The sequence below is a fragment of the Balaenoptera musculus genome, chromosome 11 (assembly GCF_009873245.2).
Source record: "Balaenoptera musculus isolate JJ_BM4_2016_0621 chromosome 11, mBalMus1.pri.v3, whole genome shotgun sequence".
Taxonomy (NCBI): Eukaryota; Metazoa; Chordata; class Mammalia; order Artiodactyla; family Balaenopteridae; genus Balaenoptera; species Balaenoptera musculus.
The window spans coordinates 24,500,984-24,645,162 of NC_045795.1; the positions used below are offsets into that span (position 1 = coordinate 24,500,984).

At 44.5% G+C, this 144,179-nt stretch overlaps 1 protein-coding gene, 1 long non-coding RNA gene and 1 pseudogene across 5 annotated transcripts; 1 reads left to right on the forward strand and 2 right to left on the reverse strand.

Annotated features, from left to right (window-relative positions):
* Positions 1 to 45,429: 45,429 nt before the first annotated feature.
* On the reverse strand, positions 45,430 to 54,060 carry LOC118903608. Of its 2 annotated transcripts, none has more exons than XR_005021844.1 (3): positions 53,733 to 54,060; positions 47,008 to 47,143; positions 45,430 to 45,623 (listed from the first exon to the last, which is right to left on the reverse strand). It is a non-coding gene; the product is annotated as an uncharacterized LOC118903608 (long non-coding RNA). The 2 variants fall into 2 exon arrangements; XR_005021843.1 differs by having other exon boundaries at positions 45,430 to 45,628.
* Positions 54,061 to 54,214: 154 nt separating this feature from the next.
* ELOVL5 (ELOVL fatty acid elongase 5) lies at positions 54,215 to 117,036 on the forward strand. Of its 3 annotated transcripts, XM_036868825.1 has the most exons (9): positions 54,272 to 54,381; positions 77,705 to 77,742; positions 91,836 to 91,899; positions 95,071 to 95,258; positions 108,744 to 108,821; positions 109,629 to 109,800; positions 111,486 to 111,610; positions 113,763 to 113,897; positions 115,169 to 117,036. In XM_036868825.1, the coding sequence occupies exons 3-9, from the start codon at positions 91,842 to 91,844 to the stop codon at positions 115,310 to 115,312; spliced, it is 900 nt and encodes a 299-aa protein (XP_036724720.1). In that variant the 5' UTR covers positions 54,272 to 54,381; positions 77,705 to 77,742; positions 91,836 to 91,841; the 3' UTR covers positions 115,313 to 117,036. The 3 variants fall into 3 exon arrangements, with proteins under 3 accessions (XP_036724719.1, XP_036724720.1, XP_036724721.1); XM_036868824.1 differs by lacking the exon at positions 77,705 to 77,742 and having other exon boundaries at positions 54,215 to 54,381; positions 91,834 to 91,899; XM_036868826.1 differs by lacking the exons at positions 54,272 to 54,381; positions 77,705 to 77,742; positions 95,071 to 95,258 and adding an exon at positions 88,778 to 88,870 and having other exon boundaries at positions 91,834 to 91,899.
* LOC118903558 lies at positions 62,711 to 68,100 on the reverse strand (annotated as a pseudogene).
* Positions 117,037 to 144,179: the final 27,143 nt, after the last annotated feature.

Here is a 144,179-nt window from a genome sequence, read left to right on the forward strand (position 1 = left end):
TATACAAGTGGTCAGTAAGTACATGGAAAGATGTTCAACATCAATAGTCATCAGAGAGGGACTTCCCTAGCGGTCCAGTGGTTAAGACTCGCCGCTTCCACTACAGGGGGCACATGTTCAATCCGTGGTTGGGGAAATAAAATCCCACATGTCACGCCAAAAAATTTTTTAAAAAGAAAGAAAAAGAATAGTGGTCAGAGAAATGCAAATCAAAGCCACATTGAGGTAACACTTCATACCTGCTAGGATAGAAATCAATCGATCAACCAATCAATCAATAGCATAATAGTGCTGACAAGTATGTGGAGAAAATGGAACCCTCATACATTGCTGGTGGAAATGTACAATGGTGTAGCACTATGGCAAACAGATTGGAAGTTCATTAAAAAGTTAAACAGGGGCTTCCATGGTGGCGCAGTGGTTGAGAATCTGCCTGCCAATGCAGGGGACATGGGTTCGAGCCCTGGTCTGGGAAGATCCCACATGCTGCGGAGCAACTGGGCCCGTGAGCCACAACTACTGAGCCTGCGCGTCTGGAGCTTGTGCGCTGCAACAAGAGAGGCCGCGATAGTGAGAGGCCCGCGCACCGCGATGAAGAGTGGCCCCCGCTCGCCGCAACTGGAGAAAGCCCTCGCACAGAAACGAAGACCCAACACAGCCATAAATGAATGAATAAATAAATAAATTTGTAAAAAAAAAAAAAAAAAAAAAGTTAAACAGAATTGCACTATTTCCCAGCTATTCCTCTCCTAGGTATATAACCAAAAGAAAAGAAAACATATGTCCCCACTAAAATATGTACATGAACATTCATAGAAGCATTATTCATAATAGTCAAAAAGTGGAAACAATTTTAATGTCCATCAACTGATTAACTGATAAACAAAATGTGGTATAATCATGCAATGGAATATCATTCACCCATAAAAAGGAATGAAGTATTTTTTTTTAAATTTTTTTAAATTAATTAATTAATTTATTTATGGCTGTGTTGGGTCTTCGTTTCTGTGTGAGGGCTTTCTCTAGTTGCGGCAAGCAGGGACCACTCTTCATCGCGGTGAGCGGGCCTCTCACTATCGCGGCCTCTCTTGTTGCGGAGCACAGGCTCCAGACGCGCAGGCTCAGTAGTTGTGGCTCACGGGCCTAGTAGCTCCGCGGCATGTGGGATCTTCCCAGACCAGGGCTCGAACCCATGTCCCCTGCATTGGCAGGCAGATTCTCAACCACTGCGCCACCAGGGAAGCCCAGGAATGAAGTATTGATACATGCTACAACATGGATGAACCTTAAAAACATTATTCTAAGTAAAATAAGGCAGACATAAAAGGCCATGTATTGTATGATTGCATTTATATGAAATGTCCAGAATAAGCAAATCAACAGAGATGGATTATCTACACAAAAAGTAGATAGTGATGGCCAGTGGAAGGGGAAAAGGGGATATTAGGAGTAACTGCTAACAGGTATGGGGTTTCTTTTTGAGATAACAAAAATGTTTTGGAATTAGATAGTGGTGATAGTTGCACAACATATAAATATACTAAAAACCATTGAATTGCACACTTTTTTTTTTTTTGGCCTCGCCGTGCTGCATGGGATGTTAGTTCTCTGACCAGGGATTGAACCCACACCCGCTGCAGTGGAAGCGTGGAGTCTTAACCACTGGACTGCCAGGGAAGTCCCTGAATTGCACACTTTAAAATGGTGAATTTTATGCTATATTAATTCTATTTTATTAAAAATATTACCAAAAAATTATCAGGGAAGGGGGTGGGTGAGACAATTAATGCAAAACACAGCTGCCACATTCCTCACTTCTCTAACCAGTGACAAAGCCTAATTTGAGAATCACGGCGTCTTTCCTCCACTACCCATTCCACATTCCCCTGACTAGCACCGCAGCTGAGTGGGGTTCTTTACTTGACAGCGTGTTATGGACTGAATGTTTGTGTCCCCACCCAAAATTCATATGTTGAAATTCTAACCTCCAAGGTGGTGGTCTTAGGAGGTGGAGCCTTTAGTAGGTGATTAGGTCACAAGGTCATGAGTACCTTCATAAAAGAGGCCCCAGGCAGAGATCTCTTATCCTTTCAACCATGTGAGGACACAGCAAAAACACACTGCGTGTGAACCAGGAAGTTGTTCCTCACCAGACTCCGAATCTGCAGGTGCCGTGATCTTGACCTTCCTGGCCTCCAAAACTGTGAGAAATAAAAGTTCATTGTTTATAAGCCACCTAGTTCATGGTATTTTTGTTATGGGAGACATAATCTCTACCTCATTCCTCATAGTCAAACCTCATTCCTGGGGATTTCCCTGGTGGTGCAGTGGTTGAGAATCCGCCTGCCGATGCAGGGGACACAGGTTTGATCCCTGGTCCAGGAAGATCCCACATGCCTCGGAGCAACTAAACCCGTGCGCCACAACTACTGAGCCCACGTGCCACAACTACTGAAGCCCTCGCACCCTAGAGCCCGTGCTCTGCAGCAAGAAAAGGCACTGCAATGAGAAACCCACACACCACAACAAAGACCCAATGCAGCCAAAAATTAAATAATTAAATAAATAAATAAGTAAAATATATCCATACTTTAAAAAATATCTATTATTTAAAAAAAGAAAAACAAACCTCATTCCTGTAGTATTTTAGTCTTTGGGGGTTTTATTTTGATTGACTGCTGAAGTGAATCCCCTGGGTTTCAAATAGAGTCCCCCTCGCCTCCATTGTGTAGTAGCAAGCAGCTCTCCAACCAGTAGAATCACCTCTTATCTGCCTCTCTGAAATCAAGACAAAGCCAAGTTTGACTTTCAAGTATCCCCATTTTGATGATAAACAGGCGCAGGGAATACATGTGACTAATACTAAGTAGAAATCAAAGAAATCAAGCCTAAACTTTGAACGAAAATCTGTATCATTGGAAATTATAGTTGTAAACATTGAGTTGTCTTATTTATTTGATGTTTGGAAAATTCCAGTAACTATTTCTGCAATGAATATGGATACTACATAGGACTTTAGTACTTTGGTGTTATATGGGGTTTTTTTTTCTTTTCTTTTCTTTTTTTCTTTTTTTACATTTGTGGAGTTTACATTTTAGTGTGAAATTCTTGATTTTTTTTTTTTTTACCCTGAATAACAGAAGAAAGAATGTTAATCTCAGTGGCTTTTGTGATTTGCCATGGAGCTAAGATCTTATAAGAAACCCAATTTTTAAAACAATGTACAAGAAGAGAATGGATAAACAACAGGGTCCTACTGTATAGCACAAGGACCCATATTCAATACCCTGTGATAAACCATAATGGACAAGAATATGGAAAAGAATAGATATATGTATAACTGAGTCACTTTGCCGTACAGCAGAAATTAACACAACATTGTAAATCAACTATTCTTCAGTAAAATTTTTAAAAAACTAAAAACAATGTACAATTTTCATGGAAAAGTAGAAAAAATATGTACAGTTTTCATGATCAAACAAGATTTATCTCAGGAACCCACAGTAGATTTAGCACTCAAACATTAAGCAATATAACTAGCATTTCATGGTGTTATGTTTTTAAAAAATCAAGTCTTGGGAATTCCCTGGTGATCCAATGGTTAGGATCCTCACTCTCACTGCCAAGGGCCTGGGTTCAATCCCTGGTCAGGGAACTAAAATCCCACAAGCTGCGTGGCCTCAAAAAAAAAGGAGCCAAAAATGGCCAGAGAGAGGTCTCAATTTCCAGTTTAACAAGACTGTCTGACTATGTTACCTAGAAAAGCATTTCCTCGTTGGGTACCTGGGCCTCCAAACCCACTGAATCTAAGGTTATGGAGATAGAAAGAGAAAATTCTGAAAGTGAGTTCTAAGGAATAATGAGAGAGGCCATTCTTACGTCTACCCTTTGGTTCTTGGACCCCTGGATTCTGAATATAAGGCAGACACCACCATAGCATGGTCCCTGGGTTAAGGTGTGTACTATTAATACATACAGCACCTCAACTTTCAGTAGAACTTCCCACCATTCTTTCAAGCTAGATGCTCTGGGTGATAGGCCATGTAAGGCCCGAAGATTCTGAGAGCATGAGCCCAGCGTAGCACATCTTTACCATAAACTGTGACTCTGGTCAGGGTCAACGCTGAATTGGGTACCATGATAACTGATAAAATCTCCTTTCAGTCAACAAATGCTGGGAGAGGCAGTGTGAAAAGGGAAAGTAAATCCCTAACTTGAATATGTGTTTACCCATTAGGAACAGATTGCTGCCCCCTCCGTGATGAAGGGGGTCTCACGAAATCAACCTGCACCAGGTACCTGGCTGACCCCTCGGGAATGGACCATGTTAGGAGCTCACGCTTGGTGTCCGCCATTGATAGGTTGAGCACTCAAGCCGCGGTGACAGCCAGACCACCTGGGTGGGCGAAGTCCTTGCTGCCACGGTGGTGTTGTACTCTGTCCCACTGAGCAAGCACAGGAGTGACTGGGGAGAGAGGTTGACCGACATGCAGAGTAAGGATCATCTTGTCCCCAGATTGTTGAGAAACTCTTCTGCAATGCATGACCTTTGGAGAGCTTCCGTTCGGGTCAAAAATATTTTCACGCTCTGTGCCTGCTCAATCAACATGCCTCTTCCCCCAGATTTCTTTGTCCCCAGTCTTTTAGTCTTGTTCTTTCCTGGACAAGCAGACCCGAGCATTAGTCACTGCCTGTAAATTAGGACTGACCCATACCTCAGACTGTTTCTCCTTTCGGGCAAAGTAGACAAGCAAACTTTGTCCACGTGATGTCCTGTCCACTGGGAAAATTTCTCCTCAGCACACTTTCAGGGCCACCTCTAACTGAGGCTGCAAGCTGTGCCGTCTGCATCTGCTGGTGCCAGCACACCATGTAGGCCCAAACGTGAAGCAGTCCTGTGCCTTTTCCTCCTCTGTTAACCATTGCTAGGGAATCCCCATGTGGCCCAAGGTACAAGTTGAGTGAGAGGTAGCAATGTACTAGCCCCAGGCACCACAGGGGTCTGAGCTGCCTTCCAGACCTTCTCCACCTGGTCTTGGATATTCCACTCCCATTTAACATTGGAAGGCTGCTGTACACGTCCAGTTTCATGATTTTGTGGCTCAGATAATATCCAATTCATGATGGATAATTTGGGACACAGAGTTGATCAGAATGCCACAGTCAGATAGTCATCCCATCTTTACCAAGACCCAGGAATAAGCCAGGAGCTGCTTCTCAAAGAGGGAACAGTTGTCCAAAGAGACCATGGCTCTGACACCCTAGGGGCCTGGGCTGTGATGCTTTCCCTGGTCCTACCAGAGGCTCGCTGCAGCATCCGTCTGCCACAGACACTTCCAAAGCCACCAGGTCTGCTGGGTCATAAGGCCCAAGTGACAGGGCATTTTGTACCATAGCCTCGACTTGCTAAAGACTTTTCACTGGGCACCACTCAAAACTGACCCAGCAGACTTCCCTGGTGGTCCAGTGGCTAAGACTCCGAGCTCCCAATGCAGGGGACCCGGGTTTGATCCCTGGTCAGGGAACTAGATCCCACATGCCACAACTAAGAGTTCACATGCCACAACTAAGACCTGGCGCGGCCAAATAAATAAATATTTTTTAAAAAACAAACAAAAAAAAACCTGACCCAGCATGTGGGTCAGAGCATCACGTGCAAATGTAATAGATGTTGCCTCCAAAATCAAAAGAGGCCCACAAAGCATGGTGCAAAGTTCAAAGTGAAGCAACTTTTCTCCGTCTTTAAGGGGGCTATCTGAACATGCGCCAGTCCCCTGAATGTCCACAAGAACATCCCACTGTCACCAAGCCCCTTGCTGCCTTTAATTCCCATCCTCTGGCATGCGTGTTCTTTACTGTGGCGACTAGGGTCCTGGCTACTGCCCACTCACCAGGTCCAGTTAATATAACTTTATCAATACAGCCGACCAACAAGATGATCAGGTTCCACCTGCACTTTGTTGTGACAGAAACAGAGTGGACACAGCCCTTAGGTAAAACTGTAAAGGCACTAATCTCTCTGCTCCATGAAGGCTAACTGCTTTGGTGACAGCAATGTACAAAATGTCTGTGATAAATCAATAGTAGGATAATCGTACTGGGTAGTAAGGGTGCTAACTTGTGCCAGGAAGATGCCATATCCAGAACCTCAGCTGAGATTAGCACTACTCCTGAATAAATAACCTACGTTCTCCAAAACTCTCTGGCTTTTGTACTGTTTAGATAAGTGAGTTATGTGGAGATCTGGTAGAAATTATCCATTCTGTGTTTTTTGAGTTTTTGATTGAGCTATTCATCCCTCCTCCAGGGATGTGGTGTTGCTTTTGATTTACTATCTTGGATTGGAGGTCAGGATGTGGAAGTTCCAGGGGCTTCTATTTGACCCCTTTCTGCCTGACAGCACTCACTCCATGGGTCAGGGAGCCAGTATGGGGGTCCTTCAATTTGCCAAGTATATCTGTTATCACTCTACTACCTGGGACAAGGGAAATAAGCACAGGATGGGTCCAGGATCCCACTGGACCCACTTTGCAATGAGTTTGGAACAAGATTTCATCGATCACTGAACCTCTGTAAGTCTCTTCTCAACAGGGGGACCACAATGACATTTTTGGGCTCCAGAGATTAGCTTCACGTTAGAGCCAGTTATCTAGTAACTCCAGGAAGGTCTGGGCATAAACTTTTTCTATTGTATAATCACCTGCTGAATGACTGCAAGTTTCTCCAAGGAAGGTTTGTGGCCACACTTCTGAGCCCTTCTGCAATAGGTCTTACATCCTTCTCAATCAAGGGGCTCCAAACCTGTGGTGTCTTAGATCCGGAAACTGAACAAGAACCAGGTCAGATCTCTGCCCACCTTTTCAAGAATTTTTTTTTTTCTGTTCATCAGGTCAAGCAGTATCTTAGAAGTCCGTCCATCTGTTTCACTCCTAAGGATGCCACGATCAATTAGCCACCGTCACAGATCCTTCCAGATCAAAACTCCTTATTTCTGGTAAAGAACCCTCGTGGCTTGCTGTAGTAATGCACACTCCTTGTCTGTTGCTGGCACTTGGCCTCCACCTCTCCCAGATTCCATTATCCCCACTGAAACTCCATTGCAACATCTTCTACCCTTATGTCAAGCCCAGAGAGAACAGCTGTCACAGGACTTTTCAAAGATGCTTGTACTCCTTTCACTAAGAATATACTTTCTAATGTCTTAGGAAACAAGCCTCCTCCAGATTTCCTGGGGTGTATGGTTAACAGGTGGCTTTGTGGACTGCACATAAACAATCCATGGAAGTATTTCTCTCCCTAAGCCTTGGGCTCTCTGTACAGTATTCCACAGAAGTTACAACGTCTCATTCTCAGTGATTGCACATGGCCGCTGAGTCCAGGCTTCAGTAAAACATCACAACACACCAACAAGGGATGGTGCAGAGCACCAGCGCTGGCAACAGTGAGAAGCTTCCTCTACCGCTGGGCCTGGGTGGAGGGCAATGTTGCCAGAACCCTACCCAGTAGGAGCTGTGGTCTTTGGAAGAGGAACACTGCCACTGGCAACCACAGCCCCAGGGGAGAGAGAGCCAAGGAACTAACTCCTGCTGGTACTTCCCCCTCACCCAGCCTCAACAATGGAAGTCAAAGGGCAATGGACCCCAATAGATTCATTCTAGAAAGGGCAGCCTTGTAGGACCAAAACAAGGCAGAGAGGGTAAATAGTGAATTTGGAGAGGAAAATAGACAATATCCAGTACACATGTCAATGTATAAAGAACTTCCTTTTTAACAGCTGCATAGTATTTCATTGTATGACTATACCAGTGAGCTACATGTGTCCAGTCCTCTGCTGATGGATGTTTAGGTTGTTTCCAATCTTGTTATTATAGACAATATGGTTATGGATACTGTACTGTAATGTAATGTAACATATGTAATGAATAATATAACAAGTAACCTTGCACATAGGATTTTTTTTATTGTGGTAGAATATACCTGACATAAATTTACATTTTAAGTGTACAATTCAGTGACATTAAGTACACTGACATTATTGTGCAATCATCACCACCATCCATCTCCAGACTGCTTCATTATCCCAAACTGAAACTCTATACCCATTAAACAATAACTCCTCATTCCTCCCTCCCGCCCCGGCCCTAGTAACCATTATTCTACTTTCTGTCTCTATGTATTTGACTACCCTAGGTACTTCATATAAGTGGGAGCATATAATATTTGTCCTTTTGTGTCTGGGTCATTTCACTTAGCCATTTATTTATAAGCTACTTATGGCTTATATCACTTATTCCACTGGGCCAAGATTCATCCATGTTATAGCATATATCAGAGTTTCATTCCTTTTCAAGGCTAAACCACATTTCATTGTATGTGTGCACATGTGATATTTTGCATATGTGTTAACATACATGTGATAAAAATGAAATTACTGGATCTAAGCATATATATCATTGTAATTTTTATGTTTATTGCTGAATTGCACCCTCCCCACAACCCACTGAAGAATTTGTACCAGTTTATACTCCCATCAGCAATGTGTAAGAGTATCTAATTCGCATGTCTTTGCCAACACAGTATGTTGACTTTTGGATATTTGCTAACTGGATAGATAAAAGAAACAGAAAAGATAAAAAATGGCATCATTATTATTAGTGTCTCTTATTATCAGAGAAGCTGTGGATTGTATGTTTTAGGTGGGCAGTGGGGGGAACTTTCAAGTACTAAATATTTACTAAATATTAAATAACACCTAAAGGAAATTAGAAGAGGGCAATAAATATTTTAAAAATTCATCTTAGAGAGTACAGATTTTATATGTTCCATAGCCACCCAGCACTCATTTGCAGGCGGTCTTATAGTTCTATACTCCATCCCAAAAGAACTGGCATGACTCACAGGGTTTTCATGTTGGTCCCTGACGTTCTATTTGGGGGCCTGTCAATGGTGGCAAGTGCCTTCTTGGTGGCCCCCACCAGGGATCCCTCTTTTAGACATCTGACCTTTCTAAGGAAGAGAGAATCTGCTGCTCCTTCCTAAGGCCCTCTGTCTTGCTTTCGGTTTCGGGTCTGAAAAGCACACCACAACCAGGTAACTGATGCCAGAACTGACATCAGCCTTCAGGTGAGAGAAGGGGAGTGATTGGCAGCGGCATCTGTCACCCCACTGATCACCAGGGTGATCCTGCTGATCTAGCTGATAAGATGCTATCATCTTTCTCATGGCTGCTCACGAATTCTTCCAAAGCTGTGCACGAACCTAGATGCAAGGGCTTAACAGGGTAACCGTGTCTTAGCTGGAATCACAGATAACCCTGGTAGAGCAGTAATCTCATATCGTATGTTTCCCAAACTTGCTTGATAATAAGAATCACTTGGGACATTTGTTAAAAATCCAGCTCACCAGGCCCCTTCCCTGGAGATTCTGTTTTAGTAAGTCACAAAGGGTGAGCAGCGTGCCCAGGTCACGTGACTGGTTAAGTGGCAGGGGCAGGATGCCATGATTCCACTCTTACACACAATTACTAACTATCTACATTTGGGCAAGTCACTTAATAAAAATAATTGCCATTTACAGAGAGCTTCATAGCTTATGAAACAATTTCACACCGTTATTATTTAATTCTTACAACCCTATAAAATTGATAAAATTACTCTCATTTTATAGAGGCTCAGAATAGTCAAGTGATTGGCTGAGGCAGGGGGTCACACATTCAAATGCCTCTAGAGACCAGGCAGTTTCATCCGTTTTCTCAATCATTGATTCTTTCTTCATCCCTCTAGCAAGGAAGCATTCACTCGTTCATCCATTTAAAAAGTATTTACTGAGGGGGCTTCCCTGGTGGCGCAGTGGTTGAGAATCTGCCTGCCAATGCAGGGTACACGGGTTCGAGCCCTGGTCTGGGAAGATCCCACATGCCACGGAGCAAATGGGCCCGTGAGCCACAATTACTGAGCCTGCGCGTCTGGAGCCTGTGCTCCGCAACAAGAGAGGCCGCGATAGTGAGAGGCCCGCGCACCGCGATGAAGAGTGGCCCCCGCTTGCCGCAACTAGAGAAAGTCCTCGCACAGAAACGAAGACCCAACACAGCCAAAAATAAATAAATAAATAAATAAATAAATAAATAATTAAAAAAAAAAAAAGTATTTACTGAGTACTGATGACCGGTGACACAGGGGTGAACTGTTTAAAATCCCTGCCCTCATGATGCTTGCATTTTAGGAAGGAAAACAAATAGTAAGCACATAAAGAACAAATAAATAAGATCATTTTAGATTATAGTAAGTGCTATGAAAGCAATAAAACAGGCCTTTTGAGCAGGGGCGGGGGCAGGGGCGGGGGCAGGGGAGGGTTGCCTAGGGTTTTCCAGTACAGTCACCATTAGCCTGCATGTGTCTATGGAGCATTCGAAATACGGCTCATCCACACTGAGATGAGTCATAAGTGGAAAACAGACACTGGATTTTGAAGACTTAGTACCAAAAAAAGAATGTAATATATCCCAATCGTAATTTTTATATTGATTATATGTTGAAAGGATATTTTAGACATGTCGGATGAAATAAAATAGATTATTAAAATCAAATCAACTTCACCTGTGTCTTTTGACTTGTTTTTTAATATGGCAAGAGAAAACTTAGAATTCCATTTGTGACTCCTGTCGTAGGTCTTTTGAATGGTGCTAATCTAGATTAACCAAGAGAAGCCTCTCAGAAGAAGTGATTATTTTTTTGGTTTTTTGGGTTTTTTTGTTTTTTGTTTTTTAAAGCTTCTTTCTTTCTTTATTCATTTATTTTTGGCAGTGTTGGGTCTTCGTTTCTGCGCAAGGGCTTTCTGTAGTTGCAGCGAGCGGGGGCCACTCTTCATCACGATGTGCGGGCCTCTCACTGTCGCGGTCTCTCTTGTTGCGGAGCACAAGCTCCAGACGCGCAGGCTCAGTAGTTGTGGCTCACGGGCCCAGTTGCTCCGCGGCATTTAGGATCTTCCCAGACCAGGGCTCGAACCCGTGTCCCCTGCATTGACAGGCAGATTCTCAACCACTGAACCACCAAGGAAGCCCTTTGGGGGTTTTTAAAATAAATTTATTTATTTTATTTATTTAATTTTGGCTGTGTTGGGTCTCTGTTGCTGCACGTGGGCTTTCTCTAGTTGCTACGAGCAGGGGCTACTCTTTGTTGCAGTGCGTGGGCTTCTCACTGCAGTGGCTTCTCTTACTGCGGAGCACGGGCTCTAAGTGCTCGTGCTTCAGTAGTTGTGGCATGCGGGCTCGGTAGTTGTGGCTCATGGGCTCTAGAGCACAGGCTCAGTAGTTGTGGTGCACGGGCTTAGTTGCTCCGTGGCATGTGGGATCTTCCCAGACCAGGGCTCGAACCCATGTCCCCTGCATTGGCAGGTGGATTCTTAACCACTGCACCTCCAGGGAAGCCCAAGAAGTGATGTTTGAGCTGAGACTTCCGTGACTAGGAGGCATCTGTGAGATCTGAGAGAGGAGTCTCCACAGGGGAAACTGGCGAAGTCCAGATGTGAATCTCTAACAACAGGGCATGATGGAGTGTAGACAGAAGGAGAGAGTGTGTCCACCACAACCCTTCAAAGTGTGAGACACTGTGAAGGACACAAAGGGAGTGGCTGAGTTGTTTTCTACCTGAGTCAGCCTGGTTTAGGTCACACCGTTCCCCACCCTTAAGAGGAGGGAATGCCAGATCAGCCGGACCAACTCAGTCCACTTGCTGAGGAACCAGGCTGCAGCTAGCCACCAAGTCTCCCTCAACCCCATCACGCAGCTAGAAAAGACTTGGGTGATTTTCTTTTGATTCCAGGTCCCACATTCTTTCCACTTAGCCTGTTTTGGGCAATAGATCCTTTTAAGAATCTGATAAAACCATGGGCCATGTCTCCCAACATGACCACTACCACCGCATTGTGCCCACATTAATATTACATATAATATAAGGGGTCAGAGGTCCTCCCCTGAAGCCCACCCATGAACACAGATTAAGAAGCTCTGCAGGGCTTCCCTGGTGGCTCAGTGGTTAAGAATCCACCTGCCAATGCAGGGGACACGGGTTCGAGCCCTGGTCCGGGAAGATCCCACATGCCGCGGAGCAACTAAGCCCATACGCCACAACTACTGAGCCTGCGCTCTAGAGCCCGCGTGTCACAACTACTGAGCCCATGTGCCACAACTACTGAAGCCCGTGTGCCACAACTACTGAAGCCCGCGTGCCTAGAGCCCGAGCTCTGCAACAAGAGAAGCCACCACAATAAGAAGCCCGCGCACCGCAAGGAAGAGTAGCCCCCGCTCGCTGCAAGTAGAGAAAGCCCATGCACAGCAACGAAGACCCAATGCAGCCAAACATAAACAAATAAAAACAAATAAATTAAAAAAAAAAAAAAAAAAAGCAGCTCTGCAGTATAGATAGTCAACTCCCTTCTCTACACCAAAACTGTAACATGGAGATGATAACATCAGCTTCCTTAGGTCATTGAAACACTGGGAGGATCAGACAAGGTGATGTTAGTGGAATTGCCGTCCAAATGTAGGACATTACTACTACCTTCAGCCAGGAAGGATTTAAGGGCCTCTAACGGCAGTGCTGATGACTTGAAGGAATTTTTTTTTAACTGAAGACCTACAAAAAAGAGAGAGAGAGAGATACCAAGAAACGGAAGAGCACAAATATTATAATTTTCAAGTGACATAAGAAATTTTTGGAAATCTATTCTAGACCAGTGGTTCTCAATACTGCCTGCCCATTAGAATTGCTTAGAGAATGTTTAAAAAATTCTGATGAAGTAGCACAACCCCTAAAGAAGGGAATAAGTAATATCTAGAAAATCTACACATGGCTTTTGACCCAGCAAGTCCATGTCCAGGACTCTGTCTCAAAGATAAGAGGGTAAATTTCCAAAAGGAGTTTAGCACAAGGCTATTCGTCACTGCACTATTTCCAATAGCAAAAGCCTGGAAACAACCCAAATATCCAGAGATGAAAGGATTAGGTACCCAGGACTGATCCCCAGCAGGCTAGTCTCCCAGAAAAGGAGTGGGCCTCCTGTGAGGCTCCCTGGAAGCTGCTGTGACCCTGTGATCAATTCTGGTTGGGTTAGATCCTTGCATCCCCCTCATCCTGATGATGCCAGGGCTGAGGCTGGGACTGGAACTTCCTCAATCCTGAGCACTCACAGGGAAAATCCTGCCACCAGCATGCCATCTCCAAGAGCTGTCACTGCACAGCTTGGACCCCAGTCCCAGATCACACTGTGCTCTGAGGGCTGGTGATTCTCCCAACCTGAAAATTCATCTGGCAGGATCAGACCAGAAACAGGGTGATGCCACACAGTATTGCTATGGGCCCATCCTGATGACAGGGGAGGGGCCTGTGCTTCCTCCATCTTTTAGCTTAAATGTCCCACAGCACAAGGAAGAGAGAGTCTGGGGCTCAGCTCCACCTGGGATGGATAAGGGGAGACCAATCCTGTGTCCATGAGCTTTCCCTAGTGAATACTGTGCTGATGGGCCTGATATACACGCTACTTGGCCATTTGTCCATTTTTACATTCAACTGGTGCAGTGAGCAGGGCACCTGGCCAGGCAGTCACCATAACTTTCTGGAAGATAATCAACAGATCAGGGATCAAAGTCCCACTGGAAGGTAGGATGGATCCTCTTGGGGTAGCATGGCCAGCTTTGGGGATGGTTAATCACTAATTGCTCATGGGAATCCCATGAAGACCTCAGCATGGAGACACAGGGAGTAAGCCTCCTGAAATAGAATTCTTTTGTTGTTGTTAATGACCTGGCAGGAGAGTTTCCCAGGAAAGGGTGGCTCCATTGAAAGAAGGCTAAACCAGCACTCTTGATGCTAGTTCAGCCTCCCTGTGATCACTGAAGAATATACACTGTCGGCCTGACCATTTAGTACTCACGATGGAGGGGTGTTAGAGCAAGGCACAGACCACCCTAACGACTGGAACAAGGAGGATCCCCAAATTATACTTGATACCGAGCAGAGCCTTGTGGGGCTCCTGGGCATAAAGCCTTTCTGTGTCCCCCATTTCTTTGATTACAGGAAATAGCCTTCATTCAGCCTCCTTGACCTTCCCTGGTTCCAATGGGCAGATTCAAGCAGTTGTTAATTGAGGAAGGGAGGGGATGAGAGACCAGGGAGAAACAGTCAAGACAAACAGTAGTGCAGCCTTGGGGCAAGGTCCTGGTTCCCCATCAACTGATACACACAACAATATCTTTGAGTTGTTCTGCAGATATTGAAACCCCCTCCAGGTGGGAGAAGGTAACAAGTAAGGACGGTATGCTGCCCACAAGCATGTAGACCCCAGACCAGTTGGAAACTGAAGGTTGAGGATGCTGACTCCTACTTACCTCACCACCAACCCATCAGAAGAATGTGCACGAGCTGATCACACCCTCGAACCATTACTATAAAGCTTCTCGCTATCCTCTCCAAGTTGGGACACATAGTTTTTCGAGGCAGGATCCCGCTGTGTCCCCCTTTGCCTGGCAAAGTAATAAAGCTACCCCTTTCTAATTCACCCAAAACTCTGTCTCCGAAGTTCAATTCGGTACCAGTGTACAGAGAAGCTGAGCTTTCGGCATCATACTCCCTGTCTCTTAGAATAAAATAGTAAACTGGACAAGCTGAAACAAAATAATCTAACTTTGTACTTTGCCTAGGTCCATTATTTCATTGACAGTTGCAAGGTAGTGAAAGTCTAATTCTTTTATTCCTTTTTCATTTATTAGAATCTTTCCATAAAGAACTTTATTTACTCCTTGTGAAATGGAGCAGGACCCTGTGGGGCCCTCCCGGGCTTCATTCAGCCTCCTTGACATTCCCTGAGTTCCAAAGGGCAGATTGAAACCGTTGCTAATCAGGGAAGGGAAGGAATGCAGAAACTAGAGAGGAGCAGCCAAGAAACTACAGTGCAGGCTTGGGTCGGCATCCTGGTTCCTCCCAAGGAATATACATAACAATACCTTTGAGTTTTTCTGCAGGAACTAAAGCCCCCACCCAAGTGGAGGATGGTAACTTCAGGCTGAGCGCAAGATTCCCGGAGCACCGCCCTTCGGAGCACCGCCCGTCTACCTCAGCACCAGCCAATCAGAAGAAAGTCACACACCCTGTAGCCTTCACCCCAAATTTTGCCTTTAAAAACTCTTCTCCAAAAACCACGGGGGAATTTGGGGTTTGAGGGCACAAGCCACTCATTTTCCTTGCTTGGTCCTGCAATAAACCTTTCTCTGTCCCAAACTCTGACATTTCGGTTTGTTTGGCCTCACTGTGTGTCGGGCACGTGAACTTGTGTTCAGTAACACTTGTATATCTTGAGTTATACACAGGAAAGGCAAGAAAATTCCAGGCTTATTCCATATATTTCCTGCTCCAGACCTGGCCCATGCATTTCCCCAAGGAGTTTTTGGTACTTTTTAGTGACAAATGATGTTTAGAGACTATAATATGGACTTAAGTGTGCCCATTGTTCCTGAGATGGTCTTTTAATAGGCATTTTCCATGAACAGAGTTAAGAAATTTGTATTTTTTTAAAAGAGAAAATATAATTTCATTCTGACCATCCAATCAAATTTAGGGTTAAAGGGGTTTTATTTACCTATCTTGATTTTATGTTTATATCTCTTTTTCTTCTGCTGAAATCTTAGTTCTTTATGATATTAGCATCATCATCAATCTGCTCTATCTTATCTATCCATCAGGATATATCCACTGATCACAAAGAAAGAGGCAACCAGACTTGGTGCCTTCTGATGTGATATAATAGGAAACACATCATCACCTAAGAAATATCCTTGCTAAATATTCCAACCTTAATATGAAGTAGATTTAATTATTGGTTTTCATGAAATATGGGAAACAAGGGAAAAGGAAAGGCCATATAGATGCAGTCAGCAAAACACAAAAGGCGGGAGACTCTCCAGGACAAATGACCAGATTTCTTTAAAAATAAGCTACAAAGAAAAGAAAAAAGAGTGAGGAGGAAACTATAGATTAAAATAAATGTAAGAGGTATATTAACCAAATCCTAATTCAAACAAACTGACTATAAAAGTTGTTTGTTAATGAGACAACTGGGAATTTGATAACTGACTGGATATTTGATGACATTAAGGAACTTTATTTATTGTTTTAGGCATGATAAAGATATTGTGTTTTACAAATAATTTTAGAGATATATATCAAAATAATCAAGGATGAGTTGATATACTTTGGGGCATTTTCTGTAAAACAATCCAATAGTGAGGAGAAGTGGGCCCAAAACAATAAAATCAGAAATGAAAGAGGAGATGTTTCAACTGACACCACAGAAATACAAAGGATCATAACAGATTACTATAAATAATTATACACCAATAAAATGGACAACCTAGAATAAATGAACAAATTCCTAGAAATAGTACAATCTCCAAAGACTGAATCAGGAAGAAATAGAAAATATGAATGGACTGTATACCAATAATGAACTTGAATTAGCAATTAAAAAAAAAAAAAACAAAAAAAAACTCCCAACAAACAATAGTCCAGGACCAGATGGCTTCACAGGTGAATTCTACCAAACATTTAAAGAAGTGTTAACACCTATCCTTCTCAAACTATTCCAAAAAATTGAAGAGGAATAGTACCTCTGAATTCATTCTATGAGGTCAGCCTCACTCTGATACCAAATCAGATAAAGACGAAAGAAAGAAAGAAAGGAAGGAAGGAAGAAAGGAAGAAAGAAAGAAAAGGAAGAAAGAAAACTGCAGGCCAATATCACTGATAAATATGTATGCAAAAATCCTCAACAGAATATTAGCAAACCAAATTCAACAGTACATTAAAAATATCATACATAAAATTCAACATCCACTTATGATACAAACTCTCAACAAAGTGGGTTGAGAGGGAACATACTTCAACATAATAAAGGCCATATGACAAGCCTACAGCTAACATAGTACTCAACAGTGAAAAGCTGAAAGCATTTCCTCTAAGATGAGGAACAAGACAAGGATGCCCACTCTTGCCACTTTTATTCAACATAGTATTGGAAGTCCTAGCCACAACAATCAAACAAGAAAAAGAAATAAAAGGAATCCAAATTGGAAAGGAAGAAGTAAAACTGTCACTGTTTGCAGATGACATGATACCACATATAGAAAATCCTAAAGATGCCACCAAAAAACTGTTAGAACTAATAAATGAATTCAGTAAAGTTGTATGATACAAAATAATCTCAGAAATCTATTGCACTAACAATGAAATACTGAGAAGAGACATTAACATAATCCCATTTACAGTTACTTTAAAAAGAATAAAATACCTAAAAATAAATCTAACCAAGCAGTTAAAAGACCTGTACTTCATACCTATAAGACATTGATGAAAGAAAATGAAGACCACACACACAAATGGAAAGATACACTGTGCTCATGGATTAGAATTAATTTTGTTTAAATGACCATACTACCCAAGGCAATCTACAGATTCAATGTAATCCCTATCAAAATACCAATGGCATTTTTCACAGAACTAGAACAAATAATTTTAAAATTTATATGGAAACACAAAAGACCCCAAATAGCCAAAACAAACTTGAGAAAGAACAGAGCTGGAGGAATACTGCTCCCTGACTTCAGACTGTATTACAAAGTTACAGTAATCAAAACAGTATGGTACTGGCACAGAAACAGACACATAGGTCAATAGAACAGAATAGAGAGGCCAGAAATAAACCCACACTTATATCGTTAATTAATCTATAACAATATACAATGGGAAAAAAGACAGCCTCTTCAATAAATGGTGTTGGGAAAACTGGACAGCTACATGCAAAAGAATCAAATTGGACTACTTTCTCACACCATATATAAAAATTAAACTCAAAGTGGATTAAAAACTTAAATACAAGACCTGAAACCATAAAACTTCTGGAAGAAAACTTAGGCAGTACGCATTTCATATTGATCTTAGCAATATTTTTTGGATCTGTCTCAGGCATGGGGAAAAAAAGCAAAAATAAACAAATGGGACTACATCAAAGTAAAAAGCTTTTGCAGAGTAAAGGAAACTATCAAAAAAAATGAAAAGGCAGCCTACTGAATGAGAGAAGATATTCGCAAACTATATATCTGATAAGGGGTTAATATCCAAAATATACAGAGAACTCACAACTCAACATCAAAAAACAAACAACCCCATTAAAAAATAGGCAGAGGACTTGAATAGACATTTTTCCAAAGAAGACATACAGATGATCAACGGGCACATGAAAAGACGCTCAATATCACCAATCATCAGTGAAATGCAAATAAAAACCCACAATGAGATATCCCTTCACATCTGTCAGAATGGCCATTATCAAAAAAAACAACAAATAACAAGTTGTTAACAACTATATGATCCAACAATTCCACTTCTGGGTATTTATCCAAAGAAATCAAAAACATTAATTCAGAATGATATATGCACCCCTATGTTCATTGCAGCACTATTTACAATAACCAAGATATGGAAACAACCTAAGTGTCCATCAATAGATGAATGGATAAGAAAGACATGGTATACACACACACACACACACACACACACACACACACACACACACAATGGAATATTACTCTGCCATAAAAAAAGAATTAAATCTTGCCATTTGTGGCAACATGGATGAACCTTGAGAGTGCTATGCTAACTGAAATAAGTCAGACAGAGAAGGAGAAATACTGTATGATTTCACTTATATATAGAATCTAAAAAACAAAACAAGCAAATGAAACAAAACAAACAGACTCATAGAGAACAAACAGGTAGTTGTCAGAGGGAGGGGCATTGGGGGATGAGTGAAATAGTTGAGGAAGATTAAGAGATACAAACTTCCAGTTACAAAATAAATACAGTAAGTCATGGGAATGTAATGTACTGCATAGGGAATATAGTCAATAATATTGTAATAACTTCATATGGTGACAGATGGTAATTAGACTTATCATGGTGATCATTTTGTAATGTATAAAAATATCAAGTCACTGTGTTGCACACCTAAACTAATATAATATTGTAAGTCAATTACACTTCAATAAAAAAAAGTAAATTAAATAAATTAAATTAAATAATAAAATTAATTTTTATAAAATAAAATTTCAGAACGTCCTAAAAAACAAACAGAAATGAAAACACATGTCCACCAAAGCCTTGTACAAGAATGGTCATAGCAGCTTTATTCACAACAGCCAAAAACTGGAAACAGCACATGTGTCCATCAGTGGACTAAACAAACTGGTATATTCATACAAAGGAATACTGTTCAGTAAAAAAAGTGACAAACTACTGACACATACAACAACTTGAATGAATCTCAGAAACTTTATATTGAGTGAAAAAGTCAGACCCAAGAGTATATACTGTGTAATTCCCCATATGTGATGCTCTGTAGCAGAAAAAAAAATTATGATGAAATCAGAACAGCGGTTACTTCTAGAAGTGGTGGGGATTGACTGGGAAAGGGTGTGAAGGAACATTCTGGTTGATGGAAATACAGTATACCTATATCTCAAGTGTCTTGATAGAGTATGTGAGTTATAAGGGTACATGCCTCTGTTAAAACTGGTTCAACTATACACTTAGATCTGTGTATTTCACTGCATGTGAATTACATCTAAACTAAAAAACAACTTATTTCCTGCAAACAACTGCATTGTGCATCTCTAGCCCTTTTATCCACTTTCAATAAAGAGCACATTAAGATTTGGAGTCTGTTCCCACACATGTTCGCCTCATCTCTTAGCCTTGTGAACTGTGATGGAGGGAGTTATCATGAATATCATACAGGAAAATAGGGGTCACTATGTCACTAGTCATCAACTGCAACAGACCAGAATACCAAGTAAAATAAGTCACATTACCAGTTTCAAATAGAAACAGGCACAAAATAAAAAGGGAACATTTTACATTTACAAAAGGTACATAATAAAGGGTAATATTTAACCATTTTCAAGTGATAATGCTAGGTATTTGAAAGAGTCACATTCCTTTATTTCCAAGAGAGCAATGTGTTAAATAACAAGGCAATCTGCATTGCTATTTCTATGCTTCATTAGGAAGTAGTTAATAATGTCCAAGATATTTAAACTAAAATTCAACTCATAATATTAGTTTTTGTTTATCCTAATAGACCAGATATAGATGAAGTAAATAGTTCTTTGTTTGGACTTTAGGAGCACATTATATGGACAATATATCTAGTTTTTGGTGGTTGGAATTCAGCAGTCTTCTCAGTGGGCAGTGTATAAAATGATCCCTTACCTCATTGCCCTGTAATGTTCTTCTCCTTGTCTCAAAACCTTCCATTGAGATCAGAGTGGACATTTTCCCACCTGTTCTTGATTTTTCTTGACCTACAGGCATACCTCATAGATATTGCCGGTTTAGTTCCAGACCACAGCAATAAAGCAATTATCTCAATAACATGAGTTGCACGAATTTTTTTGGTTTCCCAGTGCATTTAAAACTTATGTTTACACTATACTGTATTCTAGTAAGTGTGAAATAGCATTGTGTCCAAAAAAACAAATGGACATACCTTAATTTTAAAATATTGCTAAAAATGCTAACCATCATCTGAGCCTTCACAAGTCGTGGTAGTAACATCAAAGATCACTGATCACAGATCACCACAACAAATATAATAATAATGAAAAATTTTGAAATATTGTGAGAATTACCAAAATGCAACACAGAGACACAAAGTGAGCAAATGCCATTGGAAAAATGGCTCCAATAGACTTGCTTGACACAGGGTTGCCACAAACCTTCAATTTGTAAAAAACACAAAGCCAGTACACCTGTACTGACAAAGGGTCTCTCCTTGACCACACTCCAGCCCGGCTCCTCTGAGCCTCTTCTCCACTAGGCCCCAACCCTGCCCTAGAAAGACTGGAACAAACATCAACATAGTTTCTAACAGCTGAAGGCCGATTCCCTAGGAAGACCCATTCCCCCTTAAAAGGCCTGCCTGAGAAAACTCAAGGCTGTCAAAAGAATTTGCTGTGTGTTTCAGCCCCTGTCTCCCAGTTGCTATTGGAGGGTAGTGATGCTGAAAACTTGACCTCTGACTCGACCTGGTGAGTCGAATCTCGGAGACAGCGTTTTGGGTGAAGTAGGAAAGAATAGCTTTATTGCTTTGCCAGGCAAAGGGGGCCACAGCGGGCTTGTGCCCTTCACAAACTGTGTCCCAACCTGGGGGAAATCTGATGAGGAGTTTTATAGCAATGGTTCAAGGGCAGGATTGCTGATAAGGATCAGGGTGTGTGCAGGGCCTGCATTCCTTTAATCTGGCCTCAGGTGATCTCCTGATGAGCTTCTGTGGTTCCTTTAATCTGGCCTCAGAGGGTCTCCTGATATTCTCTGAAGAATGCTTCATCAAGTAGTTAACATCTTCCATTTGTTGGGAGTTTTAGTTCTGCAGAAGTGCTCAATGATACTGTTATGTGTATCCCTTGAGGCGGAACTAAGATCCTGCCCCAAGACTGCACTCTTGTTTCTTGGCTCCTTCCCTCCTTGTCTCTGCATCCCCTCCCTTCCCTGATTAGCCACTGTTTGAACCTGCCCTTTGGAGCTCAGAGAAGTTCATGGGGGCTAAAGCCTATTCCCTACAAACAAGAAACGGGGGACACAGACAGGCTTCTGTGCCCGGGAGCCCCACAGGGTCCTGCTTGGTTTCACTAGGAGCCAGTTAGCAAACCCAGATGGGTTTCATGTGGACCAACCCTTTTTTCCCCTCGTATTTTTATAAGTTTTCACCTCCCTGATTCTACGGAGCCCCCAGTCATCCTCTCCTGTATCCTCTCATTCTCTCTTTAAAATGCCCAGTCACCTCTGTTTAAGTCAAAGTTGAGTTCAGTTGACACTAGACCCTTTTCCCTATTGCAATAGTAGATTCCTAACTAAAATCTGCCCTGACCACTTTAGCTAGTGTCCAGCTTTGTCTATTAGCTGTCACCAAAAATGGGTTGAGCAGAGAAGAGCCTACAAGGGGCTGGAAATCAAATAACAGACAGGGCCCACATACAATAAATACAAACACAGCTACTAGAGTGACAAAAAAGGAGGTCAGAGATTTGCAGCAGAATGATAGTATTTGATCAAGGAAGTCTTTTGGAAAGGAGAAATTTTGAGAAAGCAATGAAAGGGTATTTACAGTTTAGAAAAGAGCCAAAGGTCACATCCGCCTGAAGTAGTCTTGTTAGGGTTGGAAATCAACGGTGGGTGTGGACATTGTTTGAGGGACAAGTGTAGTGAGAGTGGAGGGGTGAGGATCACAAAGGAACAAGGGAGCATCGGGGGTAATCTAGATGGTTAGAGTCTGTAACCCAGGGAAACACCTGCTTTGGGTTGTCACAGAGCATATCACAGTGGTCGCCATCTTTAGCTGCAATGGCCTCTTCTCTGACTTGGCCGAAGAAAGGCTCTCTCCAGCACAACAGGGTGACTGTGTGCAAACCAGAAAAGGCTCTTCTGCCTCAGGCAGAGGCTCTTACACGGAGTGAGGGGAAGGGAGGAGTTTAAAAACACTGAATTAGCATAACGGGGCTCATCCACGTGCAGCCTCTGTGCTGAGACCCTTGGAACACAAAGGACCTGAGTCACTTTGAGGATTGGGGTGGAGGTAGAGATTCACTTTGTTTTCTTTTAGCTTTCAGGGGGTTTTGTTATCTTTGTTTTGGATTTGGGGTTTTGTTGTTGTTGTTGTTGTTTGCTCCTCTCCTAATCTGTCTGGCTAAGGCCACAGCCTGAAAACCTTGAGTTTCTCCCAGACGTGATAGCACAGTCTGCACTTATCTATAAACACTCCTCCAAGCACTTTCATATGTCCCTGAGTCCTTCCAATCAATTTACTTCTGAAGTATCTCTAACCGCATTAAGAGGGTTACTTCATTTCTAGAGATTTCCTAATTCAAATCTCCAACAACTCTCACTGTAACCACCAACTGCAGAAGTTTCTTCATTGTTTCTAGCTCTCCTCTCCACCTCAATCCAATATGTCATGGACCTTTTATCAGAATCACCTAAGACAGATCTGATCTTACCACATCCCCACTGAAAAACCCTCAGGGTCTCCCCATTTCTTAACTGATAAAGTCCAAACCCTCAGCACAGAGGCACAGTCTGTCCCAAGATCTTCTGCCTCCTTCCCTCTCTGGCCAGAATCCCTCTCCGGGCTTTGAGATGTCAGAGAGTTGCCATTTTTCAATGGTGCCCAGCATTTTCGTTTCTCCATGGCTTTGTTTGTATGGTTCCCTCTGCTCTAATGCCTTCATCCTTATACCCCCATGTCTGACCAGCACTCTTTATATACCTTCAACTCCAGCTTAACTGTCCCTTCCTCTGGGAACCACGGCAACTTTTTCAGGCAAAATGAATCCTTCCCTCCAGTCTGCTCCCCAAACCCATCCCCCTACTGTAAATTCTCATTGCTTTGGTCTTTACTGAACACTGTAAAAATATCATTTGCTTAAATAGTCTTTTATGAGATTATAAAATCCTCAAAGGTAGAAATGAAGTTACACACATAATTTGACACATAATGATGTTCTGCCTCAAACTGTTTCCCTTTTTCTCATGTCTTCTCCTTCCATCTTAGATTGTAAACTTCTTGAGGAGTTAAATCCTTCTGTTCCTCCTTCACTTTTCCAACCCTTACTCTTGTGATGAACCTAATTTATCCTTTTATCTGTAAAAGGATGGATTAGGTCACCTAGTGGGTCCTGTATCTTGATGTAACATTTGGTAATTCTGAGAGCAAACAGGAGGAACCCAAGAAATACATCATACTGATTACACAAGGGCTGCTTAGGTGGTATTTATACTTAGGCATTGAATAGTAATTACCTTTTTTAAGTAGGAAAGAGGCATAGAATCAATGAAGATCCTCCTCCTGCATGCTCCTGGTTATTGATGACTTACTACGTGCCCGACACTAATCTAGACACCAGGGATACAGCAGAAAACGAAACAAAACCACACAAAGGCCTTGCCGTCTGTGGAGCTTGAAATCCAGGTGGGGAGACAGAAAACAAAGACGTTCATGGTACCGTCAAGTGGCAACGATTCTATGAACAAAAATACCACACTCCCGCTGTTAACAATAACAACGATGATATAAAGCTGGTGAGGAGCTACAGAGTGGTGAAAGGCAGTGATATTTAGGAATGACAATCAGAGAAGCCTCTCAAAGGGGCTGCTAACATGTGCAGGAAACACTGCTGTGGGTCCCCAAGACTATCCTCACCACTGTCTTAGGAGGAAGACACTACAGTATGGTTACAGCCCAGAGCTTTGCCAAGAATGGGGCAGACGGGATTGTTTACCAGATAAAGGGAAAACACTTAAGAAGGTCAGTGGAGAAACACATAAATGAGTAAACAAATTATGGTATAGTCATCATCTGTTCCAAAATAGAATCTCTTATTTTATCTATCATCATAAATGGTGGTTTGAAGATGTTTTTTAAACCTGGAGAATCTCTGACTCAATAAAATATGAGCAACAAACTACACATAGGTATGATCTTATCTGAATTAAAGTTATAATTATGTACGTGTGTGCGCAGAAAGTATACTAGAAGGAACATCACAAAATAGTAATAGTGTCTCTAGCTGGTAGAATTACAGGTGGATTTTATTTTCCTCCTTATACTTTTTAATGTTTTTAACAGTTTCTACCTCAAGCATGTCTCACTTACACTTTTTCACTTTACTTTTTTTTTTTACTTGTGCTAAGACGCTTGAGATATAACATTTTAACAAATAAGTGTACAACGCAATATTGTTAACTATAGGCACAATGTTTCATTTTACTTTTAATTTTCATTTTTAAAATGATATGTGTGCATTAAAAATACTTCAAATAAACCAAAAAAAAATTAAAATAGCAGAGATGTGCAGAAGGTAAAAAGTAAACATCTCCCCTGCCCTTACCCACTGGTTTCTCTCCTCAGAGCTTTCACACTAACAGTATCTTTCAACAGGCTTTTCCATAGCCTTAGAAAATATTTTATGCAGGTCCAAACATATACATATATTCTTTTCCCCCCACAACTGGAATTATAATATATATATCATTATATAAGCTATTCTTTTGTTATTGATTTAAAAAGACTTAAATACATTCGTATGTCAGAACATAAAGAGATGCCTCATTCTTTTTTCAACCACTGGGTAGAATTCTTTTTTTTGGTGTTCTATATTTTACCTAAATGGATTGTTGCCAGTGTTTTGCTATTGCAGATAGAGCTGCAAACAGCAACTGCCTGCGGTTCAAGGGTGTCTCCAGCCAGCAGGGTTATCTGATGTTCGGGGCATCCGAAGAGAGACCAGCTCAGGAGCGGCACGCTGACCTGGCTTCGCGGAGGCTGAAATGTCTTCTGCACTCATCTCTAGGTTAAGAGATTATTTCTCAGAGCCCTTCAGCTCTAGAGTCATTTCTGAGATGGGCTGGAGTGTCTGCTGCCATCAGGAGCAACACACACACACACACACACACACACACACACATACACCCCTGGCAGTACTCTCTCCTGGTTTGCCCTGGGCACAGGCACTGTCTTCTCTGAGTGCCCTGATTGCCTCCTTTCTTCCCATCTTTAGGCTGAAACCACCCACCAGGTTGGCCTTCACTTTCAGACTCGAAGACCCACACTCTGGGGTTTGGGGTCTGGCTTTTCGGGCAGCCATTGGGGAGCCAGATGACCCAACGCAGATGCATGGGGAGTCCTGATGGGGTGAACCTTAAGCAGTAAGAAAAGAGAGATGAGCAGGCGGGGAAAAAAGACTCCCCCAACTTTGTCTCTTCTGCAGACAACTAGGAGGCCCAGTTCTTCCCTCAGCTCCTCCTGAGACGTCCTGCCTGAACTGCCCACCCAGCCAGCCACCAGCTGAGTCCCTTTGTACTTTGTTGGGAAACAGCAGCCAGTGAGGAACCACTGTGTTGCTTCACAATTTTCCTGGCCTTGCTTTCTCTTTATTCCTCAGCCACAAGTCCTGGGACCTGCCAAATAAAGTGTCAGCACTTTATTTTTGCCTCAGGCTGCTTTCTAGAGGACCTGGGCTAAGATATACATTAAAAGGAAAAACAAGCCTTTTTTTTTTTTTTTTAAATAAAACCTATAAGGTGGTTTTAGGAAGAATTCTCAGAAATAGATAAGGTCCCGTGTGTGTGTGTGTGTGTGTGTGTGTGTGTGTGTTTGTGTGTGTGCGCACATGTGTGCCCATGCACACACATATGAGTGTAAGACAAACTTTAATACCTCTTTTTCATTAAAAAGTAATAAATTCTGGTCATCACTGTTTAAGCAATAAAAGAATCAAGGCTGCAAAAAAAATCCTTGTACAAACATACACATCTTTTCTTATGCAGACATATGTGTTATTATATACATATTTAATTTGGTGCATGTTGTGAATTACCCAGAGGATAAATTTCTAAAAGTGAAAATATTGGGTCAAGAGATATATGCATTTTTTTATTGTGATAGGTGTTATTAAATTGCTCTTTTAAATTTTTACATAATTAGGGCTTCCCTGGTGGCACAGTGGTTAAGAATCCACCTGCCAATGCAGGGGACACGGGTTCGAACCTTGCTCCGGGAAGATCCCACATGCCTCAGAGCAACTAAGCCTATGCACCACAACTACTGAGCCTGCACTCTAGAGCCCGCGAGCCACAACTACTGAGCCCACGCACTGCAACTACGGAAGCCCGCGCGCCTAGAGCCTGTGCGCCGCAAGAAGAGAAGCCACCACAATAAGAAGACCGCACACCGCAAGGAAGAGTAGCCCCCGCTCGCCACAACTAGAGAAAGCCTGCGTGCAGCAACAAAGACCCAATGCAGCCAAAAATAAATGATAATAAATAAAATAAATATTTTTAAAAATCTTAAAAAAGATAAATTTTCACATAATTAGCTCTTCACCATAGTGGATTACTCTTTCCCCAAACCCCTTGCCTATATTGAGTCTTATCAAAATTTTAATCAATTGGGTGGTTTTGACAATTCCTACTGGCATTTTTATTAGGTTTCTATTACTGTGTAGATTAATTTAGGATTGACGCTGTGATAATTGCTATCTAAGAGCAGATTTTTAATAGAATTGTAAGGTTGTCTTCATGTAGGATAGGTATTTTTTGTTATGGTAGTTAGTTCTGTTAGACTACAAGGGATTATTCCTTCCATTACACTTTCTAAATATTTTCTATTTTTACATATTAATTTGGAAACCAGCTACTATTCTGAATGTTCCTATTGCTTCTAGAAATGTTTCAGTTGATTCTCTTGGAATAAAGCTATATTATCTACTAATAATGATAATTTTGCCTCCTCTGTTCCAAAACAGAACCTTATTTTATCAGTCATTAATTAATCAATTCATCAAATAATGGAGTTTCTATTGTATGCCCAGTGCTGGGCTAGGCTATGAATCTAAAATGTTTGGATACTGTTTTCAGAACTGTGTTCACTATAGGGTGCAATAATACGCTTTCTGGTCTTTTTCATTTAATTTTCATAGAATAAGTAGTGTTTTTGTGCTTCACTATTAACTGTGAAATGGTATTTGCTTTGAAATATACACATTTTTATCAAGTGGAGGATATATTAATATATACCTATTCTATTATGAGAATTTTTATTAAAAATACATGTTGAATTTTGTCAAGTGCCTTTTTAGCATTTATTAGAATGATCACAATACGTTTCTTAACCAACTAGTATGGCTGATTATATAATATTAATCCCATTTTACAACTATTTTTGCATTTCTTCTCTGTTGAAATGTGCTGCTAGATTCTACTTACCAATATTTCAAGTCCCGTTGTAATTTTAATGTAGTAATTTATTCTATGTGCTAATATTTTGTGCAGGATATTAGCATAAGCGAGATCTGTCTGTAGTTTTTAAAATGATTTAAATGATAAGAAAAGCATGCCCTCCCTGCGAGTAAAAAACACATCAGTTTCGTATTCTTGTGTCTGCAGAATCCCGATTTGAGAAGGAAACAAGAACAACAGCAGGAGAAGGCTCACACCCTCTACCTGAAGTCTTGGCTTGGTGTTGCTCTATGAGATTATCCATGAACCTGAATGCAGTAAAATAGCCTCACCTTTGATTTGCCAAGATGTAAGGGCTAATCACCAAGAAGTAATGCACACAGCGTAAAGCTTGACAGCTTATGTTTGTAGTCAGCCAGACCTGGGTTCAAGTCCTGGCTTTGTCATTTCAGGCTCTGTGACCTTGGAAAAGCCCTTAACGTTTCTTGTTCTACAAAATGGGAACTATCACTCCAGCCACTTTATAGGGCTGTGATGAAGATGAAATACGGTAAAGCACATTACAGTGGTTAACACAGCACTCGGTGTGTTGATATACTTGATTAATTTAGCTATTAATATCGCTTAATAAATGGTTATTGCTATTCTTCTACATAATCATCTAAAGTAAGTTTAAAGAGTTCTGAAATCCACATGCTATAGGTGCCCTTACACCGAAACACTTATCCCCTCATCCTCTGACCCACCTTGGTTAACCGTATCTCAAGGAGCAGGTCACAAATTCAGTACTAAGGCATTCTGACTCAGAAAGTTTCCAAATTTATAGAATATTGTCCTTTGCTATGCTCTACGATAACATCTTTCTCTGTCAGAAATTGAAGCGCTTTCGAGACAACACTACACAGAAAAACAAGGTGATTAAATCAAGAAATGTTTGAAACACACACACAGCTTTTCTGCCTAAATTAACTATGAGAGTACGTCATGCCTACAACTGGCAATTGAGTTGACATGGGGTATGGATTTGGCGACGGTCGTAGCTGACATCATAGTCAGTTTCAGCTAATCAGGCTGTTCTTCAAGGGACTAAAACAAAAATGGAGTCCTTTCTGAATTTTCAGATACTTGTCTTTAATCACTGACCCACCTTGCTTAGTGAATTCCACAGATGTCAGTAAAGCTTAGAAATGTTATTTCTCTCTTCCTAGCTGACCCTGAAAAGAACCTATCAGAGTGGCCACTTACATATGGTTTTCTAGAAACACAATTGAAGTTCTAGGTCTGGGCTCCACTGAAGTGGCCACAAGCAAGGTTTCAAAAAAGAAAGGAGGTGGAGGAGATGGTGGGTGATTCGCACTCTTAATTTCCTACTCCCTGAATGCACTAGTCTCTGCCTGTAGCTGCAGCCAATCTTGAACCCTAGAGACCATCAGGTTTATATAAATACAGCTACAGCAACTGGGGATTCTGAGCATCTGACCAAATGATGATAAATTCTCTGAAAATAATTTTTAAGGCCTGCATAGACCATTGCATTGGGTATGTTTAATGGGATGGCCCCAGGTCAATCCAAGTCTTTTATGAAACAGCTCCTGGCACGACTTAGGACTGCTCATTTCTATCCTGTCTTGCATTAGAATAATCAAATTACACACTAAGCTATTGAAATGAATGCATATGCACTAGGATACTCTAAACAGAATTGGTAAAGTGGCAAAATTCTCCCTCCTTATATTCATCTGCTGTGCTAAAAATGTGGCCAAAGGTCCTATGCTGACCAGACACAAGGGTTCTTTATCAAGTAAATGTGTAACAGAGGGAAACAAAGACAGCTCCAAAGTACAAAGGATTTCTTGTTTAAACATAAAAACACAAAATTTTCTAAGCAAAATTACAGTGAAAAATTAAGTATGCTATATATATGTATATATATATATATATACATATATACACTAAAGTATATTTGTATAAATGGTGTTTTTATAAACAAAAGACAAAAGACAGGAAGGCAATGAAATAAAACATTAATAGTGAATTGTGATATAATGGGTAGTTTGGGTTATTTTCTTCAAACTTTAGCATTCTACAATTCAAGTTTTCTACAAGGAATCTGTATTACTTTTATAAACAGAAACATATACAAAAAGAAAGTAGGAATTTTTTTAAACTCAGATTTGTAATGCAAACAGCTGGAACCAGCATATATTTAAAAGGAAACTCTTATACACTGTTGGTGGGAATGTAAATTGGTGCAGCCACTACGGAAGACGGTATGGAGCTTCCTCAAAAAATCAAAAATAGAACTACCATATGATCCAGCAATCCCACTTCTGGGTATTTATCCAAAGAATACAAAAACACTAATTTGAAAAGATATATGCACCCCTATATTCATAGCAGCACTATTTACAATAGCTAAGATAGGGAAACAACCTAAGTGTCATCGACAGATGAATGGATAAAGAAGCTGTGGTATATATGTATCATGGAATATTACTCAGACATTAAAAAGATGAAATCTTGCCATTTGCACACAACATGGATGAAACTACAGGGCATTATGCTAAGTGAAATAAGTCAGACAGAGAAAGACAAATACTGTATGATTTCACCCATATGTGGAATATAAAAAAACAAACAAAAAACAAAATAAATGAACAAACCAAACAAACACAAACACGTAGATACAGGAATAGAGTAGCGGTTACAAGATGGGAAGGGGTACAGTGGGGAGGAGGGCCAAGTGGGTAAAGTTGACCAGTGGTAATGGTGACAGATGGAAACTAAATTTTTGGTGGTAAGCATGCCAGAGGGTATACAGAAGTGGAAATACAATGGTGTACACATGAAACTTATGTAATGTTATAAACCAATGTTACTGCAATAAAAAAAATTAAAAATAAATAAAATTTAAAAATAAAAGCAGACTTAAAATTAACACTCCCTGCTGAGCAGATCTGACCCTGATCCTAGGCCATCTCTGCATCCTGTCTGGGTTGGGGCCGAGGCTTTGGCTGAGAGATGCTGGGAAGTCTGCTGTAGCTGGTGGTTCCAGCCACCCTCCTAGTCCTGGGACAAAAAACAGGAGAATACAGGTGTTCCTGTTTGGTGGTCAGAGAACATTCAAGTTGAAAGCGATGACATGTCAGCTCTATTGAAAGGACACAGAGTCACACCTCCTGAGCTGTCTCATTCTGCAACTAATGATAATGTGCCATTAGAAGCCAGCCTCACAATTATTAAATAAAGCAAAGATGCCGAAAACAAAACAAAGTTTATCATCTACAGCAAAGAAAAAGAGCTGATAGAATCATGGACCATACTCTTAACTCTTCTGATACTAGAGATATGAAAACATACTGCCCAGCTGGAAGACAGGAAGCAGCCTGTTACTATGCAAAGAAAAGGGGAAACTGCAAAAAAAGGATGAGGAGAGAAGAAGGCACATGGATGAAAACTTATATTCGTGGTCAGAAAGCGCAGGAGCTGGTGTAATACCTGACATTCAGGGAAGCGTTTGCCTCCTCTGAGGCAATGGTTGGATATTTTAAGGAAATAGGAAAAACGCATTTTTTCATATTTGTAACTGTGCCAACGAAGGAAGGAATATTTGCATGTGGAAGGAGATGGGTACTGACCAGCCTGCAGCATAGCCTGGCTCTCACGTACTGCTTACCAGAGAACTTAGCACTGACAGTTGGGAAGAAAAGGCATATTCGTTTTTTATCAATAAACTCAGAAAAATAGTACTGAAAAATCCAGGAGTTGCGAAAGAGGTTTGTCCAAGTGCTCATAGTGTCCACTGTAGTATTTAAAGAAGCTGCCCTCCACAGCCAAGTTGCCTGGGAACTGACCACCCCAGAGAAAGCCTACTGACTTGGTATTTCAGCCAAATCATCCGGGAGCAGAAACAAGAGCTCACCAAAGTGTGCACATCTCCATTCTATAAGTATAGTCTACAGTATGTCAAAATATTCCAAATTGTCTTTGCCAATCTCTTTTTCTTAGCTGTCTTTAGGCATGAGTTTTCACTCACACAGCTCATGCCATTCCCTTGGAAGGAATTCACTAAGATTTTCGTTGTATATTCATTACACTTGGGTGCACACTGAGTCAACATTTATTAGATGTCTCTGCATTTGATGATTTCAATAGATATTTTTAGCATTTAAGAAACAAATGTCTTTTTTTTTTATAAATTTATTTCTTTTTGGCTGTGCTTGGTCTCCGCTGCTGCGCGTGGGCTTTCTCTAGTTGCGGTGAGCGGGGGCTACTCTTCGTTGCGGTGCGTGGGCTTCTCATTGCAGTGGCTTCTCTTGTTGCAGGGCACAGGCTCTAGGTGGGCGGGCTCCAGTAGTTGTGGCACGCGGGCTCCAGTAGTTGTGGCACACGGGCTCAGTAGTTGTGGCGCACGGGCTTAGTTGCTCCACGGCATGTGGGATCTTCCCGGACCAGGGCTCAAACCCGTGTCCCCTGCAGATTCTTAACCACTGCGCCACCAGGGAAGTCCCAACAAATGTCTTTTAATTAAAAACTTATTTTCCTAGTCTATCCTATTCTAGCCATTAGAGCTTGCCCCTAAAGGATTCTAGTCTTTTCCTTCTTCAGGTTTTGATGGCTTCTGTACCCCTCTTATGAAATATTGTATTTTACCTTTTATTCTTGTTTGTAGTTATTTCCTTCATCTGGGAGAAAGCCATTTAAGGCAAGATTTGTCTTGTTCGTCTTTGTATGATCTCTAACACTTAAGCTGGTAGGAACTCTGGAAATATGTGTTGAGCTGAATTAAATATAATTACTTGGCATAAATGATAGGAGTTGTACTGTCCTAGATAATTGGTACAAAATATCCAAAATTGCATTCATTATATCACTCAAATTCATCACTCAAAAGCCTGCTCATTGCCCTGAATTTCAGATAATGAATGTCCCCAACCGTGTCCCAGATGCCTGTCACCTCACGAATTCTCTCCTTCTGCAGTCTCTCCCCTCTCTTCTCTGTCTGACTATAGGTCCATTATTTCATAACAGTCTCTGTGTAAGCCGCTCCTGATTTGTCTTATTCCCATTTGGCAAATCCTTCTCACCACTGCCAAGGTAACCTTCCTAACCCAGGTAAAATCTTATTTTTCTTCCTCAAAAACCTCAAAACACTCTCAGGTACCCAAAACCTAAATGGCTTCTCCCGACGTCCTCTACTCTGATCTCAAGCCAGGCCTAAATTTCCAGCTTTCAGCTCCACAAGGCCCACACTCTGGCCACATGGGTCAGTGACCTGCTCCCAAAATTTTACACACTTTCTTCACTCTCTGTTGCCTACTTATTTCCCTAAAATTTCAAAAATTCTTCTGAAGCTCAGATTTATGCAGACTCAAGTTTAACAGAAACAGGTAAAAGGGAGGTACGTGAAACTTCTTTAGTTATTAGAGGTCACGCATTTCTTTTGCAATAAGAGGACAGAAGAACTGAAGCTATAGGCAGAGACACTCAACATCATCCCTGCAACATACACCATATGGGTGTCAAACCCCTGGAAAGCAAAAAGGTGATGATACATTTTGACTCTGGAAGGGCAGGGCTTTTTGTCTGTTTTGTTCCCTGATCTCCCAAGAGCCTCAGGCAGTGCCTACCACATAGTAGACACTAAATAAATACCTGTTGAATGAGGAAATATATCAGAAGGCATATTCAGTATGGAAGAAATTGAGGACAAAGAGGCATTTTGTGTGTGCCCAGTCTGTACCTGGCAGTGCACGGACACTGGGGATGGATGGGCAGAGGAAGCCAGGCCCTGCCCATGAAGAGCTCGTAGCCCAGAGAAGGCGACCAGCATGGGGGGACTATTCGGAATAACTCAGGTGGGGAGTTTTAATGTTAGACCGTGGTCTCCCCAACCATCAGAGAAGAAAGTTGACTAAACCCTCTCCAGCCCCTGGGCCCTTCTTGTCTGAAATATGCCGTTGACATTTCCCACATGAAAGTTCCAAGAGGCGCAGGGCTGTGCCCTCTCACCTTTGTATTCCTTGCAGTAGCCAGTACCATTCCTTGCAACTAATTGTTGCTTATTATCTTTTTTTTTAATTGAACTGATTGCAATTGTCTAATTTTAAAAACAGAAATAAAATTAGAGATAAAGAAGAAAACCTCTCTGCACATTATAGTAAAAATATATAAATTGGGAGATCGGGATTGACATATACACACTACTATATATAAAAATAGATAACTAATAAGGACCTACTGTATAGCACAGGGAACTCTACTAATACTCTGTAATGGCCTATATGGGAAAAGAATCTAAAAAAGAGTGGATATATGTATATGTATAACTGATTCACTTTGCTGAACACCTGAAACTAACACAACATTGTAAATCAACTATACTCCAATAAAAAATTTTTAAAAAAATCATCACACACACACACAAAAGAATAGGATGTCACCAATAAATAGATCCCAGTGTATGATGTGAGGCAGCACAGAACAGAAAAGGCAGAAAACCTTGCACATTCAGAAAATGAATAGCTTCTTTGGGGAAATTGCTTAGCAACTTTGTCTTGACCTCCTCAAAAATAATGAGAATAATCAACCTACTTCACAGGGTTGAGAGAAACTAATCAGATAATGGATGCGAACTTGCTCTCTAAGTATGAAAATGTTCACGAACATTAGTTAATACTGTTACCACTGATCAGTTCCCCGTGTGTGGCTGCAGCTCCCTCGCACCTCTGCTGCCTTCTTCCCTAACCTAGTTAGTCAACCAGGTAGAGTATGGAAGAATTTTATCTTATATCCACTAACCTCCTTAGATTTAAACTATTGGCTGTCTCACGTTTAGAATTCAACAGGTAGCTAAAATTGGGTTTACTGCTGTTGGAAATGTTTATTGATTAATTAATGTGGGGAAAGAATATAAGAAAGTCAGGAGAGAGAAAAAAAAAGTATGCATACTTTTGGTTCAATATGATATACCAAAAATAAGAGAATTATTCAAAGAAGGAAAAATATATGTTCACAAAGATATTTATTGCAACATTAATTTACAACAGTGGAAAAGAATGACTTTCCTCTCCAGCTGCAGCAGAGCTCTAAAGGCCCTGCTGTCCTCTAACCTCAGGATGACTGCTTTTGGTAAAGCAAACTGTATAATGAGGTTCTTGAGCTCACCCCCCAGTGCAGTTGACCCTCAAACAACACAGGTTTGAACTGCACGGGTCCGCTTATATGCAGATTTTTTTCAATAGTAAATACTATAGGACTACCGATCCGAGGTTGGTTGAATCCGAGGATGAAGAGGAAGCTCGGATACAGAGGGCCCACTGTAAAGTTACACTTGGATTTTGGACTACGGGGCATCAGTGCCCCTAACACGCCCGTTGTTCAAGGGTCAACTGTATCTTGAATTCAGTAGGTTTGGTTCAATGCCTAGAAATTTGCACTGAGCACCAATGGTGTAGGCGATGGCTGTGGTACCGTCATTTAATGGACATTTTATAAAAGATAGTGTAGCAATAGAAGAACATTATAATTAACTAGGAGGTTAAGGAAAAGCAGAATCAGGGACTTCTCTGGTGGTCCAGTGGGTAAGACTCCACGCTCCCAATGCAGGGGACCCGGGTTCGATTCTTGGTCAGGGAACTAGATCCCGCAAGCATGCTGCAACTAAGAGAGTCCGTGTGCCGCAACTAAGCCCCGGCGCAGCCTAAATAAATAAATATTAAAAAAAGAAAAAGCAGGGCTTCCCTGGTGTCACAGTGGTTGAGAATCTGCCTGCCAATGCAGGGGACACGGGTTCGAGCCCTGGTCTCGGAAGATCCCACATGCCGCGGAGCAACTGGGCCCGTGAGCCACAACTACTGAGCCTGCGCGTCTGGAGCCTGTGCTCCGCAACAAGAGAGGCCACGATAGTGAGAGGCCCGCGCACCACGATGAAGCGTGGCCCCCGCTCGCTGCAACTAGAGAGAGCCCTCGCACAGAAATGAAGACCCAACACAGCCAAAAATAAATAAATTAATTAATTTTTAAAAAAATGTATTTGCAAGGCAACTAAAAATAAAACACTTTAAAAAAAAAAAAAAAGAAAAAGCAGAACCCAAATTGCACAACTGTGTAAAAGTTGTACGTTCAAGTTGACGAGGTACAAGATCAATTTCAAGGAACAATTTGATTTGTTAATCTAGAATACTGAGAGTGAATGATTGTCTTCCTTTTATTTTGAGGGCTGTTGCTTAGCTGATTTTAAAATCTGTACTCGTTAAAACCAATATGTGGATTTGGGAATTTATGAACACTTTAGAAAACAGAAACAGCCAAAAACGATGGCTTCTGCCTTTCCCATTAACGTTCTAATGAATGTTAGTATGTAAATACTTACATGACTTTAGGAAGATAGCTTAGACTTGTCAACAAACAAAGGCACAAGAAACACACAGAACCATAACCATTAACCTCTCATAAAAATCAACAACTACAGTAACTTCTACCACAAATTTAGAACCCAGAAATGTCCACACCAGGACGATTTAGTGTGCAGACACTATAATCACATTACATATAATACCACTGGGGTTTTCTCAGAACCACCCAAAAGATTAAAGAACCTTGACATTTATATGACATAGTTATTGCTAGAATAAAAGGTTTAGATTATCTCTTAATCCCTTAGCATCTGTAGCTGAAATGCATTCTCTGGCATTACAGATAAGAAGAAATGAGTCAAGAAACTTGCTAAATTATAAAATAGTGATTTTTCATAGTCTCCTGTTTGGAGCCGTATCTGTATAGTTAATCTCAGACAATCGAAGCATTTAATAGATCAGTACTTCTTCCCCATGCCTCTTCGTTTCCCTGGGAACCTGTGTTATGCTCACATTTCCCATTGAAGTGGGAATTGATGGATGCTAGAATCATTACCAAGTTAAGTTAAACCAATTGTTACTTAAGAGATTAAGGCCAAAGCAGATCCTCCTCTATTTTCAGATAACTACCTCGAATTCTTACTTGGTCAAGAGCAAACATAGCCATGGAATGTCTTAAATATAGTGGAGGACAGAAATAGAGCTTTCTTTTCAGAACTGACAAAAAGGAATAATTCACACTAGAAACTCAATTACTTATGATATCTAAAAACATAATGCGAAGTCCTAGCCATGATCTGGCCATTACAATAGGAGTTAAGGGTAAAGTCCCATCAAAGACACTATTTTCACTGGGGTTAGGATATGGGAATTTGGATGGTATTAAAAATATATTCCTTCACCCCATACCAGCAACAATGCTGGAGACAGTTGGTCCAGGGACTGACTTTTGATAACTATTGGAATGGTCAGACCAGGATATAATCTTAGGTCTCACAGAGATCTTTAAAAAGAACTAAACTACACTAATCAAAAAACAGCAATAAACATAAATAGAAAGATAGGTTAAACACTTAGTTGGTACAAACTTTTTAGCAGTTCTATTATGCTTCTGATTTCATTTGGGCAGAGAATGACCCTGTATTGTTTTATAGAGTACTGAATTCATATTCTAGGTGTATAGATTTTTTTCCCCAGGGAGCTTGGGTTTTCCCCCCTGATATTCCCAGGGTCAGAGTCAGCTTCAGCCCAACCCAGGTGAAATTTTACTTCTGGAGATGCCTACCAGGCTGGACCTGGTGTCCAGCCTCAGTGATGGCCATTCTTAATCTGGGGTAAGCCCAAAGAGCTGGGCTGTTTCCTAAACTGTGTGGAAGGCTGTAAGGATGTGTTGGGGCCAGGCTCAAATCCCTGAGAATCCACAAGATCAGCCCTGCATCAGTTCTGGATCTTGTATCTCCCACTGGCTTCTCTGAGTGTCAGAAAACGTGGAACAGTTGAATTTGTCTCCGACCGCTGTCTTGCCACCTTCTCCCATACCTTTTGTCCTTGGGCCCAGTGCACATTCTATGTTTGGGTCAGTACTTGCCTATCTTCTGGGTGGTTGAAAACCTCACAAATAGGACAATGTTGGACACATGAAGACAACCATTCTCCAAGAACAACATTCTTCAACTGGTGACAGTGCAACTTTGGAAGAGCGGGTTTCTATACTTGAGGTATCAGGGAGTCATAACAAATGAACCTTCTCACAGTTTTATATAAAAGATCAAATATGTGGCACTGGTAGAAATAGCCCCAAAGCTCGAGCTTCTCTGCAGAAGCCAGAGCAGATGGAAAGCATCACCCTGACTGCAATAAAAAAATCTCATACTTGTGATTAACTTTACCTGCGCCTCACCTGTGCCTCTCACCCCACCTGCGCCTCTCAGATTAGAAAGCTCTTCACACACAGTACTCATGTGATCCCACAACAATTAAGGAACATCATGCTGGGCTTACTGCCAACTTATCCCATTACAGTAGAGATACCACTATCTCTAGAAGGTTCTCACTTCAGCCACAAAGAAAGCCCTTCCCAGATTAAATCCTACTGTGCATCCCTCCCCGCCCCAGGCTTTCCCTCATATGCCTTTTTATACAGAGCGTATTCCACCAAATCCTAAATTCTTGGGTTCATCATTATCTGCTACCCTCTTACCCTCCTTGTAAAGCAGAATTCCTGGTGCCACGGACATTAGTGAAACCTTCATCTCAGAAATTTACTCATCCACCCCCAGCGTTCCCAATTGTTTAACCCAGTGCCATCCAATAGAACATAATGAGAAAGCCACTTATGCAATTTTAAATTTTCTAGTAGCCACATTTTTTTTAAATTCCATTTATCTTTTGGCTGCGCTGGGTCTTCATTGCTGTGCGCAGGCTTTCTCTAGTTGCTGCGAGCGGGGGCTACTCTTTGTTGCGGTGCGCGGGCTTCTTGTCGTGGTGGCTCCTCTTTGCTGTGGAGCACGGGCTCTAGGCATACGGGCCCAGTAGTTGTGGCACGCGGGCTCAGTAGTTGTGGCTCATGGGCTTAGTTGCTCCGCAGCATGTGGGATCTTCTGGGACCAGGGATCAAACCCATGTCCCCTGCATTGGCAGGCGGATTCTTAACCACTGCGCCACCAGGGAAGTCCTGGTAGCCACATTTTTTAAAAGTAAAAAGGAATAAGTGAAATCAATTTTTAAAAATGTATTGTGGTAAAAATTCACCATTTTAACCATTTTTAACTGTACAATTCAGTGGCATTAAAGTTCTTGCACAATGCTGTGCAACCATCAGCCCTATCCATTTCCACAACTTTTGCATCATCCCAAACAGAAATTCTGTATTAATTAAACACTAACTCCCCACCCCCACTTGCCCTAGCATTCCGGTAATCTCTATTACACTTTCTGTCTCTATAAATTTGACTATTCATATAAGTGGAATCGTATACTATTTGTCCTTTTGTGGCTGGCTTGTTTCACTTAGCATAATGTTTTCAAGGTTCATCTCTGTAGTAGCGTGTGTCAGAATTTCATTCCTCTTTAAGGCTGAATAATATTTCATTATATATATCGCGTTTTGGTTATTGATTCCTCTCTTGATGGAAATTTGGGTGTGACCATCTTTGGGCTATTATGAATAATGCTGCTATGAACACTGGTATACAAGTATCTGTCTGAGTCCCCATTTTCAGTTCTTTGGGCATATCCCAGAATTAGTGAAACTAATTCTAAAAATATATTTTACTTAACCTAATATATCGAAAATATTACAATTTCAACATGTAATCAGTAGGAAAAAATGAGATACTTTACATTATTATTATTTTTTTTTAAAGATTTATTTGATTGCACCAGGTCTTATTTATTTATTTTTATATTTATTTTTGGCTGTGTTGGGTCTTCGTTTCTGTGCGAGGGCTTTCTCTAGTTGCGGCAAGCGGAGGCCACTGTTTATTGCGGTGCGCGGGCCTCTCACTATCGCGGCCTCTCTTGTTGCGGAGCACAGGCTCCAGACGCGCAGGCTCAGTAGTTGTGGCTCACGGGCTCAGCTGCTCCGCGGCATGTGGGATCTTCCCAGACCAGGGCTCGAACCCGTGTCCCCTGCATTAGCAGGCAGATTCCCAACCACTGCGCCACCAGGGAAGCCCTACATTATTTTTATATTATTTTTTTGTATGGGGTTTTCAAAGTCCAGTGTATTTCTTCTCAATTCAGATGATAAATTTTCAACAAAAAATTGATCTTTTAGATTTCATAAAATATATATTTGAAAAAGTAGATTCACATACCCACATTGTTCTAAATATACTTTAGAACATGTAAATTAATTAAAATTAAATAGAATTTAAAATTCAGTTCCTTAGTCACATTTCAAGTGCTAAATACCCACGTGTGGCCAGTGGCTCCCATACTGAAGAGTGCAGGTCTAACCGAGTAGAAACGCCTCTTTTTGATACTATACAATCCACTCCATCCCACCTTACTCAGCCTGCCTCCCACTATTTCCCAACAACTGATCCTGATCATTAACTCGAGAAATAGTTACTGAGCACTGACAATGTGCTAACCACTGGATATAATGGGAAACAAATCTATGTCTGCATGGAGCCCAAAACCAGGTGGGGCCAGCAGACATTAAAAACAAGTAATTGCATAAATACATACATATATATATATATATATATATATATATATACACACACACACACATATTTATAGTTATAAACCTTATGGAAAAATAGGGTGTGATGACAGGACAAGCAGATGTCAAACAGAATCACATGAATAACAATACCTTAAAATTTTTGATAGGGCTTCCTTGGTGGCGCAGTGGTTGAGAATCTGCCTACCAATGCAGGGGACACGGGTTCGAGCCCTGGTCTCGGAAGATCCCACATGCCGCGGAGCGACTGGGCCCGTGGGCCACAATTACTGAGCCTGCGCGTCTGGAGCCTGTGCTCCGCAACAAGAGAGGCCGCGATAGTGAGAGGCCCGTGCACCGCGATGAAGAGTGGCCCCCGCTTGCCGCAACTAGAGAAAGCCCTCGCACAGAAACAAAGACCCAACACAGCCAAAAATAAATAATAAATAAATAATAAATTAATTTAAAAAAAACAGTACAAATAATTTAAAAAAAAATTTTTGATAAGTACCTGGAGAAAAAACAGATCTGATGGGAGTTATAATCATGGGCTTTATGTAGAAGAGAAGCTTCTCAGAGGAAGCAACTTGAAGCTGAGAAGGAAGGAGAGATGAGCTTGGGAACGGGGTATAGAAGAGGGGTAGGGTAGTAAAGTGGCAGGCAGAGGGTCAGCATGTGTGAAAGGCCTGGGGTGAGAAAAATTTCATCTCTGAGAAACAGAGATGAGTAGAACGGTGCAAGTGTAGACAGCAGGGCACCAAATGGGTACATAAGCAGGACTCAGTGTAGACAGTGGGGAGGATGGGCAGGTAAGCAGGACCCAGCTTATGCAGGTTTTTATATCATAGTAAGGATTTGGGATTTTGTACCAAACGCAACGGGAAAGCTATTAAAGAACATTTAAGAATGCTGGGCTGGCATTTCTTTTAAAGGCCACTTTGGTGAAGAAAAGTCCTGACTCTGCAGCTTGGCTCTTAAAAGGGCCCTTCTTTCCTTCTTCAGCCTTTTGACCTATGCTGCTTGGTCAAAGCTGAACCATAATTCTTACCTTGTATTTATCTACTGTCATTGTATGTCTTCCTTTACTGTTATTCATACACTCAGGTCACTAATGCACCTCACCCTAACTGTAATCTTTTCCAGCAGGTGGAAAAGCTTCTCACCCATCTTTGTGTGTCCACAGCCTGGAGTATGGAGCAGACAGACCCAGTCAATCTGTTAAATTGGATTGAGGTCAAAGTCTAATCATAGTTTGCTACTTTCTTCCTCCAAAAAGCATTCTGTGACCTAATTAACTCTTTGATCCAACTTTTCTGTACTCTGCTTGCCGCAAAGAATGAAGTCCCTGAACAAGACCTGGGCAGCCCTCCAGCATCCCGGCAGGCAATACTTAATTACAAAAAGGGGTTTTGTTTCAGGTCAGGCTAGGGTTACAAAAGACATCAGCCCATATGTGACCTAGCATTTCAGAGCTTCAAGGAACTCTCCTTCTACCCTTCAAAGTTCTGGCACGAAAACTATGTACTTGACAGAGTTCCCAAGAAATACAAACCCATCTCCAAGAAGTGCTTGCACACTGGGCTAGATGCACCGTCCTTAGCTAAGGGTGCCAAAAGCATTAGATTCCTTTCTACCTTCCGTTTATTGTGGATTCCATGATCTGGGGGTAACAAGTGTGGAAAGGGCCCAAACTCTGCGATACACAAACTGTGATCTTGGCCAGATTAATCTCTGAACCTGTTTTGACATCTAAAACAGGTGATAATACCTATTACTACAGACTGGTTAGGGGGACTAGGTGAGAAGTGAAAATATCTAGTAGCAGTTTGTGGTCAAACTGTTTTCTGTGCCTTAAGGTTTTGGGAGGGGGAAGAAGGGAGGGGGAGGAAGAAGGGAGTGACCTTTGCCACCAACAGAAAAGCCACTAGGTTTCCTCTTAATCCTTCCTGATGAATAAGACATTATGGTAGATAGCTCAGAAGAAAAAACAAAAGTCCACTTATGAAACACAGTAGGACAGATATTTTCAATATCACACAATTTTTGAAGATACAAAGAGTAAATATAATTTTACCTCTACAGAAGCAGCCTTTTGTTTTATCCCCACCCTCGGCAGCCTGGACAAGCATTAACAAAGTCTACCACTGCGGGCTAATTCCCGGATTATAGAAGATGACTGTGAGAGATGAGTAAGGACTTCAGGCTTCTCTCCACAGGCCTTCCCTAGCACCGCACTTGGGCTGAGCTGTCCAGAGCCACATTTTCTTGCTGCTTCATCTTCCCCTTTTCTCCTGCCCCACCCAGTTCCACCCAGGGGCGCGGCTCGGGACTGGGAGCTTCCTACGTGCCAATCTGGATGCTCTGGGCTCTAGGTCCGAGGGGTGTGGAGCCACTGCAGTCAAGACCACTTTCCATTCTTCCCGACCACCCTCAGATCCCAGGACTCCTCCGTCCGGCCCGCACAGCTCTCCGCCCCCTCGCCCGGCGTCTCCCCACCCTCACCCAAGTGCCCGCCGGGTCAGCGCGAGGCCGAGGCAGGTCATTGCCCGGGACTGACCCAGGCCGGACCCGAGCCCGGCGCCGGGAAGGGATGAGCGTGTGCCCGGCGCGGCCCCGCCCCATCGCCAGATGCGGAGCTATGGGTGCGCGGTGATTGGCGGGCACGGCCGCTGGATGAATGGGGTGACCGCGGCGGGGGAGCGGGGCGGGGCCGCGGAGGGCGGCCGGGCGCGGGGCCGGGGTGGCACCGCCCTGCGCCGCAGGCGGTTAACGGTCCCCACGCCCTGAGAGTGGAGGAGGGGTCCGGGGGGCGGGCTGTGGTCCCAGGGCCCGGCGTGGCTGTAGGGCCCGGAAGTGATGGGAGCCCCGGAGGTGTTGCGGTCCAGACTTGGGCGCGGGAGGTTGGACTGGGGGAGGAAAAGCCGCGCCCGCCCCTCCGGCCGGCGCAAAGGGCGTCCCCGCCCCCTGAGGATCCCTCCTGGGCTCTCGGAGCCTGGTGGTGCAAAGATGGCCCGGAGCTCTTCGGAGGAAGAGCTATGACAGGAATCCATGTCCGGACACGCAGCTTTTTTCCATCCCTCGACCAGCACCCTTTTTTGACTTCGCATTTTACATTGGGTCATCCAGCAAATATCTATTGAGCGCATACTTTATGCCTGGCACACCCCAGTGAACAAGGCGGACTTGTTTCTGCCATCACGAAGTCTAAAGCCTAATTGGGAAGGTAGGGATAAAAATAGTAAGCAAAACAGTCGCAGATTGTGTGAAGTGCTGTGAATTGACCGTAAACTAGTGGCTGAGGGAAAGGAGGTGAGGAACTGATTTTAGCCGGGGTAATAGGAGAGACCTATCTGAAAAGGTGACTTTTAAGTTGAGACCTGGAAAAGGGGAGGTGGGCAGTTTTAAGTGGAGGGTATAGCCTTTGCAAAGGCCCTGCTTCCTCAAAACCCTTTTCTCATCCTCTCCAATACCTGAATTCCTGTGGCACCTTTTTTTGCACTTCTTAAGGTACATCACTTTTTTACCAAGTATTGCAGTTTTATTATCTCAATTCCTGGCACATACCAGGTCCCCAAAGAAGATTCAGTAAATATCAACTTAGCATCAACTGACTTGCAGATACCCTGCTAGGTGCCCAGGTTAATTTAAGAAGTGAATAGACTATTCATGAATGTTTCCTGAATATTCATTTTGTCTTTTTTGTGCTTGTCCTATACACTCACTGTAGCACCCTTTATCCCTAGTCTTTGGGAATTTTTCTTGATTTATTTAACCAGAATGCAACTTCCCAGGCTTTCTCACTTTCAGAGCTTAGTGACTTCTTTTTTTTAATTAAGTTATTTATTTTTGGCTGTGTTGGGTCTTCGTTGCTGTGCGCGGGGTTTTTCTCTAGTTGCGGCTAGCGGGGGCTACTCTTCATTGCGGTGCACGGGCTTCTCATTGCGGTGGCTTCCCTTGTTGTGGAGCACAGGCTCTAGAGCGCAGGCTCAGTAGTTGTGGCGCACGGGCTTAGGTGCTCCGCGGCGTGTGGGATCTTCCTGGACCAGGGCTCAAACCCGTGTCTCCTGCATTGACAGGAAGATTCTTAACCACTGCGCCACCAGGGAAGACCCTTTTTCTTATATAAATTTATTTTATTTTTTGGCTGCATTGGGCCTTCGCTGCTGTGCGCGGGCTTTTCTCTGGTTGCAGAGAGTGGGGGCCACTCTTCCTTGCAGTGCGCGGGCTTCTCATTGCAGTGGCTTCTCTTGTTGTGGAGCACAGGCTCTAGGCGCACAGGCTTCAGTAGTTGTGGCTCGCGGGCTCTAGAGCACAGGCTCAGTATTCGTGGCGCACAGGCTTAGTTGCTCCGCGGCATGTGGGATCTTCCTGGACCAGGGCTCGAAGCCGTGTCCCCTGCATTGGCAGGCGGATTCTTAACCACTGCGCCACCAGGGAAGTCCCCCACAACATTTTTAACTCAAAGCTTCTGTAGGTGAGGAATCGGGGCATCACTTACTTAGGTGGGTTCTCTCTGCTCCAGGGTTTCTCACGGACTACAGTCAAGATGCCCACTGGGCCTGTAGTCATTTCAAGGCTGCACTGGGTAAGGATCCACTTTGTTGGCAGGATTCTGTTCCTTGTAGGCTGTCATACTGAGGACCTCAGTTCCTAGCAGTCTATTGGCTAGAGGCCACCCTTAGTTTCTTGTTATGTGAGCACCTCCAACATGGCACCTTGCTTCATCAAAGCATGCAAGTCAAGAAGCTATATGGAGAGAGCCAATAAGATAGAAGTCACTTCTTTTCTACCTAATCTTGTAAATGTCATTCCATCATTTTTGCCATGTTCTTTCTATCTATTAGGAGCAAGTTACTAGGTCTAATCCATGGACATGAATATCAGGTGCCAGAGATCATTGGTGGCACTTTCAGAAGCTGCCTACTGCATTATTAAATAACATTAAACTGTTGAAATAAACTTGGGGCTCCAAAAGTCTTTCATGCATATCCTGAAACAGCCTACTATGTTTTATTTGCCGTCTTTATCATGAAGAAAGTAAATGGTCTTTGAAAATCTGATTCAATAAACATTCATTGAATGCCTACTATGTATCTGGTATAGCATAATGCTAGAGGAACAAAGATAAATGACACATCTTCCAGCCTTGAGTTGGGGAAGAGAAGTAAAAGCAAATAATTACAATATTAATATCATAAGTGATAAAACAAAGGCCTGTACAGAGTGCTCTGGTTACAGGGAGAATAGGAAAGAAACATTCTGTTCTAGGTTACATTCAGAAAGTAAAAAGGGTGGGAGGAGGTGGAGAGAAAAATGAAAAGACAACATATAGATTAAGACTATGTAGAAGTTAATCTTCCTGATTAGCAAAATGCACAAGTAATAACATATTATTGTACTTTTAACTTGCTAGACTTTAAACAATTTTATGTGTATAGGGTATCTGACAGATTTTGTTTTTTGTTTATTTTGTTTTTCTGGCCGCACGTGCAGCATGTGGGATCCTAGTTCCTCAACCAGGGATCGAACCCATGCCCCCTGCAGTGGAAGCGTGGGGTATCTGACAGCTTTTTAAGTTGTATACCTGCGTCCATTCTGTTGAAATACATCTGATGGAGGGCAGTGCATCATTTAATCATTCAGATTAGAAGACAATACTATAAAGCTATTAAACCTGAAAGAGAATTGACTGAGTGAACCTGACATTAGGGAATATATGAATTTCAAAAAAAAAAAATGTGCTTCACCATCAGATGCCAAGCAATAGTTTGCAGAAATAATAGAACTGCAACATACACTTGTAGATTTCATTTGAGACTTAAGATGCCACATTTACTCTCAGCAAAAAGGGAATTTGAGATTGTGAAAAGAAATGGCACTGCCAGTTTTCGACATGTAAGAACATGTCTAATATTGCAGGTGTACAGGGCTTCCCTGGTGGCTCAGTGGTTAAGAATCCGCCTGCCAATGCAAGGGACACGGGTTCGAGCCCTAGTCTGGGAAGATCCCACATGCCGTGGAGCAACTAAGCCCGTGCACCACAACTACTGAGCCTGCGCTCTAGAGCCCGCGAGCCACAAGTACTGAAGCCCATGCACCTCGAGCCCGTGCTCCGCAACAAGAGAAGCCACCGCTCGCCTCGACTGGAGAAAGCCCGCGCACAGCAACGAAGACCCAACACAGCCAAACATAAATAAAATAAAATAAATTGCAGGTGTACAAAAGCAAGGCGTTTTATGACACGTTATGCGTATAACTAATACATCACATAACCTAGAACAATTAAACCAATTATGGCTAATGTTTGGAAAACTTGTTTCATAAATAACAGAATTGGGGCAACGCATATTCTGTACTGTATCACCAACTCCAAACTCATCTAGAGCACTTATAGAACACACTGCTCAGCCAGGACACAGTCCACACAAGCATGTTCTTAACAACAGAACCACGTCACTACTCTTTGCCTGTTGCACATAGTTTTTAGCCAGAAGTTTGGTTATCATCTGCTTTTGTCTACTTCCTAGAATTCTTTAGCTCCTTTGTATGTTATAGAATGAAATATATCAATTGAGAAATTTCTCTTTCGATAACCAGCAAAGTAAAGGACATATTGAGAAGCTCTCCTGATTTAAGATCTTACCTTTGACATAGCTCAGCCTGTAAAGATGTTGAGGACTGAGACCTGAATTCAATCTTAATTTTTCACTAACTGGCTTTGCAGCCTTGCGATGTCACTTAACCCTTCTGTGGCTCAATTTTCTCATCTCATTATGGTGCTGAAAGGATAAAAGGAGAGTGTATTAGGAAAGGCTTTAGAAATTTATAAGTAGTAAAAAGAAAAAGAACTGGTGCCAAATTTGACTTATCATCTAAATAAATATCATAACAGTCTCTATTTCAAGAGAAAGTGCTTGATATTCAAGATAACTGATGTGGGACTTCCCTGGTGGCGCAGTGGTTAAGAATCCGCCTGCCAGTGCAGGGGACATGGGTTCAAGCCCTGGTCCAGGAAGATCCCACATGCCACGGAGCAACCAAGTCCGTGCACCACAACTACTGAGCCTGCGCTCTAGAGCCCACGAGCCACAACTACTGAGCCCGCGTGCCACAACTACTGAAGGCTGCGTGCCTAGAGCCCGTGCTCCACAACAAGAGAAGCCACTGCAATGAGAAGCCCGAGAACCACAACGAAGTTGAGCCCCCACTCAACTAGAGAAAGCCCGCACGCAGCAACGAAGACCCAATGCAGCCAAAAACAAATTAATTAATTTTTAAAAAAGGTAAGTGATGCATTTATAGAAGAGTAAGACATCCCGAATTCATACCAATTTAAGACAATGGTATGTCTTTTTCATCGTAACCATAGTTATAGTCTTTCTTCTTTTATAGCACTTTAAAAAGGTTAAGTATTCTCTTGGGGTGTGTTACCTTTTCAGATTTTTAAAATTTATTTATTTATTTATTTATTTTTGGCTGTGTTGGGTCTTCGTTTCTGTGCGAGGGCTTTCTCTGGTTGCGGCAAGCGGGGGCCACTCTTCATCGCGGTGCGCGGGCCTCTCACCATCGCGGCCTCTCTTGCTGCAGAGCACAGGCTCCAGACGCGCAGGCTCAGTAGTTGTGGCTCACGGGCCCAGTTGCTCCGCGGCATGTGGGATCTTCCCAAACCAGAGCTCGAACCCGTGTCCCCTGCATTGGCAGGCGGATTCTCAACCACTGCACCACCAGGGAAGCCCCAACTTTTCAGATTTTAACATTTCAGAAAGGTGGCAGGAAAAACTTACTATCATTAATGGGGAACAGAAAGATATTACCCATCGATAGTAATTTTTTAAATTATTGTAGTTATTTTCTTTCTGTTAGACTTAATTTTTGGCCAAGGGGTTCCTAGTAAAAGCATATCTTACTGATCTGCATTTCAATTTTCCATTCATTTGTTCATTAATTTATCCATCGAATAAGTACTGACTGAGCTCCTACCAGGTTCCAGACAATGTTCCAGGTGCTGGGGTTTCAAGTAGTGGTGAACAGAACAGTCTGTGCCATCAGTGAGTTAACAGGGGGATAAGAGTAAACAAATATTAAAAGTGAGCCTATAGAGACTTCCCTGGTGGTATAGTGGTTAAGACTCCATGCTCCCAAAGCAGGGGGCCTGGGTTTGATCCCTGGTCGGGGAACTAGATCCCACATGCCTGCCGCAACTAAGAGCTCTCATGCCCCAACTAAAGATCCCGCACGCGGCAACAAAGATCCCACGTGCCGCAACTAAGACCCAGAACAGCCAAATAAATAAATAAAAATTTTTAAAGTGAACCTATAGTATGTCTGACAGTGATAAGTGCTAAGGAGAAAAATAAAGCAGAGTAAAAGGGAGGCAAGGAGGGAGATGTTACAAATTTAGATAGTGATCAAGGAGAGCTCTCCAAAAGATAACATTTATAGAGATCAGAGTGAAACAAGGGTATAAGCCTTGGAGATTTCTGGGTTAGATTATTCTAGGCATAGGGGAGAGTAAGTGCAAAGGCCCTGAGGCAATTCTAGTGCTTAGTGTGCTCAAGGAATAAGGAGGAGGCCGTTGCAGGTGGAAGACAGAGTAGCTTTAGAAGGTCCAAGAAATGACAAAGGTCTTATATGTTGTTTTAAGGGTTTTGACTTTTACTGAGTTAAGAGTTTGATAGATTGTTTTAAGTGACTTAATGTGGCGTTGGTTTTAAGAGGATTGCTCAGGCTGCTGGGTTGTGAATAGACCGTAGGAGGAAAACACAGAAGTAGAGGTCAAGTTGGAGACTATTGCAAAATTCTGGGAAACAGCTGATAGTGACTTAAACCGGTGGCTGTCATAAGGAGGGTGAAAAGTAAACAGATTCTGGATATGTTCTGAAGATGGACTAGGCAGGATTTTGCTGATGCATGGAGATAGGATGTGAAAGAAAGAGGAGTTAAACATAACTCTAAGGTGTTTGTCTTGAGAACACCACAGAGGGAGCAGGTCTGGGGAAAAATCAAGAGTTCACTTTTTATTATTCTCAGTTTGAGATGCCTTTTAGACAGACACCCAAGAGGAGGAATCACTAATAGGCTGTTAAGTATATAAGTCTGGAATTCAGGGGAAAGGTTTGGGCTGGAGAAATACATTTGGGAGTCAGCAGATTGTAGATGGAATCCAAAGCCATAAAAGGGGGATGATAATACACCTAGGAAGTAATATAGATAGAGGGAAGTGAGGACACAGATGCCTTTCATTGCCCAGTTGCTCCCAGATAGAGTACTAAAGACTATGAAAGGAAGTGGAGAAGAAAAGACCAGAGAATCCAGAAACAGTTCAAATTGTTCACTCATTCAGCAGATATTTATGAGCATCCGCTATTTGTCAGAGGTTCTGCTAGCCATTGGGAAAACAACATGGTAGACAGGTTTGGGCAGTGCCTTCCAGTAGCTCACATCCATCAGGATGAACACTCAAGGACAGGAATAGAGATAAACCTGGTTACATGTTGACCAGCAACAAGGAAGAGTAGCAGCAAAGTAACAATGGAAGCATGGAACAAACCCCAAGGTCTGAGGAGGAAAGGAAACTGCCCTTTAATCTCTATTCTCCAGCAAAGACAAGCCAGGCCAATGGGAGCCCCTGGCAACAAGATAACGGAAAACACAAATTAGAAAAGAAGAAAAAAGTAAGATCACAGCAAGGAAAAACAAAAGGCAGAGACTGAATAGTGTTACCCTTAGCATAAACTAGCTTATACTTGGTTTATATTTTAATCAACATTCAAATGTCCAGAGGCAAACATAGGCTTGTATTTTATCTCAAAAGAGAGGTTTCATTGGGTTGTGCAAATACCTCCTAAGCACACGTAGTATTTCACCTTTAAATCAAACAACAGTCATTAGAACAGCATTCTAATGAAACTTTCAGGCATATTTCTTTTTTTTTTTTTTTTTTTTAAGGAATTCCTTTATTTTTATTATTTATTTATTTATTTATTTATTTTTGGCTGTGTTGGGTCTTCGTTTCTGTGCAAGGGCTTTCTCTAGTTGCGGCGAGCGAGGGCCACTCTTCATCGCGGTGCGCGGGCCTCTCACTATCGCGGCCTCTCTTGTTGCGGAGCACAAGCTCCAGATGCGCAGGCTCAGTAGTTGTGGCTCACGGGCCCAGTTGCTCCTTGGCATGTGGGATCTTCCCAGACCAGGGCTCGAACCCGTGTCCCCTGCATTAGCAGGCAGATTCTCAACCACTGCGCCACCAGGGAAGCCCTCAGGCATATTTCTTAATTCAACTTCAGATGCTACAACAATAGAACAAATCTTCCAATATTTCTCAATACTGAAGCAACCTTCTTATACACTTGGAAGTGTATGGTTGGAGGAGATCTGGGATCACAGAAGGGAAAATGCTGCCAGGATTTTAAAATAAAGAAAGAAAAGCAGGAGGAGGAAGAGGAGAAGGAATAAAATAGTTAACTATTACGTGAAGATAATTCAACAATCACTTCTCAGGGGACTACCACGGATGCTATAGGGCAGACTGGTACCAGTCTGTGGCCTGATAGGAACTGGGACACACAGAAGGAGGTTAGTGGTGGGTGAGTGAGAGAAGCTTCATCTGCATTTACAGCCGCTCCCCATCGCTCGCATTACCGCCTGAGCTCCATCTCCTGTCAGATCAGCAGTGGCGTTAGATTGTCATAGGAGTGCAAATCCTACTGTGAACTGCACATGTGAGGGATCTAGGTTGTGCACTCCTTATGAGAATCTAATGCCTGATGATCTGAGGTGGAGCTGAGGCGGTGATGCCAGCACTGGGGAGTGGCTGCAAATACAGATTGTAATTAGCAGAGAGGTTTGACTGCACAGAGACCATAATAAATCAATTGCTTGCAGACTCATAGCAAAACCCTATCAGTGAGTGGCAAGTGAAAACCAGCTCAGGGCTCCCACTGATTCTGCATCATGGTGAGTTGTATAATTATTTCATTATATATTACAATGTAATAATAATAGAAATAAAGTGCACAATAGATGTAACGTGCTTGAATCATCCCCAAACCATCCCCACCCCACCCCCTACCCCGGTCTGTGGAAAAACTGTCTTCCATGAAACCGGTCCCTGGTGCCAAAAAGGTTGGGGACCGCTGCTATAGGGAAGCAAGCAAGAGTTACAGGGCTTTGTACTGCACCTACTTGGGTTCATTTTTGACAGGCTGGTTATAAGGATTGGGATGGCTCCAGCACAGGGTCTAGAACCCAACTGGCCAGGAATTTGATTCTGACACTCAGTAACACACTTTCCTTGAAACTTGGCATGGAGTCCTAGGCATTCTTTTGATCTATTTTGAAAAAACTACCCACAGTTAAGTTGAAGAGTCACTTCTTGCAACTTTATCCATGAATGCGATGGTGTTGCCATCTGGAGTAACTCATACTGAAGTCATGGTAGTCAGTTTACACTGCAGGGTTAAGATGAGTTGTCCGGGGGGGCAGAAATTTCTCCCTAAATTATACATGTATTGGGAACCCTAAGTCTCTGGATGGGTAAAGAATGAGAACATGACCTTACTAACTTAGGTTTGAGAGGAGTCAATAGTCTTGGGACATAACCATCTGACAGAGGGTTGGAGTTCTGCAGCAGAAAATGGAAGCACTAGTGTGATGATGGTGAGGGGGAGTAAGAGCTCACACACTTATTCAAAGCATATTTATTAAGCTCTTAGTATATACCAGGGGCTGTAGTAAGATCTGGTGATAAATAATGAGCAAAATTCAACATGGTTCCCCCTCCAACGGAGTTTACAATCTAACACAGGCCTCTTTAAAGTGGAGGTACAAGCACCCCATGGTTTTGAACAAGATGGGACAGTCAGGAAACTACAATGCAGAGTGAAAAATGCTCTAACGGAAACCAAGATACACAGACAATAACTAAGGCCTATCTGTCAAGGGCATATGAAAAGGCATCCTTTGGGGGCTAGGAATAAAATAATAGAAATTTGTGTTTACTTTTCTCTTAAAATACAAAAAAATTATTTAATATTTAATGTATGACTTGACAGTTATATAAGTCCATAATTAAAAATAAATACAGATATTTTGGTAGTATGGCCGAAAACATTTTATTGATAGGTGAACACAACAAAAACAATTGTTTGTGGTGTAAAACTGGAGATTTTTGGAATATCAAGTTAAATTTGAAACTTTTAAAACCTGGAAAGATAGAACTTGTTAGGGTGATGAAGAGCTGAACCAGCTCTGGCCTTGAACTGCAGGCAGAAGAGTGAAGAATAAAGGAGATACATTTGCCCAACTCTTCTATGCCTCTGGCATATGCTTTTCACATGCCCCTTGACAGAAAGTTCTTCATTAATCTGCTTATCTTGGTTTCCATCGTAGCGTTTACCATTCTGCATGGTAGTTGTTTCCTGACTATATCATTTCACAGGGGGAGGGGATCCTTGCAGTTTTTTATTTCTAACACCTAGCATAGTATCTGTCAAACTGAAGTCAGTGTTTGTGGAGTTGAATGGCAATCGACTGTTAAAAATCTTGTTATTTGTTTATGTTTACATTATCTCATTTGTATATAGTTTGCACACCTGTATTCTTAAGGCAATGGGCAATGGCCAAGGGCCTGGAACGGCTGGCACATGATAAACATTGTAAATACCTAAAAGAATAAACTTGGGCTTCCCTGGTGGCCCAGTGGTTAAGAACCCGCCTGCCAATGCAGGGGACACGGGTTCGAGCCCTGGTCCGGGAAGATCCCACATGCCACGCAGCAACTAAGCCCGTGTGCCACAACTACTGAGTCTGCGCTCTAGAGCCCGCGAGCCACAACTACTGAAGCCCGCGTGCCTAGAGCCTGTGCTCCGCAACAAGAGAAGCCACCACAATGAGAAGGCCACACACCGCAAAGAAGAGTAGCCCCTGCTCACCGCAACTAGAGAAAGCCCGCGCACAGCAACCGACCCAATGCAACCAAAAATAAATAATAAAATAAAATAAAAGAATAAACTTGCCTACATTAAACAGTTGACTATATTGGGTCCATGGGCATGGGGTAATAGAAATACAGCCAGAGGGCACTGGGAGAAAGGCTTAATTACTGGGGTATATATGGGGAAAGCATAGGATACTAGGATGATGAAGGCCTTAAGTTATCCAAATATCAATGAAAAACAGCAAGGATCTTCCACTTGTGCCCTGAGCACAAAGCACTTTGTCTTATGTGCTTAAACCTGTCTAGCTGAAAAGATGTCACTTACTCCACCACATTTTCTCCTTCTACAAAAAGTCTTGAGAAGAAAGGGAGTTGGTAGTGATCACTAAGGGAAAATCAGAATCCCTAAGAAAAATCACGGTAAATCTACCCACCGGGAGTTAAGCTATAGCATCAGTTTTGAGCGCTTTTTTGTTGTTGCCTTATCTTGTTCGCTCCGGTGATCTCCGCAGGCATTTAACCGTTTCATCCAAAACCAAGAGGAACTGGCTCCCTTCCAGAACCCGCGAGGAGACGGCACCAGAGTGGGCTTCTGCTGTCCAAACGCGGACACAACCTCACCACGCCCGGCACTAAGAGAATCAGAGTTCAGGGCATCGGGAACTTCACTGGTGCTATTGCGCAGGCTCTGCGTTCCACGCAGGCTTATTAGGAAGAAAGGGGATAAAATTGCCCAGAGACACGTGAACCGGAGGGGACCAACCCAGACCACGGTTCCCCACTGCGTCGGATTCTGGAATTTACAATCACGAAAGTTCTATTGTCTCGCGATTGGCTCCGTGGCCGCATGACATCATAGCGCTTGATTCGGCCTCCCGGCGGCGATTGGCTGGCCGCGCCATTGTGACGTCACGGTCAGCCCACGTTCAGATTGTAGATACCCGGCGCCTTCCTCTTCCCATCCCGGCGGCTGCTGCTGGCCCGTCACTCCCTCCCGCCTCTTCCTGGCTCGGCTGGCCCCGGGCGCTGCCGTCGCCGCCGCCTCGTCGCTTCTCGGAGCCGCAGCCACCCTCGGCCTAAGGGGTAAGCGGGCGGCTCCAGGAAACTTCGCCCGGCCGCCGCTCGGCCATGACACCCGCGCCGGCGCGCGGCCGGGACCGAGGGTTGCGACCCACCATTGGGTCCTGAGCCCGGTGCGCACGAGCGACTGCCGGCGCGGCCCGCGCTGCGCCCGCGTGGCGGAGGAGTTCGGCAGCTCCAGGGGCGCCGGCCCGCTCCCAGGCGCGATGGCGGGCGGGGGGAGAGCTGTGCGGACGTCTCGGGAGTTTCCGCGCGATGCTGTCTCACCTGTTCGGCGGTGGAAGCCGCCGGCGGGCAGTGTGCACGCTGATGGGCGCGGCGGGAACGCACCCGGCGCTCCGACGGGAAGCAGGGCGGGTGGTCTGTTGCGCTCGGATCTGACCGCCCGGGCGGGATGAACGCGCGGCCGGAGGTCCGGGGAAGAGCCCCGAGAGCGATCGCGCTTCCTCAGGGGAGAACAAAACCCGAGGGAGCTGGGAGAGCTGCCACGGGGTCGCGACGCGGGTCGGTGCGCGGCGCCTCTGGTCTTTCCTTTTCTCTCTTACCCTCCCGCCTGTGCCCCTCGGAGTGGGAGCCCGCTAGCCTGGGAACGCTTCGGTTTTTATTAAAACCAGATAACTGTAGCCCGCGGATCCTCGGGGAGGCCGGCGGGGGAGGGGACTGGAGAGCCACCTGGGCGACCCTAGCGGGAGTCCGAGCGCGGGGGTGGCTGGGGAAGCCCTGGGGTCGCGTCTGCTGCGAGTGGCAAAGAAAAGGCTCTTTTACAGTTTACACGCAATAAGACTCGGCCCCCACCCCACCCCCGCGTCCGCACGCCCGCCTCGGTGTGGAGGGAGTCGTGCCTGGAGCAAGGCTTGTTCTTTTAAACTGTGTCGTGCAACCGTTCCGTGCCCTTGCACTTTTAGGTTGATGGTTTCGCCTGCTCACGATTGTAGTTCAGCTCAGCTCCTGGCTTCTTGATTGCAAATTGGATAATGCATTTGGCCCACTTTGGGATGAGGGGTGAGGAGTCCCGTATGGAAGAATCCAGTGCATGACTTGTGAGCTGGGCTGCGGAACCTAGGCATGCGGCGGGAGAATAGTGGGGAGCGAGCAGCCTTAATTCTTTAATAGCGGGCCCCGTGGCAGGAAGTGCTTTCTTTATAGGGTAGTACGGAAGAGCTAACGTTGCTTGTTAGGTTTTGTAACTTGTTCGCCTAACCACTCCATAGATAACCTGTTGGTGTGCACTTGTTTTGCTTGCACCACCTCTCAGCCAACAGCGTTCGGTGCATAATCTCAGATAGGGACACAGCCGGTTTGGCTGTGGACGAACACTTTAACTTTCCATCTGCGGTTAGGGGACAAGCGGATCACTTTTTTAGTTCGTTCGGAAGCTGCCTGGGATTCTCCAAGGAAAGCTCCGTACTTGAAAGAGAAATGTCACTCATGTCCCTTTTAGATTCTTACCCCAGATTATAACTTCTCATTGCCAGGAATTTTTTCTGTACAGTTCCTCTTTTTTGTATTTCTTTTCTGTTTCTAACTGAAGACAAAAGGGAGAGTGTTATTGATGGTTACAGATGGTTAATTTTACAGAATACAGAACAGAACTGGGCTGAAAAGTGAAAGTAGAAAGTGTATTAAGATTTGATGGCCAGATTTTTTTCAAGAAAAGTACATCATAACTTCAGACACTGTCCTCACCCTCTTGATTCAATTTCCTCATCTGTCCACAGGTTTCACGTTGCAGAATTGTTAGGTATTCCAAGAGATGACACAGTTGAAAGTGCCCAGCATGGGGCTTGTCAAATAGTGGTTTGATAAATGTTTCTTCTTCACTTATTTTTCTTCTTGGGGAAGGGGAAGTGAGGTTTAGGGGATGTGGCCAAGGATAAAGCTGGAGAATCTCAAGTAACTGGGAAAATATTTAAAACTAGGTTTTCACAGACAGTAATTCCAGTATTCCTGCAAAGTCACTTTTGAAAATGAGGTGAGTTATCTCCTTCCCTGGGATCGACTGAGCTTCCTTTTTCTTTTTTGTGCGGGAGGGGTGTCAGAATTCTTAATTTTTGGATGTTTGCAAGAATCTTTTTTCCACTGCCTCCTCTTTTCCTCTTAGCATAACTGTTGATTGCCCTCCTGTTTGTAGGAGTGAATATCGGTACTTGGGTGTCTTATTTCCAACTTGAATTATACAAATCAAGGCAAAACTGTTTACCTTCCTTTAGGGTGACTTTGATGCCTAAGTAGATAGTAGAGAGTGTGAGTGATGGTTTTACTTCTTTCTTATTCGGGGCCACATCCTTCCCCTAAGAAAATTTGTAATTATGTTTAATACCTTCTTTGTGCCTACCAACTCTTCTGTTACTGATGGGATAATCTTTCCATTAGTTACCCAAAATAGGTCTGTCTTTGCATGCATTCAGTTTCAGGTATTACAGATGTGAGCACCTTCCTATTAATAGTTGCTTTCCGTACGTAATTCTTACAGCCTCCCTGTGAGAAGTGCTATCCCCTACCTCTTTTATAAAGAATTGAGAACTAAGGCCTAGAGATGCCAAGTGACTTGTGCAAATCACATAGCTCTGTCTCCTGTAACATACCTGCTCCTTCCTCTGTCCTTGCTGCTGGGAGGATTTGGTCAGTGGGCTCTGCCCTTTATTTAACTCTGTTACTCTGTAACTTAAAAATCTAACCTCATGATTAAAGGTCCATCTTCGAGCCATCCAAGATTAACAATTTGCCATTTTCAAATCTGTGTCAAGTCTATTCCTTCCTTTTAGCCCACATTTGATTTACTCTCTTTATTAATTTATTGACTTGTCAGTTACTGAGTGTGTACTGTGTGTGTGTGTGTGTCTTGGGGGAAGAGGTTGTATACAAAGCTGAACGACAGTTTCTGACTCCAAAGGGCTTCCTGAATGAGTTTACACTTTAATCCTTTTATACCCATACTTAATCTGTACCTTGGACTAGAAGGGTATCAGAAGCAGATTTCCAGGGGGCTTGTCTCACTGTTTCTGGGAAAGCTTTGTGGCAGAACTCACCATGTTAGATGTATCAGTGCCTAGCACTGATAGGCCTGTTTTTCGTGCAAGAGACAGAAAGCCCAATGCAGATGGGCTTAAATGACCATCTGACCTGAAAAGTCCCGTAGGCAGAACTTTTGCTCTGTTTCTCTGAAGTCTCCTCAGATGTTGGTTATGTCCATAGGCTGATTTTGCAAGATGACTGCCAGCTAGTCTGGACCCCTTGTTACCATATTCTCAAGTGGGAACTTCCCTTCCCACCACCTTCCAAAGAGGGTCCTTGGCCTTGAGGTGATTGATTTTGGCCATGGTTACTTGAAGTAATAACTAGAACAATGAAATCTGATAACCTGGGGCCCATCCCAAACTGAGGAAGTGGATTTAAATCTCATCTCACCTACCTGGCCGCTAACTACACTTTCAGGAAGGGCCTCTGTGGACATGGGGGTGTGTCGGCTATAAGGGCCTCCAAGGATGTCAGGCCCCATCAAAGAGATGATTGGATTAAATGAAAGAGAACTGAATCAATATTTGAATTTCACTTCACCTGTCATAGAGGAATCTTACGGGCGCACAGAGGTCAGAGGATGGGCATTCTAGGAGAGGGAGTTTGGAGAGCAAACAAGTGAATCATTGGGCATTAAAGCAAGTAGCCCAGTTGCCTGAAGCTAATAGGGCAGAAGTAGAAAGAAAGGTTAGAAAGGCAAGTTGTTGATAATAATAAGGGCTAACATTTATTAAACTTATTACGTATCAAACTCTGCATTGAGCCCTTTTATGTGGATTTATCTCAAGTACTATTAATTGGTACTGTGAGCTTTCCCACTTTACAGATGAGGAAATGGAGACTCAGAAGTTTTAGACTTGCCCAAGATCACAAAGCATTCCAGCCTGGGTGGTCTTGACCCACTAGCCTGCTGTCTTTCCTGAGACGTTGGGTAACAGGACCGCTGAAGCTTTTGAACCAGAAGGAGTGCATTGTGAATCCTGTGTTCCAAGAGTATGAGTGTGGTCTGAGTGCGTGGCGGGGATTGGCGAGGACGGACACCGGGGCTGTGTGGGGGTGGGCTGGGAGGCTGTTGGAGGCCAGGGCAGTGGTGAGGCCTCACCTGGAGCCACAGCCATGAGCACAGACTGGAGCGAGCTAATCACATGAGGATGTTTCTAGGACAGGATCTACACAACTTGGAGACCAGCTGGATTGAGGGCCAGCAAGAGGAAGGGCGCTCTCAGGCCTGGGAGTTAGAAGAAATGCGGTGTCGTGGGGGAAGAGGGAGGAGGCTTTGTCCTCAGGTGGAAACATCTTTTTTTTTTTTTTTTTTTTTTTAATTTATTTTTGGCTGTGTTGGGTCTTCATTTCTGTGCGAGGGCTTTCTCTAATTGCAGCAAGCGGGGGCTACTCTTCATCGCGGTGTGCGGGCCTCTCACTGTCGTGGGCTCTCTTGTTGCGGAGCACAGGCTCCAGACGCGCAGGCTCAGTAGTTGTGGCTCACGGGCCCAGTTGCTCCACAGCATGTGGGATCCTCCCAGACCAGGGCTCGAACCCGTGTCCCCTGCGTTGGCAGGCAGACCCTCAACCACTGCGCCACCAGGGAAGCCCCAGGTGGAAACATCTTAAGGGCCCACGTTCCATCCGGACAGGCCCTTTCTCCCCCTCTCGGGTCCCCGGTCCTCTTTGCAGCCGGTGTTTGTCCGCCACTTTACAGGTGTGTGTTTCCACCACATTTCATCCATTTTCAGGCAGCTTTTCACATTTTAACATATCTGGGTAGAGATGCAGCTTACAGTCAGTGGCATGGTAAAATCACACAAGCCCTCTTTCGCATTTTAATATTACTGAAATCAGGATGCTTCCCAGCTTTTAATGAAGTATTGTTGGTGAGAAAAGCAAAGTCTCAGTATTGCTGAAGCTCATGGAGCCAGTTGCTGGCAGAGCCAGGAGTGAGAACCAAGGCCTCTGGGCTCCTCTCACCCACTGAGTTACCTCAGCTCATGTAAGAGATATTAAAATAAACATTGCCTCCTAATACAGGATTATGGTAAAGCACACGCATATTTCTTTGTTATTAAAACGGAAGTAATCTGAGAGGTTTGGAAGGCACAGTGGTTCAGGTAGAGTGCCTCATCCTTGTATTGAGCCCGGCTGCCCTGTTCCCTATCCTAAACTTGCCATCGGCCTTAAGAAAATCAACCCTGGGCATTGGTCCCTTTCTTTAAAAATAAACAATTACACCAAGGTGATTTTCAAGTCTGTCTCAGAACAAAAATTTTTTATTTTCACTTTTGCCGAGAGCAAATCCTTTGTTTCTGTTTGACTAGGGATAGAGAATGAAAGTTGAAATCATTTAGGTCTCAGTAAGGTAGATGTCAGAATCAGTGATGGAAATTAACAGTTTTCTCCTTAAGAGGTTAAACGTAACCGCTGGAGATGTTCCGGCCTAGCAAAGTGAGTTGTTCAGGAAGGTAGACTGGCCTCATTTTGAGTTTTTGTCATAGAATACCTCCTCCCATCTGATCCCGATTTCAACCCATAAATGTTATCATTACCGAGCTCTTTGATTCCCACTGGCACGTTTCCTCTATGGGGACACTTTTATTTGACTTGAATGCATTTGCTTTTAGAATTGTGTGGCCCCTGGATTGAAAATATTCATACTTGGTGAGTTTTTAGGAATACTGAATCCGTATCCTTCCTATTTAAGCACAGTTGTGTGCGATGTCTCAGTATTCCTTGTATCTTAAGTTAGACTTTGGCACCTTTTGTTTGATGTATGTTTTCTTGCTGACTGGGATTTAGGAAATAATTTTTCACTTAAGATTTTTAGTGCTGGGACTCTCATGCTTTCTGCAGTTAGAATAACCATTTTCTTGAAACACCTGCAGTTTCGAACGACAATCCTGACACTAGGTTCACGCCCTCCTGCTAGCACACGCCCTCTGCCCTTTTCTTTCCCCATTGTCAACAGTTTTACTGTGTCAGAGCTAATCTCTGATAAGTGCATACTAAACAGACCTAATTAAAGCCACACTGGAGAATTGGCCACTCCGGTCCTTATTTTATCTGAGTTGTTCTGAACCCCAGAGTACCTGTTCCTTCTGTCTTGGGATAGCACACACTCCTACAGAGTAATTGTTGTGAATGTCTCCTTCCCCAAAGAATAGTTTCTTATGACACCGAACTCAATAATTATTCATTTGCTTCCCTGGGAAGTTTGGCCGTGCGCTGTACGTCCCTTGAGGGTAGCATTCAGGGTACCTCTGCTTCAGGTTTTGGCAGAAGAAATACATTACCTTAATATCTACAGGAGTTGTTGACACCTCTGTCTGCCCTGTTTGTGAGCTGATATGTACCTCTGTGAAAATTTGAGTTTACTTCTTACAGAACTTCCGAATGTTTAGCTCTTCTGTGGATCTGAGGTGCGTTTATTAAGAGTATCTACTGTGCTTTTTTTAAAGTTAGCAAAGCTGTAGGAAGGGGATTGGAGAAGAGGCCTTTCAGGTTAGCAGCTGCACAGGAAAGGGATCCAGCTCTGACCCACAAGGCTGGGCAGGCTCCGGCAGGCCAGTCACTCCACCTCTGAGACTTCGGTGTAGAACTTGCAGGTGATAATACCTGTGCCTCCTTTGGAGGGTGTCCAGACTATCGGTATTATACATAAACGTTAAGTAGGGGACTGACTTAATTTGATGAGCGTCGTTAAAAAATAATCCCTCTATTAGAGGATAGGATGTTCACTGAAGCATTGTTTACTCAGCTGACTCAGTCTTGTTATCATGCTCTTCAGAAGAATAAATGACACTGCAGTTGGGCAATGTTTTCAACTTATGAAGGGAATGAGGCTGTTTTGTGGGTGCTAAATACACTACATGCCAGGTGCTTTTCTAAGGTGCTCTACATCTGTCAATTCATTTTGGCCTCACCAAATCCCCCCATGAGGTAGGTACCCCAGTTTTACAGATGAGAAACTAAGGCACAGAAAGGTTAAGTGACTTGTTCAAGGCCCCCCAGCTAGCAGGTGACAGAGGCCGGGTTCAAACCCAGACTGATTGAGGGCATCCAGCGTCGGTTTCCTTGTCTGACCCCAGCGCCGCCGCCTGGGTTTGATCTACAAGGTATATAAGACCTGAGGGGTGTGGGTTGGGAGGGAAGGGCACCCACATCCCCCAGGGAGCCTCCATCTGCAGATTGTCTGGTCTCCCTTGAGTAGAGGTGTACATCCTGTGTGTTTTGAGAACATCTGGGTCATTCTGACACAGGCCTGGTTAAAGGCTGCTTGTTCGGACTGTTCAGAATAACACCTTCCCCAGCCCTTCAGTTCTCTTGGGATTCTTACTCTTTTAGGATTTCCTCATTTTCTTTCTGGGTGTGGGTCACTAGGTCTGACAACATTATGATGGCTGTTAAGTACCATAATTCCTAAAATACGAGGATCACAAAATTCACAGAACAGTTATATATTAACATGGAATGTAACCAGGTGATAAAATAACTGTTGGCTTTAGACACTCTGTAGAGGAGATGATAGATTGATTGCTGGGTTGTGTTTGCTTTTAAAAATGCCACATCGTACCAGGCTTTTTTCTTTTGGAAACACATTTTAACTCTGCCTGTTCCTCCCATTCCCACCGCCCCCCCAACACACACACCTGAACAACAGTTATAAAATATGGAGGTTTAGATTGAGTTTTTAAAAAGAAATGTGTTTTCGTGTCTCACCCTTATTTATGTTACACAGGTTTGAATTAATATCTAAGACATTTTCTCTCGAGGGGGGTGCATAACTTATCTTTGTTAATTATATTTCTCCACCCTCTTTTAATTTCAACCAAAGCTGTAACGCTGCCTTTGTATATTTTGTATGAATTAGCTTGGAGAACATGACAATTTATTTTGAATATTCAAGTAATCACGTCAGTTAATCAAGTGATCACATCAGGCTGCAGTCAGATTTAGAATTATAAGTAGCTGCCCATAGCACAAAATGTTGCTTAAAAGCCTCTTAAATGTTTGTCTCCCAGCTATTTGCAATTGCATTCTGATTTGTGTGTTAGAAATGGGGTTGAAGTAGAGCTCGGCCTGTTTAAGCTGGGTCTTTAAGGGACCGGTTAGAGGCTTGCAGAGGATCTCATATCTAGATCTGTGCGGCCTTCCATTGTCTGCAAGTCTGTTTCAGCCAAGAAGGCAGTTGTCCTGTGAAACAGGTCGGAACTTCTCCAAATACCCTCTTAAAGACAGTGTTTCAGGACTTCGTGAACCCAGGAGAATGCTGTATGTACTGGGCTTGTTATGACAGATCCTTTTTGTTTTCTTTGCAAGGCGCGGTAGGTTTGGAAGAGGCTCAGCGACCCAGAGAAAGGTGAGGTGGGTGCTCTACATTGAGCCCTGGTACAGAGCTCCATGCTTGAGTTCACCGTCTTTTAGGAAATGGGACTGGCATATTTTAAAGTGCTTCCCGAAATTCAAGATGTACGTGAATAGTTGCAAAGTACTGTTGGAAAACCAATCTCAGTGGGTGATTTAACCCATGGATTCAAGTATTCACCCACCTACCCAACCCATTGTCCATCTCAGACATTTCTTTTTTTTTTTCCTAAATTTTATTTAAGAATTCATATAAAATACTCCAGATAACTGAGTTTCAGTCCTCATCTTCCTCCTCTTATTCATCTTGATTAATCTAGAAGTAACGTTAACTCATAACTTCCTTTGCTGTTAGCAACTACGCATAACCGATCATGTAGATAATTATTCTTCAAATATTTTTTGGTGAGATATTTCAAATACTTTTTGGAAAAAGGCACCTCGGAAGTTACAGTGATTTTGCTTTTGCTTCTTTCGGTTGTTATAACACCTCCTCTGAGGTTCTCAGCTTTTCCATGCACTTTCATTCTTTCCTGAAGGAACTGCTCAAAATTGGCAGCATCCATGATTCCATCTTCTACAGGACGGGTACAGTCAGGAGTAAACTTCTGGACCTGCTTTTTTTTACCCCCCTTCGCCACAAGCTTTTTCCACACTTGCACTTTATTTATGTATTTATTTTTAAATTTATTTATTTATTTATTTATCTTTGGCTGCGTTGGGTCTTCGTTGCTGCACGCGGGCTTTCTCTAGTTGTGGCGAGCGGGGGCCACTCTTTGTTGCAGTGGCTTCTCTTGTTGCGGAGCACAGGCTCTAGGCGCGCGGGCTTCAGTAGTTGCGGCATGTGGGTTCAGTAGTTGTGGTGCACGGGCTTAGTTGCTCCGCGGCATGTGGGATCTTCCCAGACCAGGGCTCGAACCTGCGTCCCCTGCATTAGCAGGCAGATTCTCAACCACTGCGCCACCAGGGAAGCCCTAGCTGGCTCTTTTTGAGGTATATTTGGGAATTTTGCCTTTAAGTTGAGAAGCTAAATTTATGTCTTTTAAGAGATAATACCTTACAGAGGGGAAAAAATTCTGTATGCAATTTTTTTTTTTCACGGTTAAAGATTTGATGAAAGTTCATAGTAGTGTAATTGACAAGGAAATTTAGTTATTTCTGAGATATACATTTTAAAGTAATAACTAGAATTATGACTTATAACATTATACCAGAACATATAAGATTTTTAGAAATTTCACGTAATGTCTGAAACATTTATATTAACATATTTCCATACAGATAACCCAATGAAAGTTTAGTATTAGTTGTTTTGTTTGTTTGTTTTTTTATACTGCAGGTTCTTACTAATCATCAATTTTATACACATCGGTGTATACATGTCAATCCCAATCGCCCAATTCAGCACAACACCATCCCCACCCCACTGCAGTTTTCCCCCCTTGGTATCCATATGTCTGTTCTCTACATCTGTGTCTCAACTTCTGCCCTGCAAACTGGCTCATCTGTACCATTTTTCTAGGTTCCACATACATGCGTTAATATACGATATTTGTTTTTCTCTTTCTGACTTACTTCAGTCTGTATGACAGTCTCTAGATCCATCCACGTCTCAACAAATGACTCAATTTCGTTCCTTTTTATGGCTGAGTAATATTCCATTGTATATATGTACCACAACTTCTTTATCCATTCGTCTGTCGATGGGCATTTAGGTTGCTTCCATGTCCTGGCTATTGTAAATAGTGCTGCAATGAACATTGGGGTGCATGTGTCTTTTTGAATTATGGTTTTCTCTGGGTATACGCCCAGTAGTGGGATTGTATGCAATTTTTAATACAGCAACTCTCAGACTTTTTGGTCTTAGGACCTGCACTTGTAAAAATTACTGAGAACCTCAGAGCTTTTGTTTATGTGGGTTATATCTATTGGTATTTATTCATTAGAAATTGATTTTAAATTATTTTTAAATAATTTTAAATAGTAATACATTTAAAAATGATAATTAGCCCATTACATGATAACATTATCTATATTTTTATGAAAAATATTTTTTTCCAAACAAAAAGAAATTAGTGAAACCAGACAACATTTGACTGTTTTTGCCCATCACTTTGGTATCTGGCTTAATGAAAGACAGCTGGCTCCTCTTCTCTGCTTCTGCATTCAATCTTTTGAGATATCACACATCATGTAGCCTCTGGGTCACTTAACAGTGAAGAGAGAGATGAGATTGAAAAAGTAATCTCTTAGTAACATTACAAAAATAGTTTTGATCTTATACAACCCCTGAAAAGGACCCAAGGACCCTCAGGTGTCTGGCCTACACTTTGAGAACCCCTGTTCTTACTATAGCCTATTGTATTTTAAAATAAGGACCAACCTTCTGCTTGGCTATGAAAACATCCTTCACGGGGGTGGGAGGGGGTGTCTTATTTCATCAGCTATTGCCTCCTGAGTCCTTCTGCCTGAGTAAATTTCTTGATTTATGTCACAGGAGGATCTCTGAATGTCACCTTTGTACGTGAACTTCATCAGGTGGACTGGTTTTGGTCATTTTATCAAATAAATGTATCTGTAGGTCTGTAGGTACCATACTTCGGTAGGATAATATTTAAAAGTAAATTTATGTCCTCTGAATATGCTGGTTGCTTGCATAGATGCTCTACTGGAGAACTATAGTGTTCAGGGTTTTTTTGATGGTTTTTTTTTTAATTAATTTATTTTATTTTATTTATTTTGGGCTGTGTTGGGTCTTTGTTGCTGCACATGGGCTTTCTCTAGTTGCGGCGAGCGGGGGCTACTCTTCGTTGCAGTGCGCGGGCTTCTCACTGCGGTGGCTTCTCCTGTTGCGGAGCACAGGCTCTAGGCGCGCGGGCTTCAGTAGTTGTGGCTTGCGGGCTTAGTTGCTCTGCGGCATGTGGGATCTTCCCGGACCAGGGCTCGAACCCTCGTCCCCTGCATTGGCAGGTGGATTCTTAACCACTGCGCCACCAGGGAAGCCCTAGTGGTCAGCTTTTAAAATAAAAATCAAGAGTAAGGTCTCAGTGTGGCATAAATACCTTTTTTAAAATTTTTATTTATTTATTTATTTATTTACTTACTTATGTATGTATGAATGCATGTGTGCCACGTGGCGCGTCATGTGGGGATCTTAGTTCCCGGACCAGGGATCAAACCTGCACCCCCTGTAGTAGAACACGGAGTCTTAAGCACTGGACCGCCAGGGAAATCCCGTAAATACCTTTTTAGATGTTCAAGATGTTCATTTCTTTTTTTTCCCCCCGCCCATTCTCTTTGCCATCTATACATTATTGTATTTGGGCCTTCAGATTGGCTGTCTTTTGGAATAGTTTTAAAAATAGCTAATATCGGGCTTCCCTGGTGGCGCAGTGGTTGAGAATCTGCCTGCCAATGCAGGGGACACGGGTTCGAGCCCTGGTCTGGGAGGATCCCACATGCCACGGAGCAGCTGGGCCTGTGAGCCGCAATTACTGAGCCTGCGCGTCTGGAGCCCGTGCTCCGCAACAAGAGAGGCCGCGAGAGTGAGAGGCCCGTGCACCGCGATAAAGAGTGGCCCCCGCTTGCCACAACTAGAGAAAGCCCTCGCACAGAAATGAAGACCTAACACAGCCATAAATAAATAAATAAATAAATAAATAAATAAATAAATAGCTAATTTCCTTTTTGTTCATGCCTGTTTGATAGATACTACTTAACTTCCTTTTTTTTAGTTACTGCTGATTTTGGACAGTGCTTTTGCTTTAATAAAAATTTGCTGCATCGCGTCCCCACATCTCCACCTTGTTCTATTTAACCATTTAACCTTTATATTCTTGTGTTACAAAAAGGTTCTTCTGGCATTTTTCATGTGTCTGATCATGTAGAGTTCTGCTCTGGGGACTCATCAACCCGGCATCTGCCTCCCCTTTCCTTTACTCTAGGGACTTCTTTCAGGATTCTTATAACCTCAGGTTCTGTGATGTCTGAATGAGGTGCCAGTGCACATTGAGCTGCTCGCTTCCAGATGCTGAGGTGTTTCTCTGGGATATATTTTGCACTGTCCAGTACCGTCGTCACCAGTCACAGAGCACTTGCAGTGTGGCTAATGCAAGTGAGGAACTGAGTTTTTTCATTTACTTTTAATTAATTTACATTTAAATAGCCATGTGTGGCTCAGGTCTCTCTAGACCGTGCAACTCCCAGGGTGTCTGACAGCTTCCTTTTACTGACTCATGCCCTGCTCAGTCTTGACCTCAGCGTCTCTTGCAGGTTCGTCCATTCATTTTTATAAGTTTTGTGTATATTTTATCTGTCAATTTTAGAAGTAGCACATAGGTTTCAGCATCTGTAGACTGCCTTACTGCCGGAAACAGAACTAGAGGGAATATTGGAGCTAAAAAAGTGAAGGCTGTTTGATATTGGCTGCTTTTTATGAGATCTTGAAGTGGTTCTAGGTGAGATTCAAAGGTAAATAGGGTTAAGGGGAAGGATTTTAAGTTGGGGAGACTTGAACAGATTTGTCAGCTGATAAAAGGATCCTACAGAGAGAGGAAATTGAAGGTAAAGGGGGAAGTGGAGTTGAATAGTCAATTCTTGAAGGAGGCAGGAAAGTAGGAGATGCTAAGCCTCCCTTTATGAATTGAGAGGGGAAAGAGTAGGTTGTTTTTTGGGGGTTTTTTTTAAGTATTTGAATTTTTTTTTTTTTCAAGCAAAAGTCTGCGAAATCAACCTTTTTTTTTTTTTTCTGTGGCCGTGCAGCATGCGGGATCTTAGTTCCCCGACCAGGGATCAAACCCGTGCCCGCTGCAGTAGAAGCGTGGACCCTCAGGGAAGTCCCTGAAATTAACCATTTTGAAGTGGACAGTTCAGTGGCATGTAGTTCACCCACAGTGTGGTGCTCCAGCCACCTGTGTCTAATCTTGAAACATTTTCATCCCCCACAGGAGACCCTCTGCCCATCAGCCGTTCTCTGCCCGCCCTTTCCCTGCAGCCTCTGGGCAACACTAATATTTCTATCTTTATGGATTTGTTTATTCTGCATATTTCATATAAACAGAATCATACAGTGTCGCCTTTTGTGTCTGGCTTCTTGGCATAATGTTTGGAGTTTCATCCACTTGTAGCATGTAACAAGTGCCTTGACATTTGAAGGCGAGGGAGTTTCAGGGAATTCATATTGACAGCCTGAATCTCAGCAAAACGAGTCAGTTCGGCCAGTTGGATTTATTGAGGATTAAGGTTCCACAGGGGCAGATGTGGTGTCAAGAGTATTTGTGGGGTGACCGACTGAGGTCCAGGCTGAGGGGAAACACACCCCAGGAGCCAGCGCTGGGGGCGGATGGGCATCGAAGTTCTAGATCAGGTGATGGTAATCACCACAGCGAATTGGCTGCCAGTGGGGGCAGGCGGGGGAGGACCCTCTTTTAAGAGGGGGAGGAATGTCCTTTTTCCGAGTGGGGTAAATTTGGGGCCCTGAGTTAGAGCCTATCTGCAGCGGAGGGAGCCTCTTCTGCGCGCAGATCAGGGGCACCGTGCCGCCTGCTGCATGAACCGACCGACCGCACATCCGAGGCAGGTGAGGTGGAAGCCGTGTCCTCCTGCCCCGCTGGGTGGTGAGGCAGCCCTGCTGCTCTGGGGACTTCCTCAGAAGCGGGGGGCAGCGTGGGGTGGGGAGTGGGAAGCAGCCCCAGCCTTTCTTGCTGCTTCCTTTGATGAAGGTCATAAAGGGAGTCAGCCCGCCTGGTTGGTGCCGGGAGCAGTGATGGAGGCAGCGGCGTTGCTGGCGAGGCTGCCTGGGGCCCCAGCTGTTTTCACCGACTGCCCATGGAATAAAGGTCAGAGGACTTTCAAGGTCTTCCCTATCTCGTCCCCAGCCTGCTCTCCAGCCTCTTGACCCTGCAGCACTCATCCCCCAGATATGCAGTGGGCACCCCCGTGTGCCCAGCACCGAGCTGATGGTCCCTGTGAAGCAGATACACACAGCCCTTGTCCTCGAGCACTTAGGTCCTCCGTGTTCGTTCATATCTGGGCTGTGATTTAGAGTGTAAACAGAGGGACCTCACCAAACCTGGGGCTTTGGGGAAGAGGAGTCAGGGAATGTTTGTCTGAGTGAAGGACCTTTATGCAGAGGTGAGGTCAGAGGGACCTTTATGCAGGAGGCTGAGGGAGCTTTCCCTGAATAGGACGTGCCTGCAGAAAGGAGAAGGTGGAGGGAGGTGGGTGTGATCGGGGCAGTGGGCACAAGGGGAGGGCAGTCTTGGGCTGGAAGCAGGTGTGAGCCAGTGATGGAGGGGCTCTAAGCAAATGAGGGATTGTAGGTCGTATCCAAAGAACAAGGGACACCGTTGTTGAAAGGCTTCGGGCAGGAGTGGGCCTGTAACTTTTGGTGGCCCTGGTGCAGTGTGTGGAGATGGATGGGAGGGGACAGGGCTGGATGCCCGGGGCTCGCCAGCTGGGAGTCCACATGGAAGAACACGGCCTGGGGTGGTGGTGCGGATGGGAGAGGTGGATGTATATAAGGTACAGGGGAGAGCATCAGCGTGCTTAGAGATGACGTTGTTGCCCAGGTGCGCTGCCTCCTGCCTGCCGTATCCTTCCACGCTTCCACGCCTCCTTTCATGGTGTGCTTCAGCTTGAAACACCCATCAGCATTCTGCCTCCTAGGCCTTCCGCCTTGTAAAAACCCTTAATAACCTGGCCCCATGCCACTTGTGTGAAGTCTGCCCTGATCCACTGCTCGGAATCAATTCATTTAACATTTATGGAGCATTCACATGTTTTAATGTGTTTTGAACCATTGCCGACGCTTTTCTGGTGAAGGTGGAATCATATCGTGTGCCAGTCAATCATGTGACCGCTCCATTCTTCCCAAAGTGTGGCGGCCCCCTTCCCCCTCTGCTCCTTGGATGATGTCCGTCATTTGGAATACCCTTCCCAAATCCCTTGGCCTACCCATACCTACTGCTCTTTTAAGGGTTGGTCCAAGCCCCGCTCCCCTGGGGAGTCTCTCCCTCCTCCCCACAGTGCTCCCCGCTTTGGTGCTTCTTCTCTTCTACTGGGTGCTCTTGTGGTATTAACTTTCTGTGTGTATGTGATTCCAGATAAGTTAGGCAGTTGTGGACTGTTTCCCGCCCACTCTATCAAGAAGAGTGCTTGTACATAGTTGGCACACATACGTATCCATAGCGGGCTCATAACCACCCTAAATTCCTGTAAGTGATAGATAAGATATGGGTACTGAAATAGATAAGATGTGACACTTGGCTGTAAGTATCATATGCTGGTTTATGACACAGTAATGGGTATCTTAACCTAGAGTTTGTTTTGGATTGAAGAGTAATACCCACATGATTCTCCTCTGCTGTAGCTTTCCATACATTGTTTTGTTCTTGGACAGGACATCCAACCCCGAGGAGGTTGGTTGGTGGTAAATGGAGTGTGAAGCAAATGGCATTTTGGAGGATGAGCTTGAGCACTGACCTTCCTGATGGAACTTAACCCCAGGATGGGATCCTCACCTTGGAACTGGGCCTAGGGGTGGGGCAGAGTCAGGAGACCCAGCGACCTTTGGCACAGTGCCTTTCTACCTTTTTCACTCTGTGTGGGAATGGGGTTATCAGCGTCCAAAAAAAGTCCTTGGCCTCAGGTTAATCTGTACTCCCAGCTGTTGGGTGGGGGGAGGTGCTTATTTATGCAATATCCCCACAGGCCCTCTCTGATGTTTGTACTCTCTGAAAGTTCTGTGTCAAACCTCAAGCTAATGCTTCTCCTTCTTGATACTCTTTGGAGATGGAGACATTCTGATTTTATGATAGCCCATTCCTCAGCTTTCGGTCTTGGTTTAAGACTAGATCGTTATCCCAAACTCATTGCCATGGGTCTCTTTATTTTTTAAATCTTTTAACTGTATATCCAGGTTCTAAAAAAAAATTGTGTATTTTTAATTACGTCAGTTGATGTAATATCTAGAGATAGATCCATACTGATTTAATTATATGCTGCATATCCATATTTTAAAGGGATTTGGGAACTCATTTCATTACTCATCCTGGCCAGTGCTGCACGTGGTGGACACATTTCTCGTTCCGTATCATGTTATCCTCCAGGGCACTTAAACCAGAAGTTTCCACTTGAGATTTTTTTCAGCTTATAGCCTCACTGAAATTACATTATCACCATTATTTGCTTTTCTGTCATTTCTAAGCAGGCTTGCTACCTGAGATTTAATATGACCTCATGGATGCTGTGAGCAGGCCACCAACCTTCTTTCTGACTCATTTGAATGGGGAAGAAAAACCAAATCAAGTGTATGTCCCATAAACATTGTAACCAGTAGTAACCATGGGTCCAGTGACATTCTGGTTTTGTACACCATTGTCTTGGTGTTAGGATGCCTTGGGCATAAATCGTTCCTTACAAAACCTTAGATTGTTACTTAGAACCCAGTAGTGTGTTATAGATATCTGTAGGTGGCCAGTTGGATGTACTTTAGTTTTTCCTAGCAGAGTTAAACTTAGTCAGATTTTAGCATGAGAGGCAGCTAAGAGCTTTGTTTGAATCCCCTGAACCAAGTACAGGCTCTGTCATCGTGTGCAGTACCTTCTAGTACGCGAGCCTCCATTTCCTTCTCTGTAAAGTAGGGAAAAGACCCTTTACAAGGTTACTGAGAAGATTGAATCCAGTGGTGCACGTGAGGGTGCCTGGAGTGACGCTTAGCACACACTGAGCGTTCAGTGTTAGTTACTATTCAGATAATCATCATTGTGTTCTCTATTTTTAATGATCTTACCACCCTGAAGCCAGGGATTCTCTAAAGGAAGAATATTATGATTTCATAACGAAGTCTTCTTAACTCATTCATGAGGCGTTACAGTCTGTAATGATCTGAGATTTGTTTGATGCTGGGATAAATTGGGCCAGAGTTAATGCCATTTCATCCTATTAGACCTTGTTGTATAGCTTATCTCATTGCCTGCCTGACATTTTGCTGATCAGAATTTCCTTTCCCCCGATGGTGGACCACTTGTCGTTATGAGGATTTTTATGGTCCAAGTAGCAGTTGGTTTATTCTAAATTGAAACTTTGGGTTCAACCTTTTTTGTTCTGGATGCAGGTGACTGAGCTGAAAAGTGCAGGCGAGAGGACACCTTGGGGTTTCTCATTTGTATCCTGTGAAATGCATATGAACTTTCTCTGTGAACAAGTCAAAATATTTTTCTAACTGCTCACTCAGCGCCTCCACATGGGATTGGAAAAATCAAGCTGTTTTATGATGCTTTATTGATAGTAATACTAATGACATAAACTGGATTTGGCTGACTTGGCTACTGAGGGGCAAACAATGCCCTGTCTTCTGCAAAATGTTACGTACACAGTTAAAAACCACCTGGAAGCATCATCTTAATTCAAGTTCTTAAATACAGAAAACATTGGGCTTTTTAAAAGCTAGTTTTATGAGCCTCTGTTACTAGAAGCGGATTTACTGTTGCTTTGCGGAGCTCCTTTGTGGTTGGGTTTGTAGAGTCCACTTTTTAAAAACAGTCCATGTCCCTAGACAAAATAGATACTTAACAAATGCTTGGACTGTGCTTTTTAAATGCATGCTGTCCTCAAGGATCACTATTGTGTATGTAAGACGAATGCTTCTCTTAGAGGTTTAAAAATTGGTAACTAGACTGAGTTCCTGGGTTTGAGGGGGATCTTTGTGGAATGCAGACAATTCCATTTACTAATAACCTGAGAGAAAGAAAAACTCTTAACATAAGTGACCAATTAAATTCCAGCTTATATTCACAAATCAATTCTTTTTTTAAAAAATTATTTATTTATTATTTATTTATTATTTTTATTTTTGGCTGTGTTGGGTCTTCGTTTCTGTGCGAGGGCTTTCTCCAGTTGCGGCAAGTGGGGGCCACTCTTCATCGCGGCGCGCGGGCCTCTCACTATTGCGGCCTCTCTTGTTGCGGAGCACAGGCTCCAGACGCTCAGGTTCAGTAGTTGTGGCTCACGGGCCCAGTTGCTCCGCGGCATGTGGGATCCTCCCAGACCAGGGCTCGAACCCGTGTCCCCTGCATTGGCAGGCAGACTCCCAACCACTGCTCCACCAGGGAAGCCCCCACAAATCAATTCTTAAGTAGAAGATACACAGAATTTATTATTCATTTTTCTTTTATGACCATTAGCCAAAAATGACTCTTTATACATATATTCAATGTTTATTCAGCTGTTGGGCTTTCTGTATGATTTATATTTCTAATATACACATAGAGCATTTTGTATTAGACTAAAAAAATAAAATCTCTTTTTCCTTCATGACATTACCCAATCCTGGCCAGGGTGCAGTTTATACAGGCTGTTCACATAGTCCCTGCTGGTGGGAATGTTAGTAGGTGAAAATGTTTTGGAAAGAAATTTTGCAATATATGTTATATGAAGACCCTTAGACATGATTGGCCAATTTCTGGGAATCTCATTCAAGGAAGTAATTTAATATACGGCTAAAGTTTTACGTGCAGAGATGGCCATCACAATATTATTTAAGAGTAGTAAAAACTTGGACGTCCCTGGTGGCGCAGTGGTTAACAATCCGCCTGCCAGTGCAGGGGACACGGGTTCAAGCCCTGGTCCGGGAAGATCCCACATGCCGCGGAGCAACTAAGCCCGTGTGCCACAACTACTGAACCTGCACTCTAGAACCTGCAAGCCACAACTACTGAGCCCGTGTGCTGCAACTACTGAAGCCCGCACGCCTAGAACCCGTCCTCCGCAACAAGAGAAGCCACCACAGTGAGAAGCCCACGCACCGCAACAGAGTAGCTTCCGCTTGCCACAACTAGAGAAAGCCCGCGCGCAGCAACAAAGCCCCAGCGTGGCCAAAAAATAAATAAATAAATAAATTTATTAAAAAGAATAGTAAAAACTTGGAAACAGACTAAATGACTAATAATGGGGGAATAATTAAAGCATTTGTATAAATATTGCTCCAAAACTCAGATTAGGTTCATGAAGATAGTAATTGCTGCAGTGTTGAAATGCAAGATTATACAAGTATATGCTTTTTTTTTTTTTTTTTTTTTTTTTTTTATGGCTGTGTTGGGTCTTCGTCTCTGTGCGAGGGCTTTCTCTAGTTGCGGCAAGCGGAGGGCCACTCTTCATCGCGGTGCGCGGGCCTCTCATTATCGCGGCCTCTCTTGTTGCGGAGCACAGGCTCCAGACGCGCAGGCTCAGTAATTGTGGCTCACGGGCCTAGTTGCTCTGCGGAATGTGGGATCTTCCCAGACCAGGGCTCGAACCTGTGTCCCCTGCATTGGCAGGCAGATTCTCAACCACTGCGCCACCGGGGAAGCCCAGTATATGCTTTTTTAAAGCATACAGAATAGTGGAATATATTTATATTTTATTTATATATTTATTATATAATACTAGGATAGCTCTGTGCTAAATGCTGTACACGAACCATTTCATCTGAGTACATAGGTATTATTTTTACTCCCATTTGAAGGGAATATTTCAGGTGAGGCAACTGAGGCTTTCAGAGGTTAACTTGCCCAGGATCACTCTGCTTGTAAATGGCAGGAGGGACATGAATTCTACCACACTCTCAGAGGCTTTTTGTTTTTACCTTAAAATGAAACCAAAAAAAAAAAACCTCTTCTATTTTTTCAAGTTCCTGCAATAAACATCCCTTTTTTATTTTTAGTGTAACATAGGAACTAGAGTGTAGTGGTTAAAAGAGCAGGCTGTGGAGTCACTCTGCCTGCTATTGGCATGACCTTGGATAAAGGACTTAGCTGCTCTCTGCCTCAGTGTGCTCACCTGTGAAAAGGGGATGTGGGAAAGGGCTGGTGTGAGGGGTCAAGTGAGATCATCCTTGTAAATTTATAGCAGAAAGACTGGCACGTAGTAAGGACTGAGTGTCAGTTGCTCTTGCTGTCATCATGATGCTCTTCAAAGAAAAGGACTTGAAAATAAGAAAAATCATTTGAAATGGTGGCCTGCGCTGTCCTAAGTGGTTTTCAGATTCTCGCAGAGAGATGTTGTGATGGGAGAGTGACTTTGGAAAGCTTTTTTGTGGCAGTCATTAGCAGACCATTTAGTGAAGGGAAATAGCAATTTGCTAAATAATTCAACCCCCTGAAGTGTGTAATTCATGTTGGAGTGTAGCTGGCTTAGTGTTTTCTTAGGACAAGAAGAGCATAAATCCCTAAACAAATGCGTGGCTTAGGTCCTAGCTTAAGCTTGAACTTCTTATACTTAACATTACTCACTCAGTGCACAGTTCATCTTGCAGATTTTTCCCTATAAGAGAACACATCACTACAGTGAATGTTCACTGATTTGCACTCCAGTAATTCACAACACATGGCCTGCCTGTTGACTCAGCAGGCACGATGCATCTGTCATGAACAGAATCGGTGGCCGGGCGGTACATTTCTAGATGGTCAGAACCTTCCCTATTCCCTTCTTCCCTCCTACTTGTCCCTGTGCTCCCTGACTCATAGGATAGCACTGCGTGCAGGGTGCAGAGTCAGAACCAGAACTGGGGCTTCCTCCTCTCCCTCCCCTCGCCTTCCCGCCATCCCTCCTGTGGCCCCTGGTTCCCTGCCCTGCCGTGGCCTCATGGTGTCCTCCATCTCCTGTGTGGACTATTGTGGCCAATAGTCAAGTCTTCTGACTTGACCTTGATATCACTCTCTTTCCAGCCTCCCGCCCACCCTCACTCTCACTCCCCGCCCCCAGTTTAAAATCAACCAGTAGAGCCCTTAGCTGCTTCTCCAACATGGGTTTTCACTTTTCTCTCCCCTCCCCTTTGTCCCATCTCCCACTGGCAAGCCTTACACGTGACTGTGACCCACCGGTCCCTGCGTAGAATCGGTACGTGCTTTGTCAAGGCATCTCCCTCAGCTTGCTAGTTATCATTTCTCCCTAGCGAGACTGACTTCTCCGGAGGCAGGTGTGTGTCCTGTGGCTCTATGTCCCAGTGCCTCCCACGGTGCGGTGACTGTGTGCTCCAGGATCATAAAAGCAGCTGCCGCGAATTGAAGTGCCCCTGCATTGCCCCAGCGTTTCATATCATCTCATAACAACCCCGTGGGGTGTATGCATCGTTACACACGTGTTTAAAGTCCAGGGAACCGGGGTCTGTACAGCTTACCAAAGATCATATTACAGTGTTAAGTGTCAGAGCCCAGAGGGTAGTAACTCACATTATACATATTACATGAAATTATTTTCGTGTAGAAATAGTGAGAATCTATACTCATAGGCACCACTTCATTATGAGTTAAGTAGTTTAGGGCCCATCTGGAGATCTGTCAACTACTTATAGCTAGGGTTCTTAATTTGGGGATTGAGGGTCCCTAGGATTTTGGGGAGCCTGTCAATTTTATCCAAATTCTCTGTCATCTGGGGATAGAGGGTCACCTTCACTTTTTCTTTTTTTTTTTTTTAACCTTTGCTTTAATCATATTTTTACAATTGGGGTGAGATCCCCAAAAGGTCCAGAACTGCTAATTTCACATTATTTCTATGGAAAATAGAATACAGAAAATAGAATTTTCCAGAGGCCAGATGACTAGTTTACAAAGTAACATCTGGAACACAACCCTTTTGTAAAGTAGAGATAATATGTTTTGATAACTTGAGGGAGTAAATGAATGAAAATGATTCACCTTAGAGACTAGGTTTTCTAAAAGTAGCAATTACGGTCATTCCCTTTCCCTCTCAAAACCACCCCTCTGTTATACACTGAACATTTGTGTGCCCTCACCCCCCATTTCATATGCTGAAGCCTTAACTCTCTGTGTGATGATATTTGGAGGTGAGGCCTTCGGGAAGGGTTAGATGAACCTTGACCTTGGTCTTGCCAGCCCGCAGAACTGTGAGAAATAAATGTCTGTTGTTTAAACCACCTGTCTATAGTATTCTGTTACAGCAGCCCAAGCTGACCAAGACACTCTTCCTTTCCTTCTCCAGCCTGAGGGCATATATTAAATTGTTCATGTATATGAAGAAAATTATTGGGGAAAACCATAATACATTTTAAACATGTCACTGCTTCTGTAGTCCCGTTAGTTTTCTTCAAGTTAAGTGTGTTTATTTGGTTCTGTCTAGGAAAATGTGATAGCTTTTCCAAATCAAAGTAGGATATTATATATCCTTTTATATCTATCCCCCCCAATTAAATGTTCTTGTCTTGGAACATTTGTGGGATTTTTTTTGGGGTGGGGGGGTTATTTATTTTTATCGGAGTATAATTGCTTTACAGTGTTGTTAGTTTCTGTTGTATAGCAAAGTGAATCAGCTATCTGTATACATATATCCCCTCTTTTTAGGATTTCCTTCCCATTTAGGTCACCACAGAGCATTAAGTAGAGTTCCCTGTGCTGTACAGTAGGTTCTCATTGGTTATCTATTTTATACGTAGTTTCGGAACATTTGTGTTTTTAAATGAGCTAAGAATGTGGATTCCAGCTGGATGATAGTTAGATTTCTTAGTTTAGGGGGAAGGATCACGTTCCCTATCTCTGCCACCTACCGTGATGCCTTAAACACATTTGATGCTCACGAAAGGCATGTTGTTAAACAGTATATGCCGTTTTATATGCCTCAGTTCTTTTCCTAAAATTTTCACCTGATTGACTTCTTCAGGAAAGATACCTTACAAGTTCTTTTTTTTTTTTCACACACACACACACACACACACACACACTGTATTTTATTTTTACAAGAGATAAATAGACTGACACCAAGCATTGTAAATGGATGACCAGAACAAAAGCAACAATGATTGCAATTACCAAACACGAAACACACTCATACTATGTCATAATATTGACATTTAGTCCAGTAATCCTCCACTGTAACAGCTCCTTTACTTTGCAGTGCCTTACAAGTTCTATACATAAATATTTTTGCCCCTCCTAACTGTGTCCTTAATTTTCATTTTCAGATCTGTTAGTGTCACTCCCTCGGTGTTCCAGCTGTAGGTGGGTACCTAATTTTCATGCTAATTTGATCACTGGCTTGCCTTTCTTCATTCTGTTACGGCAAAATGGCTTTTATGACAGCTTGGAGTTGGATATTGGTACTTGGGGAGAATTGAAATGAAAGGAAAAGCTTGTTATTAGCCAGTCAGAATATTCATTTACATTAATGTGACTTGCTAAACTACTTGGAGTTCCACTAAAATGTAATCACTTTAGGGCCTAATTCTCAGTTATTTCACCTTTAATGGTTGTCAAGGGGGTTTTAAACACAGTGGCACGGTTGTTGAAAGTAGCACTAGGTGAAAAGGAGAAAAGCTTTGCTAGGAAGAGATCTAATCTTAACTGGAGAATTTTGAGAGAGGGTTATAGAAGTCCCCACAGCCCTTGCTAGACAGTGTCTGTGCTCTGGGCAGCTATGGACATGGAAGGCTCCTTCCTGTCCTGAGGGCAGCAAGGCCCCCTGCAGGGCACAACTTGCGCCCACACTGCACACACCCAGGAAACCGGAATCACAGAATGGTAGGACTCCTCCACTTTATAAAAGTGCTTCTTCACCACTTTCTGTTTTTCATTGGATTGATAAGAAAATGACCCAAAAGATGGAAGAAAGCAGTTTTTATTTTTCATAATGAAGTAAGCTTTTCTTCATATTTTTCATTTATCAAAAAACATCTAGAGGGCTTCCCTGGTGGCGCAGTGGTTGAGAATCTGCCTGCCAATGCAGGGGACATGGGTTCGAGCCCTGGTCTGAGAAGATCCCACATGCCGCGGAGCAACTGGGCCCGTGAACCACAATTACTGAGCCTGCGCGTCTGGAGCCTGGGCTCCGCAACAAGAGAGGCCGCGATAGTGAGAGGCCCGCGCACCACGATGAAGAGTGGCCCCCGCTCACCGCAACTGGAGAAAGCCCTCGCACAGAAACGAAGACCCAACACAGCCGTAAATAAATAAATAAATAGAAATTTAAAAAACATCTAGGGGGCTTCCCTGGTGGCGCAGTGGTTGAGAGTCTGCCTGCTAATGCAGGGGACACGGGTTCGAGCCCTGGTCTGGGAAGATCCCACATGCCGCGGAGCAGCTGGGCCCGTGAGCCACAACTACTGAGCCTGCGCGTCTGGAGCCTGTGCCCCACAACGGGAGGGGCCGCGATAGTGAAAGGCCCGCGCACCGCGATGAAGAGCGGTCCCCGCACCGCGATGAAGAGTGGCCCCCACTTGCCGCAACTAGAGAAAGCCCTCGCACGAACCGAAGACCCAGCACAGCCAAAAATAAATAAATACATAAAAATAAAAGTAGCTATAAAATTAAAAAAAAAAAAAACATCTAGGATCTGACAACTCAAAACTATTGATGATACCTAAAGTTTTCTATGTTCTGTGTAAAATAGAAAGCGGCACGGAAATAACGGATGGCAGGAACTTCTTATTTAAACCAGAGAGGCGTAATAGATTTACAGATTTATCCCAATTATCTATGCCTGCTCGTCCATGGTTCTGTAAAATGGGATTGGGCGTTCATAGTTCAGCCCCTGGAACACTTCAAGATCACAGAATGCCCCCGAATCATCAAAGCTTTGATTTTATTCGGGAAGATTTTATTTGATATGTTTAATGATTTTCTTACTCTCTGAAAACTGGCCTATGTGAGAGGTATGGTCCCTTGAAGTCAGTCAGAACATAAGGCTGGTCAAACAGTATTCCTGTCGCCTGAGTAGTCTGGGTAAATAAGCGTTTACTGGGAAGCTAAATCAGACAGCTCTGAAAATTAAAGTAGTGAAAACTCTAGCATTTAGGTGAAGGGTTAAGCTTTCATGAATGAGGTGATAGTTCACACTATTCCTTTCCAGCAGAACTCATTAACAGATGCCAAAAAGTCACAACTGTGTGTCAGTGGGAGGTGCAAGGGGGGCGTGAGGGGGTTGAATTTTTTAAAAAGTCAAATGCTTAGTCTTGTTTATTGGTTTGTTTTCCACTTTTGTGGATTTTTTTTTTTAATGTAACTTGTTATTTTGAGGTAATTTCAGGTTCATAACTGAGAAATAACACAGAGATCCCAGATCCCAAGTACCCTTTACGCAGTTCCCCCTCCCTGGTAACATGGTGCAGAACTGTAGTTTGGTACCACAATGGGGTTGCTGACATTGTTACAGAAAAGATACAGGACGTTTCCATCAGCACATGTTGCCCTTTTATAGCCACATCTGCTTCCCTCCTGCCTTCACTCCATCTCTGACCCCTGGTAACTGCTCATCTCTTCTCCATCTCTATAATTTTGTCATTTCAAAAGTGTTATATAAAGGGATTGGCTTTTTTCCACTAAGTCTAGAGATTCATCCAGGTTGTTACATGTATCAGAAGTGTGTTGCTTTTGCTGTGGAGAAGTATTCCATGGTGTGGATGTACCACTATTTGTTTAATAATTCACCTGTTGAAGAGTATCTTGGTTGTTTCCAGTTTGGGGCTATAATAGATAAAGGTGCTGTGAATACTCACGTATAGGTTTTTGTGTGCATGTCAATCTTTTCTCTGGAATAAGTGCCCAGTGACTTTATTTTAATGATGGCATACTGTTTGTATGCCTGTACCATAATTTATGTAGCAAGTTACTTTTAAATGGGTATTTTTCTGCTGCTTATATCACTGATGACAATCTTATAATTAAATCTTAATGCACATCTGCTTTTATTTCCTTAGTATAAGGATTTCTACAAGTGAGCTTGAGTGTGCAGAATTTTAAAGCTTTTTTTTTTAAGTATCTCTCATTTTTTAATGTTTATTTTTAATTTAAGTGCATCTGATTCCAGAGCATTTTCATTACCTCAAAAACCCCATACACGTCAGCAATTACTTCCCATCCTCCCCTTCCCCAGCCCCTGGCAACCACTAATGTACTTTGTGTCTGTATGGATTTGCCTATTCTGGACATTTCCTATAAAACAGAATCGTGTAATATGTGACCTTTTGTGTCTGACTTCTTTAACGTAGCATAATGTTTCCAAGGTTCATCTATGTTGTAACGTGTATCAGTACTTCATTCCTTTTTATGGCTGAAAAACATTCCATTGTGTGGATGTACTACCTTTTATTTATTCATCAGTTGGTGGACATTTGGGTTTTTACCCCCCCCCCCTTTCTTTTTGGCTAATATAAATAATGCTGCTGTGAATACTTGTGTACAGGTTTTTATTTCTTCTGGGCATATACCTAGGAATAGAATTGCTGGGTCATATGATAGCTCTGCGTTTCACTTTTTTAGGACCTACCAAACGATTTTCCACAGCAGATGTACCATTTGACAATCCCAAATGATGTATGAGTGTTCCAATTTCTCCATATCCTCACCAACAATTGTGTCTGTCTTTATGATGATAGCCTTCCTAGTGGGTGTCATATGGATCTTTCTACAAGAGAAAGGGCCAGAGCTGTTGGGGTAACACTACCTTGCTGATAGGTGGCCACTTGACCTACCAGCTACGGAAAGCTCATCCCGGAAGTGACACACCATCCCTTTTGCTGTGTTCTATTGGCCCTATACACAGCCCTGGTCCAGCGCAGGAGAGGATCCCTGGGGACCACCTTAGAGGCTGCCTTCCACAGATGCCAAGTTCACATGAAGACACCTCTGTCCCCTAATCCAGGGAATGAAGCTGATAGGAAGTGGCTCAGTGTAGGACTGATAATAACGGGGCCTGAGCCAGAGCCCACCTCTTGGCCAGTGTCGGGATGCTTCCTTTTGTCCACCTTGCCTCCTTCCAAGCAGTACGTCCAGTTGGCTGTGGGCAGGTATGTGCTGTGAGTTCTGGCGTTGGCAGCCACTTGGTGGCACCTCACATGTCCCCAGCTCAGTGTGACCAAGCCCATGGTTACTAAATCCCTCTTGTGTCCCGAGAACAGCTGCTGGGGGTGACAGGGAGCAGGATAGACCCTCCCTCGCTGCGCTTTACAGGCCTGGCCTCCATTGACACCTGTCAGACTGGGAAATGCTGACAGAGGGTAAGGGGTCCCCCCTCCTGCCGGGGGCGGGGGTCGGGGAGGGGGGGTGGTATTCTTTATAACAACATTCCAGAGTGGACGAAGGGCTTACACTACTTCATGCCTGCTGGCTGTATGTTATATGTGCTGTGTAACACTGTGTTTAGAAGGTAGGAGAACTGATCTCTGACTTAATGAGGTTTATTTCAGCTTAAGAGATGATTCCCCCATCCCCCGCCCCAGCTGGTGGAGTTACAGCAAACAGGGAATTGTAACCTAATTTGTAGGAATGAAAAACATTTTCTCCTTGACCCCTGTCCTAGTCTAGACTCTGTCATTGTAATACAATACATGGATATTGTCTGCAACAGATTTCATTAGTCCCAAAGCCCAGTTTATATACACAGCAGTAGTTCCCCAAGAAGGCTGGCAGCTCATCAAAATTACCTGAGGAACTTTTCAAAAAAAAAAACAAATTTCTCAGCCTCTTGACTACTGAATCAGTTTCTAGGGGTGGGTCCCAGAAATCTGTTTTTTAAAGCTTCTAGGTGATTGTGAGATGCGGACAGATTGGAAAACCCATTGATGTGAAACTGAAAGATGTGAAGGCATTCATTCATTCATAGTTTCAGCCAGTAGTCGGCAATCTGTCAGGCACAGATCCAGGCTCTGAAGGCACAGATGGGAACATCAGAGGTTCTGCCCTGAAGAGCTTGGAGCTTAATGGGGATTATGAACAAATGAGCAGATAATTGCAGTATAACTGACAATCACAACACTTTAAACATAAGCCTATAATTTTATCACTGATTGAGATAGTGGAAGTGATGATGGGCATATGAAAATGAGGCCAAGGAGGATTGCCACCCTTTTCCCGCTGACTTCCCAAATAGGTCTTAATATGGAGATTTCTAAGGTCTCTCTTACCAAGCATCATGAGTGAATACAACTGGTTGTTTTTGGTTTTTGTGTTTTTTCATTTTGTTTGTTTTTGGCTGCTTTGGGTCTTCGTTGCTGCGCAGGGCTTTCCCTAGTTGCAGCGAGCGGGGGCTACTCTTCGTTGTGGTGCGCGGGCTTCTCATTGCGGTGGCTTCTCTTGTTGAGGAGCACGGGCTCTAGGCACATGGGCTTCAGTAGTTGCAGCACACGGGCTCAGTAGTTGTGGCACGCAGGCCCTCAAGCAAGCATGCTTCAGTAGTTGCAGCGTGTGGGCTCAGTAGTTGCGGTGTGCGGGCTCTAGGGCACGCGGGCTCAGTTGCTCCGCGGCATGTGGGATCTTCCCGGGCCAGGGATCGAACCCGTGTCCCCTGCATTGGCAGGCGGATTCTTAACCACTGTGCCACCAGGGAAGTCCCTACAACTGATCTTTTAAAATTTTAATTGACATATAGTTGATTTACAATATTGTATTAGTTTCAGGTGTACAGCAAAGTGATTCAGTTATATATTTTCAGATTATTTGCCGTTATAGGTTATTATAAGATATTGAGTATTGTTTCCTGTACTATATAGTAAATCCTTGTTGCTTATCTATTTTACATATAGTAATTTGTATCCGTTAATCCCATAGTACTCCTAATTTATCCCTCCTCCACCCCCCTTTCCCTCTGGTGACCATAAGTTTGTTTTCTACGTGAGTCTGTTTCTGTTTTGTATATAAATTAATTGGTGTTATTTTTTAGATTCCACATATAAGCGATATCATATGATATTTGTCTTTCTCTGTCGGACTTACTTCACTCAGTATAGTAATTTCTGGATCCATCCGTGTTGCTGCAAATGGCAATATTTCATTCTTTTTTTATGGCTGAGTAATATCCCACTGTGAATACAACTGGTTTTGTTTTTGTTTTTTAACTTGATAGTGTTATTTAAAATCAATTCTGCATTTATTCTCATGGGTAAAGCCGTGTGACCTCAAAACCACTAATACATATTGTCACCATCCTCTTTACAATGATCTTATGAAGATGCCCCTTGAAAGGCCATACCGGGTTTTTTTTGTTTTTTGTATTTATTTATTTATTGATTGATTGATTGATTGATTGATTGATTGCTGTGTTGGGTCTTCGTTTCTGTGCGAGGGCTTTCTCTAATTGCGGCAAGCGGGGGCCACTCCTCATCGCGGTGTGCGGGCCTCTCACTATCGCGGCCTCTCTTGTTGTGGAGCACAGGCTCCAGACGCGCAGGCTCAATAATTGTGGCTCACGGGCCTAGTTGCTCCGCGGCATGTGGGATCCTCCCAGACCAGGGCTCGAACCCGTGTCCCCTGCATTGGCAGGCAGATTCTCAACCACTGCGCCACCAGGGAAGCCCCCATACCGGCTATTTTAAGAGCGGTAGGTTGTGGGGTGGGAGACTTGGCTTCAAACTTCGGCTCCACCCAAAGTCTGTGACCTTTGGCATCTCAGCCCCCTCTGCAGCTGTAGTAAATGAATGAACTCATTGGGCATCTACCATGTGCTAGTTGCTAGGAGTACAAAAGGCATGTCAGATACAGACTGACTTCTGCTCTGTGCTGATGGTATGAACACTGATCTTCTCTTCCACTCAGAAGTCAGTGAGCAGTGTCCCCTTAACATTCCAGAGAATTTATCTAGAGACTCTTAAAAGTCTCCTGGATTTGCACATACTATGTCATCCCATCCAAAGTAGAGAATGAATGCCAGAGCTGTGAGGTGTGGATGTGGGATGGTTTCATTGCCCGTGGACTTTGCAGGGGACACCAGTCTATGGCTTAGCAAAAACTCTCATGAACATTGAATGTGAAATTGGTCAGTGCCAGAGGTCTTTGTAATGATGATAATAACACAGATAACGTTTGCATCTGTTGTGTGCATGCATGATTGTAAATATTTTACATATATTATTAACTCATTTAATCCCATGGAGAAGGCACTGTCAATGGCCCTTCTTTTACAGGTGAGGAAATTAAGTAACTGGCCCAAGGTCACACAGCTAGTAAGTGGTGGAGCAGGGACCGGAACCCTGGCTATCGGGCTCCTGACCAGTGCTCCCCACAGGGTCTTTGCACACTGCTAACCACTTTGTTTCAGGAGGGCAGAGTGATGTCTGTCTCTGTCACTGTCGTTTTCCTAACGAGCAGTACTGTATACTGCTTGGCACATAGTAGGCGCTTGTTAAATATTCAGCTGCCTTTCCGATGACTGGTGGCATGAAGGGCAGTCACTCTCAGCATCACCAGGAGCGCAGAAGTAAAACCAGTCATGGGAAGGCCTGATCCCGGTCCTCGGATCTTTCACCTTGTCTCACCGCAGCCTCGTGTGGATTGATGAGTTACTGTCAGCAAAGCTCTTTGTGGGAGCAGAGCTCTCCATCCATCCGCAGCAGTCTGGCCTTCATCCACCGGCAAGGGGCTTTCTGTGTCTATATGCGCTTTGTCTTCTTCCAAATGACAGTGTGCTTCAGCCGAAGCCAAATGTCACTGGTTTTATTCTTCTGATTTCAAATGAGAATTGAGTCATCCAAGAGTAATTTTCTACTGTGAACCCCTCTCCAGATGCTTGTGGGGTAAGTGGGTTGGTGTGTGAGGTCTTTACTGGGGAAGAACTTTGATGATATGTTCTGTTCCTTAGCTCTGAATAAGAATTCCCCTAGAAGCTACTAGAGGCCAAGGGAGAGTCACTTGACACCTAACCTGGGACTTGGAGAAAAGGTGAAGACAGAATGAACAGAGAGGAAGGACCACAGATGATTCATTTAAGAACAGAGTGGGTGTGACCCTCCACCGCTTTAGAAGAATAGAATGTCCTTCTCCGGCAATGGTTAGAATAGTGCTTTTCAGTTAACTGGTTGCAACCAAGGAGTTGGAGGTGACGTGGGCTTCCCTTTCAACCTGTCTCATCTAACTTTTGTATAAGGGAGAACTTGAGTGTGGCAGCATTTACAGTCCCCTCCCCCGCCCCAGTTGTCCATTACACCAGAACGAGGGGCTCAGCCTTTAACCGCAGCGCTGACCTGTAGCAGGACTTGGTGGTGCCCCAGCTTTGCAGTGACTGGCCTGAAGCCCAGCTAGAGCTGTGTCCTTTCTCACGTGCTTGCTGTACGGTAGGAGAAAATGACTCCATCAGAGTATTAACGAGAGTTGGATGTGCCCTTAGAATGAGGATAAGAGAGTATGAGAAGCCTATGGGGGAATGAGAGTAAGCATAGGTTCCTGGATTGTCGAAATGAGGGGACCACTGTTGATGTGGCAGATAATTTCTCCCGAGCCAAGATTTAATCCGGAGTTATCTTCTTTTTAAGTGCCAGCACTCTAAAGGGATTCTCTTGTCAACTTGATTTCATATCTGGAAGCTTGTTAGTGCTTAGATGTTTTTCCCCTTAGGGTCTTTATGACAGTTGTATATTTTAACATTTCTGAGCAGATGTGGTTATTTTCCTCCGCTCATTCCCAAGCTGATTTTCTCCAACCAAGAAAAACCTTTTTAAATTCAAGAAACAGTGTTGTGACTACCAAATTAAAGCACCATTTAATGTTTTGTGTTATTGGCAGCAACTTGGAATGTTCCCATGCCTGCTTAACAGGAGTTGACTGTTAAGGGGATGAATGGGTTGGAGAATAGAAAGTGGAGGGAGATTTCCTCCTGACCCCTGGGAGCTGGAAGCTCTGTTTAGCTGACTCATTTTTAGATGAACTGCGACAATTCTAAATGAATAAATAAATAAAACAGGACACGATGAGGAAGCTAACAGTAGTTAAATGTCTGCAGTAAACACATTTTTGAACCAAAAGCAATGTGACTTGACTGATTTCACAGGACAGGGGGCTTTCAAAGCAAGCTGACTGCTCCCTGCCACCATTGCCTTGGCAGCAAGAAAAACCAGGGCTTGACCCTGAAAATAAATCGTCACTGCTAAGCTTTAGAGTCAGCAAACAGCCTGGTTGTGGGTTTAGGTAATTAACTTCCTTTACGATGATAATTTTTTAAAATCTTGCTATCCTTTAAAACAAATTTGCCTTAAGATCCCAGCACTTTTCACGTGCTTGGTAGCTTTCTCACTTTCTCCTGCTCCAGGTATAAATGGCCAAGATTCTCAACATTTGCATTCTTACCAAGACCAGTAACTTCATCTTGAGAATCGCGGTGGGAGCAGCTCTCCTTAACCCCAGCGACCTTCCCTGTGGCCACCCCACCACCCCATTTGCTCACAGTTTGTTGTCTCTCTTGTGGGCCACGTGGAAAGGGGTGGGGGGCACTGGTTTGCCGTAAAGCTTGTTGTGTCTTATTTCAAGCCTCCAGCAAATTCTGTGTGATACTAGATCACAGTGAAAACGAATGCTTGTTCAGCCTTACGCAGATGACTCACCTGGGCCTGCTCCTGCGGAGAGCTAACTCATGGACAGATGGGTCTTCCACAGGAGCCCGGCTCTCTTTGGGGGATTCAGGTTTTGCCCTTTTGTGCCCTGTTTTCATCAGGTATTTCCAGGTTTGTGTATTCTGAGCTGTGGTAGTTTGAACGTTTCTCTTGAATTTAGGCCTGAGGCTCACCTCAACCCTAAAATATGTAGTGCACGTGCCAGGAACTTGCCACGGGTCACAGAACTAATCCTTGATTTAGATGAAGGTGTACTGAATGCTCTCTCATCCTCTTTTAATACAGGGTAATTGCTGGCCCTAGGTAATCATTTCTTTTCTTAGTGAGATACTTAGCATGAGGCGCAATTGTAATACAGCTGCATAGTTACCAAAAACACTCCAGAATTTGATAGTGGGAAGTGGCTTTCAACTAAGAGTGTCTTCTGGGAAATGTGCGTACAAGAGTTCTTTAAAATCTATTTTAATTTACCTGCCCGTGTTTTCTGCCCTTATCCTGTTTTCACTGTTGTCATTTTCTGTGTGTGGCCCTTGAACTCGTGAAGAGCTTTTGGATGCTGTTGTGGTTGGAATTTTCCTTAATGTATCTGATTACTCCCTGTCGTGACCTGTCATTCTGGGAGGCCCCGCAGGTTGAGCGAGTGCCAGAGACTCCTGGTTAAAGAGGGTGGGGAGGCGATGCTTGGCTTGGTGTCAGCGTGATCTGGCCCCTGGGAGGTGCTGACTCTCCCTTTTTCCTGTCTCAGTGTGGGGAACCAGTCACATCAAAGAATGGCTTATTCTTTTGCTGCGCTCAGGACCAGAGCTCCTCTTGCGTGGGCCCAGCGCCTGGGCTTGGTCCCTGCTAGTACAATTGTCCAGAGCAGCTGTGTGCCTGCGTGGCCCAGCTCGCCCAAGCTGCCAGTAGGTTGGCTGGTTGTTAAGAAGTGACGTTCCCAGCCCACGTGCAGCTTGGAAGATGGGGATCTGCCGCAGTCAGGCAGGCCACAGACCTGGCCGTGCGGTTGGACACCTTGTGTAAAGTGGGTCATGCCATTCCCGTGATCCCAGATCGCCAGGCAGAGTGTCAAGGGCTTTGCAGGGCCCTGTGCCTCTCCCGTTCCTTTAGAAAAGTACAAAAGAGCACAGCTCAGCCCACAGGCTGCTCAGCAAGTGCGCAGTTCGCCCAGCAGGGCGGGCGGGCCCGGTGGGAGGAATTCACTTGCTGGGACCTTTTGTCCTGTTCCTGCCAGGCGGGCCAGCCCGGGAGCTGCGAAGGGGACGCGGGGATGGGTGTGAGTGCAGCTAAGGTGCCGCCTCCCCTGCCAGCCGGTGGCCACGAGCTCCCCGCACCGTGGGGTTGATTTCTGTGAACCCCAGTGGGCGGGGAGGGGAGGACAGAGGGGCGATGGCCCCAGGCCACTGCCCCCAGCTGGCCCTCAAACAGGAGTGCCCTTTCTCTCTGCTCTGTGATCACCTTATCTGAGTGACGACCGCATTTTCCAAAGTAAATTTTCGCTCCATGATCCCATCCCCTTTACCCTGCTTTATTTTTTCTTGCTGACAGTCACTTTACGTAACATATTTTACGTGTGTGTTCCTGCCCAGCCTGGAATTTTGTTCCCTGCTGCACCCGTCAGGGCCGTTCTGCCTCTGCGCCTGGCACGGGGCAGGCGCTTGGTAAGCGTGTGGTGTGAATGAGAAATGAATCCATGGTATTAAGGGATCTGGACGTGTGGCTGGCTGGACAGGGACACGGCACTGTGCTGCGATGATGAAAGCAAACCTTTGCTGGAGAAGCCTCCTGGTGACCGGTGTGAAAACAGCCCCTTCTGAGAAGGTCACGGGATGTGTCCAGTTGTGGGCGTGGCTGGGGGAGAGGATGGGGAAAGCCACGAACGAGGCCACATCCAGCCCACAGCCAGGCCTCCGATTCCCCGGCCAGGGGCTCTGCTGGCTAGGGCCTCATGTTCCCCCTTTTCAACATAGACATTTCAGGAATTATGAGCAACTCTCTCTGAAAATTACTACTGTTGTGATTGTTCGGCTAGCTCTTTGACGTGTTCCTAAGTTTGATGGTGAAAAGTTCTGCAAGCCTGAGAGAATTCTCAAGCTGAGAAGAAATGTGGTCTAAGAACAGCTGGGCCCTTACTGACAGAAGCGTGTGGAGATGTTCCGTCTTAGAATGAGCCCCTGTGCTGCCGCCTCCTGCAGGGCTCAGGACGGGTTCAGATTCGGATTGTTCAGGACAGACGGCCTGTAACAGAAGTCTTCAGTATCACCACATACTAGATCCCATAGTCTCTTCTGGGGGCCTGCTGCTGGGTTCAGAGTGATTGGACTGAAATTTTACCTTGTGTTTAGCCAGGCTGCTTTTCTGTTGCCATGACGTCAGCGTTGTCATCTTTGTAACGATGGGTCATTTATACCCATTCCTGGGCCTCATTTTTTCCCGAAGTCCACGGATGTTCTCCCCCCACCTCCACCCCACAGGTCTGTTTCCTGTCATTTTTGAGCACTCCTTTACTTCTGTTTCCAGCTTTTCTACATCCTCCCTACATAGAAACCAAAACTGGTTACAGGCTCCTGTGAAAGGGCTCTTAGTTAAAAATGAGAATGATGTTCTTACTGTTTTCGTCAGGTGTGCTCCTGATGTTAGATCCCAGAATGCTGTTACTTGCTAGGACTTCTACAGCTTGTTGTTAATGCGTATATGCATCATTTCCAACATCTGCTTGTTGGCAGACTCGGTTGGTTTTGGTGCTCAGCATGTGCCTTCTCCCCCATCGTGAAAGTCTAGTCTGTTCTAGGCCTCCAGGCGAGCTCTTTGTGTTTTTCCCTATTCGACAATCCTTTGTACACGGCAGGTTTAGTACGTTCATTTCAGCCTCATCTTTCATGCTCAGATAATGCTTCACGCTGATAGGTGCCTCTCTCCTGAGACGTTGTCAACTATCCCACCTTCCATCGCTGCCCCCTGGGGGTGTTAGGACTTGCATTGGACGTTGTGAGCTCACTGGTGGGAGTTTAGTGGGCAGGGCACACGGGCGCTGGCGGTATCCACTGTGGAGTGCACCCTGCGGCAGACACACAGCAGGAAGCCTTTATGGGAGGGCTTGCTGCGTGCCAGGCACTGCTCTAAGGACCTTAGGGGTATTAGTGTATTAGATCATTTGCTCTTCTTAACAGCCTGAGGGGCAATTATTATTTCCCACATGTTACAGGTAGGAGGCTAAATAACTTGTCCAAGGCCATATTACTATTAAGTGGAAAAAATGGGTTTCAAACCCAAATTGTCTGATAAGGAGCCCAACGTGGAACCTCTTAATCACCTGCCAGCCTGTCATGCTTTTCTGCCTGGTTGTGTAACTGTTGAATGACAAAGGTGGCATATCAAATGGTTGGCACTTGGGTGTGTGGGAGCTGGTGGCTTCCTGGCCGAGGGAGTCTGCGCCCTGCGAGTCTCCCCCCAGGGCAGGACAGATGCTGGAACAGAACCCTGGTCGCTGCTGCTTTCAAGGTGTCATGGATGGCAAATGATTAACTGCCTAGTTGATGAAACCAATTCTGCCTTTGCCCTTGGAAGCAAAAATATTTGTGGTTATTTCTATGAGAGTAAAAGACTCTGACAAGTACAGGTTTCTGGTAACTGACTGTACTGCTGAACTGAATGAATAAGCAGAACTGAATTTTCAGAACTCTAATGAAAAACTGATGAACTCATAAAAGTGAGTTTCTATGAGAGTAATGACTCTCATTATGAGAGTAATGACCAAGACAGTTAAACGTCTGCCTCCTAACTTTGAAAATCTAGTCAATACACAGATGAAAAGATGCTTCGCTACCCTGTAAATGTAAATCTTAAATGGGGGGAAGATAGGGAGTTATAAAGTCTTAAAGATGGAGGTAGGTCTGTAACCAGTGATAGGAGATCATCTCCAAGATGTTGTCAGTGAAAACAATCGGCAGTATTTTTCCAAGCCTTTTTTTTTTTTTTTTTTTTTTTTGCAGTTACCACAGTAAGAATATATTTCACATCACAGCTGAGTACATCATACTCATAAGTATGGTACAGTAACACTGAAGATTCACGACAGGATTCATTCTCACTAAGGGCAAAGCACTCTGATTATTATGATCAGTTTATTACTTCTAATGTGAAGTTGACTTGATCATCTATTAATGGGTTATGACCAGCAATTGTAAAAACTCCCATTTGGCATGACTTCTTCTGTGCTCAAAAGAGAGAAATCTCTGGAAGTATACCAGTAGGCTCCTTCTAACAGTGGGGTGGAGGGATTGTGTTGGAGCAAAGTGATGAGATTTTTCTTACCTCCTCTTTTCATTTTAAATGTTTGAATTTTTTTTTACTATGGACGTGAGTACGTTAAGACAGTAATTAATAAAAGTACCCAGCAGGGGAACTGTCTTCTCCCTGTGGCGGTCCTGTTTGCCCCAATGGGCTCTTCCCTGTCTGCCTCCTTTCTATCCAGCTCCATCCTTCTCCCCACTGAGATTTCAGCTTCACAGAGAGAGTTTTTACAGAGCTGAGAAAAGAAGCACAGAAAACTGGCGCTTCATTTATAAAGTGAATTCACGGGATTGTGTCTTTTCTTTTGATTTTCAAATTAGAACTTAGCCCATAGGTTACTTTTGTGAGTTTAAAAAGAAATTGTTTGAACATGAGGAACTTAACCTTGTCCAGAGCATGTTCCCTGAAAAGAATTTGTTCTTGTTGTTTTATGAAAAAATACAAAAGGCATTTTGAGTAGAGGTTTAATCAATGTCTCTTTTTCTTAATAGGTTTTAAAATGGAACACTTTGATGCATCACTTAGTACCTATTTCCAGGCATTGCTCGGCCCCCGAGGTAAGGTGGTTTTGGGTTTTGCTCCCCCCTCCTTCCCCCCCGCTCCTTGTTACAGGCACATGTAAATATTGCACAAAGACATTCTAGAAAACATGAGCATTTTCCAATGATTAGACTAACGCTTTGTCCTGGATACCAGGGGCTTGGAGTCCTCTGAGGTCCCCTGGCTTCTGGGGCGGAGACACAGGTGCTGTGACCCTCTGCTGACTTTGGCTGGAGCTCAGGTTTGCTGTCAAGCTTGCAGCCTGAGAATGCCACAGATTTCACCACTGCTGGTGGCATGGTTTCCTCAGTTCTTATTAGTCTCCAGCTGAAACTGACTTCCAAAATGCACTGCTGCAATAGGAGTTTAAAACTCTTCCCCTTTTACAATTCTCAGGGCTTTTTAATGTCCTTTTGTGTTGTGTCACGTCAATGGCTAGATATATACACCTGAGCTCTCTTGCTCATCTTTCATTACCTTTTAGGAAGTAGGTCAGCTCCATGTTACACCTTCTTCTAATGTCATCTATAATGTCTTAGTTGTAAAGAAGGAACTTTGGGAGTTCCCAGGAAGATTCTTAGGAAAACTGCAAGAGGCTTTTAAACAGATGAAAAGATTCTCAGTTTCACTTGTGTCTTTTAAAATACAAAAGAAAACAATAAAAGGAACTTCATCTGTTAGTAAGGCAGAGATGAAATAAGGCTGATACCATCTGTGGTAATAGTGAGGATGTGGAGAAAGAGTCTAACTTGGGGTAACCTCTCTGGAGGGCAGTTGTGTTTTCTGTTGAAATTAAAATGCTCGTGTCCTTTGACTCAGCAAAGATACGTATAAGGAAGGTGCTTAACAGCATCGCTTGTCAAAACTGGAAATAATCTAGAAGCCCATCCGCAGGGGACAAGTTCAATTAGTGTGCAGCCCTTGGAAAAGAACAAGGCAGATCTATCTCTGTGCTGGTGTTGGGACGATGCCTTCTTTGAGTGTTGCTGGACCAAAAATCCAATTTTAAATGGCTGAAACAATAATAAAAATTATTAGCTTACATTATGTGATCTGAGTTACTTCAGGGGCTCCGTGATGATACCCAAGAACCCCATTCTTGTCATTTCCTACCTTGCATCCTCGGTATGTCAGCAGCTCTGTCCTCAGGATATAGGTTTCCCCACCTTTCGTGGTTGCAAGGTGGCTTCTACAGCTCTAGGCTGCACCTCCAGAGGAGGAGGGAGAAGTCTGATCATTTGCACGGTTTTAAGAACAAGTAAATTCTTCCCCAGAGCTCTTCACAAACTGTCATCTCCTCAAGAGTTCAGTGGCCACAGTTGCTCCACATGCTTATGTCTGAGCCAGTCCCCAGGGAGTGGGTTAGGGCTCCACAGTTGACTAGATCCCTAAGGATTTACCGCCTGGGGTTGGGGCCAGCCACCCAGGAAGTACTTGGATACTTGGTCATATAGAAGAATGAAGATCTGTGATAAAATTTAAAAAGCACAGTGCAGAACAGCGTTAAGTAAAAGGAAATGGGAGGTTTTTGTGGGCGCATTTATTGTGTTTGTGATTATGTACACATCAACATTTGTAACAGTCTGATGTTAGTTGCTACGGAGGAACTTGTTTTCTCAGAATTGACGGCTTCCAGCCCAGAGCTGAGAACAGAAGGGGTTAAGAATCATCTTGTTAAGCTCACTGGGGCGGCCGCTCCCCTGAAGGGCTTCTGGGAAGCACAGTTCGGCAGAAGTGGCCACCACCTTAGCATCACTAGTGGGGAGAGGGTGGAGGGCGTCTCCCTCTAAAGCCAAGAGAAGAAACACGGGGAATTTAGGGTGTCGGCAAGAAAGGAGACTGACGGTGGTTTCCCAAGTGGATGTATGCTCCACTTAACCTATGCTTGTCCTACAAGGTCAAGGGAGAGAGCATTGGAGAGAGTAGCAAGATGGTCCAGCCAGGAGCTCAAAGAAGGGGCTGAGACACTGTCCCCACTTAGCTGCTGCAGCGTAGAAGATACGGAGGTGAAACCAGCATGTGCCTCTGAGCTCCACAGTGGGGGGGGGCCTTGGAGGGTATGTAGAGTGAAGGGCTACAGGTTTGGGGGTTCACCGTAGCAGGATGCAGAGGGGGGCGTGCTGCAGAGATGGCTTCCTGGGAGTCAGCCAGAGGATGGAGTTGAGTCTTGCAGGGAACATATAACACCCAAGGGATCCGGCTGCCAGGGAGTTTGCTCCCAGCCACGGGAGGGCTGTCAGGTTGCCGCCGGCAGCTACTTGGAGTGAATTTTCCTTTTCCTCCTCCTTCCTGCCTAGGAGAGGGGAGGGGAGCCAGGGAGGTCCCTCCTGTGCCAGTAATTTCCTTGAGTCAGTATAGGTCTTCTCTCTCAAGCTTCTGTTCTTCACTTACCTGGTCATTGCTGCTTCACCCTCACTTCTTAAAATATCATCCCCGCTGCTGTTGCCCACGGCACTCGTGGCAGACGCTGCCTGTTGAATCAGAGACGATCACTGAGCTGGCTGAGTGGCACGTTTTCTGAGTCTGCGCATGCTGGGCAGACTGGCTGACACTGGGCTGAGATGGAGGGCTTTGGAGCTCAAAGACTGCCATTTCTAGGGTTTCCTTGTCCCATGCATAATTCAGCAAGCCTGGTTAATCAATCCAGTTAATGGAAAATTGAGCTTTCTCCTTGGTTTCTTTTTTTTTTTTAATTAATTAATTTATGTATTTATTTATTTTTGGCTGTGTTGGGTCTTCGTTTCTGTGCGAGGGCTTTCTCTAGTTGCGGCAAGCGGGGGCCACTCTTCATCGCGGTGCACGGGCCTCTCACTGTCGTGGCCTCTCTCGTTGTGGAGCACAGGCTCCAGACGCGCAGGCTCAGTAGTTGTGGCTCACGGGCCTAGTTGCTCCGCGGCATGTGGGATCCTCCCAGACCAGGGCTCGAACCCTTCCTTGGCTTCTTTAAGATTATTTGGAAAGGATTTTTAAAAATTATTTAGCAGAACCTGTGAATAATAACGCATGTCGTTATTCAGAACATGAATGTGAGCCTCACCTTGAGGCTGTATATTGAAGACAGTTCCTCTTCCAGTTGCTTTGTTGGCTTGGGAAGTTTTAATTAATGTTTGAATGTTTGAAAAACATTGTTTCTATTTTTGTATCTACTTTGTTAATCACTAAATGTTGTTTCTTTTAATATTTTCCAGATCTCAGAGTAAAAGGATGGTTTCTTCTGGACAATTATATCCCTACTTTGCTCTGCTCCATCCTATACTTGCTAATTGTGTGGCTGGGACCAAAATACATGAAGAATAGGCCGCCGTTTTCTTGTCGGGGGATTTTAGTGGTGTATAACCTTGGACTCACGCTGCTGTCTCTCTATATGTTCTGTGAGGTAGGTCAGAGGTTAACACAGCTTCCTCTCACTTAAATGTACTCGTGTCACCGTCCTGAATTGTGCTCCTAAGTGGAGAAAGGCAGCTCCTAAGTGGAGAAAGGCGTCGGGGGGAGAGAACAGGGAGGGCAGGTACGGTAATGCGTTTCGAGGATGTTATAAAATCGATGTTTCAAAACGCCAGAGTTATTTGTACAAATGTGCCTTCTGGGCACATCTATCTAAAATAGAAGGCTTTGCTATGGATTCTTTTGTTATTTATGTTCTGTATTATACTCAGAATTAAAATAAATATTTTCAGAAATACTCTTACGCAAGCAGAACACAGAGTAGAAAACGAACAGAACGCAAAAAACAGATCTGTGAGCCTTTTATTATGAAGCATTTAATAAATGCCTGGTTCTTGTTTGGAGGCAGCCGGGGAGGGAAGTGGGCAGTCTTCATTTGGTATGTTTGTGGTCGGTCAGCCTCTCCATCCTGATCTGATCACTGTAAACAGCTTGGAGCTTTGACAGGTTATTTTTTTCAAAGCTAAGAAGACTAGATAGTGAGGTCTGCGTTTAGGGTTGGAATGGTCTAAGTTCAGGCCAGATTATTTTTTCTATATAACAGGGATGTTGAAAACCAAATTTGATGATCTCGAAGGCTTAATTAAGAGTGAAAGACACATCGGAATCAAAACTTAAGCCTCCTATTTTGACAGTAGAGTCGCTTAGCCTTTAAAGCTAGAAGGGGAGGAAAGCTCCCTCCGTGATAAGTACGATTTGTATGCATTTTTAGGGGCAGAACTACACTGTTCAGGTTTACAGTACAAAACTACTGCTAAATCTCTGGGGCTGAGGCTTAAGCCATACATAAAACAAACACTTGCAAGACCTCCTGTTTGGATTTTTAACCTTTCATTGTGGCTTTAATTCTCCAAGGAGTAGTAAAGGAGAAGAAAAGAGGAGAAATCAATACGAATCTTGCAGTGAATTCCCCAGCAGCCTCGGGCTGTGACGGGGGTCTCCCCGTCTGCGTGTGGGCGTGTGCGGGGGTGTGCGTGTGATGCAGGAGCTGGTGGGAAGCAAGTGTCTGATCGTCAGAGGCACTGCCGCTGGGAGAGGTCTAGGTCTGGTCCCCCCAATGTGTTTCATAAGCCAAGGTAAAGGTTTTATGACTAGGCTGGTAGATGCTACTATCATTGCTTTTATGCCTGACAGTATGTGAAATGCTCACAACTCCTTTTTTGCTTCCTTTCTGGCTAGAGCGAAAGCAGTTTAATTAGCCTCCGAGATGGAGATTGCGGGCCTGGAGGCAAGGGCAGTGCACAGGAGTGGGCCCAGCACTGTGCTCATCTCTGTGTTCCAGGGACAAAGCCGCAGCAAGCTGTCAGGTGTCTTAGAGCAAACCGTTTGCTTTCCCCTACTTGATAGATGGTAGAGCCATTTCCTTAAGAAGGCTCTTATAGAGTTTATTATTACGCCTAGCAATATTCTAGAGAAAAAGTACTTAAGACTATTAAATCTTCCAGAACTTAAGTGTCTGCCTTATATGTTTCTCAAGCCCTAGAGATATAATTACAACTTCATAATTAACCTCTCAAACAGGTAATTCCCTGGTAAAGAGGGGAAGAAGAGTGCTGGGTAGATTGCTTCCAAGTGCATGTGGCTGAATTTGGGGGGCTCTAAAAGCATTATAATAGGAAGTACAGATTTCCCTCCAGCACAGCTTGGCGAAAACATTGGAAGATGTTGAGCAGTGTCAAAGCCCTGAATAGAGAGATTCAGGAAATAGACAGAGGAGGAAAGTAACGTGCTTAACCCACAATGTAGAGTACATAGAGAAGTAATGGATAAGGGGGCAATAATCCTTAAATTAAACCAAGTTTATAAAAATAGGCCCAGATCAGATATTCCCGAGTTGAAAATAAACCCTAGTACCCACATTAGATGATATTTCTTTTTGATTTTGTCTGACTTTTTTTTTTCCTGTACTTACATAAACCCCTCAGGAATACCCTTATAACATATCTTTTGTCAAGTTTTAAATTTCATTTTAGCTACTGGTTTTTCCTCTTTTTTTTGCTTAGCATTTATAGTCCAATGAATACTGAAACACGGGGCAGTCATGGTGTTTTACAGCAGAACAAACTGAGGGGGCCATGGAGCCCAGCTGGGCCCTCATTTCAGGGAAACATCCCAAGAGTTGGAGCCACTGCCTGTGGTCACACCATTGGCATGGTCACAACGATTAGTCTTTATTTACCCTCCTGCTTATCTACATATTTGGGTCTGTAAAGAATCTTAAAAATAAATATGTAGCCATTGATATTTTTGTTTGTTTAATCCTGTGGTATGAATTCTCAGCTGCCTTGGCAAAGTTCTAGGTTAATATAAAGAAAATTAACTGTTGCAAGGAGAGAAGAGAAATCTTGAAAGAGAGAGATAAAAAGGAAATGAGAGAGGAGTCACGAAGTTTTAAAATGACTAGAAGAAGAAAAGTAACCAAATGACTGTCTTATAACTGTGAAACTGAGTTTTAAGATATAGAAGGAACTTGGTCATAGCTTCTGCATTTGGTAGAAAGAAAATTAAAAAGAGAGACGTGGCTTTACTTCTGATTGCCTCATGAACTTGGTGTTTATTTCTGGGAAAGAGGTCATAATCCCTGAACAGAAGTATGTTTGAAAGTGGTATGTTTTAGATTAGGAGTAGAGGACTTCATGGCAAGCATTTTTTCATTTATTAAATTAGGTGTTGTCTAAGATCACAGTCAGTGGTAAAGGCTCAAATAAAATGTCAAGTTATAGAAGAGAAACAACTTAGTTTGCATTACTCACTCAGCTTTGTAAACCTGTGTCCTCATAGCAAACATAAAAATCTTGTGTGCCGTTCCACCCACACCCCTACTCCTCCAGCCCACCTCACCCCCCTCCCCACTGACCTCCCAGGTCCAGGGCATGTTTCATCTGAATGGAAGCCCCACTGTGTTTTCAGACAGTGTATCCACACATCTTTCCCTTTGTCCCCAAGATTGAGAATCCCCACCCACCAGATGCCAGATTGTGGCTTTTCCCTCATTGTGCAGGGTGTACCTGGGCTGGACTCAGGTTTCCCCTGGCTCACCCAGTAGTATAACTCCTTAGTTAACATGTCAGACACTCAGGGGGCTGCTCTGTCCTGACCTGGAACTTTTTTGGTATATCCGCCCTGCTCCTGGCCTCTGGCCTCTCGTCAGCAAAGCAGGGAGGATCCAATTGCTTGGTTTGTCACGGTCCGGAGGGGAGCATCCCCATGCAGGGATCACGGGGCTCAGCAGTAGCAGCAGGAAGCAGGGTCAGCACGCACAGCACGTCAACCTTGAACTTGAATGGAGAGAACGGCAGGCTGCCCTCCTTAGCAGCCTGCCCCAGTGCCCCATCCACTCAAACCCCCAAGACCAGATCCTTCCTTTCTTTGGGTCTCTGCCCCCCTAGAAACTCCACTTCCTTCAAACCTAAGCCTGCCTCGGTTTGACAGTCCCCGTCTCGCTTCTGAGGACCCTTCTCAAGGTCAGTTCCTCTGTGACATCTTGAGAGGGCTTGGCTTTAGAGCAGTGATCCCAGCCTCTCCTGCCTCCCCGTGGTCCCGAGGAGCCTGACGCCTTCTCTCCCATCACGGTGCCCCCGGGGGTGCCCACGGTGCCTCCAGCCTTGCGTCTCTCTCACGCACCTCACTGGCTGTAGTTACAATGTTCCTTCCACATCTTTTCCGTCCCCTTGTTAGCATGGCTTCAGCATTAAGACATAAAAAAGCAAATGCCAGAATGATGTTTTACTTTATTTAACAAAGATAAATCACAGATTACAAACAAGATTATTTTGAGTGTTTGTTTATTCCCTTGCAGTTAGAACTGTGTGTTGTGAAGTAGTGTGAGAAAATTCAGTGAAATGAATCAAACATTCAGAACATTTAAAATGTAATTTTAGAGAATGATTGATAGCTAACTCGATAGGTGATCTGAATTGGCATAGATTCAAAACTTTTTTCTTTCCCTTTGCAATTTTTACTTAAAATTGTAAGTCCAAAACTACTTCAGAATATGGAAAATAAAATCATAGAAATATTATATTTATCTATGCACCTAACAAATATTGACATTACTGGTTTGAATTTTTTGTTTAAAAAGGAAAACATGACAAAAATGCATCTAAAGCACAGCCCCTTCACAGATTTAACTTTCTTCTGAAGTTCGTTTCTTTTCTGGATATGTTTTTATACTTTTACTAAACATGTATGTATATGTGACAACTTACAGAATATTCTGAGACAATTTTTTTAACTTACATAAATGGTGTACAGTTTATACTCTTTATCAAATAGCTTTTTTCAGTCAGCATTATATTTTGAGAATATATGTTGAATCTTATGGATTTCATTTCATTAGTTTTAACTTCTCTGTATTATTTCAGTGTTAGAGTTTATTATGCCATTTTATCCATTTTTCTTTGGATGGACATGTACGTTATTTCCAATGTAACAATTTTGCATTGAGATCCTTGGAGAATTATCTCCCAACACTATCTTTCTCCTTTGCAGAAACTTCACTCTTGTTTTGCATTTTGCATTTTTTTAATGTATTACAGAAACAAAATTGTATTATTTTCCTAATTATTCTCCAGAGCAGCAATTCTCATGTGCTTTACTAGCTAGAAATAAATGTATATGCTGGCATTTGAGATAAAAGGCTTTTGCAGTTAAGAAGGAATTAAAAAGTAAGTTTTTTTCTTGATCAGAAACCTTCCTCCCCAAACAAACAAAAACAATGTTGCATTGAATGTTGTTGGACATGTCCCTGCGTGCAAGTGTGATTTATTTATTTATTTATTTAGGCCAGGTGTACACTTAGGAGTTAATGACTGAATCTTGACACTCTCTTGTCTTTTAGTGGGGAAATTTTAATCCATTTTTATTTAGTATAATCGTTATTTTGGAATAATTTCTATCACCTTTGTGTGTGTGTGTGTATGTTTTCTTTGCTCTTTTTTTATTCCTTTCCTGCTTTCTTTTGAATTTTTTTTTTCATTTTACTGATTTAAAAGTTATTCTAATTTTATTATTTAGTAATTACCTATAAGTTTTTAACATGCACCCTTGACTTAATAAAGTCTAAAGTGAATTACTGTTTCTACTCCTGAACAATACAAGGACCGTAGAAGATCTGGGCTCTGATCCCCCATCTTCCATGTTATCGTTGGCAAGTGTTTCATTCCACCTCTTTATGAGGTCCTAAACAGTCATCATTACAGTCTGTGCTTACTGATTTTCTTTGCACACTGTTCATCTGTGAAATCCATTCTTTCCTTTGAGGTTCAGTTTTCTTCTGAAGTAGTTCCTTTTCTGGGAAGGGTAAACTCAGTCTCTGTTTGAGCATCATTTATGTGACTTTATGCTTGAATAGTATTTTAGCAGGGCGTAGAATTCTAAATTAGCAGTTATTTTCCCCCAGCACTTTGCAGATTTATTTCAGAGAAGTCTGCCACACTCCCATTTTTGTTCATTTTGTAGGTAATCTTTTTCTTTCCAGATATTTCTAAAATTGTTTAAGAATGAAACAGAGTGTGCCTGGATAGTAATCCGCTTTTATTTATCTCACTCAGGATTGTGCACATCCAAGCTGAGAATTTCTGTGTTTCTTAATTTGGGAAAGTCGTCAGGCATCATATCCTCGATGCTTTCTCCTCCTTCACCAGCTCTGGCTGGAGCTCGTAGTAGATGTGTGTTGGACATTCTCACCCCTATGTATTCTCGTATTTTTTGCATCTTTATTTCTCTCCTGCATTCCTCTAATTCACTCATATTTTCAGTTGTGTCTCATCTGCTCTTTCAGCCATTTTTAGTTTCAGTTACTATACATCTTTTATTTCTAAAAATTCACTGCTTGTTCTATTTTTCACTTCAGAACATGGAAACATTGTCTTTTTTCCTACTTAGATACAACTGTGATCTCAAACTTAACCATTTGCTGTATTGCTATTTGAAAATATCCTTTAAAAAATTTTCTTTCAGCTATATCTGTGAGGTCATGCCTCTGGGAATAATTATTATATCAACGTTAATTTTTTTTTTTTTTTTTTTGGCCACACTGCACAGCATGTGGGATCTTAATTTCCCGACCAGGGATCGAACCCGCGCCCCCTGCGTTGGAAGCACAGAGTCTTAACCACTGGACCGCCAGGGAAGACCCTATGTTAAATTTCTTTACCTTTTTTAAAAACAAAAACAGGACAGTTTGTTGGGTGTCCCGTGTAAGCATCCCAAGCTAGTATTGCTGGGGTCATCTCAGGTAAAAGTGTCTGCCCCAAATAAAAGAGATTTTTAAAAGAACTGGAATGTAAGCTCACTTCCTCTTTTCTGACTTATTTTTTTAGGGGAAGCCTCACCTTACAGTTAGGCATTAGTGGTGTTGGAGGTTTTTTTTTTTTTTTTTTTTTTTTTTTTTTTGGCTGTGTTGGGTCTTCGTTTCTGTGCGAGGGCTTTCTCTAGTTGTGGCAAGCGGGGGCCACTCTTCATCGCGGTGCGCGGGCCTCTCACTATCGCGGCCTCTCTTGTTGCGGAGCACAGGCTCCAGACGCGCAGGCTCAGTGATTGTGGCTCACGGGCTCAGCTGCTCCGTGGCATGTGGGATCTTCCCAGACCAGGGCTCGAACCCATATTCCCTGCATTGGCAGGCGGATTCTCAACCACTGTGCCACCAGGGAAGCCCGGTGTTGGGGTTTTTTTTGGTGTTTCATGTAGCATTTCTGCCTTGTGTTAACGGGGGGGAGGTGGTTCAGCTTTCGCACAGTTTGCTGCGTTGCCAGGACCAGACGTCAGTGGTTTTTTTCTTTGAATCTTCTCTTGAAGATTTCCGATGCTGCTTTATGCGGAGGATGAGAGAAGTTGAGCATTTGACGGGGAGGGTGTGTTGCTTGTGCTTTCCGCCCCCTCTGTAATTGTGGCGTCGGTGCTGTCAGCACGTCTCCCCAGGCCGCCGACGGCACTGCCTCCCCGGCTCTGGCTTTGAAGGTCCTCGATAGAGCTGCAGAGCAGCTGCTCTGGAGACGTTATATTCTAAACGGTCTTGTTTTTCTTTCCCTTCAGGCTTTCTTAAAATAGATACGTTATTGTGGAAAAAAATAGGATTTGGAAAAACACTTAAAAGACCTGGCAAGTAATTACTGACTTTTATTTAGAAATGATTTTGTTCCCCAAAATACTTTGAAAAAGACATTTAGTACTATTCTGCCTTTCCCCATTGAACAGAGGTTGAAACTCTGGTGAGATGAATACTTATAGGAAAGGCCCAACTATTGCCTAAAACACTTCTCACTCACAGTTCCCTTACCACTGAAACTCCTTGCTCAGAAAGAAGCTTCTCTCAGGGAGAAGCAGCGCCTCAGTTACCTGCCTGTCCATTTACCTGGCACTGCCCTGAGGGAATGCCTGCAGTGGGTGGGTGGAGAGAAGGGTTCAGCCTTCTGACAGACAGCCTTCCCCTCAGCCGTACTCCCGGGGCACAGGGAAGGGATGCCTTCCAGTAGAGAGGAAGCTTTGGCTTTGGTCCAGAGCCAAGGCCTGACTCCTCTAAACTGACCCTACAGACCTGGGTAACTGAGCCTTACAGCTGGTGTAACAAGGAACCGGTCTACAAATCCTCCACTAAAGCGGACTCAGTTTGTAAAGCAGGAGTCAGTAGGTAAGCTGGATGTCTCTCTTTAAAGTATGCAGAGGATGCTGTGGTGGGGCTTCTGTATACAGTCGGAGCAGCAGCAGTGCAGACCTAGTCACGAGCCTTCAAGCGCTGGGGCAGAAAGAGCAGACATTCGTGTAGAGTCATAGCAAAGACATATATATATAGTGCCTGCCTTATGCCAGGTACTGGCTTCACTCACTGTTCGTCACACTGCCACTGTCCCCTTTCTGCAGAGGCAAAGCCCCGGGTGGACCTGGGATTCGAGTCTGTGCTTCAGGCCATTGTGCGTCACTGCCTCAGAACACTGAGCCTCAGCTTGGGTTTTCTCTCCCAACCAGTCCCATAAAATATAAAATGAGTGTTTCCTGTAGGGTACGTGGAAGCAACTTACCAGAAACCACCTCCCAGGAGGCTGAATAGTGAGAGAAAAGGACTGCCAGCGTGAGTGGACAGGGCCCAGGGTTGAGGGAAGAATGCCAGACATACCTGTGTCAGGCTGGGCTGAGGACAAGCTGTTTCTTTGTGCTTTGTTCTGAAGCCTTCTCTAGTGTACAGAGCCTGTACTTAATGACGTAACCAAGAGTATTGCAGTCGGCTGTAACCCAAGGGGTTCCTGGGCCTCAGTGGAAGAAAACACTTTTAGAGGTCACGGGTATGAAATTATCTTAATGGGCATCCTTCTGTTCTGGACAGGAAAGATTTGAAATTCAAAACCACATGCTTTGACTTGACCCTGTTCCATAATGGCACTGCCAGTATTGGCCAGCTAAACCTGGGAGAAAGAGGTACTTTTAGTTTGGGAGTAGCTGATGGTTCATTTGAAACCAAACATCTGCTGAAGATAAAGATGCAGCGAAAGGTCTGCTTTTCCATAGAATTCTTCATGAATAGAGTATCTTCGTTGTGTTCTTACTAAAGACACAAAAACAGACAAAGAAGGTCAGAGGAGCTTGGAAGTGCTGTTAGAGATTGCATTTGGACCGAGAGTCAGGATCCCTAGGTGCTGGTCCCAGCAGTGCCACCAAGAAGCTGTGTGACTTCGGACCAGCCATGTCACTACTCGTCTCTGTTTCCTTAATAAAAACATGAACTTGTACCGGGTCTAAAGAAGTACACACTTGTAGTAGATGCCCACAGGAACAGTCAAATCTGGGAAGATGTCAACCTCACACACTTTTGGTGGTGGTGCTTATTTTAGCAAAGTCCCTCGGGTCCTGGGATGGTTGTATTTCAGCATGCATAGTGTCTGTTCCCGTTACCTTTCATTCCATTTCTGCTTAGGGGGAAGTAACCACACAGCTCATCAAACCCGCATCACTAAATCCATTAGCCCCTTTTGGAAAGGGGTCGCCTTACTGCTCTTGGGTTGTTGGGGTGAGTGACTGATACGGGCCACACAGGATGACATTTTTCTGCTTAAAGTGTTTCAAATGATCTTGTTTCTTGAGATGCTTCGGTGGCATTACAGAAAGTGCCATGGAAGTGCTTATCATGCTATAGGGTATACATTTGTGGTTAAATTGTGGTGTTAGATGAGAAAAGTCAACTCTCACCTAGACAATCAACTAGAGATGAATCACTCCGTGAACTGCATCATCCAGACCCAGCTGTGATATTCACCTCAGTTGTCTTCTTTAAATGAAAAGATGCACGAAACCACTTTTGGTTATTGAATTTGTCTCGTAAGGAGAGAAGGAAGCTTCTAGCTAGGCTTTAATTATAGCTCTGCACACGCCCATGGCCTAATTGAAGTTTGCTTTACTCCGGAGAAGGAGTGGTGGTTCACAGCGGTGCTGTGTGTGTCTCGGTTACTGGGGAAGAGCCAGGTGTAGGGTACTTAGTGCTCCGTCGGTTGCTCTTGGAGTGGCCGGTGGCATCAGGAGCTGGGGAGGTGGTGGTCAGCTAGCTGCTCGCTGTGGCCTGCTTTTGCGTTGGAGCACGGACCTGCCCTCTCGGGGTGACTTCCGGAAGTCAGGGTAGAGCCCTGTCCTCATCACTTCCAGTGCCTCCCCTTTGGCCCCACGTCCTGGGCCCTCCCTGGGGCTGCAGTGTGATGAATTTCCAGGGATGGCCCAGAGCAGCTCTTGGAGGGAAGCCAGGCCTGGCGAGAGCACTGTCTCCTCTGAGGCGCTCCTCTCAGGCTGGAGGGGAGGCCAGGCCTCGGCTGAGAGCCTCCGGGCTCTGTTACTCAGACATGCCCTTTTCTTCTGACGGGAATGGAGAGAGCGGGACCCTGATACTGGCCACTTGTACGGAGCGTGGCTGAGAAGCTTAGGTGAATAAACTTGAACTCGGGTGCTTGATCCTCATGTGTCAAATATCCTACCCCTTTTGAAGCCAAGGGTATTTAAGAATTAAACTCCATGTCACCAGTATGACATTTGATGAGGACTGGTTTTCGTCTTGTGAACAGAAACTTTTTTTTTCCCCCTGCAAGTAAAACATTGGGCCTAGATTTAAGGGCCAAGAAGCAGCACCTTGAACACTTTGTTTGTTGTTATTGAGCAAATATTTGTTCAGCATCTCTTCTGTACGAGTCCCCGTTCTATCTCCCCCCACCCCCGTGATGAATTCTGTGGACGCAGATATGCAGCCGCAGCCTCTGAGAGCTTACAGAGGAGCTTCAGACAGAGCCAGTGACGGGTCTTAAAGGAGCACGTAAGCAAATAGGTGTAAGTCATGGCACCTAGGCTCGGAGGCAGGGGACTGGCTTCAGCTGGAGTGCTCAAGGGAGCAATCATGAAAAACAATAAAATTTTAGGTGACCTTTGAAGGATGAATAAGATTTTGAGAGCTGGAGATGGGGGTCCATGGGTGCAGAGAGCACTGCAGTTGAAAAGGATAAAGTAGTGGTCATTTCTAACCGTTGCTGTGCTTATCCTCTATACCAGGTTGGGTGAGATAAGCATTACACACATCTTGTTAACTTCTCACGGCAGCCTGAACAGGCCAGAGTATTATTTTCATCCTGTTTGAAGAGTGAGGAAAATGAGGCCTAAAGAGCTGCCATCTGTTTTTATATATAAAGGAACAGGCATGGTTTGCTGTTTCATAGTATTTTTTTGTGCTCCCTCCCTCCCATTGGTGATGTAAAAGAACTACAAGTTTCTGTTTTTAAGGAAAGGCTTCTGTGAACAAAGATTTTACATTCTCTTCTGGTGTTTTTGAAAGTTGTTTCCCCTTTTTTACTGCCAAGGGGCAAAAGCAGATGTGCTTAGAGGGGATGCCCAGAAGTGGTGACGAGTTTGCTTTGAAGTATTCACACTGTCTCTCCTAGTTGCTCCTGTGACCAGAAAGAAGCACGGAATCATGAAACATCCAGCTGGGCTCAAGGGGTGGGACTTTCTACAAGGGAAACAGATTTTGCACTTGGAGACTGTATCTCACCTGGGAGAGGCTCACACCTGTGATCTAGGCTTCTTTATCTCCATCCTTTAACCCAGTGGAGTTCCAAAAAGTTCTTTCTCTGTACCCTCCAGCCACAGAAGAAAATTTATCAGCTCCCTCATGGGGTAGAAGGAAGGGCAGCAAAGAACATTGTGCGAAGACGACACCTCTCTTCCCTCAGGTTTCCACCCCAGCGCGGGCACACGCACACACACGCAGTCCACTTTAGACTCAGGCTTTGTATCTTGATTGTTGGGACTTCTGATAGGTCCACATGCGGTGTGCTTAACTGGCATGACTTTAGAAAGGGGAAGACCAGAAAGATAATATACCTTCCAATAAATTACCTATGGGTCTGGTTTTTCAAAGATAGTATAGTGTAGTTTATGTGTGGTCTGTTTTCAAAAATATCTTAACTTAGTAACTGTAGAAAATTAAAACAGAACCTTTGGCGATAATTTAATCCAGCCTCATCTGCTTACAGTAAAGAATGACCAAGGCCTAAGGGAATTAGCTGGCGTGCCCCAGGTTGCTAACTAGCCCTGGTACTTCTGCCCCTAATCCTGGGTTCTTTTCATCATAAAATGATGGGCTGGTCTTTGGCCGCAAAAACCATGTTAGCTCTTAAAGAAGTTAGTAGAAGGAAAACTAGATTGAAGCAGGGTGTTGAGTGTGCTGGCTCTTGTCTCTGAGGGTGGAAGTTTAACCCTTTGTCTTCAGACCCTCGTGATCAGCTGATGTTCCCTGAGGGTATCTGTGTGCAGCCAAACTCTGTTGGAGGGCAGTGTGGGGGAAGGTGGTCAGTGCGAGGTTCTAAAGTCCTGTGTCTCGGTTACATCTTTCGTGCAGCGCTGGTGGGTGAACCATTTCTTACATGAATCAGGTAGCATGGAACCAGTGGTTCCCACTCCTAGTTTCACACTGGAATTGCCTTGCAAGCTTCTGGTTTAATGGTCTGGGGGAGGCCAGGCATTAGCAATTTTTAAAAGCTCCCCCGGTGAGCCTGTCCTACAGCTGGAATGGGAGCCACAGCTTAACAGTTCTCAAACATCAGCTGCATCAAAAATCACCTGTGGAATAACCTGATTTCACACTGCGGAGCTTCACACCCAGAAATTTCTGATTCAGTGGGTCTGGGGTTGGGCCTGAGATTTTATATTTCTAGCTAACTCCTGGGTGATACTGCTGCTGCTGCATCGGGGCCACACTTTGTAAACCACAGGACTGGATTCTCTAGGGTTTTGGCTCTGAAGCTCCAGGCAGGGCTCAGGTATTTGCATGTCTTTTGAGTTCCCAACGTGATGCTGGCGCAGCTGGACTGGGAAACACGTTGAGAACCACACTTGGGGGCCCAGTGGCCGGTTCCTCGTGTTGGCTCCCCAGATGAGCTCAAGCACGACAAGACAGACCACCTGAGGTTTCTCCTCCCATGGCCCCACTTGACCACCAGAGGGAGAGCCACCGGGAACAGCTGAGGATGCCGAGGCTTCAGGAGGAGGGGGTGAGCTGCGGTCTCCGTGGAGAAAGGCGCAGCTCGTGGGTGTCTGTCCGGCTGGAACACAGTGGACACGCACAGGGTAGTCAAATCACACCTTCCCTCTGGGCCGCTGGAGCAGGTCCTTAGGTCTCCCCCTAGCCGGGCGTCAGCCTCATGTGTGGGTGAGGCAGCTGAGGCCCTCATGGAGAACTGGCGACCCTGCAGCTCTGCACCCCAAGTCCGGCGTCCTCGCTGTGCCACCACAGTGCCTACTCTGCTGCAGGTGAGTTCCGAGGCATGGGCACGGTTCCTCAGTTCGCAGAGGTCTCGTTCATGGATCCGGAGATGACACAGCAACGGAACACAGTGAAGAGGCTCAGGCTGGACTCGGTGGCCCCAGGCTTGCAGCAGGGGGGCTCCAGACCAGCATCAGGATCACCTGGGAACCTGCTAGAAATAGGAATTCTTGGGCCCCACCCCAGACCTGCCAGACCAGAAACACTCCCCAGCAGTCTGCCTTTCACTGTGCCCTTGAGGTGATTCTGGTCCTACACACTCAGGTTTGAGAAAGCCTGTGGTTTCCCCTGAGGCCGCGGCAGGGCAGGACCCAAGCCCATGATTGGATCGCTTGGGCCTCGGAATTGGCGAGGTGCCTGTGACGGGCCCAGGGGAACTGAGGGTTCTGGAGAGAGGCAGCCTGGCAAAGCAGGGCCTGCCCCTTGTGAAATTGAGTCCCTAGTCATTTAAACCCCCCTTAGTTCACAATCCCTTGTCATTATGGTTTTTTGCCCAGAGCAAACTTGCCTCAGCACAGCCCAAGGTCAGTCTGCACAGATTCTCAAATTAATGAACTTTAATTGAATAGGGCTTTTCCTGGTTCTTATTTTGTTGGTGATTAGCTTTTTCCCTTTTTCTTTTTTTTCCAGTTAGTGACGGGAGTATGGGAAGGCCAGTACAACTTCTTCTGTCAGGGCACACGCAGTAGAGGCGAAGCAGACATGAAGGTATTGTCTTTTTTTTTTTTTAATAACTAAATTGTTCAAAAGACAAGATGGCTGTCCAGATAATCCCTGTGGACATTTTTTAAAGAACTTTAAAAGCAGTATGTGCACATGGTATGAAAACTTAAGCAGCATGAAAAGTATAGAATGGAAACTAAAATCTCCCTCTCTGCAAAAGGTAAGTCCTGTTAACAGCTTCCAGGGGAAAAAATGTGCATGCATTTATCAGTATTTGTGCTCTGTTTATATAAACAGGATCGGAAGGATGTCTTAAGTGTTTTAATCATTCCTCTAAGTGGCCTCTGAGTGTGGTCTGTCGATTCCAGCTTCCACTCTGGCGTGCTTTTTGGGTTTTGTTTTAACAAAACGCTGCAGTCTACCCTCAGCGTGGCAGTCATTTCCTTAGAGACCCCATGTGGCACGTTTAATTGGGCAGAACCTGGCACTGGATACCCTGATTCCTTTCTTCCTCTGCCTCGTGTCTGTCACCTGCCCCACGCCAGCCCCTGAAAGCAGAAGTGCCTTTCATGTGGTTTTCTTCCTCCGATGGCTCTGTAGGCTCCTTCCAGAGGGAACAGGCGGCCTGCAGGGATCTGTTAGAGTCATGAAAGGGGTTGGTGGACCTTTGAGAGCTTTCCCTGCCTTCACTCCCCGCAGCCCCCCACCCAGCCCCCGGTGTTCTGGTTAAAGGCACTGCAGAGTGACTGGCTTTGGCGGGGCCAGTCGGTGGGGGCGGGGGCGGGGGCAGTGCGGAGGGATCCTGGGGTTGAGCGCAGAACCCGGAAGACGCTGATGGCCCCTTCCTCCTAGATCGTCCGCGTGCTCTGGTGGTACTACTTCTCCAAGCTCATTGAGTTCATGGACACCTTCTTCTTCATCCTGCGCAAGAACAACCACCAGGTCACAGTCCTGCATGTGTACCACCACGCCTCCATGCTCAACATCTGGTGGTTCGTGATGAACTGGGTCCCCTGTGGCCACTGTGAGTCTGGCATCTTTGGGGACAGGTGTGAGCGGAAAGGCTGAGTTGAAACTAAGGCTTTGAGAAAAGGTGTTGTTTCTGTAGACATCTAGGTCAAGCCTTTGAACGTGGTGTCCAGGTTGCCTTTAACGATAGTCTGCGGGGCCTGTGCACTCAGCAAGCTGACAGAACCTTTTTCTAGTTTGGTGCACATCCTGTGCTGATTTGGCAGGATGAGGGAAAGACCAGATTCCCAGCCTGGGGCACATGAAGAAATCAGGACAGAGTTCTCTATTCCAGATTGTTCCTGATCCTTGTTTTCCCTATAATTTGGAAGATGTTTGACTGACAGGGACAGACCAGGAAGATGGAATCACACCATGGAGTGGGCACCGGAGAACAAGCTTTAGCTGTAGTGCCTCAGGGAGTCTGCACATACTCTGATATAGTGACCCTCGCCTTCCTGAAGCATGTTTAGCTGAGCAGCTTCTGTGACAAGCGCCAACATTTGAAGTAAATTCTCTAAGAAGGATGTGGACCGCTTGTAGTCTGAAGTGTCCTATAATTTCCAGGGATTTAAGTTGTCCCTGTCAGTTTCAGCCCAGGAGTTCTAACATGTCCCAGTCAAAATTCCTGTCATCCATCACCAACAGATTTGATCAGGACCCCTTGAGTCTATTCACATATGTTTTTCCCCAGGATAGCGCCACCCTTGATTAACTTGGCCCACCAGGATTCACATAGAGGATTTTAGAACCAGAAAGGACTTTCCAAGTACAGCCCCTTCCAGTTTGGGAGAACCCTGAGACAAAAGAAGGGTTGGTAGAGCTCACACCTCATGGCCATGGGTTACCTGACTTAACTTTCTAATAGAAACGGCACCTCCCCACATTAGAAGAGGACCTTAAATGTCAAAGATCCCACAGGATGACAGATCATCACCAGCCCCACCTGGCCGATGAGAAACAACCAGAGAATGGTCGTGACTTGTCCAAGGTCACGCAACCAGTTCCTCTCATAGCCCAGCCTGGTGTGTCTGACCGCACAAGGGGGAATGCTGGTAGCTTTGCTTGATTGCTTACTGTGGGGGCAGAGGGCGGAGAGTCTGAAAAAAGACCTGCTGGTCCTACTGGAAATTATAAATTAAGACGTAAATAATGGGTCTCTCATCTCTAAGGAACGAGGCTCTGGACTCTATTATTGATAAGAATATATGGCCTCCACACTGCAGTCCTGGGGAATAATTAGGAGGTGATTGCAAAGGCCTCTCCAGACCTCAGCAAATGTGTAGAGACAGCCAGCTTTGAACGTACTGCCCGTCGGCTGTCTTCCCCGCGTCTTCAGCGCAGCAGTCAGAGGCACTTGGGCAGCTGCCTCTGGGAGTCACTGGGGGCCTGGCAGCAAAACCTTTAGGTGCCAGAGTGGGGCAGGTGGTCTCCTGACTCCTGTGCTGGATGTCCACCTGGTAGCTGCAGCAGACCCTGGGCTTGAAGCATCATGACGACGGCCTTCCCCGGGTGGAAACTGAATTCTGATTGCATGCCCGCGCAGTGCCAGATTGCTGCCGCCGTGTCTGCCAGCCCCTGTTCAAAAACACTTTTTTTTTTTTTTTTTTTTGATTTAGAAAGAATCTTGGATTTTATTTGTGACCTATTACATATAAAACATTGAGGCATCCTCCTCCCCAATTCCCTCTGTTCCTGCAGCTTATTTTGGTGCCACACTTAACAGCTTCATCCACGTCCTCATGTACTCGTACTACGGTCTGTCGTCCGTCCCTTCCATGAGGCCGTACCTCTGGTGGAAGAAGTACATCACGCAGGGGCAGCTGGTGAGTGACGTGGCCTCTTTGCCCCGGGACTTGCCACCTGGGGAACGCCGAGCTCTTCCTGGGGTGCTCTTGCTGCCCTCCTGGCTTCATTGTTGTTTACTAGCACCTAAGATGTGGCTTTCCCATCCTCTCTCTCTGGGTCCAGTTAAACTCCTTGAAGTGGGCAGAGCAGGGAATCGTGTTCATTTCAGTCGATGGAGAGACCGTGCCTGTGAGCGTGCAGCTAGTTGGATTGCGGAACAAGGACTAAATCTTAACTCTCTGACTTCAAGTTCAGCCATTTGTTCTGAGTTTGTGCACAGAGCATATGTGTGTGCACATGTTTTCTAATTAGAACCCAAATCCAAGGTGAAATCTGTGTATCTGTGTTTCCAGGATTTGCTGAGAGGAGCATGAGCCCAGGGTGCTAGCTTATTAGGCAGCAAGGATGCAGGTGCCGGGCCACCTCTCAGCCTGTGTGGTGGTGAGGATGGCACTGCTGTGCCTCAGGTGACAGCCCCCTTCCTGGGCCCACGTGCCAGGGCCACCCAGCAGCTGTTCGCACTTGGTGGTTATTTCCCACCGTCCTTTTTAAAGCTTTCCTCAGCTGTCAGTATATTATACATCCTACTCCTTTCCCTTCCTGATTTCTTTCATAAACTAATTATTAACACCGTTACTACTCACGTTAAAATCCTGACATTTGTTGAGTTTACTACGTGCCAGGCTCTCATGTCAAGTAAGCAGTTTTACATGGATTGTCCCAGTAGCCTGATTTCCTGTTATTACCCCTATTTTATAGATGAGGACATGGGGGCAATAGGCCAGAGCTAGCTAACCTGTCGATATTAGATATTAAACCCTTGGCCCTGACCTTGCCTTATTGGTACATTTTTTTCTAAGGAAACCAAGCTGATTCAGATCCCTCCAAGCCAATTGCGATTTTTCAATATTGAAAGATAACCTTCTGGGAAAAAAAAATCTGAGGAGACCTTCTGAGCTGCTTATGTGTTTGGCGTTTCGTTATCATCTCTTTGCCAGTGGCTGGACAGTCCTTGTTAATTTTCTCCTTACCCACCTGTGAGGAAGGATAATTGTTCTTCAGCCTCCCTGTTACACTTGAGAAGTGACGCAGAGATCGATTTGCTCCACGCAGCGTGGCTCTGCAGAAACAGAATTTAGAACAGCCTGGAGAGCTGGTCTCCCATTAGGCTCTGCCCTTTGAGGTAGAAGATTGCACCCAGTTCGCCTAGATTTATTCTACGCACCACTTACAGTTTCTTCTCAGTCTAGAATACTTAACTTTAAAAAAGGAAACAAACAAAAACAAATAAAAGTTCCCTACATAGAAGCACTGAAAGGTGTGCCCGAAATCCAGTGGGCAGAGCCCTGCCCTCCGCTGTTACTCCTTAAAGTAAGCAGCAACCATGCCTTATCTTAGCCCCTTCTCCCCATTTCCCCAGGCCCTTCCCCTGCTTCTCAAGATTGACTTGTCAGAAATAACCTAGGGAATTAGCATTATATGCCAATCAGAGCATAAGTCTGTCTGCCAGCCTCAGCCTTCATCAAACCAGAAGGTCCACGGATAAGGATGGGGAAAGTGTCCCGTGGGATTGCACGTGTTCCGTTGAGGTCCCTGGTCCCTCTAAACATACACCCCACGCCCATCCTTCCTTTACAAAGAAAACAAAAAACAAAACTCTTGCATCTCCTATACTGTATTCCTGAAGTGTGTGTGTGTGTGTGTGTGTATTAGTTTTTTAAACACGTTTTCCATTTTTCCCTCCAGCTTCATTGAGATAAAATTCACGTATAGTATTGTGTAAGTTTAAGGTGTACAACGTAATGATTTGATATACGTATCTGTTGTGAAATCTACGCTCAGCAACTTCCAAATATACAACGCAGTGTTGCTGGCTGTTCCCCAAGCTTTAGAGAAGATGGTTTCAGTGGTTGGAAGGGCAGGAGTGTACACCTAGGACCCATGCAGACGTATAACGAGTTTGGGTACGTTTAGCACATGCACCGTGTTTCTGAAATGACCTCTGTACCTACAGAAAGGTTAATAAGCGTTCCTTCCCCAGCTTGGGGGTGCGGGGTAGAGCGCCCATCTGGCGGATGCCTTGACCCTGGGCCGTGGCCGCGTGCTCAGCTGTGTCTCCTCCCCCACCAGCTACAGTTTGTGCTGACCATCATCCAGACCAGCTGCGGGGTCATCTGGCCGTGCGCCTTCCCTCTTGGTTGGTTGTATTTCCAGATCGGATACATGATTTCTCTGATTGCCCTCTTCACAAACTTCTATATTCAGGTAAATCTCACTCTTCTGTGGCGGTTGAGATTTGGGGTCCTTGCAGCCAAGGCCCTCATTCGTTCCTTTAATGGGGAGCCCCTGCCTTGGTGGGGCTGGGGTGGGGGTCACTGCCAATGTAGGAGGAGGTACTGAAGTCTGTCCAGGCCTCTGGAGTTCCAGGTCTTCGATGAGGGAGGCTCGGGGTCCCTGTGGGAAAGCAGAGCTGTCCGGCAGGCCCCGTACCGCTTCCCTCGTGGCCACTGCAGACCCGCCATAGGTGAGTCTCAATCCCATGTCCCTCAGCCCCACTGCCCTAAACTTTGGGGCTTAATTAAATGTCTGAAGAGATTTCCATCACAGACCCCAGCTATAGACAGAACTCAGCCCAGCCTTTCGTCCTGGTTTTCTTACACTTTCTCTCCCCGCTGCTCAGGTTTGGGGGTGCGGGTCGTTCCCAAGTGCATGATGTGATGTAGGTTTTTGGTCCTGGAAGGGTCTGTTTAGGGCAGATTACCTACAGGGGAGCCTGACCTTTTGTGGCCACTGTTGGCTCCCCTGTGTCCCGCCACCCCTGGGGCTCGTGTGTCTGTGCTCCATGAGCAGGGCCTGGTTCTGGGCAGGCATACGGGGGGTGGTGAGGAGCAAGGACAGAGGGAGTAAAGCCGGCTCACATTGGGCATCCCTTTCCCCCCCCCGGGGGGTGGGGGAGGGGCAGAGCAGCATGTTTGCCCCTCCCTGCGCCCCATGCAGACAGACACCTTTCCCCAGACACTCCTGGGGTGGCGGCTTTGAGTTGCGTTCACATCTTGCCGGGCTGGTGGTTCATGCTACACTTTGGGGCAGTCACCAGGTATGAGGGAGGTTAAAGGATAGGGCCCGACGAAGCTGAAGCCACACCTGTTTTGACTGCCCTCGTGGCAGAGCACTTTGTACATAAAGGGCCGAAATAGTTGCTGAAGTCATGAGGCAGTTTTGAAGGCAGAGGATGTGAGTGACAGAAGGTACCGCAGTGGCAGCGTGGAAGGGCAGAGCTGAGTGAAGTGTAAATTGTGTTTTCTGTCCGACTCTCAAATCACATTGATACAGTGAGCCTGTGACTCACTGAACTTACCAGGCTGAGCCTCAAAAAATGGAAGAGTGATTGAAACCAGTGGCAAAAACAACATTTTCCTGGTCGCTTGACCACAGACGTTGCTTCTTGATATGATAGCACTGGTCCCCAAAGGCGCTAACGTTAGGGATGCAGCTGGGCCTCCGCCATGGTTCCCATCTGCCCTTATGCCTTGCAGACCTACAACAAGAAGGGGGCCTCCCGGAGGAGAGAACACCAGAAGGATCACCAGAACGGCTCCGTGACGGCCGTGAACGGCCACACCAGCAGCTTTTCTTCCCTGGAAAACAATGTGAAGCCGAGGAAGCAGCGTAAGGACTGAGGCCCGAGGGTTGACAGCCTCTGAGCCACGTCGTCTGATTGTAAGCACAAATGGATTGTGCCCAATGCTCGTTAACAGCTGCTGTAACTAGTCGGCCTACAATAGTGTGACTCACGTAGGACCTCTTCCATCAGTTCCAAACCCCTAGAAAATGTAGACAGATTACCCAAGTAGGCATAAGATTTTTAACATTTCTGGGCTCTCACCGACCCCTGCGCTAGACTGTGGAGGGCGTGTTGTTGTAGTACACGACACTGCTGTTGCCTTATTAGTTATAACATGATAGGTGCTGAATTGTGATTCACAATTTAATAACACTGTAATCCACACTTTTTTTTTTTTAAACTGTAGATCATGCATGTGATTGTAAATTTGTATAATGGTGTTACAGTAGAGAAACACACATGCCTTAAAAGTTAAAAAACAGGGCCCAAAGCGTATTAGTTTAAATTAGGGTATGTTTCAAGTTTTTATTCATTTCTAATAGCTCTGTTCAGAAAAATCAAAGACCATGATTTATGAAACTATCGTGTGACACATAGTTTCAAGTGACTTGTACCTGTGAAATCGGCACCTTCAGTTTTGTAATATTGGCTTTAAATCAGGCAGGTTCAAATCTAGTGGAACAGTCAGTTTAACTTTTTAACAGATCTTATTTTTTTATTTTGAGTGCCACTATTAATAATGTAAAAAGGGAGGGGGGGTTCTAAAGCAGTCTTGATGAAACTTAAAATATATATTCTTTGTCTTCAGGATTTTAGGAAGTGTGTAGGATGAGTAGGCCGTTTTAAATTTCAGAAGTGCTAAGTGTTTTTATACAGGAAACAAAGCCCATTTTGCTTTCCACTTGTGAGAGAAGATTTATACTTTTCAAGAGAGATGATTAAATGTTTACCATTTGACAGAGTCCCATAGATGAGCAGTGGGGAACTGGTTGCCAGGGTCCAAATTTGGGTTGATTTCTGTACTATTTGTTTTGACATAAACTTCCTTTGAAAATGTGCCTAGCTTACCAAAATGAATTAAAGGTGGGGAAAGGACCTTAGAAAAATTTAAGGTAAAATTAAACAGATAGCTGCAGCATGAGAGAACTGGGGAATTGGATAGAGATGGTTTGTTTAATGTAAATCTAATAGCACCTGTAATTTTTTTATCCTTCAAATCTAAAGATTTGTTTAGAAATACTTGTTGAAAAATAAGACTGCTTGTCATAAAATCATGTCTCATACCCTAGAGGCAGTGGTCAAACAGATAAGGACTGTTGTGTGTGTCATTTTAAAGTGTTGGAATTTAGCCTCTGAATACCTTCTCCGTTGGAGGAAAAAAACATTCACTGAACCTCTCATGACACATCTGAGAAGGTCATTGACAATGTGTGAACGAATTGTTGGTTTGATATTTATGTAAATATCAGTTTATCATGCTTTAATTTTGCACATTCATATTATAGGGAGCCAGTTGGTTCTCTTAATTAGTCTTGTGGGATTTCTGTTTGGAAGGAGTCACAGCATCTGTTTACATTTACCTTATCAAATCTAGAATGTGTATATTTGTAAATGTATGTCTTCCTAGGTACTAGTTTGCGAATGTCTTTACATATTTCAATACAGAAAGTATAACATTCAATAGTGTGCTGTCAAAGTGTGCTTTAGCTCATCTGGATATACCCACAATGTTAAATAATGTCTAAACATTAATCATTAAAATGTTTTTGATTACCTGTGCTTAGTTTTACATTGTTTATATGCTGCTAATTCTGAATGACTGGAGAAAAATCCGCTCTCTTCACCATCTAGGAACTCACCCAAATAGATGTAAATAATTCAGATTGGAAGGTTATATTGTGGCTCAGCCTCAGGAGGAGGGATCCCCACATCGTAAGACATGGTGGTGGCTGAACCCCAATTCCTTCCTCTAAGCCTTTCCCAGTTTGCCCACTAAAGGCCCCAGCTCGAAGTCCACTCCTTTTTCCTTCCTCCCTCCCTACCCCAGGCTATTAGAGTTACTTTCCTAGATCTAGACCAGAGGTCTGCACATTCTTTCTGTAAAGAGCCAGATAGTACATGTTTTAGGCTTTGCAGTCCACACTGTCTGTGTCCGCACTGTTCAGCTGCCTTTGGTATAGAGCTCCAAAGCAGTCACAGGTAATATGTAAGTGGGTGGGCGTGGCTGTGTTCCAGTAGAACTTTATTTGCAAAACCAAAGGCCTGTGGCCATAGTTCCCTGACCCCTACTCTAGAGTAATGAGGGCCCACCTGTGTCACATTCTTTGCCAAAGACCATTTCACGTCCCAGGCCCTGCCCCCCCAAGCCTCCCCCATTCTGACTTACCAGGTCCGTCCACATCCACGATGGAAATGAGGATACGGACAGCCCCTCTTCCTTCCCTCCACTTCGTACCACAGAGTCCCCAGTGCAGGCATGACCCTGGCTTTGAGTGTGTTCTGGTTTGTCAATATCACCTTAAAACTATCATCAGAAACTGAATTTAGTATTAGGGATATCGTCTGAAAAATGCAGAGGACTTTGGGGTTTGGTGGTGATGATTACTTATATCCTTGTCCTTCCCCTCTGGGTCCAGAACAAATTGAAAAGACGTCAAAAAACCAGACTGGTGGAAATCAGAATAGCTCATCTGTCACTGAGAAGACTGGTCGGTGATACGAAGACCGCAGTAGGGCTCTGTGAATACCCTGGTTGCGGACCCTGTTGACGGTACCACAGTCGGCACTGGCACACCAGTGGTTTTTGGCTGCCCCCAGTCTGTTGGTCTGGTGATGAACTGATTATTAAAATATTTTGAATGTCAGTCCTGGAATTTACCCACCTTCGACGACAAGCTCCCTTGCAGTGTCAGGTTCTGCCCTGATGACCTTACCTGCTCAGTAGTATCTCCCAATCCTGGCAACCAAAAAGACGCCCTCCTCCCCTCAGAGAGGTGAGTGGGTAAGAGGGCTGAGCAAGGCCAGACGTGTTCCCACCCTTTGCTCTCTCCTGTACGGAAGTGGAAGGGCAAGTTCACACACCCGTATGGAAAAGGGAGATTTCCAACTTCCCCTCTTGAGCAGCCTTGCCATTTATAGGAAAGGCAGTGTAGCCTAATGTGGGAAGCGCAGCTTGGGGGCCACATTGCCTGGTTGGAATCCTATCTGTATGATCTTTAGGCAAATTGCTTTAACTTTGCCTCAGTGTTCCCATCTGCCAAACTGGAATAATGTTAGTACCTACATTACGGGGTCATTATGAGGATTAAATAGATTAATGTATACAAACCTCTTGGAACCACAAAGAGCACAGTGTGAACTCAATGTTAGCTGCTACCTCAGTCCGCCTAGCTGGTCCCTTTAAAGGAGCAGCTATTGTTTTACTGTTACTTCCTTGATTAGTTGCTCTAACAAGCCTATCAAAAAGGAGAGGAAGTTACTTGGGTAGGATACTCTGTTAAATCAAGAGTTGAAAAGAAGGGGCTTCCCTGGTGGCGCAGTGGTTAAGAATCCACCTGCCAATGCAGGGAACACGGGTTCGAGTCCTGGTCTGGGAAGATCCCACATGCCACGGAGCAACTAAGCCTGTGCGCCACAATTCCAGAGCCTGCGCTCTAAAGCCCGCGAGCCACAACTACTGAAGCCCGCGCGCCTAGAGCCCGTGCTCCGCAACAAGAGAAGCCACTGCAATGAGTAGACCCCGCTCGCCGCAACTAGAGAAAGCCCGCACGCAGCAATGAAGACCCAACACAGCCTAAATAAATGAATGCGTGAGTTGAAATGAAACCAGCAATTGTTGGGAGTCAAAACGTGTATGACTATATTATTCCAGATTTTGTCAGAGTTTCAGGATTTCTGGAATCTGCTTTATTTCCTCTTGGGAAAACAGGACAGGTTCATCAGTCTCTGGTCTGGTGCATTATTCCTCCAGATCCCTGACAGCAGTTCTGCGATTCCATCCGCAGACACAGTGTATTTCATGTGAACCGATTTTAAACAGGTGTCTCCCACTATCCCCACGTCAGTCTGAGATTTCAATACTAAGCAGCTTCTCTTCAGTATTAATTTGGAGAATATTGTCTTCGATGGAGAAGATGGCAGCAAAATAGTGGTTGCCTTAGTTTGCTTTCTGCTTTCATAGCATTGCATCACCAGCCACTGTCTCATTCCAGACATAGATTTAAAACTCATCTTTGTTGTCCTTGACATTTTTATAAGCTTCGCTTTCTCTCCTTTCCAACATATTTATGGCACTCACCCAAAGCGAGAAAGTTCCCAGGCTGACTTTTGCTATAGTTTGCACCCAGCTTGTGGAAGACAGCTTGGGCTCCGGGGCAGAAGTTGTAGGAACAGGCAGAGTAGGACCCAGTAACTGGCGATGTAGTGGTGGCCGAGAGCCAATCATGGTGGTCAGTGGCTGTCCCCTTTCTCAGATCATTCAGACTCTCCTGAAGGGTGCTCACCATCCCCTCTGTTGCCCGTATATGTTTTTTGTGTTGACCACCTGGTTCACTGGGAGAGCGCCTGGTGCAGAGGACTGAGTTAGGTGTATTGGGCAAACAGGGATCCATGAGAAAAGACTTCAGTCCCCAAAGGAGCCTTTGTTAGACTGGCATCAAACATACACACAGATGACTCCCACACAGGGTGGTTTGTGGTGATAGCGTGAGATTGACACAAATCATAAGAGTCCAGGGAGAGAGAATTCTTCTAGCAAGGTGATTAAGGAGAGCTCCTTCAATCTGAGCCTTCAAAGATGACTTGGATTTCAATAGGTGGCAGCTGAAGGTTGCCGGGGAGATAGCATTCCAAGTTCAGAAAACAAATACAGCAAACGAGTAGAAGGCTGAGACAGTGAGACACAACACATTTCACTGAACTGTTGGGTGTGTGGGAGAAACTGCTTATTTTTAAAACAAGAGGTAAAGTGGAAAGAGGGTGTAATTTGGGTGTTCCTATTGATCAAGTGTGCAGAATGTTGCTCAGAGTTCCCAGGGCTCTTTCTCTGGAATTACGCCTTCCTCCCTCCCTCCCTCCCTTCCTTCCTTGTAATTAGCCTTGAAAGAATCATCTGTAGCTATGCCTCCTGCCCAGATGACCTCCTCCTCTTCTCCAAGGGTGACTGCAACAAGAATTGGCTCTCGTGTCTTAGTTATAAACTGATGGGAGTCATTTATCAGATGGGGCAGACTCAAAGGGGCCTCAGCCCTTCTGAAAATTCCTCCGAACCAAACTTGGGGCACCCAAGGGTATGGATCGTGGGTAGGATTCCATGTTGGCGTGTAAACAAAAAATTCTTAAGTGATTATATCAATACATATTACTACTGGCATTCTTTATTCAAATAATGGGTGTAGATGTGGATTTCCCTTGATGGATGAATTTCACAGTGTTTCAACCAAGCTAGCGCTTTTTAGCAAGTTGTGTGCCTTCCCCGTGACAATCTTCCCAATGAAACAGCTACCTATTTGTAGCAAACCAACAACACCAGGCTCCAGCAACCTCGTGTCTCCTGTGCCCCCTCGTGAAGTGCCAAGGTGGTCCGTCCTTTGTAAGGCCACGTGACTTGGGGTGACCAAACCCCGCCTGCCTGCTCACCGTGCAGTGCCGCTCACGCAGAGCCAGCCCCCCTGGTAAAATGTATTTTAAGACCAAGGCCCAAAGTCAGGCCCACACAAGGGAGCAGAGGAGATCCAAGTCTAGCTTTCCTCAGGGCTCCAGAAGAGGAAAGTGATGGCCCAAAGCTAGGTCCTGAATCCCATCCTTATTTTAGAACTGGGTGTGATGGGATACAGGCACAGTGTCTTAGGCCGCAAGCAGTGCTCCTGTCTGCTGGAAGTGGTCCAGCACCAAGTACATGTTAGAATAAAGGCTTTGCTATTGACTGTGGGACCGCAAACAAGTCACCTCACTTTCCGGAACCTCAGTTTCCTCAACTGTGAAGAGCGCTGTGGGTGTGTGACTGAGACGGCTGAGGTTAAAGGCAGAGATGAGATACGGGGTGTTTGGCACAGGGCTTTACAGTAACAGCCACCTATTTATTATCAAGGATGAAAGACCAAATAGGTAAGGAAACGAGGAAATGTTACACATTCATCAATTTTTCATCAGATTTTAAATTCTGTTGCTCAACACAAATTATTTCCACTAGGTTATCCTTGGTTGAAGCTCAGTTAATACTAGCTTTTGGTAAGGGAACTCAAATTTCTTCTTTTGATTTTTTTTTTATACAATTTTTAAAGGTAACTTTCCATTTACAGTTTTTACAGAATACTGGCTATATTCCCCGTGTTGTAGCTTATTTTATACCTAATAGTTTGTACCTCTTAGTACCCTTACTCCTATATTGCCCCCCCACCACTGAGAACCACTAGTTCTCTGTATCTGTGAATCTGCTTCTTTTTTCGTTATACTCACTAGTTTGTTGTACTTTTTCCGCTTTTTTTTCCACTTTTTAAATCAAAGTATAGTTGATTTACTGTATTTTTTAATCAGATTTCAAAAAAAGTAAATTGGATGTCTAAAATTTAGTTGTCTCACCAAATGATTTTAAGTAGGAGAATTGTTTAATCATAAGTGGTCACTCAAAAACAAAAATTATCCTTTATAGCACTAACTGCATGTAATTCTGGTAGGACACATCATAAGTCTCTGGGTCTCATCTATAAATGAGAGGGTTGTAGGAGTGTTCTAGGCCCTTCCATGGAACATTCTGTGATTCCAAAACAGAACTCAGACAGAGCCCCTTGCCTCTCCAGGACACTGACATGCTTTCTATGCATCTCTAAGGCGAGACTTTGAACACACAGTGTACAATGCAGAGAATCCTGCACACAGTCAACCTCTCCGGCGCTGTGGGACCCTGGGCTGCTTAGAAAATACAGCCCTGAAGAGGAATAGTGTGAAATTGAGACCTTCTTGTCTGGATTTAATATAGCATAATTTTATTTGGCCTGTTTTAGATTCATCCCTAATGTTTGGGAAATATATTTGAGAAAGAACTTTATGTTTTTTACAGTATGTTTTAAATGTATCTCAATACAGAAAAGAATGGGTGGGAGGTGATTGAAATAAGGCCCTTTATGAAAGGAGGTCAAGGGATTCAAGAACCTCTCAAGTGTCCACACTGGCCCAAGATCCAAGCATACACAGCCTGTGTGTCCCAGGACCTGTGGTGGGATTTGTGATGAAGTTTCTGAAGAAGCAGAGGCAGGAAAAGAGGGAAGTACCACGTTCAGATAAAAGGAAGAAGACAGGAACACTGATGGAATAAAAGCACCAGAGAAGGAGCACTGTTCTAGAGGCTTCTCTTTTCCTTTCTATTTTATTGGAGTCTAGTTGATCTAGTGTTGTGTTAGTTTCTGCTGTACAGCAAAGTGATTCAGTTATACAATTATATACATTTTTAAAGTATGCTTTTCCATTATGGTTTAGAATAGGCTATTGAATATAGTTCTCTGTGCTATACAACAGGATGTTGTTTATCCATTCTATGTATAATAGCTTACATCTGGCAGCAGCTCTCTTATGCTCTGAGGTGAACAGCTGCGGTGCCCTCACCAGCCTTACAAATCGCTGAAGGGACTCAGCTTGGTTCAGGTGTTCCAGAAGGGAGTCAGGTGTGGAACGCTGCCGTGGTCTGCATGTTTGTGTCCCTGTTAAGTTCATCTGTTGAAACGTAATGCCCAAGGCGATGGGATTTGGAGGTGGGGCCTTTGGGAGGTGATGAGGTCATGAGGGTGGGGCCCTTGTGATTGAGATTAGCGCCTTTAATAAAGGAAAGAGGCCCCAGAGAGCTAGCCCGTCCCTTCTGCCAGGTGAGGTTATAGGGCAAAGATGACCGTCTGTGAGGAAGCCGGGACTCACCAGTCACCGAATCTGCACCTTGATTTTGGACCTGCCAGCTTCCAGAACTGTGAGCAATAAATGTTCATTGTTTATAAGCCTCCCGGTCAATGGTGTTCTATCACAGTAGCCCCAACCGACTGAGACGTGTGCCTTGTACCGAGCGCCCACTGAGCACGAGACACAGGTGCTTTCCTCCCCGCCTCAGGTATTAACGTCTGTCGTCTCCACATTACAGATGAGAAAGCTGAGACCCAGAGAGCATCCGAGACCTGCCCAGGTGAGCGTGACACCAGAGTTCAAATGGGCCCACCTGTTCCAAGCTGATGAGCTCACCCTGCAGGGAGCCGCCCAGAAGGCAGCCCCTCAGACCAGCTCCTAAAGCACAGGGTTACAGCTCCGTTATTCCCATGCTGGCTGCTTCCCTTCCAACCAGCGTGATAATTTACCTCCACGCTTACATCAGTGTGATTTTAAATTATTTGGAAAGTACACATTATCTAATGAGGGGTTTCAGTTAATGGATTAGAGATGCTGGGAGAATTGTACAGAGATCCCCAAATATTAAACTATCTGATTTAATGCTTTGTCATATTTAAAGGACTTTTACACTTATGTACTATCTCTTCCTTCTGTGATGCCACTGAGTAAAAGAAACTACCAAGTCATAAAAGGTAACGCCAAGTCATATGTGTAAATTTAATAAAAATTTTTGTCAGGGGACTTCCCTGGTGGTCCAGTGGTTAAGACTCCGCCCTTCCAATGCAGGAGGTGCAGGTATGATCCCTGGTCAGGGAACTAAGATCCCACATGCCTTGCGACGCAGCCAAAAAAAAAAAAATTGGTCAGAAAAATAATCACATTTTGCATTCATTGTTCTGTTTTTAAAGAACTGACAGTAGCATATACTTACTTAGATATCAATATAGCACTTATTGCATCTGCATTGCAATAAAACTTTTGAGTCAGTTTCTCTCAGACACTGAAGACAGTTCCAAATTGCTTTGGTCACTGGTAAGTATATGGCGTCTCAGAAACTTGCTGTTTCCCCCAACTCCTGCTGATGCTCCTGCTGTGCTCTGGGCGTTTTGCCAGTTGCTGGGGAAACAGCAATGAAAAGATAACCTCATTCTGGAAGAAAGACAAAAACAAGCAAACCAAATAATTTCAAATTATGATAACTGTTCTGAAGGACATAAGCAGGGTACTGACATTGAGAATAATCTCAGGCACTGTTATACTTGAGATGGTTTTGAGGCATATGGAAGGATATTGGAGTGTCTGTGTCTGTGTTTAAATTGGTACTTATTTTCTTGAGCTGAATAAGATATCACTGGAAGTTTCCCGCCTTCTCTAGGAAGCCATCAGGAAGGTCTTGATAGAGCTGTCTGTTCTCCACCGGAACGGTGGCCCTTCACCAAGCATGAGTGAGCCCCATGCTGGGCTCTGACAGTTCTGTGAGTATCTGGGATTCCTGCTGCTCTCCACGTGACGGGCAGGCTTCTACACTGATATCTTGTCATTTCAGCCCTGCACCATAGGGTGATGTCTTTGAAGATTTTTTTAAGCAACAATTAAGGATTCAAATATAAGCAAAATCCAACTGTGAACGGTAGTACCAATGTCATCCGAGGACACAATGGGTCAACCACTGCTTTTCATGCCTGGCAGTGGCGCATCCTGCCTGGCAGTTGCCAAGGTCCTTTAATGAGAAGAATAAGACAGATCTCCATTTCAGAAAGACTAAAACTGTGTGGGTGGGTGGGTGGTGGAGGCTGTGTGTTATAATCTCACTCCATTCTGGAAGATGCCGTATGGATTATAAACAGCCCATTCGATTCTAAGACACTTGAGGGCAGGAACTGTCTCTTATTTGTGTCTAATCCCTAGTGTGTGCCCAGCACAGAACCAGACACAGCAGATGCTCAATAAATGTTTTGATGAATGAATGGAGTAATCAGGAAGGACTGGACAACACGATGTACAGTAAGAAAAACAGGCTTTCCAGCCAATTAGATCCAAGTTTAAATCTCACCATGTGTCATGGACTGAATGTTTGTGCACCCCCAAAATTCATATATTGAAACCCTACCCCTCAGTGTGATGGTATTAGGAGATGGGCTTTGGGAGGTGATTAGGATTAGACGAGGTCATGAGGGTGGAGTCCTCGTGAATGGGATCAGCACCCTTCTAAGAGTGGCAGGAGAGCTTGCTTCTCTCTCTCCATCATATGAGGATGCAAGAAGTCGGCAGTCCGCAGCCCGAAGGAGGGTCTCACCAGAACCTGACCATGCTGGCATCTAATCTCAGACTTCCAGCTTCCAGAACTGTGAGAAATACATTTGTTTATAAGCCACCTAGTCTATGGTGCTGTTACAGCAGCCTGAACTAAGACACAATGTGACCTTGTCAAATTACCTAACCTCCTATAACTCAGCGTGGCTGTCCAGGATTGGAGAAGACACACATAGATCACAGGGTCTGCAGGGGGGACTCTGATACAAATGAACTTCTTTACAAAACAGAAACAGACTCATAGACCTAGAAAACAAACTTACGGTTACCAGGGGGAAAGGGGGTAGGGGAAAGATAAATTAGGAGTTTGGGATTAGCAGATACACACTACTATATATAAAGGAGAAAACCCACAAGGACCTACTGTATAGCACAGGGAACTACATTCAATACCTTGTAATAACCTATAATGTAAAAGAATCTGAAAAAGAATAGATATATACATGTATAACTGGATCACTTTGCTGTACACCAGAAACCAACACAACATTGTAAATCAACTACACCTCAATTGAAAAAAAAAAATCCCTAAATGTTCCCAGCTTGTTGGGCCCCAAGTTGGGAACCCCTGCGTTCAGGGACTCGAGAGTCAGCTGTGAATTGGCATTTAGAATAGAGCATGGTAGAGCTGACCAAGGTCCCCTCGGGGTCACCAGCTTCCTCCACCTCAGGGCCACCTCCAGACAATTGCTCAGCAGCAAATAAAATCCTAGATCTTTCCATGGCCTGCAGGCTCTTCTGGAGCTGTCCCGGCCCCCTCAGACCTCCCCGCCCACCCCCTGGCTCATGGCTTCAGCCACAGTCCTCTTCGCTGGTTCCCTGTAGCCGAGCCCTGCCCATCTTGAGGCCTTGTCCGTGCGGCTCCTCCCAGATAAGTTATTTCCTTGACTTGTTCTGCACTTAAATGCCACCTCCCTAAATTTAGAGGCCTCCCTAAGTAGCAGGTCTAAGATATCTCCCTACACCCTCCTCACACACTCCTTTCTCTTACTTGGCTTTATTTTCCTGTGTAAGAGTTTCATTCTCTTATGTATTTATTTGTTTGTCTCCCGCCTAGAAGACAAGGGCTTTTTCTCTTGCCTGACACATAGGAGAGTCTCAAATGTTTGAAAAAATGAATTTGTGAATGAATGGACAGGAGATGATTATCGTGGAGGTCGCTCACACCCTCTGGTGTGGGGGGTGGGGGGGTGGAGAGCTGTGACCTTGTCTCTCATAAGAAGGGCACCCTGGTAGAAGAGAATGTAAAAAAAGAATGTATATATTTATATTGATACGTATATGTATAACAGAATCACTTTACTGTATACCTGAAAGTAACACAACATTTTTTTTTTTTTTTTAAGATTTATTTATTGATTGATTACTATGTTGGGTCTTCGTTTCTGTGCGAGGGCTTTCTCTAGTTGCGGCGAGCGGGGGCCACTCTTCATCGCGGTGCGCGGGCCTGTCACTCTCGCGGCCTCTCTTGTTGCGGAGCACAGGCTCCAGACGCGCAGGCTCAGTAGCTGTGGCTCACGGGCCTAGCCGCTCCGCGGCATGTGGGATCTTCCCAGACCAGGACTCAAACCCGTGTCCCCTGCATTGGCAGGCAGACTCTCAACCACTGCGCCACCAGGGAAGCCCAACACAACATTTTAAATCAACTATATTTCAATAAAAATTTTTTAAAAAAAGAAGGGCACCATGGTTATCAATAAGATATCTTAGTCATGTCAGCAAAGCGGGCCCAGATATATTTCAGAATCGAGCATATGATGGTGAAGAGTCATATCCCACCAATGTTAAGAATTAACGAGCGCTTCCCTGGTGGCACAGTGGTTGAGAATCTGTCTGCCAAGGCAGGGGACATGGGTTCGAGCCCTGGTCTGGGAAGATCCCACATGCCGCGGAGCAACTAGGCCTGTGAGCCACAGCTACTGAGCCTGCGCGTCTGGAGCCTGTGCTCTGCAACAAGAGAGGCCGCGATAGTGACAGGCCCGCGCACCGCGATGAAGAGTGGCCCCCACTCGCCGCAACTGGAGAAAGCCCTCACACAGAAACGAAGACCCAACACAGCCAAAAATAAATAAATTAATTAATTAATTAAAAGCCAACGTTTAAAAAAAAAAAAAAAGAATTAACGAGCTGTCTGTTCTCTTATGAACTTAATGTATAAATTCTGCTGCTCTGTGCCGTTCAGATTTAGAAGTGAAGATGAAAATAATTGTGAAGGTGAGGGACAGCGCTGGGAACTATTTTTAGAAGCCTGCAACCAACGAGATTTTATTTAAAGGCGCCTCAGTTGGGCCTTATTTGATTTTATGACCTCTCTTCATCTGTTTTCTTGAATTACAGCTTGGAAATAATGATCATCCCAAATGTTCTACTTGTTATTAGAACTAACAAACTCATGGTGCCTGATGAGAAGAGAATGGAAGGATGTTAGCCGGGTCCAGTGAGGGAACGAGAGAAACCCAGAGGTGGCCCCATTGTTAATTACCCCTGAGCTTCCCGCCACTTGCGGGGGCAGCTCTGGCTGGCCATGGGCTGCAACCACAGGAGAACCGTGCAGTGATTTGCCAAAGAGCTTTGTGGGCATGACTTCAGATACTGTGACAAGGATCCTTCAAGGACGTGCTGCCCTTAGAAATAACGTTTTGGGCACTGAGTCGAGACACAGAAAACAATCATCAACAGCCAGGGAGACCAGAGGGGCTGTGATGAGAGCCACCCCCACAAGGCGGGGACAGGTGGGGAGCAGAGGATGACAGCTGAAAGCAGTGGCAGCTGCAGAGGAGGCCGAGGTGATACATAGTGTGAAAGCCACGTTAGAGGAGCAGAATTGAGAGCACAGGGGAAGGAGGGGACCTTTATAGAGGAGACACCTGAAACCGGTGGCCTCACTTCTCTCCCTTCTCCAACTGACAAAAATCATAGCCTATTAACTATCTCTATGTCTGCCCTCATTTTAAATTTTTTGCAAACCAACGCCCAGACAAGATCACTGGGTGACTTTACATCAGTAAATTTTTTTTTTTTTTAAACTTTTATTTATTATTTATTTATTATGTTTATTTTTGGCTGTGTTGGGTCTTCGTTTCTGTGTGAGGGCTTTCTCCAGTTGCGGCGAGTGGGGGCCACTCTTCATCGCGGTGCGCGGGCCTGTCACTATCGCAGCCTCTCTTGTTGCGGAGCAGAGGCTCCAGACGCTCAGGCTCAGTAGTTGTGGCTCACGGGCCCAGTTGCTCCGCGGCATGTGGGATCTTCCCAGACCAGGGCTCGAACCCGTGTCCCCTGCATTGGCAGGCAGATTCTCAACCACTGCGCCACCAGGGAAGCCCAGTAAATTTTTATAAGACCAAGGATGCCCATTGTGGTGGTGTTTATAGTTTAAAAAAAAAAAAAAATTGTGGGGCTTCCCTGGCAGTCCAGTGGTTAAGACTCCATGCTTCCAATGCAGGGGGCAAGGGTTCAATCCTTGGTTGGGGAACTAAGATCCCACATGCCTTGCAGTGAGGCCAAAAAAAAAAAAAAAAAAAGGTAACAACCTAAAAGTCCGCATGGGTTAAGTAATTAGGTACATCATTCATAGGATAGTATGCAATGGATCAAACATGCTTTGAAGGGCATCCCTGGTGGCGCAGTGGTTAAGAATCTGCCTGCTAATGCAGGGGACACGGGTTCGAGCCCTGGTCTGGGAAGATCCCACATGCCGCGGAGCAACTAAGTCCGTGCGCCACAACTACTGAGCCTGCGCTCTTGAGCCCGCGTGCCACACTACTGGAGCCCGCGCGCCTAGAGCCCGTGCTCTGCAACAAGAGAAGCCACCGCAATGAGAAGCCTGCGTACCACAACAAAGAGTAGCCCCACTCTCAGCAACTAGAGGAAACCTGCGTGCAGCAACGAAGACCCAATGCAGCCAAAAATTAAATAAATGAATAAATAAATAAATTTATATTAAGAAAAACATGCTTTGAAAAAACTTGAATCATGTGAGAAAAATGGTCATGGAAGTATTAAATGAAAAAGTGAGTTATTAATCAGTTTATACCACACTTTTTCCAATTTGTTTAAATATGGTTCTAAGTGTATGTAAAAAGATAGGAAGGATACATATCAAAATGTCAACAGCGATTGTGACTGAGTGGGAAGATTACAGGTGATTTTTATTTTCTCCTTTGTGTTTTTCTAAAATTTCCAAAGTTTCTGCAATAAATACTTATTATTTGTATAATGGGAGAGTCATTAAATTTTTTTGACAGAATCAGTCAGTCCATCACCCAGAGATTCAACCTATCTGAAATGAGTGCTTTGCAAAAAATGGAAGACACCCTCTTTCCCCTTGAGGGTACTGCTCTTGATGTCTAAACCGTGGTTTAATAGAAAAACAACATTTTGTTTTAGAGGCAGCAAGAAGCTATGCGATCTTGCATGAATCGTTAGATAATTTCCAGGTGAATTGACAGCCCCTACTGTGTTAGAAAAGACCCAAGTCCAAGGTCCAAGTTCCTGCTCGTCCCCTTGAAACCTGGGGCAAGACGGTCCGTTTGTAGTCAGTTTCCCCATGTATAAATGGAGAGCATGCTTGCTTTTCTGTTCACCTCACAAGATTATTTTTGAGTCCTAAACCCCTACATTACATGGAAAGTAAGGCAGGGCCATTCTCACAGAAATGCTGTCAGGATTCCTTTTGACACAGGGCATCTTTTACTGGAAGGCCAGAGGGGAGGTTGGTTCAGATCGATAAATCCCTGCGGAGATGAGCCATGATTCACTCGGTGAGTCACGGAGGCCAATGGCAGAGGAGGCAGGAGCCCGCCAAGGTCTGCGGCAGGAATGCAAGTTCAGCCTTTTCCCAAACAGTGTGGGCTTCACAGTAAATATTTTGACTGCTCTGCCATCTGGCAGTATCAGTTCACAGCCAGCTTCATTCTTCCAAGAGATTCTTGGCCATCTCAAGAGAGATGGGGGGCGAATTGCTTTGTAGTTCTACTCAGCCAACACTCGGCTTCAGGGTCACAGCTAGGCGAACTGGTCAAGCCGCCAGCGCTTGACATCAGCACCCTCAAATTTCCCTTCTTTATTCTTTCCCCATCTTCCCTTGACCTACATGCTCTCTCCGTCCTCACTTTCAAAACACTTTCTAGTAGTCATTTACACACTAGTAAGAATTTGAGTCCCCAAATCTCTTCTCCCAATAGCATTTTAAGCTCATTTCTTATGGTATAATAAAAGACTATCCAGTACTAGGAAAACTGAAGACAGTAGTGAATGGGTGGAAGGAGATGGGGGAGGTCAAGTGAATTTAGGGGAGATATTGCTCACTTTCCCTCAGGCCAGGGTCACCTATGTTACTGAACCCAACTTAAGTCCTCTTGCCTGACGTGCAGTAAAGCCAATCTACTGACACCGGGTTGTGATGAAGGAAAGTAGCGCGTTTATTGTAAGGCACCCAATGTGGGACCAAGAAAGGAGGACTGGCAGCTCATGCTAGAAAGACCTGAACCCACGTGGCTTTTGGAGAAGGGTTTTTTGGGTTTTTTTTTTTAATTTTTAAATTTTTGGCCACACCACATGGCATGTGGGATCTTAGTTCCCTAACCAGGGATCGAACCCATGCCCCCTGCAGTAGAAGCGTGGAGTCCTAACCACTGGACTGCCAGGGAATTCCCTGGGGAAGAGTTTTTAAAGGTAACATTAGGGGTGAAGGTTGCTGGATCCCTGATCAGCTCGTGGGCATCCTTCTGACTGGTTGGTGGTGAGGTAACAGGGTGTTATTTCAGGAGTTAACATTATCAACCTTATGGTTCCAGCTGGTCTGGGGTCTACATGCTGGTGGTCAGCAATTGATTTCTTCCACCTGGTGAGGGTTTTAGTATCTGTAAAACAACTCAAGGATATGGCTCAAGATATTATCTATAACCCTTGAGGAGGAACTAAATGTCCTTGACTTTGTTTTATGGCTCAACTATTTTTATTTTGTCTTGCTTCATCATTTTCTTTTGTTTCTGTGTTTTCTCATTTCTCTGATTAAATTTGCTCTTTGGAACTCAGGGAAGGACAAGGAGGCTAAAGCTTTTCTACAAACAAGAGGCAGGGGACATGGGGGTCTGTCCCCAAGAAAGCCCTGCAGAATCCTGCTCAGTTTCAACTACTCTCCAGTCTTAAAATCTGGTCTTAGAGTGAAGTGAGTGGCACCTGTTTTGGAAAACACAATACTAAATTGGAGTATTCGTGAAAATGCATAATTGCAGTGCTGAGGGCTTTCCTCAAAGTTCCACAGATCAGAATAAAATGCAAACTTTTCACACTGGCCTGGGGCCCACGTGATCTGGACCCTGCTCCCCTGCGTGAGGTCATCTCTACCACTGTCCTCCCTGCTCCCTCGAATCTGACCACGGAGGGCTTCCTGAGCAAACCAAGCTCATTCCTGCCTGGGAATATTTGCACTCCTTGTTTTCTACCCTGGAACACTCCTCCATGGGGGTTCCAGAGGAGGAGAGGTATTACAGGATAAAATGCAGGATACTCAGTTACAACTGAATTTCAGAATAATGACAAATACTTTTGTAGTACATGTATGCCCCCAAATATTGCATGGGACATACTTATACTGGAAAAGTTTTCATCATCTATCTGAAACTCAGACTTAGCTGTCTGTCTTGTATTTTTATTTGCTAAATCCAGCCACCCTAAATAGAAGTCTCTCCTTACCCCTCATCTACATACCCCTCCCCCGGGCAACTGCCCTTCAGCTCCAACACCCTTGCATCTCCTTACCTGTTTTATTTTTTTCAAAGCACTTACAACCACATGAAATTATGTTTATTGTTAGCCTCACCCACTAGTCAGAGAGAATGTTCCATGGTTCCATGTGTAGAGAGACCTCAAGTATCTTGTTTCTGGCTGCCTCTGATACATGGAACATAGTAAATACAATTTCATTTGGATGAGTGAATGGATGAAAGAGTAAATGAGTTGAGTTTTACATACACACTTGCTTTTCTTGAATGTTTTATTTGAAGGGAAAAGCAGATAACTTCCAACATGTTTTCAGTTCAAGGTGTTTGATGCTCACATCTCAGCTCCCATCACCTCTTTTATCTGCTGCTGGACCCCTTCTCCTGACTTCGCCTTCCTTTCTGAATATGACGTCCTGCTTTCCCACTCATTTTCCTGCCCACCTTCCCCTGCTGCACTGCCTGCCCCTAAGCAGGTCCCTCCCCTCTTACCTAATTTCTTTGACTCTGACATTGCACAGAGACCCATCACTTTTGCTTTAAGTCTTCACAATGCAAATGCACCCCAGAAGATAACATTTGTCCATTCTTCTTGATGCAAATGAATTTATCAGATGCTTTCCTGGAAGCAGGTTTTGGTTTAGAGAAATGAAAGAGGAGGGAAGCTCCCGGAGCCAGTGATTGTGTACAGGAGCCTCGAACAGAAAAAAGTGGTTCAGAAAAGTGAGATCAGGGGTAAGTTTTCATTTTATTAAACCAGAGCCCTCTGTCTGCACTAACGCTTCTCAGCTCCCGGTTGCCTTAAGGATTGTGGACAGTCCCGGCTCTGTCCTTCTCTTTCACTATCAGCCCCACAAAGGGGTCAAGAGGACATTTTGGTACTGGTTTCAAACCTCTATCAGCTGCTGTTGGTAGGCACAGGAGAGGTTAGAGGAGCATCTCTTTATGACTCTGGGTATCTGGCAGAGATAATGACCCAGGGTCAGTCCCGGGGCCTGGCACTGGACTGAGGTCCCCTCTGCACTGTCCCCCAGGCAGGGCCCTAACTGGACGCCACGTGAATCCCAAGGGATGGAGCCTTGCAGGGGCTGAGACACAAGGCTCACGTTCCTGTAATCAACCAAACTGCTCCTGTGGGGCCTCCAGACTGATTGTAGTTTCCTTTGTGTGCAACTTAGAATCCCTGCTTCATATTTGGGTCAGAGCAACGGGAGGGGCACATGACTTGCTTTAAAATTAGCCTCAAAACTCATTGTATAACAGCTCCCATTGTCACTAAACGGAAGGCTTCCTGGGAGGATAAGCCAGCATTTGTAATTAAGTCTGTCTGGTAGAGTTATCTCGGAGAAAACCCTTTCAGTTCACCAGGACTCAACGTTTCCACCTGTAAAACGGGGTAGCTTTGTGTGAAAGAAAAGAAATAAAGGGCAACAAAATAAGAGTAACCACTTCATCCAAACCCCCTTCCCCCAACCACCACCACCACATACACACACACACATATATATACACACACATACTCACATATACACTCACATACACATACACATATACACACTCACAATCACATATACACTCACACACATACACATATACACACACACAAACTCACACATATACACTCACACACATATACACACACACAAACTCACACTCATATACACTCATACACACACTCACACACAAACTCACACTCATACACACTCACACACACATACACACTCACACAAAAACTCACACTCACATATACACTCACACACATATACACACACTCACACACAAACTCACACTCACATACACACTCACACACATACACATACTCACACACAAACTCACACTCACATATACACTCACACACACATACACATGTACACATACGGTTATTAGAGTCATCAGCAGAAAGAGAAAAACATCCCATCTAGTCCTCAAAAGATAGGACAAAAGCAGAGAAGGAAAGAAATGCTTACTTCCTAGATCATGCCATCAGCAGAGTCCAGTGTTGATGTTCTGATAGTTTAGTGAGCTTGGAGAATATATATATATATTTTTTTTTTTTTTTTAATTTTTATTTGTTTTTTTTATTTTTTATTTATGGCTGTGTTGGGTCTTCGTTTCTGTGCGAGGGCTTTCTCTAGTTGTGGCAAGTGGGGGTCACTCTTCATCGCGGTGCGCGGGCCTCTCATTATCGCGGCCTCTCTTGTTGCGGAGCACAGGCTCCAGACGCGCAGGCTCAGCAATTGTGGCTCACGGGCCTAGTCGCTCCGCGGCATGTGGGATCTTCCCAGCCCAGGGCTCGAACCCGTGTCCCCTGCATTGGCAGGCAGACTCTCAACCACTGCGCCACCAGGGAAGCCCTGGAGAATATATTTTAAGTCTTAGGAAAATAAACTTTTCTAACTGTTTCTCCAGGGATAGGGAGATAGTCTTCACACAAATTCAAAATCAGCAAAAAGAAACTAACAAAAAAACATCCTGAAGGCTCTCCTTCTCCAGGGACAGATAGTTTCCCCAGATCTCTGATTCATCTTGGCAACATCTGCAAATAAACCCCAATGACCTAGAGGCTAAAGAGGTACAAAGAGCTATGTGTGATTGTGTGTGCCTAAAATGTTTCTTTATAACGGGAAAGGGTGTTCCCATGATCCACTGAGTTAGAAGAATAGGCAGTTGTAATTTATACCTCCCTTCTGAGGGGGTGATAAGGAGCTGAGGGTTGGGGGAGAGGGCGCTGAAAGAATTGGGCCTCTTTTTAAGTGTGGGGGCAAAGAGCACATGACACTCAGCCAGAAGCCACCCAGCTGGATGAATCAGGCAGGGAGGCTTCCGTGAGTGCTTAGAGGAGGTCTTTGTAGTCAGAAAGACCTGGGTCCAACCCCAGCTTACAAGACATGCAAGCTACTTTGTCTGTTTTAACCTCACTTTTCTCATCTGCAATATGGGGATAATAAAAGCACATATCTTGTGAGGCTTAAATGAGATAATGCTGGTAAAAAAAAAAAAAAAGGCGGGGGGAGCTTAGCAGAGTGCCTGGCACATAATCAGGCCTAATAGATGCTCAACATGTTAGTAATCATTGTAATGAGGCCTAATTTCCTAGGGCTGCCATAACAAATTACCACAAATGTGGTGACTAAAGACGATAGAAATTATTCTCTCACAGCTGTGGGGGCCAGAAGTCTGAAATCAGGTGTCGGCAGGGCAGTGCTCCCTCCGAAGGCTCCAGGGGAGACTCCTTTCTTGCTCCTCCAGCTCCGGATGGCTGCCAGCATTCCTTGGCTTGGGGCTGCATCACTCCAACCTCTGCCCCCTGGTCACATGGCCTCCCCCTCTCCTCCCTCTGTCTGTCCTCTGTTTGTCTTATAAGGACAGTTATCCTCTCTCACCCCAGGCCCTGCAAATGTCAGCAGCTTGCCTGACTGTGCTTCTGGGTCTCCATCTATAACACAGGGAAACCTCTGCACTTAATGAGAGTTTTCTTGATTTAGAATGTCTTTTTCGGGACCTCGCCAGTGGCTCAGTGGTTAAGACTCTGAGCTCACAATGGAGGGAGACCGGGTTCAATCCCTGGTCAGGGAACTAGATCCCACGTGCATGCTGCAACTAAGAGTTCGCATGCCACAACTAAGGAGCACGCCTGCCACAACTACGACCCAGCGCAACCAAATAAATAAATCAAATATTTTTTTAAAGAAAGTTTATAGAATGTCTTTCTCTGTCCCTTTGGCAGGATGACACCTTGCCCATCCAGGAAGAGGATTAGCACTGTTGGTCTTCCAGGGTCATCGAAGGAAGTTCACAGAAATGCATGCAGCAGACCATGGGTAGCTTTGGGGAACGGCATCTCCTAAACTAGCAGCCTTGGGCCATTGGTGCTTGAAACTCAGGAGAGCCCTCAGAGGTCTACCCTCACTCGTAAAAGCGCACAGCTTTTGTTCACCTCTGCGGCCCCCTCATCATCTAGGTCCTAAAGTTATAAATGAACAGGTTCGTCCAGCAAGATGCACAGAGGCAGCTAGGTACAGCCTCTTCTAACTGCCCATTTTACTCTTTCCTTTTCTCACTTAGAATATTTCTAAACTACCTTTCACTCATTCCTACAGAATCATTGCCTTTGTTTTCGACCATGTGTTGTATGAAATTCTAATTCTGCTGGTATAAAGTTTAGGATCTCTTGGGACTCCCCTGGTGGTCCAGTGGCTAAGACTCCACGCTTCCAGTGCAGGGGTCCCGGGTTCGATCCCTGGTCAGGGAACTAGATCCCACATGCCGCAATGAAGATCCTGCACACAGCAACAAAGATCCCACGTGCCTCAACTAAGACCCGGCACAGTCAAATAAATAAATAAATATTTTTTAAAAAATAAGAAAGTTTAGGATCTCTCATAGTTAAGGGCTCCCCAGTGTCGCATCTGAGTCCCAAGGTTTTCACATGTGAACGTCTGTCTCCTGGAGTACGTGGGATGCAGAGTGGGAGGTGGAGATTGGCCTCCCTGGGCTGGGCAGCTTCTCACTGGGCTCCCTGCTGAGCGGGCCCAGGGCTGCAGATCACGTGCCATCTGCTCTCCCAGCCCTGCTCCTGACCCGCCCAGAGGGACTCGCTATTCTAATTCACCCACCAAAGATGCACTCTTTCCGATCTAAACAAACTAATCAGTGTCGGCTTGACGTGGCCCTGCTTGGGTCCCAGAATCTCCACCGTCCTCCCTTTCTCCCTCCTTTACAAACCAGGGGTCAGAAGAGCTGGCAGTTAACTTAGATGAAGTGAAATAAGATAATAGATCCTAAGCTGTTTATACTGCAAACAAGCCTGTCACCTGCCCAGGTGAATTGCCTTTTGAAGCCTGTGCTTGCAACCCCTGAACAAATGGACAATAGCCAGAGAGTGCAACCCCTGAACAAATGATCCTGAGCTCTCCTGACCTGGAGGCCAACTTAGAGACCAACATGCAAACCAGCTGGACTCTCCTGGTGGCTCCCTGATAGCCCGAAAGCTCCAGCCAAAGGACCAGGCAAAGGCTCCCTCACTGAGGGTCCTGGCAGGCTGAGAAACTCTGCAGGTTCTTGGGCTTCACCTACTGGCTCACCGCTTCTCCTCGCTGGTTTCCAGTCTACACCAGTAGTTCTCAACTAGGGATGTTGCCCCTCAAGGGACATTTGGCAATGCCTGGGGACATTTTTGGTTGTGACAACCTGAGGAAGGGTGCTCCCAGCATCAGATGGGTAGAACGCAGGGATGCAGCTAATCTTCCTACAACACACAGGACAGCCGCCCACAACAAGGTGTTATCTGGTCCCAAACGCCAACAGTGCTGAGGCTGAGAGAGACTCCGTGTTTACCTGCACTTGGATCTGTTTACTGGAATTTGGTTCTTCCTGTCTTATTGAAACCGACAGGACCCTGTGGGGCTCCTGGGCATGGAAGCCTTTCTGTTCTCCATTTTCTTGTTTGTAGGGAACAGAATCCAGCCTCCACGACCTTCCCTGAGTTCCAAAGGGCAGATTCGAACAGTTGCTAATCACGGGAGGAACAGCCAAGAAACCACCTGAGGCCAGGAACCAGAGAAGCTCATCAAGAAGATTACCTGTGACCAGATTAGAGGAGTCAGGCCCTGCACACACCCTAATCTTGTCAGCAATCCCACCCTTGAACTATGCTATAAAACTCAACAAATCTTCCCACAGGAGCCCACTGTGGCCCCCTTTGCCTGGAAAAGCAGTAAAGCTATTCTTTTCTACTTCACCCAAAACTCTGTCGAGATTCCATTCGGCACTGGCGCACAGAGGTTGAGTTTTCGGCATCATTACTGACCCTTGGACTGATGCTTCGGCCACCCTTGGTCCCAAGCCCACTCTCACCTTGGATGTAAATACCAAGTACCTTTCCATTCCACAGCCCGAAACCACAAACAAAGGCAAGGCTGCCTTCACCTCACTGGGTTCCTGTAAATTCTTCCAAACGCTGTCTGGGGCTCTGTGATGATTTCAGACCATGCTTGGGGCTCCCCCTACAGCCTTCCACCCCTGAAAGCCAAGCAAGGCCCTGCAGCACTGACTTAGTTAATGCTAATACAGTCTTGCTTTTTAAATGATGTGAGTTTTAGATGTTTAGTTCTGTTTTGTGAAGGTCTGATACATAACAGAAAAAAGCAATCCCACACTAAGCCCTCCATTCTGCTCAGTGCTTATAACACGGTTAACTAGTGTTGTCCTATTTCTGTTCATGTTGTCACTTACCTCCTTTCTTGGATTTTTTTTCGTATCAACTCTCACTACCCCTTTGTACCCAGCAAACTGTTAAGCCTAACTTCAATTTTTCGTAACATCCTTTAGTTTCTCAACCCCTGCACTTCTTTAAACAATAGATTTCATCCATATGGTAGGCAGAATAATGCCCACCCCCACACCCAAAGATGTCCACAACCTAATCCCCAGAACTTGTGATGTGTTACCTTACATGGCAAAGCAGCAGATGTGGTTAAGTTAGGGACCTTGGGGGGTGGGTGGTAATCCTGGATTATCTGGGTGGGCCCAACCCAATCACATGGTTCCTTAAAAAGGGAGACCTTCTCCCAGTTGTGATCAGAGAGGCAGATGTGACAGGGGAGGTTGGTCACTGAGATGCAGTGTTGCTGGTTTTGAAGATGGGCAGGGAGGCGGAGGCGGGGGGGGGGGGGGGGGGGGGGGGGGGGAGCCACGAGCCAAGGAATGTGGGCAGCCCTTTAGAAACTGGAAGATGCATGGAAGTGCATTCTCTCCCAGGGCCTCCAGAAAGGGATACAGCCTTGCTGACACCTTGGTTGAGCCCAGTAAGACCCAAGTCAGAGCTCTGATCTCCAGGACTCAATTTGTTGTTGTTTTAAGCCACCAAGTTTGTGGCAATTGTTAGGCAGCCATAGGAAACTAAGGCAATCCCACATTTTCCATCCTTCATATTCATTAAGGTATTCCTTTCCTCTTAAAACTATTCTTGACTTCTAAAAGACTTTTCTATCTTAAGCCTTTTTCTTTATTTCTTGTCTCCCATTAGCAAAGAGTTATCCAGACATTCCTTCCTGATGTTTCTAAGAGCTGTGAAGTTGCAGATTTTTCGTTTGTTGGGATGCAGCCTGGTGATAGCCTACAGATCTCATTTTGCAAATAAGAGCAGGAACTTCAGAGAGGGCAAGCCCTTGTCAAGTTCACTCCGTTATCAGACAGCAGACCAGAACCACACCCCATGTCCTGACTCACCAACTGCTCCTATTTTCATTTCCTTCCCCATAGGAAAAATAGGACTATCTCACTGAGTCGAGAAGAGCATACTTACTTTTTCTGACTATGGGGGCTCTGAAAATATACTCCTGCTTGATACTGTATGGGTCAGGTTTCCTGGCAAAAGTCCCATGGAAATTAGTTCAGGGAGATACTCCAGGAAAATTGTTTTAAAGCTTCTGCTGTCAAATAACTTGGGAAACACAGCATGTTTAACCTTGTCTTGGAAAGTCATTATATACGTAAGCATAATAAAACTTCACAGAAGTCCCATAAAAAGAAACAAGTTCTAACCCAGAGTTTACCTTTTTCATATCATACCCATTTGCCTGCAACAAGAAATGCTGGTGTGGAAAGTCTCTCCGTGTGCTTCCTTTGGCCCTTCAGCTATTGTGTAGTTGGTTTAGTTCAGGATGTGGACTTGGCCTGAGTACGCAGTGTGGGATCCTTTGGGAGTTGAGCAGGTGAATGCTGAGACAGACTGCTGGTTACCACTCATTCTTCCTTTTTTCCTTATTAACTGAACCCCATTTTATTTGGGTCAACAAGCATTGAACTAAAACTATGATTTCTCTCAGACTCCTTTGAAGTTAAGTGTGGCCATAGACATAGTTCTGGCCAATGAGATGGGAACAGAAGTCTATAGAGGAGCTGCCAGAAAAGCTCCCACATGCATATCCTCTTCATCTTTCATCTTCTTCCTGCCTAGGGTATAGAGGCAATACCTGGAGGTGCAGCAGCCATCTTGTGACTGTGAGGTCAATAGCCATTTACCAAGGGTGGCAGAGAAGAAAGCTAGCAAGAGCCTGAGCCCCTGGTCATGTGGAATCATCTCACCAGCTTTGGGCAGCTTCTGGTCCACTGGAGAATGTGAGAAAATAATAAACTGCTATCGGGTTAAGCTTCTGTGGTCAAGTTTCTGTTCCGTGCCATCGAACATCTTTCTAACTGAATCGTGGTTCAATATTTATTTCTGAGTCTCATAGAATTTTGCTCTGTGAGTATAGTCTTGGCTTTCTTTATGAAAGGCAATTACTGGAGAGAGTATAAGACGTTTACAGAGCAGTCCAGCACCAGCGTCAAGTCACCCAAGTCAGTGGTTCTCTAAGTTTGGCCCCAGACTAGCAGCATCAGCCCGACTAGGCATCTTCCTAGAAATGCATATTCTTGGGACTTCCCTGGTGGTCCAGTGGTTAGGACTCCGCGCTCCCAATGCAGGGGGCCTGGGTTCAATCCCTGGTCAGGGAACTAGATCTCACATACCGCAACTAGAGCCTGCAAGTCGCAACTAAATATCCCACACGCGGCAACGAAAATCCCGCGTGTCGCAACTAAGACCCAGTGCAGCCAAATAAATAAATTAATTAATTAATTAATTTAAAAAAAAAAAAGAAAAGAAAGAAATTCACATTCTCAGGCCCCACCCCAGATCTGCTGAATCTGAGACTCTGGGGGTGGAGTCCAGCAATCTGTGTTTTAGCAAGCCATCTTGGTGATTCTCAGGTACACTGAAGTCTGAGAGTCACTGACAAGTTAAATATGTTACCTTCAGTGAGTTCAAACCCAAGGCAGGAAACACTTTGAACAAAACAACTGCGTCTGAACAGTAAGACCCATGCCAACAGCTAACAAATCACAGGCTCTCTGGGAAGAGGTGTCCTGCCGTGCCCTGACAACTCAAACTGAGATAGAAGTAAAGGTAACAACACAAAGAAGCACCACCACTTGACAGCAACGTTAATCGTGGCTCATGTCAGGGTACAAAGGGGCTGCGGTTGCAATTTTGACAGGAAACCTTCACTTTTCTTTTTTTTTTAATTTTTATTGGAGTATAGTTGATTTACAATGTTGTGTTAGTTTCAGGTGTACAGCAAAGTGATTCAGTTATACATATATATATCCACTCTTTTTTTCTTTTTTAGATTCTTTTCCCATATAGGTCATTACAGAGTACTGAGTAGAGTTCCCTGTGCTATACAGTAGGTTCTTATTAGTTATCTATTTTATATACAGTAGTGTGTATATGTCAGTCCCAATCTCCCAATTTATCCCTCCCTCGTTCACTCTACTTTTCTTTGGTTACAGATTATTCTCTTGCCTCCAACTCTGATTGCAACCAGATCAGAGTGGAGATAGGATTTACATAAAGCTCAGCAATTTAAAAAAAAAAAATTTTTTTTTTTGGCCACGCCGCACTGCATGTGGGATCCTAGTTTCCCGACCAAGGATGGAACCCTCACGCCCTGCAGTGGAAGCATGGAGTCTTAACCACTGGACTGCCGGGGAATTCCCTAAAATGTGTATATACATTTAAGAGCAGGGTTGGGATGAGCATGTGATTGGAAATGATCAGTGTGTCTGGAAGTGTTATGAGGATGCTTCAGGGTCTAAGTGAGATCAGTTTCAACTTGAGATCCCTAAACCCACTCTGTGCCGTCCCAAGGTGCCTACTTTCCTCCTTCAGTTAAACAACCAACAATACTGATCACTCTCAGTTTTCCAAAGACTTATACTCTTGTTTAACGAGAGTCCCAGGAGGCTGGTCTTTGTAGTGGACATTTGTTGAATTCTTGGAAGCAGAGGGGACGCGAGGTCCCTGTGCTGTGGAACTTTCAGGGCACAGAAGCAGTTGAGAGTTACTCAGAGCGACAGCGCGGTGCTGAGAATTCAGCTCTGGCAACAATGCCCCGTGTCCAGCGGACGTGATGTCAATACCAGTTTCCCAACCAAACCCGTCCTGAGGCTTCAACCTTGCGTGACCTTTCCTGCTCCCAGGCCTCCCTTGCTTCCTGCGCATCTTATGAGCCTCGGTATATGGCCCTCCTTTCTATTATGTGAGTTGCCCCAAATTCATCCAATAAGTTCCCCTTTTGCCTGAGTAAGCCAGAGTCATTTTCTATTGCTTGCAACCAAGAAGTGTGACTAACGCAATATTATTACACTCTTTTTCAGATGAAGAAACCGAGACCTGGAGGTTAAGCAACTTCTGAAACATGTGGTAACCAGCCTCCAAGATGGTCCCTGATGATCCTTTCCTCCTGGGTGTTCACACCTTTGTGTAGTCTCCTCCCACACTGAATCAAGACTGGTGTGTAGATTACGACACAGGTAAGCCTGCTCACGCCACCTGCCTGTTCCTTCCTGTGGAAACCACAATAAAGACTCTTGCCCACGTGTTTCCCTTATAACCTCTGCCTCCTGACTGACCCAGTGCTTTCCCATGTAGTGGAAGTACCCCTCCTCAGAATCTGTAAGTATAACAAGCTGTCTTTTCATTGGCAGTCATCTCCTGATCTGTTGGCCTTGCCATAGCTAAGTAATAATAAAACCTTTATTTAAAACCGAGGCCACTCAAGCAGCCCCGAGAAGTAGCCCAGGTGAGAGGAGCTGAGGGTTCCCTCCAGCCCCAGGTGAGCCTTCAGATGAACAGCAGCCCTGGTCAACACCTGTTTACAGTCTCATGAGAGGAAGAAATCTAAGCCAAGGCTACCCATCCAAGCCAATCACAAATTTGCAGCCCACAGAAACTGAGAGATAATACATGCTTGGTGTTTTTAAGTCACTAAGTTTTTGGGTTTTGTTTTCTTAAATATCTTTTTTTAAATTTATTTATTTATTTTTGGCTGCATTGGGTCTTCATTGCTGCACAGCTTTCTCTAGCTGCAGTGAGCAGGGGCTACACTTTGTTGCGGTGCGTGGGCTTCTCATTGCAGTGGCTTCTCTTGTTGTGGAGCACAGTCTCTAGGCACACGGGCTTCAGTAGTTGTGGCACACGGGCTCAGTAGTTGTGGCTCACGGGCTCTAGAGCGCAAGCTCAGTAGTTGTGGTGCACGGGCTTAGTTGCTCCACAGCATGTGGGATCTTCCCGGATCAGGGCTCGAACCCATGTCCCCTGTGTTGGCAGGCGGAGTCTTAACCACTGCACCACCAGGGAATCCCTAAGAAGCCACTAAGTTTTGAGGTAATTTATTCCTCAGCAACAACTTACAGATGGAGGAAATAAGACTGGAAACCAGGTCCACGTGACTCTAAAGCCCTGGCTTTCCTCCCTGCCTCTCCAGTGGCCCGGCATGAGCTGCAGTAAGATGCTTTTGGTTTCTGATTCAAACCACAAGGAAAAAGTTGTTACTTCACATAGCAAGAATTTGAGAGGTAGAGGGGCTCCGAGGTTGATTAAGCAACTCAGCTATTAATACATCACCAAGGACCCAGGTGACTCTCTCTAGTTATCTACACAGCCACTCCACCCATCAGTTTATCTTTCTCATCTTCAAAAGATGTCACGGTGGGACTTCCCTGGCAGTCCAGCGGTTGAGACTCCACGCTTCTACTGCAGAGGGCACAGGTTCGATCCTTGATCAGGGAACTAAGATCCCGCATGCCACGTTGTTCAGACAAAACAAACAAACAAACAAACAAAAGCAGACCAAAAACAACAACAACAAAAAAGATACCACAGCATCCAGGGCATTGCATGCAGACATGACAGCACGTGCTTTCCCAGAAGTCCTTGGCAGACCACTTCCACTGGTCAGAGCTGCAGTACCTGCCTGCACCTGAATCAATCACCAGTGAGGACAGTAGGAGATGGGAGCAATGATTGGCTGTCACCAGTCAGTGTTTCCCCCTGGGGCTGAGGCTTTGGAGACCTTCACTGAACCACCTGGGGCCGGGGACACCCTCGAACAAAATCAGGGTTCTGGCAACAAGGAAGACGTTGTAGAAAGGTTGAGGTGGTGGTGAATGACTTGGGTACATTATCTTCTATAA

What these genes read in the sequence shown, in the direction of transcription:
- ELOVL5 (XM_036868824.1), top strand. Translation starts at nt 91,842, where the DNA reads ATGGAACACTTTGATGCATCACTTAGTACCTATTTCCAGGCATTGCTC. An exon ending in GGCATTGCTCGGCCCCCGAG is followed by an intron (nt 91,900 to 95,070) that starts GTAAGGTGGTTT and finishes AATATTTTCCAG; the next exon opens with ATCTCAGAGTAAAAGGATGG. An exon ending in GAGGCGAAGCAGACATGAAG is followed by an intron (nt 108,822 to 109,628) that starts GTATTGTCTTTT and finishes CCTTCCTCCTAG; the next exon opens with ATCGTCCGCGTGCTCTGGTG.